Source organism: Zingiber officinale, chromosome 10B (genome assembly GCF_018446385.1).
Source record: "Zingiber officinale cultivar Zhangliang chromosome 10B, Zo_v1.1, whole genome shotgun sequence".
Classification (NCBI taxonomy): domain Eukaryota; kingdom Viridiplantae; phylum Streptophyta; class Magnoliopsida; order Zingiberales; family Zingiberaceae; genus Zingiber; species Zingiber officinale.
Genome location: NC_056005.1, coordinates 95,351,914 through 95,496,092, shown reverse-complemented (window position 1 = coordinate 95,496,092; position 144,179 = coordinate 95,351,914). Strand labels below are relative to the sequence as shown.

The window sequence follows — 144,179 nt, the reverse complement described above, 5'->3', positions numbered from 1 at the left end:
TGGTAAGGAGTCCAACGGTTCTCTCCATTACTTATTTCGGTTTCTCCGGAGATATTAAAATATTATCAAATAAATTAACTAAACTATAAATACTGAGGGTCTAATATTATTTGCATATCAGGTTCACGCTATGCATGCAAAACAAGTAAAGAAAGAGAAGAGAGAAGAGGATAGAGAAAATAGTTTGCATGTATAGGAAAGATGAAAAAGAAGAGACAAAAGAGAGAGGAAGAGAAAAAGTCAGTTTTGATAAGAAAAGTAGAATGAGAAAATCATATGTTTTGATAAATGTCAAAATAGTGTCCACTTTTTGATTAATTTAGAAATCTATGTATACCTTTTTAATAAATTATCGTAAATATTTTGAAGTTTAACTTTTAAGTGTACATAAATTGTGTTATTCAGAATATACAATAAATATTTTAAAGATTGACTTTTGAGTACCATATATATATCACAGGCAAATCAAAAGATCATCTATCTAGTATCAAAAGAATACCTATATATATATATATATTTTATTACACTAGAGTGCCCATAATAACATTGTAGATGATTAATATATCCTACTCTTTTAAAATACTTAAAGATGTGAACTATTAGCATCTTTATCCTAAAGTCATTCGGTATGATATTATCTTGGTTGTCGATGGGATTGAGTCTAATATGGGGGGCTAAAACTTAAAAGGACCCTAATGATAAGCTTGTGAGTTAGAAGAAGCCGACAAGCTTCCACAAGTGTGGGGCTGAAACACAAGAAGGTATTGGAGTCCAGCTTGCAATTTAATGTCTGAAAGTCATGCAACAACAATAGGAGAATAAAGTCTCCACCAACTCCATTAGATCGGAAGACAAGATTGTTGGGCTTGTTATAGGAATATCAATATCACAAAATGAATCATCAAAATCAGTAAAGCTGGACCACTGATGAGCTGACCTAGAATATTGACCTAGAATATTAACTGGAATGATAGTTCAAAGTGGGAAGGCTTGCAAACACACAGAGAAGGGAGGGAGGAGAGTGTCAGTAAATCAGCCAGGGGCCTATGGCATAGTCATTCCAACGTTTAAGTTAGTGAGATGGAGGATAAAAAAGATAAATGAACAATGTAGGAATGTTGAGTTTGTTTGGATGAAAACATACCTGTGTCTGTGAGGAAGGGATCTTTTATAATACTTTATAAATTATAATCCTCGCATTAATTAGATGTTATATTTGTAATAAAAAATATATCACGTCACAGATATCAAAGGGTTATGTCACTCATGTCTTATACTATAAAGATCTTGTGAGGATCACACTGTCACTTATACCACTCCACGTATTTGGACAAGCTACGTGTTTAGACTGCCTATGTGTTCTGACAACCCATATGTTTTGACAATTCATATGGAGCCCATGTGCTACTTAGTCTATCAGAATGACTGGCGGGTCTGTCGTGGAAGAATAACCGGTTGGCTCTGATGACTCGACCTTGGAAGATTAGCTTTGAAGACTGGTCGATTGGCTTTAGCAAGCCAATCTTGGGAGATTGGACGGTCGGCTCTAACTAGTTGACTCAGCCAAGAAAAGATGGTCGTTGACTTCCCTTGACTTTGACCTTACTTAGTATGCCGATTTGACTTGCTTTACACCCATGATAACTTTTCATACTCCTCATATCACTAATCATATTTGCTCGATTGAAAACTTCCATGGGATCGAATGGTTCATCTCCATGATTAATTAGATGGTACATATTTATCTTTGTCTTTACCTTGGATTGGAATCACAAGGTAACAGCTAGTTGTTATGAGCTCCAACTCCACTAATTATACAATATTAGAGTAAATAATTCCATATCCGACACTAAAGGGGCGAAGTGCATTTCGAGAATCTAATATTTATAAGGGGAGATTGAGTAAGGTATGGTATTATTATCATCTTATTTTACGGTCATATGTTGATCCATACATCCTATACAGCTAGCCCCATAACTATTTGTAGAAAGATAAATAAAGAAACTGAGCAAACTATCACATGGAAGGATATTTCTCTCGATTTCATCGAGAATTAACCCTTACTTTACTTCATTCTGCAAGTGTTGTTATCATCTTATGTGGTAAAAGGCGATTCGCTAGCCCCCAGTACCTCATCAATCCATCCCTAGGCCAACACGAATAAGATAAATTACGGGTCGCTACTAGTCATTAATGCAAATGATCAAGACATTGAAGAAGACATACTAAGACATACCGAGTGTTGTTATCATCTTAGCACATAGTGTTGGGGGCTTTAAAGAGAGAGCGAAATGACCTATCATGTTGCATTATCACGTCAAGTGTCGAAGATTGCTCACATTGATACCCTCATTTGATACCACTAGCTATGCAATCTACTCTATTTCGATCTCATTAACTTCTTCGAACTTAAACCCTATTGGATATATGTGAATAGATAAGAGGTGAAAAGAGATATAAAACTCCATTAGGAATGAAACTTTAGTCCCACATTGAGAGTTTTAAGGTATTTTGGTTGGTTTATATTGATTCACATGCTTTGATGATGTGAACAAATGTATGGGAAGAAATTCTCTCTCATGCGTGAATGTGCAGGGGATGCAAATCCAAGGCTTGGATTGTACTGAACCAAGTTGACTCGTGTGTGAGCATGACGCAGAAGCTCTCCACCTACGTTCCCTTTTTCCTCTATCATGCATCTCTTGCTCGGCGGAGTGCCCGTGATAACAGTCGGGTACCTCTCAGTTCGTTATGACCATCGGTGCTTGGTGAGAATCACAGTTCACCATTGTATCCTGAAAGGCAGACGACCCGAGAAAGCCTCAAACATTGCCGGAGGTGGGGTGAATATGTTTCAAGGAAATTATGTTTATCGCAGTCCTTGGTTCGCTCAGTTCGCTCGTCCGGCGAGACTCTAGCCAGACGCTCGCTCGGATTGGTCGGCCACTGTGAAGCCTACGTTCGACACTTGGTAAAAATCAACCTCTACTGGTAGCCTAAGATTATCAGCTCAGGTCATTTCAACTGATAAATTGAATTTAAATTTATAAATTTAAATTCGGCTAAATTTTCAAAATCTCTTGTAGATTATTTTGTCCAACAAACCCTAAACTCAAACATTGAAATGTGCCTTGGTGCCTCTTTGTCTCCATGAGGCTAGAGCAAAGACGACCGGAATCACCACCTTAGCCAACATCATCATATTGAACAAGTAACAAGCTTGTATCTATGTCGATGATAAGAGTCGACATCATCGATTGGATCATTTTTATTTTACCATGACTTGTTTGTAAGCCATTAAGTAGACATTGCACAAAATTCTTCTTTCTGCCCTATGGTTTCAAAACAAAATACAATAAAATTTATTATAGTAAACGATATTACATTCATTCTAAATACCTTTTAAAATCAGTCCCTGAATAATGTAAAGGAAGATAAATTATTAAATTAATTTATAATCAACTGTCAAATGACTAAACAGTATGAGAAGTTTTTTCCCAAGAATATACTTCCACCCTGGGATTTGATCTCTGTACTAAGCTTAAAAAATAATAATAATACAATCACACCAAACACAATGGAACTTAGTTGCTATGGCAGATCGGACATGATTACTGAGAGTTTATTATACACAAAAGAATTTTCGATAAAGAAGTCGATAAAAGTATATATATATATATATATATCATCATCTAAACAGAATTGAAAGAGCAGCAACAAAATGCAATCACACACATCGATCATTGTTTCCATGGCAGGTCACTTCAATGGCAATGCAAGTTGAGCTCAGAAAAGCTCCCAGTTGAGGCTCGCGTGAGGATTGGGCGGCGCGGAGGAGGTGGCGGCGGCGGTGACGGTGACGGTGGAGGCCGACGGCGTCGAGAGGGAATCGAACGTTTCCCAGTTCATTGTCATCACCACCGGCGCCTTGGGCAGCATTGGATGCTGAGATGAATGCTTGTTTCGATGTTCTTGTTTGTGCAATTGTTCAATCGAGTTGTTCTTGTTCTTCAATTTGATCGAATCGAGTGTTTCCACAAATTTCTGCACTCTCTTCATCTGTTCTCGGCAGGAACCATGAACATGAATGAAGAATGAACAGCTGGAGAATGGCGAGCCAGAGCAAAGGTGTGATTTTTACCAGCAATCTCCTGTCGGATTTCGCGTCTCCATCGCCGGCAATGGCGTCCAGCTTCACCAGCACGTTCATCAGAGATTCAGTGAGGCTGTTGACGTCGTTGTCGGCGACCCTGCCCCCGTTCTTGGCGATCGCCTCCAGCGCCGACACCTGTTTGATGAATTGGGCGAGGAGAGAAGGAGCGCGGAGAAATGGGGGAAGGGAAGGGATTGGACGATTACTTTGGAGGCGAGGCGATCGGCCTCGAGGGCAATGGCGGAGACGGACTTGGCGGCCTTCTCCATCGTGTTGGCCTTGCGCATCTCGAGCAGGCGTTTGGCGCGCGCTGTGGGGTCTTCTTCCAGCACCACCGTCGACCTGTCCCTCACGCCGGCGACGTCGAGGAACGCCGTCGACGGGCGCGGCCGGTCCTTGTAGATAAGCTTCATGTCGAGCGGGTGGAGCCCCGTCTGAGCCGACAGCGCCTTCTTCAGCTCGCCTGCCGTCGAACACCTCGCGCTCATCGAACCAGAAGAAGAAGAAGAAGAGGGGAACAGAGGTGAATCGAAGTGCTGGCTTACCGAAGGAGGCCTGGGAACTGATGTAGATGTCGAGGCGGGCGGCGCCGTGCTTGACCTTGACGCGGATGTTGGGGACGGGAGGAACGGCGGCGGCAGCCGCCGCCGACGAGGCAGCAGCGTACGGCGTCTGGACGACCATCCCGCAAGGTCGGACCTCCCACTCCGCCGACGGCGACTCCTTTACAGGAGCAAACTTCGCCGTCGCCGGCATTCTTAATGGTTCGATCTTGCTTGCGACGGCGGCAAGTCAACTCCTTTTAGATCAAATCGAGCGCAAGATGAAAACTTTAGGGCGGAGATGGCATCGCCGCCTCGCCTCCGGTTGCCTCCTTGTTGAAGCTTCGTCAATGGCGGAAGGAAGAAGAGGAGAAACAAGGGAATGATAAGGAATTGAGTAAAGAGGTCATAAACAAACAAAAATAACAAGCATCGGAGAACAAAAGTTAAAGAGTTGGTGGGCGAAGATGAAGACGAAGAGAAAGATTAATAAACAATATGTTGAATAAGTGAATTAAGAAGAAATGGGAAAAATGTTTCATTGTGAATGGACTATAGTTTAATATTGAAACTTTTAAGATATTTTTGTTAGTTTATATTGATTCACATATATTAAGGATGTGAATAAATATATAAGGAGAAACTCTCTTTCACGTGTGGGTGCATAAGAGGGTGCAAATTTAAGGTCCGAATTACATTGAACTAAATTCACTCGTGTGCGAGTACGACCTTTGCAACGAATGTCGGACCGGTCGGGGCAAAATTTGTCCAAGTGGAACAACCAACATTTGAGTGAAACGGTGGTCATTTTATTGCTCGGCTAATAATAACCATTAAAATCATTAATTCTGGCCATTGATCCGAACTCCGATCATAGACAGAGAACACACAGCAACCACAGCCGGAGATGGGCGAATCTGTTTCAAGGAAACTGCGACTCGCAGGCCTCGGCAAGTCTCTTTGACAACCCGACCTGTCTGCTCGACCCGACCGACCTCTCTTTGCTGGGACGCTCTCCTTACTCAGTCACTCTGAGATTGACACTTGAATAAAAACTAGTCCTTGTTGGCAGTCTGAGATCATCTGCTTAGGTCAGCTCAACTGTCAGTTGAATTTAAATTCTGTGTAATTTTTAAATTCAAATAAGTCTCCTAAAAATCTCCGACAATAAATTATTTGTATTCTAACACACACACACATATATATATATATATATATATAGCTATTAACAACTATTAAATCGTAACTATTATAATATAATCATAATTTATTTAATCTATTGTAACAATTATAAATTCATAGCTACTACAATATTAAATATATTATAGTAATGGTAGACTCATAGCTACTACAACATAGTCATGATCTTATTTAATTATGTTGTAGCAAATATGGGTCTATAACTATTACAACATTAAATCTATATTATAGCTGATATCGAACCATATTTGCTACAAATTTTATCATGATTTGTTCAATTACGATGTAAAGCTACGAGTTCATAGACCATAATTACTATAATGTTAAGTCAGTGTTATAGTAACTACAGAATCATAGTTGTTACAATATGATTATAAATTTTTAAATTACATTATAGTAATTATGAATTTGTTATAATGTTATGATTATATTATAACAATTATAAACTCATAACTGTTACCATATGATTTAACAAATTAAAATTATATTATAAGAGCTATAATTCCATAGCTGTCATTCTTATAATACAATTTTTTTTTTAAAAAAAAAAAATCCTACCGTAAAACGTGCAGCTGGAATGACACAGCATATCAAAAATATATTATTATGATTTTCCTCCGGACAAATAAATGTCATAGAGATTAAAATTTTAGAGGCTTTTGAAATTAAAAAAAAAATGAGAAAAATATAAATTTTCCTTTTTCTTGAGTTCCACCCTTGGAAGGGGGGATTCTGGAAGAATCTAAGATTAAAAAATAATAATTTGATGTGCGGACTGGACTGAGATTTGAAAATAATTGGGTGCAAATTGACATTTACTAAAATATTAGAAGAGCATAATAATTTTTTTATAATAAATTAGACGGTATATGATAAATATTTGTTTGATGTTTTCTTAGAATCTTTCGTTGACCGGAGTTATTAGTGAGTAAAGTGACATTTTTTTATAAGTAGGCAATGTCATTGAATTTGTTCTGGTTTTTCTCTTCTATTTCATGAGATTGATTTACCTATCATTTAGAAGAAAATTTTTTACAAATATATTATAATTGAGATCTATAAATATATTATAATTGAGATCGAACTGAAAATAATTAGATGATAATTTAAATATTCTACCCTGACACCATAATCATAAAAACTATTTCTAATCTTCTCCTATTCCTTGTCTATATGTCGCAATACAAGCTTTCTCAATTGATTTCCTTTCTTTCTCCATCCTTGACATAGGTTGAGATTGATGCTTTTAGAGGAGACATTTGTTCGTCGATGTTGAGGGTCGTTTCGGTAGATCAATTTCTTTGTCAACCCACCAACACAACTTCTTATTGAGGGTCGGTAGATCAATTTCTTTAATCCATCTTTCATCTACATGTAACCCTCTTCTGTATGTAAGATGTCATCATTTTCTCTCTCCTGTATACAAGGTGATGTTAATTCTTACAAATCAGCTCAAACGTGTTGGTCTTTAAAGACCAGTATCAGCACATTATGTAAACCAATACTACTATTGTTACTAGTTTGCATAAATCAGCACAAATACTGATTTGTTCTATACATCAACACCATGTTGGTGCTGATTTACGTAAATCAGCATCATGTTATGTTGATTTTAAATTAGTACCATGATGATACCACTGTTGGTGTTAATTTGTACAAACCAATACTAACATAATATTAGTTTACGAAAACTAATACCAACAATGGTGTTGGTTTGGGTAAATTAGCACCCCACCAATATGGTGCAAATCAATATCATTATTAGTACTGATCTTTAAAGACTGTACCTAGTACCAGCGTGAAACTCAACACCAACGCTAGTATTGATATTTAAGAGTGATTGAAATGTTGGGTTTGGAATGCTGGGTTTACAAAATTCAACTTGTTTTGTAAATCCAATAGCATTACAATTGGCGTGGATTTTGTAAATCCAAGAATCCAACGTCTAAAATTAGAAATTAGATGGTAGGTGTAGAATAATTTTAAAAGAAACAAATGAGTGCAAAGATAGAGGATGCGGCATGCACAAGTTATTCAATTTTAATAAGTTAATTATTAATTAATTTTGATTTAATTATGTTATATTTTATGCTATTATCGGGTTGTGATGCTTTATTTTCTAATGTTATAAAATATTTTCATGAAATTATTTTTTTATAAACAAATTTACATATGGAGTGAAAATTAAAATTAGAGTTAATTATTATATTAATAATTTATTAAAAATTATTAAATAAAACTAATATATATTATTAATAGCTTAATTAATATGTATATTATAAATATATACTTATGATAACATATAAATTATTATAAACAAAGATAGTAAATAAAAATTTATTGATAATGATACGTGAATTAGTGAGACTCAATATAAAGTTATTTTTGGGATTTATATTTGTGGGGAGAGATTTATAAAAGTTGTGAGTTTTTTACTTTTGATGTGGTAGTAATATGACACAATAGGTCTCATATGAAGTTGAGTTTATAGGTCTAGAGTTCTTATTACCCAAAGATCAGCACCAACGTAATACTGGTTGGTATTGGTTTCAAACTAGCACCAACGTTGTACTAATTTACGCAAATCAATACCAACAATAGCCTTATTTTCAAACCAACACCAGTTTGAAATCAACACTAACTGGCATCGCATTGGTGGTGCTGGTCTTTTAACGTGACACTGGCTAGTATTGGTTTCAAACCAGCGCTGGTGTTGGTCTTTAAAGACCAACATTAATGTTGATTTGCACTAACCAATACCACGTTGGTGTTGGTTTGAAACCAGTACCAACTAGTGCTAGTCTTTAACATTGATGTTGACTTATAGAAATCGGCACCACATTACATGTAGAAGAGAGAAAGAAGTTACGTACATGTAGGAGAGAGAGAAAGATGAGAGAGAGAGAAATAAAAAAAAATGAATAACATCCACATCAAATGTCACTCAGAGTAAGTTGTTATCCTAGATAACACATTGTGTGTGCCTCTAAGTAATCTCGATTCACCCAAGTTTTATTTTTGCTATTTTTTTTTTTGGCTTGGGATTTAGTTATTTAGGATTTAATTATTTAGAGTGTAGAGGTTGAGTTATAGTATTAAGTATAAAAAAATTTTAAAATAAAAAGAAAATTAAAATGCTCACGAGGTGTGCAACGTAAGATGTGTGAAATAATATACACATACGAGAAGTTAATGCTATGGTATATATATATATATATACAGAACAGATCCGCTGCGGACCTGTTCGTGCGGAATGCTGCGGACCTGCCCTCGTGGCAGGTCCGCGTCAATCTTATAAGTTTTTATTAATTTTTTTATACCAGCTCCCAACCCTAATTTCCGCAGCGGACTTCTGCTTCGTCTCTCGCCGCTTCATCCTTCGTCGCGACGCACCAAAACCACATACCAAGTACTAAATAATAACGGTATACCACATACCTCCTATAGCTTGGAGATTCCTACCGTCGCCTGGTCCCAAAACTCGAGAGTCACATCAAGGGATCAACATACAAAAGGAAAACAAAATAATAGGAACACTGAAAATTATAAATCGAAACAAAATCGAAATTTCAAAACACAAAACACAGCATTTGACTCGAACCATGCTCTGATACCACTAAATTGATATCAGATTAACTTAAAAATCATAAATCAAAACAAGATCGAAACTGCTCTGATACCACTAAATTGGTATCAGATTAACGCGAAAATGCAGAACACGAAAAACAAATCACAAAATCTGAAACATATAAATAGGCTTCGCAACCTATGCTCTGATACCACTAAATTGTCACGCCCCGGGGGGTCCCTGTCCGAAGAAATTTCGGCAACACCTCCCCTATACGACGGACAATATGAAATATTACTACATACAAAATATACCTCAGCCACACTCAGCTGGAATATATATACCATAGAAAATGAAAACAACACAACCACGCAGTTTAATATACTCAGCCTACTCGGCTGGACAAAAAAAATAAAATAAGCACAGCGGAAAGAAAACGAAGAGAAAACCCACAAATTACAAAGTTATCAAAACATCACAAATACCAAGTCCACACCACAAGTATCAAAACCTAGTTCTCACAACACCAAATCCAACGAATACGAAATGACCAACAATGGTACTAACAAAAATATCTGCAACCACCAGGCTAGACTCCAAAAAAAAATCACCAGTGACTTGTTCAAAAGCAAAGTACGCAAAATTAACATACAATCCAAACGATAACAAAACCCAAAAAAAAAAAAAAAAAACTATCCTCGAGTGTGACGTGGGACCCAGGACTGGCAGCCGGCATCTCTCCAAGCATCCATGACTCATCTATCTGTTACCTGGTGAAAGAAAACCATTTTACGAGGTGGTGAGTATTGGAACTCAGCGGGTATAGAAAAGATAGTGCATGAACATAATCAACCAATAAAGAATACCCAAAAGGAATACAGTCTCATAAGAGAATAGCAGATACAAAAATAAACCATGGTAAAGGTTCATACCTGGAACCATATCCTAGGCTAGATATAGAAAGTCAGAAATGATACTAATCTGCTACAGTACTGCTCATAACTACAGAGGTAACGAGTAACGTATATAAACATTTCCAATTAATAAACCAAGGTTTAACCACCTATAACGTGAGCATATCTCAACATAAGACAACATATCAGCATCAGTGAACAACAGCAAGAAACAACGGCAGCATAAATATACCACAGCAGCATAAGTACGCCATAACAATATAAGTAAACAGCAGCAGCCAAAGCAGGCATAATAACAGCGTATGCACGGATGGTCACCCCGCCCACCTCTCTGTACCATGAAAGGTCGGATCAATGACAACTGTACCACCTAAAGGCCGCCACTCCCGCGAGTGACCGGATGGACAGGTGCTGAGTAACTAACTAGCTACACAGCGAAGGGGGTCCCTGCTGCTCGCAACTCCAGCTACCACCAACTGCAAGTGGCCGAGTGCGGCACGACAGGACAAGCGGCATCAACTCCAGCTACCACTCTCTTGAGTGGCCGAGGATGCGGCATGCATGCAATGACATGATGCATACAATGCAACAGTCATCATATAAACATAAGCAGAAATAGGTATGCTACATGAAGCCAGCATGCTCAATATCGTACATAAACAAACAACAGTTAAAGCATACAAATGTGATATCTAGTATCTGCCACGAATCATGGACAACAAGAAGAGACTGTATGGATATAGAAACGAATTTCTCAAAGATTGCGTGAAAGTATCAAGCGCAGGAAAAATAAGAGTGGAGTCAAGGTAAACAGTCCTTATCCAAAATAATTCATGCACTAAGGTCAAAGTACTAAAAGGAAACAAAGCAAGAAGTACCCGCCTTATGTGTAGATCGTGCTAATTAATCCCACATCGAGATGCTCGTCTCGAATCAAAATCCTGCAAATCACATGATGTACAGTTTAGTTAATCATGCTATATATCAACTAACTAAACCTAGTTCCCAAAACCGATAAGGTAACCCTCCATCGCAATGATTATTAGTCAACACTAATCGTCGATTTACCTCGATTAATCCAATCAATAAATCCTTAATTAAAAAATCCACACCATTCTAGAACTTCAACGGCACACAACGATCCAAAAAAATCACCATGTAACACATCGAAAACCCTTGAATGAACCTAAAAAATCTACAGCTATATTGAAAGTCAGAGCAACATTGAATAGGACCTAGAATTTCCTCAAATTCAAACATAATCGATCACATCACAGGGCATGGAGGAACAACAACTAGGTTTGCACAATATTACTCTGAATCGAACTAGTAATTTCCATATGACTTAGGAAGCAAAACAACTAATAACAAGGCATAAACAACCATCCAATTTGTCCACAAACCCAGCTGTCATCTTGAAGCAGAAGAGTAACATCACAGAAAATAACTTACTAATATAAATCTTATCAATGGATCAGAAATCACCTAGACGCAGAAATATCTCCTTAAAACCAAATGGACAGAACTCCGGGCACAACAAGGAGATCACCAATTGAAGCCTAATATATCATAAAACCATTTCGAGATTTTGAAAACAAAAAGGAGGATCAACATTTTCATCATCTGCAGCTTACCAGAATCTGTCCGAGAATTCCAGAAACAATAGGGAAAGGAAAAAGCAACTCTAATCAAGACTCAATCCACCAACATCTACTGGTAACATTTGGAAACACTAGAAGCAAGCAAATCAACAACCAAAATCGGAGCTCAGATACTCAAGAAGAAGAACCCGACTTATACATCAGAACCCACACCTTGAAGAGCCATACACATAACCTTAATTCGAATCTAGAAATGCAGCACTTGAGATCCAAGGAACACAACGAGGAACCCACCCGGAACAGAGAATCGCAATGAACGCACATCTTATACAAGCAAAACAACCCCACCTAAATACCTAGCCCATACCTCATGGATCTCGATCAATCATAGGGGAAAAATACTTGCCAGATCAATTAGGGCACAACGCGAAGGGAGGAGGTCGGCGGCTGTGACTGCCCGCGTGAGGAGGAGAGGTCGGCTGGTGCTTGCGGAGTAGAGGCTCGAGGAAGAAGCAGCAATCGGCAATGATGAAGACAAATATGGAGTGCTCAGCTACCAGCGACCAGCTCCCTTGTGGTGTCGGCGTCAAGGACAACTAGGGCGCGGCAGAGAGGAATCGAGCGACGGCAGGGGCTTAACAAAGAGGTGAGGCTGCGGCTAGCCGCTGTGGCTCGACGACTGGTGCCCGCGTGCGGAGGAGATCGTTGGCTGAGGTGCAGGAGATCGCGAGCAAGAGAGGGAAGAGAGGTTGCGACGGGGTTTTGGGGAAGATGGGTTTCGGCGGATAAGGAAGCTAGGGCATAGGAGATGTTTTTATAACCTAGGGAAATTTTGATTAAACCCTAGATCTCTTTCTCAATCAACTCCCACATCCGGATATTTCCAAACAGACTTTTTCCTAAGCCTATAAATACATCCCCTTAATATACGTCATACGAGCTCCAATTAAATCCCAGAAAATTTCTAAAAATTCCGTTAAAATTATTAGCCTATTAAACCTTACTATTTAATTATTATTTAGTTCGGTATTTTATATTCTCCCCCACTAATAAAAATTTGATCCCCAAATTTACTACTCAATTCGGGGATCCTCATCCAAGGATAACAACCAAACAAGATACTCAAGTATCCACCATACAAAAGTTCTAATCCAAAATCCAAAGGGTCAATCAACCGTAAGATCATTGAAATCAGATCATCAACTACAAACCACCAAATCCATAACCATCACACAAGTGCTACTCCTTATGTCTCTATCCACCTTAAATACCAAACAATAAATCCTCAAGTCATATAACCACTAATAAATCTGAAAATCAGATATTACCATATTTAGATGTTGTGTAAGAGGGTATCCACCCGTAAACCATCAAGAATCAACATATCACAACATATGATCTAACCAATGACTAACTCCACAAATCATACATGGTATAAACACATGGTACAAACAACTAAACAAGTACACACGACATAAATAACTAACCAAGTACTAACAAAAGTGTATAATAACGGTATACCACATACCTCCTATAGCTTGGAGATTCCTACCGCCGCCTGGTCCCAAAACTCGAGAGTCACATCAAGGGATCAACATACAAAAGGAAAACAAAATAATAGGAACACTGAAAATCATAAATCGAAACAAAATCGAAATTTCAAAACACAAAACACAGCATTTGACTCGAACCATGCTCTGATACCACTAAATTGATATCAGATTAACTTAAAAATCATAAATCAAAACAAGATCGAAACTGCTCTGATACCACTAAATTGGTATCAGATTAACGCGAAAATGCAGAACACGAAAAACAAATCACAAAATCTGAAACATATAAATAGGCTTCGCAACCTACGCTCTGATACCACTAAATTGTCACGCCCCGGGGGGTCCCTGTCCGAAGAAATTTCGGCAACACCTCCCCTATACGACGGACAATATAAAATATTACTACATACAAAATATACCTCAGCCACACTCAGCTGGAATATATATACCATAGAAAATGAAAACAACACAACCACGCAGTTTAATATACTCAGCCTACTCGGCTGGACAAAAAAAATAAAATAAGCACAGCGGAAAGAAAACGAAGAGAAAACCCACAAATTACAAAGTTATCAAAACATCACAAATACCAAGTCCACACCACAAGTATCAAAACCTAGTTCTCACAACACTAAATCCAACGAATACGAAATGACCAACAATGGTACTAACAAAAATATCTGCAACCACCAGGCTAGACTCCAAAAAAAATCACCAGTGACTTGTTCAAAAGCAAAGTACGCAAAATTAACATACAATCCAAACGATAACAAAACCCAAAAAAAAAAACTATCCTCGAGTGTGACGTGGGACCCAGGACTGGCAGCCGGCATCTCTCCAAGCATCCATGACTCATCTATCTGTTACCTGGTGAAAGAAAACCATTTTACGAGGTGGTGAGTATTGGAACTCAGCGGGTATAGAAAAGATAGTGCATGAACATAATCAACCAATAAAGAATACCCAAAAGGAATACAGTCTCATAAGAGAATAGCAGATACAAAAATAAACCATGGTAAAGGTTCATACCTGGAACCATATCCTAGGCTAGATATAGAAAGTCAGAAATGATACTAATCTGCTACAGTACTGCTCATAACTACAGAGGTAACGAGTAACGTATATAAACATTTCCAATTAATAAACCAAGGTTTAACCACCTACAACGTGAGCATATCTCAACATAAGACAACATATCAGCATCAGTGAACAACAGCAAGAAACAATGGCAGCATAAATATACCACAGCAGCATAAGTAAGCCATAACAATATAAGTAAACAGCAGCAGCCAAAGCAAGCATAATAACAGCGTATGCACGGATGGTCACCCCGCCCACCTCTCTATACCATAACCCCTGTATGGTCGAGAGCCAAAGATCTGAAGGCTCGCATGCATTTTTCAAGAAATATGTCTCAAATAAGAACTTATTAATGGATTTTATCACACGTTTTAATAGAGCATTGAGACATCAAAGACACAATGAATTAGTTGCGAACCATATTGATATGAATGAGCAACCCAGGGTTAATACAACTTGGCCAATGGAAACTCAAATGGTTAAGCTGTACACAAAAAAGAAATGGCTGGAGTTCCAAAGTGAAATGACCGAGAGTCATAGTTATTATGTGCAACAAACATTTACAGTAGTTGACTCAGCGGTTTACCACGTGATGAAATTTCAAAGTTCTTCTTCCTCAAAATCAAGAGTCCTCACGCATGACAAACAAAGAGATTACATATCATGTAGCTGCACAAAATTTGAGTTTGAGGGCATTCCATGCAGACATATGTTATCTTTTTTTCGTATCAACCAAGTGTTTCATCTGCCTAATACGTATATACTTAAACGATGGACACGAAATGCAAAAGTTGGAGCAATATATGCTTTAGGGGAGCAAAATGTCATTGATGATCCAGATTCAGAAAGGTATTTAATGTCGAGGCATTCGAGGTTATCCTATAAAGCTTCTGTGTTAGTTGATGATGCATCTTTGAGTAATGAAAGGACAACCTTCTTGGATGAACAATTTGATTGTATATACAATAAAATTCAAGAGATGTCCATTAGTACAACATGCAGTGATAGAAGTCAAAGAAAAAATTCCATTGATGAGAGCCTTGGTATTATTGATCATTCTGTAGTAAGAACTAAGGGATGTGGGAAGAGATTAAAATTATCAAAGGAGAAATCTACATCAAATTTTAGGCTTTGTCGTGGATGCGGACAGCGAGGAGTATCACATGATAAGCGTAACTGTCCAAATTTGCAACAAGGGTTTGTGCCGATTCATTTTTTCATTTTTTTTATATTTGTTCATGCAAATAAATTTATTTTTATTATATTTTGTATTTGATAATGTGTAAATTATCAGATCAATTGGAGATAATAATCATATCAATCTTGACGACACATATGAACTTGATTTGGGATCTATAACGGGTATTAACAAAGTTTTAATTAGTTAAATTATAGTGGTTTATTGTTTATTGAGAAAATGAGATTAATAAATTATCTTTATTGTTACAGGTTCTAGTGGCATGCCCTAAGATGTAATTTTCTATGGTTAGTATTCATGTATTTCCTTTATTTATATGTTTGATTGGTTTAGTGCATTTTTTTGTATTTAATACATACTTCTAAAGAATCTGATATAGAATTCATACTTCTAATGCATACTGTTTTAGAATGCTTACTTTTTCAGGCTCTATTTCAAAAGATTGCGACTGCCTTGTCCCGGGTGGAATACCTTTCTGTTGCCGGCATTAATCAACTGAAGATAATGTCTCTCAGTGAAGGATTAGTTGATAACTAAACCAGGCTGGGAGTAGTGAGTGTCACCGGCTTTGGCTTCTTTAACAACCTTAATCCATGCCTACAATAGGGACTACTGCTATAATTCTATTATTGCTTGGAAGTATATCTCTTATCAGTTTATGTTGTGTGAAGGGTTGAACCCCAATGGAACTTCTTGTGCTGTACCTCTACCTTTATCAAGGCTTTAAAAATATGGTTGGTGTATTTTTTTAGTGAAAGTGAACTGGGGTTTTAGTTTTGGTGTTGCACTGTTCTTTACATCTTATGTACTATTTCATTTCGTTAAGTAATTTTGTGTCTTGAATCGACGACATTTAAATTGGTTTGTTGTGATGTTTTTGTTTCTTGAAGTTCAATTAGTTTAGTGTTCCTGGTTATTACTTACCTTTGGGCTGTTAATATTTATAATTAGTTCAGTGTTCCATTGTAACGGGTATCTGAAGCTAGAGGACTCTACTGATAAGTGTATTCAATGTGTCCGGAAAGGATAATGCTGCAAAACCACCACGTAGACTTTTAATTCCGACCAAACCTAGGTCTTGTCCTCTTCCTCAACCAATTGGGAGTATTACCCCTATATTAGAGACACGGGTGAAAAGATCGAGCATACAAGGAAAAAATGATACTCCATTGTCTGAAGCATCAAAGTCTCTCATCAGACGCAAATTCAATGATACTCCTCGTTCATTCTCCGGACTAGGTCAGAGGGGACCTCTGACCTTACATAGGCATTGGATCGGTCTGTTGACCGATCCAGTGATACTATGGATATCTGATCGGTCAACAGACCGATCCAGCGATACTGTGGTTATCTGATCGGTCACCAGACCGATCAGTAACCAAACAGTAGCTTTCTATGGGTTATCTGATCGGTCACCAGGTCTGGTGACCGATCAGGAAGCGATGGGATTCGGAGGACAATAGAGGATCGATCTGTGGACCGATCCTGATCGGTCCACAGACCGATCAGAAGCCTCCCAGACCGATCGTCCTGATCGGTCCAGAGGGCTATGGATCGGTCTGCTGACCGATTCACAACATTGTCTGTTTCGCTTCTGATTCGTCTAATTTATTATTTAACCATCTGGTGTGAATATAGGTGGATCGGTCCACAGACCGATCAGAAGCCTCCCAGACCGATCGTCCTGATCGGTCCAGAGGGCTATGGATCGGTCTGCTAACCGATCCACAACATTGTCTGTTTCGCTTCTGATTCGTCTGATTTATTATTTAACCATCTGGTGTGAATCTGGTGTGAGCTTTTTACGTTGCAGATATCATGCCAGTGCTTAAGTTCAAATTAAGGAATAAGACAAAGTGCTTAAGTTCAAACTTTATTTTACAGCCTTTAGATCGAGTACGCAAGGAGCTTAAATCATGGCCACGGACAAGAGGTTGATCCAAAGAACAACAAACATATAAGGGAAGAATTGGCCAGAGAATTTCAACAATTATCGTGAGATTTGTATGAAGCATTTACAAAATAGTAAAGTTAAGACTTGAAAAATAGTAAACTTAAGATCATCAAGTTAAGCATAACACAAAACTAATATCCATCCATAATTAAAAAAAAGACAAATGTCGACATTATCCATAATTACATTTTTTTTATCACATTACAACACTAGCACTACTTAACTAGGCCAACCAACAAACAAAACAAGTATATAGCCAAAAGAATTAAATTCACTATCACTAATATCCATACCATAAGCGGTAGATTCCAATTTCCCCTATTATATCCTGGATAAGCAATGTGTTCACTTACCACCCTTGACTCAACTCTTGGCAACATCTTAAAATGTATATCATTAGTTTCTTCATTTAATCCAGTATCAGACCTCACCCACTTTAACCATCCATGATGCTTACATCCATAATATAGTTTTCCTGGGTTCTTGATCGATCTAGAGACTAGCACCAATGCTCTTAGTCCGCAGTCCCTGCATCGCACAATTTCATATTTGGTATGATTGATGCTGCTGTTACTTGATGAAGTCATTCTAGCGCAACCTAAAAAGTAAAATTTGAGAAAATTAAGCTAAACAATAACAATTTGCTTAAGCAATGGGGAAATCACACAATTTTATAAAAAATTTGACCAATTTGCATTAAAAGTAGCCACAATTTGCATTAAAATACCTAAATTTCCTCAATTCATACCCACCACAATTTTAAGCTCATTCAGGACTACAATCAACAGATTCAACAGTGGCTTTGAAATTTGAAGCATTGCATGAAGTTACAAGATATGAGTTTGCAAAGAAGCCAAGTAAACAAGTATACATGACTATGATCAACTTTGATCAAAAGATTAAGCACCAACAGAGAAATAATGCAGTAACCAAATGATTTTATCAACAGAAAAATTATAGTGTATGATAAGATTATTGCTTGACTTTTTAAGATCATGTAAATACAACCATGGACACATGTGTCACACAGGAATATTGCAGTAGCAATAACAATAAATCACTGTTGTTTAAGCCATTTCTCAATAATTCTAGTACCCCAATCAGTGTTTTGCCTAATACATCCTCTGTTTTTTTTCCAAGTTGCAAGTGTTACACATTAGAACCCTATCAATCAACTCCTACAATAAAATTAACTTACAATAAAGGTGCCCGATACAGACAATTGTCACCTTTATTCCCATGTTTTCAAAATTAGATATCATAGGTAATTAAATTTTTGAAGTGAACGAAGAAATGAGAATGCTGGAAATTAAGAAAAGTGAAAGAAGAAATGAGGTTTAATCAGAAGTTAATCAAGTCTATACAAAATGTATTAAGTAGTTTCAGAAATTAGGAGTGATGAAAGAAGAAATGAGAATGCAGGATCGTGTTACCAGTCTTGCTTAAAAGACGGTGATGACGTGGGAAAACCCTAGCTTCCTCTTCGACGGGTGTGTCGCGACGAAGGATGAAGTGGAAAAGTAGAGCTTCCTCTTCAACAAGTGCATCGCGACGTGGGAAAACCCTAGCTTCCTCTTCAACAAGTGCGTTGCGACGACTTCGTGCGGAGGACTCGTAGCTTCCTCTGCGGCGAGAGACGCCGGGTGCGAAGGAGGAAGGTGGACTCGACTCTGTTTAGGAGGAAGGAGCGCTCGGCAGGTGCGTCGCGACGAAGGATGAAGCGGCGAGAGACGAAGCAGAAGTCCGCTGCGGAAATTAGGGTTGGGAGCTGGTATAAAAAAATTAATAAAAACTTATAAGATTGACGCGGACCTGCCACGAGGGCAGGTCCGCAGCATTCCGCACGAACAGGTCCGCAGCGGATCTGTTCTGTATATATATATATATATATATATATATATATATATACAGTTTTGTTAAAATGCGGACTTCTACGTGCGGACTCATCCGCGACCTACAGATTTTGGTTTTTTTTTTTTATATTTTTGATTTTTTTTTTTACCTTCCTCGTTCTCCTCTCTCTCGTCGCCGTGTGCATGTGCCAGCCTCGCCGCCCTCCTCGCCGCTGGCCGGCCGGGCACCACCCACCGGTCACCCCGCCTCCTCGCCTCCGGCCGCCCACCACCCGCCGACCACCCGCCGGCAGCCAGAATCCCAGCCGAAATCCGGCCGCATATATATATAGAGAAATGATATGCTACGAACCATTATTTACGGATTGCTACGGACTTAATGCCATGTCATTTTTTTATTAAATTTTTATAAAAAATTTTCTCTTTCTTCTTTATTTTTTTTCTCCTCCTGCTTCGTTCGTTCTCGGCGCGTTTCGCCGAGAAGCAGCTCACGTCGCGCGCCCGCCACTCGCCCTGCCGCCGGCCATCTGCCCACCGCCGGCGGCCTCCGGCCGCCTGGACCCACCCATACTATAGCGCATGCGACTGTATTCCGGCGCGATCGTATCCGGATTCCGGCCGTGATTGCGCCGGAATACGGGCGCGCCTTCGTTGGAATCCTGACGCGGGCGCGTCGGGACGCGATCGCGACGGAGGCAGGTGCGGTCGCGATGACGATGGCGCGATCGCGGTTGGAATCCGGCGCCATCGCGGTCGGAATTCGGTCGCTGCCAGACTCCATCCGATTCCCGGCCGGATTTCAACCGGAATCCGGCAGAAATCTGGCTGCGATTTGGCCACCACGCTAGCGGGTGGTCGGCGGGTGGTGGGCGGCCGGAGGCGAGGAGGCGGGGTGACCGGTGGGTGGTGCCCGGCCGGCCAGCGGCGAGGAGGGCGGCGAGGCTGGCACATGCACACGGCGACGAGAGAGAGGAGAACGAGGAAGGTAAAAAAAAAAATCAAAAATATAAAAAAAAAAAAAACCAAAATCTGTAGGTCGCGGATGAGTCTGCACGTAGAAGTCCGCATTTTAACAAAACTATATATATATATATATAATCTTGGAGGTGGTCAGACTGACTCGATCGTACAAAAGTTTTTCACCTTTCAATAAGCTAAATCGGGAACTGTGCTCGTAACACATGATACATCAATCCAACATTCTTAGATTAATCACATATTAAATAAAATTCATACGTTAATTCGATAAAATTAAGGCTAAATTCTTAAGTGCCTCAAAAATAAAAATAAAAAAGTGTTGCGGCAGCACCAATGTCCCAGGGCAAATTGTTAATCGATATTTCAACCTTATTTTGCCTTTTAATTATTTAGGTAAAAATTATATGAATGTTCTTTTCCCTACCAAAAGGGCTTCCACCGTTGGGTGATCGTCGTCGTGTTGCCTCTGCAGCTCTGTGCTGTTCCGTTGCTTGCTTCTGCACGGGCCGATGGATTTAGGCAATTCATCGAACACCTTGCTTGCGCCGACCAAAGGAAGAAGAAAGAAAGGGAGATGAGTCGGGGAGGGAGCGCTCGCCGGAGGTGACGCTGATGCAGATCTTGTGGTGTCGCCTTCGTCCGTGGCCGCATTTTGCTCTGCCTAGATTGAATCCATTGGTGCTTCTCCCAACGGCAACGGGGGAGAAGCGTGATACCTTTTCGATCGGATCATGGATCGTGTCGATGCTGATGAGGCTCGAAGCCTTTCAGGTTCAAACGCCGCAGCCATCCGCCACCGCAATCTTCTCCTTCTATCTTCGCATTCTGCTCATCGATTTAGACCCTGATTTTTGTTCCAACAGCTACAAGTCAACTGGTTCAAGAGCAAGTTTGATTTGTTATACCTAAGCTCAAGCACAGCTGATCTTTAATTCTTAAGCTCAAACTCCATTCATAATTAAATTAAATAGTTCAGAAGACTCCAGCTCAATTTAAAAAATAAAGGAGCTTAATTTGAACTCGGCTTATTAATATATAATATTTATAATTCATATTATATATAAAAAGAAATTTAATACCCTACACACTTTTATCTTACATACTCCCTTCACATGTTCAAACATCTGGAGCCTCCTCTCAGACACCCCAATTCAATTTTTTTGAATCATGACACCCGAGAAGACATTTGGGTGCCCAGACATGTAAAGATCATCTAGAAATATGCAAGATAAGGATGTGCAGAATACACACACAAATCTCTTAATGAACATGGTCATGAACCTAAACTAAGCTCATCCCACCACCACTTGTCCTCTCAATTATCTTGATTTACCTTCCTTATGATGACCTGAGGTCGGGTGCGGCGAAAGCGCTGGGGACGAGCGATTTCGCCTTTTTCGAACCAAGCTCAAACATTCATGAACTATTTAATTTCATTACGAGCCGGACGAGTGATTTTGCCTTTTGCCATATGTTTGTGAACCTAAACTAAGCTCATTCAACTTTTAAGCGAGCCATTTTCGAACCAAGCTCAAACATTCACGAACTATTTAATTTCATTACGATGGACTCGAGCTTAAGAATTAAAGCTCGAATCGAACTCGAGCTGAGCTCGAACTTAACTAAAATGAACTGAGCTCAAGCCTTTTACTGTTTGGCTTGGCTCAGTTCGATAACACCCCTAATAGTTGGGAATCAAATTATGAGTGCTTGGCAACTAGTGAAATGTCATGTTGCTGCTGCACTAGCTAGGGGGTTTAATATCTACCATAATCTTAAATTTACTTTAACAGGACATTCACACTAATAAATCAAGAACAATCACAATTCACATCTCAAAACTTAAACAAACAAAAGTAATCCACTTGAAAAACCTCTGTGAATAACAATAATAATAATAACCTAACAAAATTAAACATTCATAAGAATTACCTCACACTAGGAAAAAAAAACACAGTTTTAATGGTGAAAGACTCAATTGATAATAAACAAAATAAGTTAGCCTGTTTGTAAGATTGTAAGAGAGGCTACTAAAATAATTGCCTGTGAAAACTGCCAAAAAAATTAATGGAGATGTCTGCCTTGCCCATGTGGATTTTCCAGGTCTTATAAAGAGCACAAAAGCTGTGAGATTCCCACAGTGGAAGCATTCAATGGAAGTTTCTGTCCAATAAGTGCTTGAGATTCTTCCTGTTCCTGTTTGGTGATGCAGCAAAAGCAAAAGAAAAAAAGGTGTGCAAAATGTGGTTGAGAGGTCTAAATCATTCATTGCTTTCAGATCTTGATCAACAACTAGTGATGTAAATCAATCAGCTAATTGAGAAGGAAATGAAAAAACTCAGAGAGAAGTATGAAGAAGAGGGGGCAATTCTCTAGTTCATCCATATTTACCTTCTCTTGTAGGAACAATGGCCTCTTGAATGAGACATCATATGAGACAGAGAAGCAAGAAACTTAGGTTAGTTTATTCAACTCAGATCTGATCTGATCTAATCGAACTGAAACTAAAAGAATTCATAAGAAAATAAGCACATATATATTAGAAAAGAATGTCCCACTGCTCATTGAATAGATTCTTCCAAAAAGTTAGCAGCCAAGTGAAAAGAGTAAAACTGGTTTCATCTTTTGACCTGTCAATAAATGATAGAGTAAAACTGCTCAAGGATCTAACAAAATTTACAGAAATCATTGATAAATTGGCAAAAAGAAGAGAGAATTTTCATAGTTTCTACCAAAATAATAAAATTGGAGGCGAGATTTTGTCTTCTACCTTCGACAAGTTGGCCATGGTAGCAAGTCAACTCTAGTTGAGGAGAAAATAATAGCACAACTACTAATCCAGGTGTGCATTTAAGAACCTTAAATACAATAAATTGAGTGTTAAAACAAAATTGAAGTGAGAAAAACATGAACTCAGCAAGAATTTACCACAAGTACGAAAGCTAATTTTTCAAATACATGTAAGAATGGATCGAAGTAACACAAAGCCAAGGGAAATGAAATAAAAGTTACAAGATGGGTGGGTGGTTTTTTGGGACGCAAAGGAGGGTTCTTTAGTGGAGTACATGAAGAGTAGAAGTGATGCAACATTAAATTTTGAACAAATTCAGGCAGAGTTTTGATATCGAATTGATGCAGCTTGAGGATATAATCACAAGGAGATGAAATATATATATATATATATATCAAAAGATTTATGATACAGTTTTAAGGTCTTCTCTTAGAATGGCCTGATCTTCTTAACTAGTTCTCTCATACACATAAACCTAATTTACCATAATAAATATAACAATTTTTTTTAAAACTTAACTTCTAAAAAAAATTTAAAAAAAACTTTTAATCTAATCCTCCTAATTTTAGACTGCATCGGTCTCTTTGTCCACGGACAATATTTTAGCATTATAGAGCAATCAGGCTAAAACCATACATTCATATGAAATCACAGAATCTGATGATGGGATCATGCCGCTTTACTGATCATACCAAAATGATTAATCAAGCGTCAAAGGGGGAAAAATGCTAAATAAAGTAGCAGAGATCAGCTGACGAATGCCTCAAGCTGACTGTTGAGACAAACTAGAAAAGAAAGGAGGAAAATTGGTACTACACATGGCTTTTACCAGCTCTAGAAAATAGGATTTATTCAGGTAAACTCTAAAACAGACAGGAAATTTGCTAAATTCCTTCACTTCTTTTGCCAGCACAGAAAAATGAGGGTCTTCCTCACTGGGTTTTCTGAGTCTTGCAGGTCTTGCGGGTTTAATAATGTAACTGAGCAGGATAACCACAATGGGAACAATGGCTCCAACAAAATACAGACTCCGGTAGGATGCAAGAGTCTCCTTGGAGCTCAGAATCTACGGAATAAGGAAAACGTCAGATAAACAAATCTTACAGATGATAGAAAACTCCAGCCATAAGTATCTTTAGGTATATGATCTCATGTTCCCTAATGCAAAATAAACTTGACAGTTCTAAATATATTGTCAAGGATTTTACGAGATCATGCCCACCCTTGATAATGAGAATTGATCAAGTGTGCCCTCATGATGGGTTTTTACCAAAAAGAGACCTAATATTCCACTCTTAACATAAAGCATTTCAGCTTCATTTTTCCTGTCCTAGATTTGTTATTTCCCTGAGAGTAATATCAGGTTTACAGTTTTGCTAATTTGCAAACCAGCTTGCACTGTGAAAATGGGCAAAAAAACAATTATTTGTGGGCACATGGATGCCTGATATGTTAAACCAGGAGTCTCAAAATTCAGTATTATATAATGATGTGATTTAGGAATAACAAGCTGATGCTGCTTTAAAAAACAGACATGCATTGACTGTAAGTTGATTTGCAAATTAGCTTGCAACTGTCTTTCACTGTTTAGAATGGCAACTGAAGCAAAAATGTAAATATGGAAATGTGATATGTTCAATTTGGGGTGCCTCAAAGTTCAGAATGGTATAAATCTATGAACTTGGTAGTGCAAGCTGATTTGCTAATCAATTAGGGTGTCTCAAAGTTAAGAATAGTATAGATCTATGATTTTGGTAGCATGAATCAAATCAGCTTGCGGTCAACTAGATTCAGTTGCAGGGAAATAATAAATCTAAGGGTATTTTGGACAAAAAAGAAGTTAGAGAGCAGTGTTTTTTGGTTAAAAATGAACATTAAAGTACCTTTTGGCCAACTCTCATTGTTAAGGGTTTGTTTTGATAAAATGTTATATACTGTCCATGTTTATTGTTCGAAACAAAAAGGAAGCCCAAGTTTCTTGTTAGATTAAGCAAAACATCATCCATTATGGAAAGGATACTGCTGGCCAAGAATATTAAAGCTAAGAAAGGACCAGATTCGATAAACAGACACTATAATGATTGCTTACCAATTATGAAAAGTTTAATATGCTAACCAAGAAACCAATGCAGGAATAATTGAGGACAAGAAGAGTGCAGGCAAAGTTTGTAAGCGTGAGCATCTTTCTCAGCAAATAATACTTTGGGTTGACAGCTTGTTGCCATCTGTAGATAACTGTTTAATGTAAAGAAAGGGCGACATCAGGAAAAAAAACATCAAAAAGGTTAGTTAAATTTTATGAACACAAGAATATAAAATCATACGCAAGTTTAGATTAGCTTTCATAACTTCTTACCTGTGAACCTGCAATCATCAATGCCAACTGCACAAAGAATATAATATAGCCAGGATATAATCCGTGTAAATTGGAAAGATCTCATCAGTACTGAGAGAAAAGTTTGGTCCACAATTACTCTTCTTTAGGTCTATTTTAAGAGATTCATTATGTAGGTAGAAATAGGAATTCGTTGCATATACGGACTATTGTTGATGTTATAGGATCCTAGAAGCTAACTTCAATAAAGAACATACTTAAATCTATGTATTTATCCTAAACAGATTAAAAAGGCCCTAGAAAACTATACCTCTTTGTTAGTCTAGAATCTATTCTTCGAGCAAATATTGCAGCAAGGAGACATAGAACAACAAGTCCCTACAGAATTATAAGAACAGACTTCGTGAATAACTTACATGCCAAACAGCACTAATTGTCTGTGTAGCCAGCAGCTGAAAGAATCCAGGTTTCTTCCCTTTCTGAATAAGCCTTTCATACACATCTGCAACAACATAGCCTCTCAGATTACACGCTCCACTCAAATATCATTACAATCAAAGCATATTGATCGTTATAATCTAGTGAAGTTGAGGAAGGACTCGAAGTTAATAAAAGAAAGAGTATCATGATAAACTACAGAGTTGCATAAAAGGAATGTTTCAGGTTAGTCTTGGCCGCAAGCAATGTCAATTGGTGAAACTCACTTCACTGGCATAACTTTACTTTAGAAGGTATCCACCATAACTAAACTTATATATTTTGGCAAGACTATCCTTCATGACAAATTGAAACTTCTGGAGTCATGGAACATTCTGTTAGATGGCACCTGTTCGTTTCATTCATCCTCATTTGCTTTTTCAGTTGTGAAATTATTATATATGGATGGAAGCAACTTCATGAAGCACACTCCAAAACTTCTCACCATCAAATATAAGTTATATCTATTGGATTATCATCTAACTAACAAGGATAATTGATGGAATCACATGGGCCTGTTCTGAAGTCATTTGGCATCAACTTAGAGATAGGATATTTCATAATGTTTGTAAAACTGACACGTCTTATTTTCTCCTTCTGCATTGGTAGTGGATTCTACATGTAATGTCCTAATATCTACAAACAGAGAAATGGTGCTTGAATGGATATGTAATCCAATCCTTCCTATGAAACTTTTTCTCTTGTTAATTTATTTCTCATGCAATTTGCACTTAAGGCTTTCAGTTTAAGAAAAAAAAATGCAAGAGCAAGTAAAACAGTCCCAGTTAAATTGAGAATTTTAACACCAAGCAACCATAATAAATACACGTGACATGTGTATGATATCTCAGCACACTAGCCATTTATCAACACAAGTACAAGTCCAACAACCATAATATTGCTCAATACACTAGACGATGATGGAGAACTGGTATTCGTAATTGCCGAATTGAGGTGGAGCACATTCCACCCCAAAATAACTAGTCAATAGAAGGAGGTCACTCTCTTACTATAAAATCAATAGACTGCCACACTATCTATGTGGGACTAATGAGTGTGGAGTATCCTAACTTCAGTATACCCTCCTTGTGCCCTTATAACTTAGAGGTATGCACTTGACTCTAATACCATGTTGAATTAAGGCAGAGCTCATTTCATTCTAAAACAACTAGTCATTTACGAGGGCACATTTTACATTATATAGAAATGAATGGCAAGTTCTGTGCTTTTCAATACAATTAATAAACACAGTATCAAATTCCACAAGAAACCAAAGTTTATGAACTTACAGTGACGTAGCCAAGCGCTGACTTGTATGTTCCATACGAGTGGCAATTGAACGGTGCTTAGTTGCAAACTCCACACCAAGAACATCAACATTTTTAGCACGGTCCCACAGTGGTCTAGGCGGAAAGGAAACTGACCATCCACTGAAACTCAGACCAGATATGATAATTGCTGCCTCTGAAATTGACCAGATAAAGTAGTACTTCCACCGAGCTGTAAATCCAGACATGTATTGGTAGAACAACTTTTGCCAGAAACCTCAATCCTGGTATATGGGTTCATTGAACTGAGAAAGAGGAAATTTTGGCACCAATTGCAAGTACAAACCCATATATATGGCAGCTTGTAGTAAAGCATGCAAGGTTGCGCCAAGAAGTGATGGCAATGGACTGTCATGAGGAGACCAAGTCTGCCAAAAATTAAAATATGATCAACTGGAAAAAAAAAATAATCTAATGAAGATATATTTGGTCTCCACAGAACATATATATAAAATAAAATATAGTCCTCACCCCTCTGCGTTCTGTCCATTCAAGATAATCTTTCATTTCAAATACAGGCCCCGCAAAATGGCTTCCACAGCAGAGACAATAACCAATATATTCAATCAAGGAAGGACAGCATATTAATCGATGCTTTTTTTGAGCCTCACTAAGGTTTTCATCCTTAAGTAGCCCATCACTGTAATTCATTGCACATGAAATAACTCTAAGAGTTAACACCATTAGGGATCCTACAATGAAGACAGTTGTGTGATTTAATAAAGCCAAATATAGATAATAAGCACAATAATTCTCATCAAGATCCATATAACAACAGGCAAACTGTTTATACTCCATATGAACATTATTATTAAGATGACTAATGGAGCAAAATGTAATATCGCTCACCCCAAGCGGCATAGTATCATCGGCCCCACGACAAGATACAGACAGCTAAATCACGAGAGGCATTTTGCCCTAGCACAGCGGCCCTATGCACGTCAGTATTAAGATCAATGTTCTAAATGGCAGTCGAGGCGGCTGCCTAGGCGGGAGGCAGGCATCAACTGCACCGCCTCATGCTGAGACGGTGCTTTAGGCGGTAACTCACCTTCCGCCACTGCCATGTCTGGAGTCGCCGTTGCTACCATTTCGCCACCGCGACATGTCCGGATGCATGGCTTGGGCTTGACGATGAGTTCGGATACATCGCGCGAGCCCGAACATGGCATTTGGGCCCTGCGACGCGTCCAAACGCATCGTGCAAGCCTGGACGCATCACCTGAGCTTGGCGACAGCCTAGAAGCGTCGCTCGGGCCCAACGATAGGTCTCAACACGTTGCTCAGGCTAGTGACGCGTCCGAACTCGTCGCGTGGTCCAAGGATGTGTCAAACTCGTCGCCCGACTGAAACAGAATATGTGGGTAAGTTGTAAGTTAGGATTTAATTAAATTACTTTATGTTAACGATTTTAATCATAACTATGATTAGTATAATTTAAATAGACTTAATTAAAATCTAATAAAAATATCCTATTAATTATATATATATATATATATATAATTGTATTTTTTATTTTTTATTTTTAAATATTTAAGTTTTAATTAAGATATTTGATTAGAAGAAAATATTATAAAGAATAATGATTATTTATAATATTATGTATAAAAAAAAGTAAAAAATATTAAACCACCTAGGCACCGCCTAAGCGGCCGAGGCGATAGGCGGTCACTGACCACCCCGCCACCGCCTGCTGTCATTTACAATACTAATTAAGATAAGTACTTAGTAACCATGATACCATAATTCCATGCCCCAAGTAGAATTGAATATAATTGAGAAGAAGAAAGAGAAGCATGGGTCAATGCTTCCAGGATTACACATAATGTTAAAGATCGTATTTCAACATCTTCATACATCCATTACAAAGAAAGTTGTCTTTACGAATACCAAGACTAGAAAAGGTGGATAGTGAAGAGACAAGGGTTCCTAAGGAGGTTGAGCATAAAGAGCTAAGGGAGTGGGTACATTCGAACGAGGAAAATGGGCTATCCTTCCATCTTTATTTCCTTTCTCGTCCTATTTCCTTCTTTTCTATTTTTATCCTAATTATACCTAGGGGTGCAAATGAGCCCAGCCTTGCGAGCGACTCAGTCAAAACTCAACTCGAAGTCAAAGCTGACCGAGCTAGAGCCAGTTTGATTAGAAATCGAGCTGAGCTCAAGCCGGCTTGATTAGAAATCGAGTTGAGCTTAAGCCGGCTTGATTAGAAATCGAGTCGAGCTCAAGCCGGCTTGATTAGAAATCGAGCTGAGCTCGAGCCTAATTATTACTGACTCGGTGGTTCGTCGAGCCTTGTGTTGTTAGAGGCGCGAGGCGCACTGAGGCGCAAAGGGCTCCTAGAGCCCGAGGCGTGCACCTCTTGAACATGAGGTTGATTACTACTAAACTACTAACACACTCATATAATATGTCAAATATGATAACTATTAATATTCCACACACACAAATATCAAATATGACAAGCAAAACAACCCCATGATAAAATTAATAAAAGTTTCAAACTTTCAAGTTTCAACTTTCTAATTTAAACTAACAAAGTTCATCAAAACAAGTATAATAAGTCAAATTAATCATCAAGCTCAAGATCATCCTCATTGTATTCTTCTTCTTCTTTATCTTCATCTTCTTCAAATTCAATTTCTTCTTCTTCTTCTTCATCTCTAAGTCTTAGAGATGAGTGTCTCATAGAGGAAGATGTATTTTCCTTCTCGACTTGTTTAGGCCTAGCATGTGAACTAGAGGTCATAGATGCTGTTTTTTCCTCTAGTACAATATTCAGGCTCTTCAGCTCCACTAGCCCTAGCAACGACATCCCATGTCAAGTCATCACCTTCAAAAACCAACTCATCTTCTTCATCATCACTTTCTCCATCCATTCTACCCATCAACCATTCATTACTATCATCAATATCTATCAAAGAGATGGGGTCAATCTTATCACACGCATCATACCGAAGTTTTAAGGCATAATTGTATTTCACAAATACTAAATCATTTAAGCGTTGTTGAGTTAGCCTATTCCTTTTTTTGTTGTGAATCTACAAAATGTCAAAAATCATAATAAGTATAATAAAATAGCAAAGAATGTTTTCTACTTATAAAAGGAACATACTAATAGTATTATATATTTATATTTGTTACATACCTGCTCAAATACACTCCAATTGCACTCACAGTCAAAAGCACTACAAGTGAGGCTAAGCACTTTAATAGCAAACTTTTACAATTATGGGGTATTTGCTCCGTAGTATTCCCACCATTTTGCTGGAGATAATGCTCTTCTATGTCTAATTGTCACATTCCTCCCAAATAGCCCTTCTACCTTTCGATATATAGAGAGCTGGATAGTGATTTTATCTTGCTCGGCAGCGCTTGAAACCAATCTCTCCATAGTTTCAAACAAACCATTCACCACTTCTCCACAGATATTTGAATCTGTGTATGAATAAAAATATTTTGGATTCAAATAATGTCATGCAGTATGTAGAGGCCGATGAAGTTGGTATTCCCATCTCGTATCAATGATCTCAAACACTTCTTTGTATTTCTCTTCTTTCTCCTTAAAGGCCTTCATAATTGTTTCTTTTGCCCTATCCATAGCCTCATAAATATAGCCCATTACAGGTTTTCTTTCGCCATCAACCAGTCTCAGAATACGGATTTCATATATCTTTAAAATATGCACAATACTGCTCCAAAATCTAAGTGTCATGATGATTTTAGCTACTTTCTTCCCCGCCGTTTACAACCCTAATTATACATGATGCATATCAATGGCATTTCCTTGTTGACTGACAAGAAGATAAAAATTTTGGTATTATATTCATGTAAATGCTAATTTGCTTGTGTGTATCCTGGAATTTTCTCTGAAGAAGATGAGACATGTAAACCCAGTTGAGTTTTCTACCTGATAAACTATTTCACTAAGCATTTGCAAATTGATCATGATACTAACCACATGAAATCACATTCAGTTGAGAAAATGTAAAACTGCCAGAAACTGTGATGCTTGGTTTAGAGTTCTTGTCTTAATCTAACATTGCACCAATAACTCAGGTTTTTATTGCATATTTGCCTATGCAAGTAAGAAAGCATGTTGACTGCCTAAAATGACTATGGACGGTAACAACTGACCTCTCTACGAAATTTTGACCTGGGATGGTATATAACTAAGTTGGTGAGTTTCAGACTTTTGTTCACAATAACTTAACATAGTAACAATGTGATGACAATATCTCTGTATAATAACAAAACGCAGTTAATATAGTGATATAGTTATCAATACTAACAAATTTATTTTTAGCAAGAAAATGCTACACCATTTATTCCAAATGAAAACGAGGAGAAGGGCAAACAGACACATGAACATAGTGGTCAAGCAATTATTGTTGCATGTGCTGTAAATTTTGTATGCTTCCAAGAAGGAATCACCAGACTCCAAAGTATACTTCCAGAGATAGAAAGTTCTTTGATCAGTATTACAATATTTCAAGAGGATAAAAAGCAACATAAAAGCTAACTTCTAAGATGTTAGATATTCTTGCATTTGTCATTGATAAAGTAGCCATATTAAGCCCAAAGTCAAAGGCACTGTCAGCAACTGCTGTTGCATGAAAGATTTAGTTTATTAGTATAAAGGTTCCACATAGGGGTCTTACATAAGTTAAGTTTCATATATTATTGGCTCTCTACCCCCCACTGTCCGTCTCCAATCAAATGGTAAAGTATCGTAAATCAGTTACTTATGGCTGATTGTTCTGTATATTATTTGAATTGGCATAAAACACAAACAACCAATATCAGAAAAGTTACTAACTGTTACTTCTTACCACCTTCATTAAAATAGCTGAAGAGTATATCTATTTCCAAAGAGAGACTAATATCTACTTCCAAAAAGAGCCTATCTTCACTGAGGGAAACATTTATTTTCAAGGCCAATAGAACTCCCAATGAATGTTAGCCAAAGATGCACGTTTTCCTTCATTTTTTAAAGCAAAAGGCAATGAAATGAGTATGGTTCAGCACTTAGAGAATTTTCTGGAGCATAAAGAAGAAATATCAAACCGAAAAACAAGATGTCTTAAGATAAAAATCAATACTTTATAGAGAAATGTAGTATTTAATTTGGATTTAAAAGGCAACTCATTGTAGCGTAAAATAATACTCATATAACTAATGATTGATATGTGAAGCGCCAAACTAAATTCAAATAAGAAATCGTTACCAGTTACATCAATCCCTCCTTCCTTCCACGCATCGCCACTCATATAATATACATGGCTGTAAGGGAAATGAGAAAAAAATTAACTTCCTCAAAAAAACAGATCGTAAATTAATAATTCGGATCATTACATTCAGTACGATGCCAAGAACAACAAGGAAAATAGTTGTTTTTTATCCTTTCTAGAAGATTGTTTAGAAGAGACCTTTCGTGAAATCAAATCACCTCAAATTCCCCAATCATTCAAATTTCCATCGGTAAAAGGAAAACAACAGATCCGGAAGTAAAATTGAGAACGTATCTGGAACCATTCGGTTCGAGGGCTAACCATCTGATGAGGTAAGCGAAGCCGGAGATGAAAGTGATGACGCCGGCGTATGGCCGGAAGAGAAGCATAAAGGAGTACCCCATGGACATCGGGATGAAAAAGTGGAGGCTGGAGGAGGCTCCGAACGAGAGGTACGAGAGGACTGCCCCGGAGAGCGCGGCGTAGAGGTGGCATGTGCGCACCCCGGAAATCAGCCGCCAGAGGAGGTCACCGGAATGGTAGACACGAAGCAGAGGAGGAACCGGAAGACAGAACGGAGAGTCCAATTTCCACTGCCATGGTCGCCATCTCCACCGCCATGATCGTCGTCGGCCGTCGACGAAGGCGCAGAGTAAAAAGGCAAGGGTTTCGCTCGCAGGACGACACGACTCACCACCCGTGGCCGATTTCTCGGTTAATTCGGATTTATTGCCACTAAAAAAACAGTTAAATGAAAGCCAACATTTTTCATGGAACTCCTATAAATATCGAATAATTAAATTTGCTCCACGTTGGTACCGTTGCCGACTCCAAGTTTATTGTTATATTTACAACCTTGAATTTTAAAAAGGAATGCTGGGCTACTAGCTGTTGGGTTGGTTGTTATGTGTGCTTCATAATTTATTTTGATGATCGATAAAAAATTTTGATGGAGTCAGGTTAGTCATCTCAGAGATAGTCAATAAAACTAATTGAGATTATCATTTTTTATAAGTGACAATTATATGGTCCCTCAGGACAGTGCGATGCCATGGTTGAGATGAGCATTATCATATTAGGTCATGGGATCGAAAATTGACACATTTGCACATGTTTTCTCTCATAGTAGTGACTCATAATTTATCTCTTTTGTATTGGCCTAAGAATGAGTTAATAGGAATGATGAGGCAAGTAAATTATTATTTTTTTTTTACTACATAAGTGACAATTTTAGGTTCTAGATTAATCAATTAGTTAAAGGACGATAAATTTATTATAATAAATAAGACATCAATCTTCGACAGACATATGTCCTAAAAAAAAATCCTCTCATCTCCTAATTAAATGGGTAGTCGGATATAAATTGAATCCATAATTTATTTTTTTATCTAATTTAAAGATGAATTGTGAAGGATATTTAAGAGGAACATAATTATCTTTTATTATAATAAATTGTAATTATTATCCGGGGATACGGTACGATGATTAATGCCCTCTAATTGTTAATCTAATATTTAAGGTTCACTATCCAACAGCGACATACTATAAAAAAAAATCATGGGAAGAACATTGACCATTTAAATGGACTATCAGCCTACCACAATGCATTTTGATTTATCCTAATGACTCCAACAAAATTTGTATGAGGTCACACAAGTCACCTCGAGGATTAATAAATAAAGTGACGATAGGATTACTTAAAAAAAGAAGTGACAATTATGATTTAATATGACACAATGCGATGGTAAAAGGCAAAGATGATTTCTATGTAACAAAGTTTGAATCTCACATTAGATATTTTTAAATACCCATGGAGTTTGAACTATGAATGAGGCTGGAGTTTCATGACAAGACTCACTTGTACTTTCTGAATTTGCCTGATGATTAATCTATGAGATCAGAATTAATAAGATCGAAGGTTTGATATCTAAATTAATAAAAATAAATAAATTAATGAAAATTATTATTTAGCATAAAAGCAAACCCGCCCCGCGCCTAAACGGATCTAAGGTGGGTCCGGGACGGTGAGTTTAACCGAACCCGTCAGAACTCGGCCTGGACCCATATACCTATAAATAAAATATATAATTTATTAATATAATTATAAATTTTCTTATATTTAATAATTAAAATTTTAATTAAAATTTTGTTTTATAATATTTTAATATTAAAATAAATATATTTTAAATATAACGGTTCTAACTCGAACCCGCCCCGTCAGATTCACAGGACGGGACGGGTCCAAAGAGAGACGGGGCGGGTTCTAGATTTGGTCCAACCCGTCTAAATCCGAATCTGAATTCATTGTCATCCTTAACTGGACTAGTTTACCGTCCTAATGAAAATGAACTATGAAAGGAGTACAGGATGGACAAACTATTTTTTATTATAATTATTAATGAAGAAATCCCTCATAATGATATAATGGCAGCCCTTAGAGCAACCGTAACACCACGTTAATATCTTGTTATAATATTACTGTGTATTTAACGTGGTGTTGCAATTGTGTGGCTCCGCGTTCATCGCTTGAACGCGTTCAAGACATTGAACGCGTTGAAGTATGCATGGGGTGGGCCAGCCCTGCCCACCCCATGTGTATATATATATTTTTAAATTTTATTTATTAAAAAAAATTTAAATTTTAGAATAAAAAATAAAAAATAAATAAAACGGTTAGTTTTTTAACGACTAATTCAAAATTTTATTTATAAATATCCATCAATATGTACATATATTTTCATTCAAACTCACTACTCTTTCAATTCTCCTCTCTAAATATTCTCCCAATCTATTTTTTTAAGTTTCTACCATCTTTTTTTCTATCTGAAATGGATGAAAATAATAGGACATTTTTTTATAAATTTCTTGAATTCTACAAACAACTCGCAAGAATATTTATCTTCTCAAAATCAACAAATTCCATCAAATTGTCAATACCCACATTCATTTCCAAATATGTCGTTTCCTCTATAAAATCTTCAAAATTTCCAAGATTTTGAAAATTCTATGAATCATCCGAATTATTCCCCTCGAGGTTCACATCAGTCGCTTCCAGCCACTTAGTGATAATTTTAGCCACTCAGTTATAATTTTACTTTTTTAACTTTATAATTTTAGCTGCTTAATGTTAAAAGAAATGTGAATGAAAAAAAAGGAGGTTGTTATAATGAATATGTGATAGTAAATCTATTTTTTTTTATGAGATGGTATAATGAGTCTTTGGAATGATGAAGTGGCATAAACCTTTTCAAGTTATAAGTATTTAAAAACTTGAGTTTCAATTTTTAATAAATTAACAGATATATTTTTTTAAATGAACGATTAACTTAAAATTATTAAATTAATAAATCATCCTGTGAGCATTTTCTGATCACACTGATCATCCCTGAGATTTGCGACATAAATTAAATACATTATACCAATTAAAAAAATTATTACCGAAGGAACAATTGACTACATATAATTCGATTATTCAATGATTAATTTTAAATTGATTCAATTTGTGACAAACTTAGATCAATTCGATTTATTTGATTCAATTTTAACCTAATGCACAGATCACTCCGTTTTTTCTGAGATTCTAAATAATCAATAGTAAATCTCCTCAATGGAGTCTAGAAACCCTACAACACCCACCACACAATAAAGATGCACTTCATTCCCTGTCACTTATCATACATAAAAGCTAGCAAGATCTACAATAACTATATAAATGTCAAAATATTTTCTTCTAAAAGATGTTCATCTTTCACAATAAAACAAACGCATCACAAGGGGATAAAGAATATGTACATAGTTCTGTATCAAACAATTCATGCTCCTAAGCTGTGCTAAAAGTGATGGGATCGAAGGCTAGTCGAGAGCCCTTGAGCGAAATCGTAACCGATAACAAGAAACGCTACATTCGATTGTTCTGTATCGAACGAATCATGCTCATAGATGGTGTGATCAAAGGCTGGTTCAAAGTCCTTGGGCAAGAAACACTACATTCTGTTGTTCTCCTATGCTGTGCTAAAAGTGACAGGATCGAAGCCCGGTCGAAAGCCCTTGGGCAAAATTGAAACTGAGTCGACACATAGGCCGCCTTTTGTGTGAGTACAATCGATCTGAATCATAGAGAACTTGATATTAATTGGTATATTGCAGCTTCTACTTATAAAATCGCCTACATGGTAATGGATCCAGCTTCCGGGTTCATCTAAATAACACTTGGATTGAGCAAACTGACCATCCGATGTCGACAGTTGAAACTTTACGGGCTTTTTATCCCATCCATGTATGTGCTCAGGGCTACAAACCCGACGGCCAAGTCGTTTGGCGGCCCGACCTAAATGAAGTCGGAAAAATAGGCTGTACATGCCTTCAGGAAAGCAAAATTCTAATTCCCCACGCGCCTCTAGCCACCATGTTTGCTGAAGGTATGCAACCATGCGAAACCTAGCCGGCAAAGAAATAACAATGTCAATCCCCTTCTTCACCATCATAATTTACATTTTGCATAATTGTTTCCAATTGGAGCATGTGTTCTTCTATTACACCAAAAACTACAGATAAAACATACTTCTACAATGACTTCCTATCGATCCCAACACTTAACCGTTTGCAACTAAACTAGTTTTCATATAATTGAATCAATCTTTTATTCAGACACATGGATGAACAAGAGAAACAGATACAAGCAGTTAACCATAAGAATATCCTGAAGCAAAGAAAGGCATACGATGTGTTTGCGTGAATGGAAGAAGTAAAGGCGAAAAAAAAGGGGACAAGAAACAGAATCATTAGCTTCACTTGTTTACTTGTAAAGAAGTTTCTAGGAAGAAGGAATATAGTTAAGTTCAATTCCTCTATTTTATTTCAAACCCAAATCTGAGGGAATAGAGGGAGATGAAGTTAAAGTATCTAGCAAACACACATACTAAATATTATTTCCTTCGATTCGATCCTTCCAAGTATAGAAAAAGAATGGATAACAAGTTGAAACAATTTCATTTCCATCAAACTTCCTATCCTCCAAGTAAGCACAACACTGAATAAGTTTGACAAGAATTAAGAACATAAGATAACAAAGCAAGTATATAACAAGTTGAAGCAAACAATAAAAAAAGGTGAGGTAGGTAGGCATTTACCTAGATTCAGGAGTAGGAATAAAGTTCCAGTGTCTCCTATCATTGATTCCCGTAATTAACAATTCCTTTGAAGAAATTGATATACAAATCAAACATCTGTTTTTCTCCAGGAAAAACTCCTACACATCCCACCAAAACCAAAAAAAATTCCAATGCATATCAGATAAATGGCAGAGGAACACAAAATACAACTTGCACATGAAGAAGCGAATAGAACAAAATCTCCCCCTTTCAATTTTTTTTCCCTAATTTTAAACTGAAATTAAGATTTAAAAAAAAAAATAGGGAAAGCAAAGAGATGAAATTTTCGTACCGTGTTTGATCCGTTGAAGGCATTGCGACGACAAAGCAAAGCAAAGATCTCTTTTTTGCTAAGCTTCCTTCCCCGAGAATTCTCGTTCTCCAGTAGCTTCCCTAACAAGTACCTATAATTGCCCGGCAACTTGGCCTCCCAAACAAGGTCAGCTGACGCCGCGCCACGGAAGGTGCGGCAGAGCCTCGCCAGCCGGCAGATCTCCGGTGGTTCAAGCCGGAGCATGATCTCCGCCAAGCAGCCCTCCGGTAAGTCCCCGAGTCCCGTCTCCCCGCTAATCCCCTCCCTAGAAACCTCGGCCCCCATCGAGGAACATAAAAACAACCCTAACCCTAGCCGCGCATCTGAATCGACCGGGCGGCGAGTAAAGAAGCGAGCTTTGTGTAGCTAATAGGGGCAAAAGGGGTAGAGGGTGAGCGATTTGGAGGAGAGTAGGAGGTCTTCGCCTGGAGACTTGGCGGAGGGCGGCAAACTCAGGAAGCGGAGGAGGAGGAGGAGTCGGCGGTCACCATCCATTCGAGAGCAGGCGAGGTCGCTGGCGTCGCCGTTGGATTCGCAGAAGTGGCTTCAAACACCGCGTTTTTCACATTTTCTGCGGACGCTTCCTCCTCCTCTATTTATCGGCGGTGTATTAAGCAGTTTTATCGGATAATTAATGAAAATGTTTTAATTAATTCACATATTTATTTGTTTTTATTGATAATGTAGGTATACAAGCTTTTTATCCGATTAATAAGGGATAAGGGAAATGCTAAATATAAAAAATTACCTTAAATTTTATATTTTATATTTTATATTAAAAAAATCTTTCTATCAAATAACAATCATAATCTTTCTCTAAATATTAAAATATTATTTAATTTAAGAAAAAAAATAAAAAAAATATATTGGATAATGAAAAATAAATATTACATCATAAGAGAAAAAAATAATAAAAAATAAAGTTAATAGAAATTTTAGAGTAGTTGATATAAATAAAAGTAATTATTTAAATTTAATAAATTGAATGATTTATTCTAAATTTTATAGATATTATAAAGAAATTGATGTGAATAAAGTAGACATCCTTTCCTTGATTTATCCATTAGATCAATTCTGAAGTGCCAGCGATTGCTGGCATGGCAACCTAACGTTACTAGTAGTTCAAGCACCGAGGATGTTTGATATATTATATGCCCTAGAAAAAAAAATCAAACCTCACTTCAAATTGCAAGAATTAACCACTCTATCATGACAACCAACACTTTGATGACTCGCATCTACACCCCCTATTTATTTTATTTTATTTTTTAAGTTGACATCAAATATTTATCTTACACTGATTAATTCTAGGATAATCGGCTCAGCCACAGGTAAGTTTTTCATCAATCACCAAGTAAAATGGGAAGTACTCATAGCAGATGGTCAACTTAGCATTCTTAGGTCAATCGTCTATTAAAAAAAATTTGTCCATTAATTTATTAAAGTTAGTACTCAATTGTTATATACCTAGGAAACTAAGAAAGTGTTCTACTATTGTAACATTATCTAGGGTCACATCCTCTATTTATTAAAATAAAAGGTGGAGTCTTAGTGGTCCCTCTAAAAAGACTCCATATTCTCTAAAAGGAGATAAACTATAACAAATATTTATCCTAACATAACACCCTTTACATGGGGAGGTGCATCCATTTATTATAGCAAAGGTAATTATGCTCCTCCTAAATATCCTTTATAATTTGTGATGATAAAAGGTAAATACATTCACCCCAGCGCCCTCACCAACTCGTCCCAAGGCCAATACGGAGAAGGTAAATCACGGACGGCTACTAGCATTTGAAATAGTGACTAGTACATAAAGTGTTACCACCATGAGATTATATGTGATTATATGTCTATTTGTGAGGTAAATACATTCTCCTCTATTTGTGATTATATGTCTAGTGGTTAACACATGAAGTGTTACCACCATGAGATTTGGGGTTCGAATCTTTGCAAGATAAATGTCTTCCTTATATGCTAGTCATTATTCCAAAGGCTAGTAACCGTTCATGATTTATCTCCTCCGTGTTAGTCTAAGACGGATTGACGGAAACGCTGGGAGATAATGTATTCATCTTTTATGATCATAATTCGTGATTATATAAAAAAGAAAAAACATTATATAAAAGGAGGTAAGTAGTTGGATCAATTTATAGCCGGAGGTGCAAGTGGATGAGGAGAAATTGAGATTCATTTGCTGAGCTAGTGAGGTCACTGGCGTCGCCGTTGGATTTGTGCTTCATTTTTCACATTTTCTGCGGACACTTCCTCCTCTATATATTTATCCGTGCATTAATCCGTTTTATCGGATAATTAATAATAAAAAATTGATTAACTCCCCTTATTTATTTACTTATTGTTTCGGTGAACTGCCTTCCTCTATTTGTCCATCGGATAAATTCGGAAGACAGAATATTTTTAAACCTCGAATGAAATACAAAGAATATTCTTGTTTCTTTTTAATAAAGTTTTCAGTATCATTTCAATATCTTTATTTAAGATGATTTCAGCATTATGAAAAATATGTTTAAAGAGAGGATAAACGATGGAAGGATTCTAGTTTGTTTGGCACAAGTAATGGAATGGAACGATGCATTTAGCTACATTTATATTACACAACATGACAACGTTCTAAAGTTTCTTTTGTTTTTATTTTATTTTATATTAAATAAAAATTGCTTTTGATGTCTTTTAGCAAAAGAATAGAACGAGAGTGCGTGGATCCGAGTCAAGCCGTGGCCCACGCTGGTGGCCAATATGGCAGAAAGCAAGAGTACAAGGGAAAGAGCTAAACGTAGTGAAATCAATTTGTAGCATCAGAGATGACAGGATTGATATGGTTTTGTAGCTAGAGATATGCGTGCTTAGTTGTTGAGATAAGTGATAGAATATCAAAAATTCATTTACTCTACTAATCTCTATCGTCATCTTACTTGTTCCACTAGCTCACACATGCTACTTAAGTCTATTCGTACCTCCTTATGCAATAATATTTACTCATTATGATGACTCTATCATACAGCTGGCCAAGTCCGTAATCAGGTCAAGGAGCCGCAAGCCGCGTACTTGTTGATCAGGTTCCTACTCAATAAAACTGTCAAATCAAAATAAATAAATAAATAAATATATATATATATATATATATAGAGGATTATTTCTTACATATTACTACGGACCCATCTCATGGATCTGCCATGTCACATTTTTTATTTTTTAAATATAATTTTTTTCTCTTACGCTTTTGTCCCACATTCTCCTCTCTTGGTCTAAATCGCTCACTCGTGCCGTCGGTGTGTTAATCGTGCCTACCTCACCGTTAGCCAAGGACGAAGTCAAGAATTTCATATTGAGAAGGTGAAATGTATGTGTTTATGTTGAGGCCTTGAGAGGAGGTGACTATATCGTTGTCTCTCATTCACTTCTCTTTCATCCCCTGTTCCTATACCTCATACATTTCTTATACTTAAAAATTGAGGGGGAGCGATTGCCGCCATCGTCGCCCCTTTGGCTCCATCCCTGCCATCGGCCACCCGCCAGCCGCCCACCCGCCCACCGTGCCTACCTCACTGGGATTCCAATCGGATCATAGCCTGAATCCCGACCACAATCCGACCAAAATCTTGTCACGATCGCGATCGCTAGTCTGGTGGTCGGATCGTGGCTAGATTTCGACCAAGGAAAATGATATACGGAGGAAAATTTTTTAAAAAAAATCTTAGGAATAGACGCATAAAATGATGTGACCCAACAAAAAAAAAAAATGATGACCTTTAATTTATGTGTTTATACCTATATATGTTATTTTTATTTTGTCTAGACATTAACATGATCTCTTAAGGAAAACCCTATTATTTTAACCCAGCTGTAACGGATTGATATTTTTATGTATTAATTAATTATTTACTAATTAATTAATATTTTTTTATATCACTATTGTTAATAGGTAAAAAAAGTAAGAGAATAAAAAAAATATTTTTTTTCAAATCAATAGTTTATTTAGATTAGTGTGATTTAAAATTCAGAGAAAAAGAATAACAGTAATTTTCATTGATAGGGAGACAAGATTTTTTATTTTTTAAAAAACATGGTGATTGAGAATATTCTTATAAAATCACAGAGTATAGGTAAGCAACTTAGGTGCAAATCCTTCTTCATTTTTTTTTTTATAAATTTATAATTTTTAAATATTTTTTTAAAATACTAAAAATTTTGAACCATAGTAAATCGTAAACTAATGGTTCCGAATCGTGAACCATAATCGTCTTAGTAAATTAAGGGTTGACCTACTATGAACCATCGAATCGACAATTCCGAACCATCAAACTATGATTCCAAACGATTGGATCTAGTCTTGAACCCTAGCCAGCATCTTAGCACTCACAAACACTACGGTCTATTTGGGAGGAGGTGAGGGAAGGGGAAGGAAGGGGAAATAAGGGGAAAGAAAACTTTGAACCTTGTTTGGGAAGGAGTGAGGGAAGGGAAGGAAAGATAAGGAAGGGTAGGTTTTAACCTTCGTTACCCATGAAAAGAGATATTTTCTTACACCCCCCGAATTGGGGTATAAGGAATATCTCTGTTCTTAATAGTTTAAGAAAATTTCTAATTTTTAATTTTGCTATGTCACTGGAGTCTAATTTCCTCATCTTGTTCACAGCTCATCATCAAATGAGGGGATCAGACACGTCTACTAACTGAATTGAAGGGAGAAACCATTTTTGCATCAAAATTTAAAAGGATATCTACTATTTTTTAATTTTTCTATCAAAATTTAATAAAGTTTTAAAGAATAGGAATCCTCGTTATCAGCATTATCTTTCAAATTTTTTTATTTAAGGTTTCTAAAATCATTATTTCTCATTTAATTACTTGATTATCAGTAATTCATTATTTTGTTACAAATAGTATAAAAAGATTAATTTTTTTTTAAAATAACTAATTTAAATAATAATATAAAAAATTAATTTATTATTAGAAATATCTAATTTATATTTCTAAAATAAATATTAATATTATGAAAAATCTCTAATTTAAAAAGTAAGGGTATTTTTGTAACTTTATCTATTTAACCTTCATTCCCCTTCCTTTCCTCCCAAATAAAGTAACACATATTATGTTAATGAACATTCCCTCCCTCCCAAACAAGGAGAAGTTAAATATTTTATTTCCCGTCACTTCCCCTCCATTCTCCTTCCGTTAATGAACCTTTTCTCACTCCATCCAACACAGAGGGTAAATTTCATACTCATGCAGCCTCCCAAATATTTACGGTTCAATTCTTAACTACGACGCACTATAGGGTATTTCCTCTTATGGGATGATAAATCTAAGAAGTTAAGCTGTTAAATCGTCCATTACAAGTATTTACAGATTTAATAACTAGTAAAAATTTTTGATAAAACTAAGGGGAGTGTATTCAATGTTGGACTTTTAATTATTTGAATGACTTTTGTGGATTTTAAATGTCTAGGTGTATTCAATCTAGACTTTTATAAACTCTATAGAAATCTAATGGTATCCAAATTAAATTTTTTATAGAGTTTTAAAAAGTCATGTGATATTCTTTTTAAAACTCTATGAAAATCTTTTGGTATCCAAAATTTTAATAGATTTTCATGGATTCTTTTAGAATTTCTTGAATATAAATTTTAACCAATGAGAGCTCTCCAAAATACTTGGTACAAGTTTAAATATAAAATAAAAAGTCTTCTCCTCACCCTTGAGATTTCTATAGACTTCAAATTATTTTAATTTCTTATGAATAAGTCCTTTCTCTTTCTGCTCCTCGATTTTGATTATTTCTTTGAGTCTCGTCCAGAGCCTATCAATACAATAGTACACAGTCCAACTTGACGCATATTCAACAAATAATCTTTTTACCACCTTGATCAAATTTAACACTGTTCTTGATGTTATTTCTTCACCACCTTAATCACATCGGCAGTCTACCATAAAGATTACTTTAGAGGAGTATTACCCTCTATTACAAAACTAACTATACATATTTTTTTTAACTTTATTATTATTTTTTTAATTTTATGCTTTTCTCAAATTTTTTTTAAGTTTACGTTTTTTTTTGAAATTTATGTTTTTTTAGTTTAGGTTTTTAAAAGTTTTTACTTTACGTTTTTTTAGTTTATGGTTTTTTTAACTGTTACGTTTTTTTACTTTACGTTTTTTATTTACGTTTTTTTTATTTAAGTTTTCTTAAAGTTTATGTTTTTTTCTTTAATGTTTTTTAAGTTTACGATTTTTTTTAGTTTACCTTTTTTTTAGTTTATGTTTTTTTAGTTTACCCTTTTTTTTAATTTTTTTTTTAAGTTTACGGTCATATTTAAAATAAATTTTTTATTATAAAAAATTTTGCTTATGTCAGATTGCATAATTTTCTTCGCAAGGAGTGTCATTTTGATGAATTTCTAGTTGAACTAGATAATAAAACTTCATCATCCTTACCAGAACAAGTTCATGGTGTCGATTGCTTTGATCAATTATTTGATACTCAAGAACAACAACGAGTAAATATCAATGCATTGAGAGATACAATAGCGAATTGAATGTGGAGTGATGTTTATCATATTGACAATAACGAAACAAAATTTTCTTTCTTATAAATCCACGAGTTTCCATGAAAAAATTTATAAATATCTGTAAAAATCTTGCAAAAAAGTCTATAAAACTACATAGAATTTTTTTCACAAGTATGCGAGATTCTATACAAGTCAATAAAAATCAATCACTCCATAAAAATTTATCATTAAAAAAAAATCAATAAAAATCATTCAATCTCTTAATTGAATACACCCTCCTATCAATCATCCTCTTAATTGAATACATCCTCCTAAATCAATCATCGATAGAATTGGTCGGCTCAAAAGGTGGGATACCTGGTGTTGGTTAAAAAAAATGACTAAATTTCATTACTAAATACCATATCAAGTGGGTTGACCAAAGCAAATTATAAGTCAAGTTGGTAGGATCAGTTAAGACGAGTTAGCCAAGGCAAACAGGCAAGTTGGGCTGAAGGAGACAGCAGGTCAAACTAATCGATCAGGCCAAACAAATCCAATGACCGAAGGAGCAATTGGGTTAACTAACTCCATCATGCCGAACTAGAATCACTTAAGGGTACAAATAAAAGAATAAGAGTTTGAATGGATGAATATTCTAAAAGTTGACCTCTAAATACACCTAAGTTGGGCTCCGGATATACTTTGAAGATGAACTGGAGAAGACTGGACACCTAGATTTTTTTTTTTAAAAAAAAAAAAACTAAAGGCAAAATGACTAACTTAAAAGATAATCTACTTATCATCTCCTTTTATACAGTGTGCAGCAGAATTTGACAATCTATTTATATCAAGAAGTGATTGGAAATCCAATAGATGATGAGAAGGTGGAACAAGGTGCAAGCAGATAGTATAATTACAAATTAATCTATTTCTATCAAGAATGTATGTGCAATCCAGTAAGCAATGAGAAGATAAGATGAAAGAGCTAGATACATGGTACAATGACAACACTATGATTTCTAAGACATCAAGAAGTGTGGTGCAAACCTTAACATGTCAAAGCAGGAGCTGATTCCAATTGTGACTTTTGGCCCGTAGTGTGCTAATGATTGCTTCCAAAGAGTACCTGCAGGAGTTGATAGACAAAGAGTTGCATGACAAAGAAGAGTTCGTCTCCAACTAGGACACTGGTGTACACCTGGCTTTGTCAACGAGGAACAAATCTATAATATGACAAGAATCTGACTTTGAATACTCAACCATTTTAATCACGTTCTGACTGGTGTCCTAAAGAGTTTTTGTTAGATGAAAAGGACTTACCGATTGCATAAGCGAGAATTTGGATCACAAGAACAGAAATCTTCTTTATTCACAGATAAATACTTCCTTCAGTATTAACTTACAAGAAATGGAAAAGCATCTCTACCAATAACACAGCTGAAATTGTAACATCCATATCATTTACAGTCATATGTTACTGATTTTACTCAGGTTTTCTTCATTACGATGAGGATGAGGATGAGGATGATGGTGATGGTGATGGTGATGGTGGTGGTGGTGAACACGTTTGTGTCTCAATTCTTTCATATCGTTCATCTCAATCGACAGGTAACTTCTACTATGTTTATGTTTGTGGTTTACCTTGTGAAGATGAATCTGATTGTCATCTGGAAGCTGATAGTGGTGGTTTTTATGTTTGTGAACAGTTTGTCGCTTCTGTGAAACATGCAAAGGTTTCAGCCTGTGCTTGTAGTGCAGATCGAGGTCTTTTGATTTGTGATGTCTGGCATTCTTTGAGTATTCATTTCTATGATTTGTGCCACCTCCAAAGTGTGCATTAAACCAATCGTAAGCTGGATCAAAGAATCCTTTCTGATGCAGCAGCCAGAGGAGCACAGCAACTGCAACTCCAGAGATGTTACTCGTCCAGTATGTTCATAGTGGACTCGAAACTAAATGTATAGGACACATACCTGTTGGAAGTGATGCTATAAGCAGTCCAAACATCAATATCCAACTCACACATACATATTGTATGTGGCAACTGAAATCAAAGAAGCCTCGGCATTTACTTCTGCACAAAAGGAAATAATTCAAGAGTAATACTTAACAGACACTGGAGGCATTAGGCAGGTTAATACATATAAGCCAAGTAACCATACGTTCAATAGATCATAAAATGAGAGAAAATATATTAAGCAGTTCATGGATAATAATGATGGCAACAACCAAGTCTTATTCCACTAGAAAAATATATTAAGCAGTTCATGGATAAGGACGACAACTAAATCTTATTCCATTATGTAGGATCAATTATATCGATCCTTCTACGTCATTGTACTCTTCCCCTACTATATCATCATTCATATTTAAATAAATTTTATTTTATTTTATTTTGTTATTAATCAAGTCATTTTTTTATCTTCTCGTTTGATGTGTACATTTATCATAACTTCACATCGTTTAACTAGAACATTTATCAGTCGTCTAAGTAGATATTCGTACCATTTTAAACATATCTTTTGGAGTTTTCTCCCTATAGGTATAACCTTAACTTTCTCTCTAATATTTTTATTTCTTATCCTGTTCATCCTTATACGTGTACATCGACTTTAATATCCTCATCTCTACAACTCTTATTTTTTTCCTCATGTATTTGAGTCATAACCCAACATTTATCTTCATATAATATAACAGGTCTAACTGCCGTTTTATAAAACTTAGAAGTACTTTACGATCACAAAATTGCAAGATGCATACCTACAAGTTTTCCCTGTAAAGAAATCCATCAACCCATTCCATATCATGCTCCAGGCGCCCTTAACAGCATCAAGGAAACCATTAACACCGGGCTTCTTTGGTTGGTTGAAAGGAACAATCTGCAATATTAAGAACTAAGCTGAAAGAAAGTGGATAAAGTGTAATGACTAAATGTGATACTAAAGGGAAAAATCAAAAGCAACTTCACACCAAACAGAATTCAACTTAACTTGTGAAATCTGATTACCTGAGATCCATTATCAAGAACAGTAGCTGTGGTAGTAAACTGGCATTCTGCTCGATCGAGTACACTAAAATCAGAACCCTTCAAGATAGCTGCCCAGGAGCAATAAGTTGATTGGAAGTCATGAATACAATGAGAATGCTAGGGGAAAGTAGTAACTAAGCAAATACCAAACAAAATTTCCTTTCAGATTGAACCTGCACATTGATATTTTGCAGCTTGGTCTGTTGTTGGATAGAGATAAAATGACCGAGTAGCCTCCTCGTCTGCTTTCATTATAAAAAATTGCTCCTGCATCCATTGGACTCCACAATTTAAGTCACGCAAAAAGAATCATCTAAGAAAATACAAAGTAAGCCTCAAATAGAATGTCATAGTAATCAAGAATGATTCACATTTTCAAATACAACAACAAGAAGCAAGCAATTTTCCTTCCAGTCTTAGAGTACTTTACGATCATAAAGAACATCTGGCACTCTCCTCCATTATAACAAAGTATATATACACAATAACTTCATTAGCAAATAGCAGGGAAGAAAAGAAATAGGTTTACCTCCATGAAACTTACGCCACTGAGACAGTCAAACTGCACAACAAAAATTGGTCAAAAAATGAGATACTAATTTATAGTATGGTCAAATGTCATGAATATTTGTTAATGGTAACTGCAGGATACCAGAAAGGTGAGACACATAATACATACCGTTAAGCTATAAGATGCTTCTAGTTTACCGGTATTCTTAGCTGCTATTCTTGCAGTGCCAAATTGTGATAAGGCTTCAAAGGTAGGGATCATTATATTCAAGATCTTTCCAGGGCTCCTGAAAGAAAGAAAAAGGTATTTTAGTATTGCTAACCAACCATATTAAAGGCTGATGTTCAGCAAAAAATAATTAGATTCACAGACAAAGATAATACAATGTTTTAAAAAGACATTGGCACATAGTTTAAGATAATGTTCCTTATCAGTCGACTTCCCTATGGTTTCTACAACAACAATATCACTTGTAGAGCCTACTGTAAGTTTTTGGAGGACTATCTAACCTTATTGAAGAGAAAGCTACTTCCATGGCTCTAAACTAGGTCTCAGGATCATTGTGAAGAAGCAACCTTACTATTGTCAAAGGTAACTCAAACACCAATCATCCCAATAATTCATCAGTTTCACCATGCAAACCAGATTATTGTTCACTTCTAGCACTGTGAATCACAAAGTTTAGCAGCATTTAAAATGTACAAAGAGATCTATAGCACAATACAGACATTAATAGGTTTTTCAATGACCGCAAATGAACAGAGTGAGTTTGCGTACTTGATAGTAGCTAATGATTTATGCAAGAATAATCAATGACTAGAAGAAATATAAATTCTCTTTCTAGGTTTACTCATGGAAGTGAGACACAACAAATGAATGAGCAGTCCACAGTCAGAAGATACCTTTGATAGACATATTCTATATCATCAGCACTAAGCTCTATTAATAAATTAGAATTAAGGACTTCAGTTATCCCAACTGAGAACGTATGACTCCCAGCATTCTGAAAACAATAAATTGTAGAGGTTCAAGATCTGTTGTATCCAAAGAGAAAATGATAGTGTTTCCTGAACCTAACTGGGTGTTGATTGATCCTTTCGAATCTCCTCTCAACCATATATTGAGGTGGTTGACTCCTTCTTATTCTGTTTTGATCAGCCTGTTCATAAGATAACCATCAATACAAGATTAACTAAAATCCGAATGTGACAATTTTGTATAAATTAATATAAATGAAAAAGAACAAGCCTTATCTTCAAGATTACTTACTTCCCAAAAATGCCATGGTTGATTATGCAAGCAACTCCAAAATGGGGAAGAGCAGAAATTTGGCTGGGACCTGTATGCTTCATAACTGATGCCGATTTTATTGCACTCCAAACCATCTAGTGAGAACCTCACTCTCTCCAACAACATCCATCTTGAAAAATTCTGCCCAAGAATTTCTGGTTGACCTCCTGGACCCTAGCAATATGGGGAAAAAAAGACAAACATAACAGTAGGATCAGATATTGACTTTCTATGCACAAAATTTTAAGAACATTGATAGTAAAGGGACCATAGTTCAAGTTCCTGAATTCCTATATTAATATGTTACAAGAAAGAAGCAGAGTCATCTACATAGATGTTAAGGTTATTTCAAAAGTACAAAACAGCATAATTTGTGATTCATTCCTAAAATATTTCCTCAAGAATAACAGTCATACATGTCCTTGTAAAAGCTGAAACAAGGAAATGGACTAAAACATTTTCCATTGGCAATTCCAAGCTTAGGAAGATCCAGACATGCAACCAAAATTCCATTTTCATGTATTTTACTCCTTCCAACTAGTGATAGACACCCTATTAGGAAGCAAGAAATACTTGAAGTGATAGTTTTGCTTTGAAAAATTGCCTCGATTTCTTTTTCAAAAACTATCTGTGGTTTCTCAAGAAGTACACAGTGAAGTCCTGTAAACATACCGATCTTGGTGTCACCAAATAGAAGTCCTCAAAAGATGGTAAACTTGTGTATCCAACAAAATCGCCAATTAAATTGACTCTTAAGAACTTGTCATTTGATAACACTGTTCTATTTTCAGGACCAACAACAACTTCCTGCAAAAACACTAAGACTAATAAATAAGATAAACTTAATCCCCTAAATCAAAGAAGATTATAAAGAACTTATTCAGAATATGCATTAAGAATGTTGAGTCAGGAAATGATCAAATTTCCCTTATGATGATTTCCTTTCCAAACTTTACGAGAGTTAAAACTATTGAAGATTAATCAAACATTTCAAAAACACTATACGTGATCAGTGACATCAGAAAACCCACCGAAAGTGAAGATCCTTTCTTGACTTTGATATGGACACTAAACCCAAGTGACCTCTTTCCAATACCAAATACATGAAACCTTGCAAGAAATATAGGAAATCAAGAATTAGACTAACTTTTGATTATGATTGAAGATATCAAAACTTATGCAACTTTCACATACTTGATTGAAAAGGAAAGAAAAAAAAAAGTAGTTAATAGAGAACACCCAAGTTCAACAACAAACAACCTAGTTTGAAAAAAAAGAAAGGTAATTGATGGGCATACCAATCACCTGGAAATCGAAGACAATGAGCAGTATTTGCCTTCCCTTTCATCAATTTATCAACTGTTCAAACACATCAAAGCATCACTTATAGGAACCAGAAGCACAATGAAAGATGAGACATAATTTTCATGCTTACATAAGTTCCCACAGGAAGATGGAACACGATGTCTCGGTCCACATGGACAGCAAATTGGCTAGAACAAAAAGGAATAAAAAATATTATTAAACACTTTTACTCAAGTTTCAAGTTTAATGACAACTTTCTCTTAGCTTACTTTTAAGAAAATAATGCTAATGCATAATGCTTTCAAGGAGATGAAAGACAACCTGTGTATTCTCAATAACATTACCATCTTGATCCCTCAACCTAGCAAAAATTGCAAACAAGAATCACTAATGTTGTATTAAAAAATATTGATAAACTTGAGAAGTGAATATGCACCTATAGAGGAGTAGAACAAACTTCAAAGAGTTATAATGATTACCTTTCACAAATTTTAACAACTTCTGCACTTGCATCTGGTTTGCATTTTCTTGTTTTGACATAAAATTCTTCTGGTTTATATGAAACATCCTAGAAGAAAAAAAAACAAGTTACATTTATATGTTATCTAAATGCAATTAGAAAAAACATTCAGTTGCAGAAATTTTGTTATGGATGATGATAGTAACATCCTTACATGAGAACTTCCTATGAACAGTCTTGCATATTAAACATCCCAGAAATGTATACATGTCGTTCGTTTATTTCTTGAGGACAAGCACATTCAAGATACTTAAAAGCATACAAGAAAAAAATATACAAGCAGAGTACTTCCTGTCTAGAAGAACAAATGGCAGAAGACAAACATTAAGGGTTGAAAATGAATGAGCTATATTTGTGCAAAGTGTGCCACATAAATTGATATTAGAAAACCTCTCAATAGAAATGATGAACTATTAACTTAATGAGAAAAAAATGGGATGAGAAAATAACGAAGAAGTTGAATTTTTCAAAAGTAAACTTGTTCGCATAACAAAAATAAAGGAATCTACAAGTAGCTAAAGCCTAGAAACAATATGTAAGACAATAAGAAAAAGGAAAAGAAGAACATGATGGATATATTCTTCATTACCTAACCACAGAAGAAAACTTCTTGCAGTTCAAATCAGGTATTTTCTGTCTTGCTAGATATTAGAATTTGTTGACTTAAACTTCTTGCAGTTCAAAAAATATTCCAACTTTCAGCCACAAAAATGGAAAAATGCAGTCCTTTCAAATTCCTAAATATCAGTACAATATTATACTCGTTCAAAATTAATAGCTATCGATACCCTTATCTACAGAGTTAGCGATGCGCAAGTCCATACCCTTATGTACATTAGTTCATAGATTGCATATGCTGCAGACTTGGTGATCGTGATGATCGGAGGCAACCTAATCGTCTGCATATTTTGCGTCTCGTTCTCCTGGACTTCCACTAATTCCGCGACGATGGAGGCCTCCCCTCCACTCTGCCATTCGCAAGACAATCACAAATTAGGGTTCGTCGCAGGAAGTGCGATGAAGAAATTGTGACGAGGAAAGAGAAAAGAAGAGACGGGGATTCACTACCGATCCACTGGGAACAGCCAAGTTGAGGACGATCTTCTTCGCGCAGTCGAGATTATCAGATTCGGAGTCCCTAGCGCAACTCTGGAGCTTCGATTTGGAGAGAACCTCGAGCGACACAGCCGCGGGAGTGAAGACGATGACGAGGAAGAAAGCGAAAGGAAGGGGAGAGCAGAGAAGCATATCCGCTGGAGATCGCCGCCGGCGACGCATTGCGACGTGGTGGAGAGAAAGAGAGAAAGGGGGATCGGAAACAGAGAGAGATGATAACCGGCGCTCATGGCGGGAAAAGAAGAATGAGAACTAAAACGGATTTATCACTAATCCTAAATTAAAATAAAAATTATTTTTTTATTTACATTGAGTCGAATTGATCCTTCAGTAATAAATTCAACTATTTGGAATCCTTCAGTCTCTTCGAAATAGTACGATTGAGATATAAGATATTATCATATAAAAATTTAGGATCAAAATTTAATATGAGCATTTTTTTTCATGTTTTAACCATTTATATTAATAATTAATAGTCATCCATAATTTACCTCGTAATAGCCTATAAACTAATTAATAAAACACTGAAAGCGAACTAATCAAATATCACATAAGATTAAATCTTCCAATAATAAATTAGAGACGAGATTTTTTTTTCTTAGCTTACTACAATCTCTCACATTCATTCATATTTTTATTTTTATTCTAAAATTTTAATAAAATGCCTTTTATTTGTTTTTATTATTTAATATTTAATTATAAGAAAATAAGTAAAAAATGAAATAAAATTTAAAAAAAAAAAGTAAAAATGAGATAAAAACTTAGCTTTTTTATTTTATCAAATATTTAATATAAAAATCATTAATAACTTAAAAAATCCAAATAACCTTCTTAATTTTATTTACATAATTTTAAAAAAAAATTAAATTCATCATAAAATTTTATCAAAAAACAACTCAATTTTAATCTAAATTTATATCATTACTTTCATGGTAGTTCTCTAAATTTATCCATATTTTTATTTTCAATTTAGAATCTTAATAAAAATAAAAAATTTAAATTTAAAAAATGTTAAATAAAAACTATTTTTATTTTTAAATTTTATATCTTTTTTAATAGCTAATTACAAGAATGGGAAAAAAGTGAAACGAAATTTTTAAAAATTTAAAAATTACTTTGGTGCGCCATTTTAAAAATAAATAAATTTTAATTCTCTAAATTTAAAATATATATATATAATTAAGATGCTTAAACTTTTTTAAAAAATAATTTAATACATTATTTTTTTATCACTTGCATTTAAATGTAACCTTCTTAAAAAATACATTATTATAAATTTAAAATAAAATAAAATCAGATTCATCCCCCCGGGAATCTTCTTCCAAGCATACGTGGCTCCTCCTGCATTACTCCAAACCGATTCTTCTCCTCTGGACTTGCTATCGAAAATATCAACTAATCGATTCAATTAATTAATTATACAAAAATTACAAATTTAAATACTTTTTATTTACTTATTATACCTGCATGCATTCGAGCTCCCTGCATGAGCCATGCACGTACGTCCACGGCTTCCCTATATATCAAAATTGATCCGTTGTCCGCCACTCTATCCGCCCGCGTGTATCTGAGGGCTAACTGTCCACGTTAAGCATCATTTAACATTGTTATATGGACAGCTGCCCTCGAATGCACATAAGAGGAAGCTTAGTCGATCGAATCTATAGATATATAATAGTATATATTTGAAAAGTGCTCACTCATTTTTTGACCGATTGATTCATATATTTGAAAAATCTTTAATCTATGTTATTCATTGACACTACTTTTACTAAAAAATATTATTGAAAATCTTATGATCGATTAGAAGGGGTTGAATAGGTAGTGCCTTCAAATCAATTGCTTCTCCCTATGATATTAGCTTGCGCGACGAAAATATAACCTAATATAAATACAAGTACGAAAGCTAAAGACTAAGAAAGAAATACAAACTGCTAACAAACTCGTTTACGTGGTTCAGAGATAACTTATTTCTACTCCACGACTGTCCGTAAGGTGGACGATCCCTGTAATCCTTCAGTGGATCAAGCCCCGGAACTCCGGCTAGCGCGAACTCCTTCTCGGTGGAGTAAACCTTGCACGGCCTTGATCAATACACCACACTCCAATCACATCTCAAGGTAGACTATTAATAGGGGTTAACCACCTCTATTTCGTCACATTGGCCAGTCATCCCAAGCTCCATCTTATAGAGCTTAGGGAGAAACAGCAAGGTTATTTTACCATTACCAATCGATTGGTTTTTGCACCAGTTGATTGGTGTCTGGCCAACGGCTCTCTAACGGCTCTTTACCAGTAGACTGGTGTCAACACTAGTCGATTGATCCCTACCGTTTGGGCATGGAACCTCTTTGTGCTCACCTCCAGTCGACTGGCACAACCCTAAACTTAGGGTTTCCCTTCCCGAGATTTCTCTCGCACTCGGACCCTCACGATTCACTTGACTTTTTTTCGCAGCTTTGACACCTTGCCTTCAAGTCTACTTCCTTTGGCTCTCGTCTCTTGGATGCATTCAAGCCCACGGCTCGTCCCCAATTCCATCCTTCGCGTATGACTCAAAATCGCTTCCCTCGACCCTTGTCCTTGTTGTCTTGTCAACGGTCCCTCGGATGCTCCATTCTTCATTGGACCCGAAGTCATCAAGCTGAGTCGTATGTGTATCCTGCAAACCTACACACTCACATACACATATCAAATACGGGGGTGAATCTAACTTAAATCTTTTGCCCAAACACTAAAACACATGGTAGCACAGACCATTGGGATTGCTCCAACAATCTCTCTTTTTTTGTGTTTTGCAATACGTTTAAGTTAGGAAAAACATAATAGCAAAATAATATGTTAATAACCAATGGACTTACGTTGACAAGACTACACAATTGGACTTACACCGCCGAATGGACTTAAGTTGCCAAGGCTACACACTTGATCTTACACCGCCGAATGGAAAATGCAAACATACATTGGAACCTATCATAAGTCTCCCCCTACACCTAAGCTCCATATTGAGATAGGATTTTTACCACAAGGATATTTAAGAACCTATCACAAGACTCCCCCCTATGCAAAGACACTTAAGGTTTTCCCAACTAAACCTTCTCCCGCTTTACCTAATATTAAAAAGCTTCTAACAATATCCCAATTGTCGAAAACTTGATCATCAAACTGACCCTAAACTCATGTATATATCCCCTATGGATCTCATATACCTATATGAATTGACTTGGTCAAAATCATTGTTGAAAAATAGTTTTAGGCTGATATCAGTAGACTGCTTTCAACATCAGTTGACTGCCCTCTTCGACACAACCTCACAAAAAAATTATGTGGTCGAAAAATACTGTTACTAGCCGACCGGTACCCTTTTCCAACTCAATTCAACATTCTGAACCCGATTTCAGAAATGCACCAATAATTCCATAGACATCCAAAAATCCCTAAATTTTATGGAGAGGTTTGTTTTACCCGTGTCTATTTGGAAAAATACATTTAAAAATATACATATCTCGGATCCCAAGTTTGATATAAAATCTAAAATTATCTAAATTATTCAATTGAACCATAACCCAAAGTCCTAGTTTTGGCTTTCTTTTGATGTATTTGCCTATACTAAACCACAATGCATCCCTAGTATTGGTTTTTATGGCATATATATATCAAAACCCAATTATCATGCAATATGACCCCAATGTCATATTTCCAAGCATGAAACACAACCCAATGAACTCATGTATGTCAAATCTCTAGGTTTAAAACTCAAGCTCATCTCCAAACCACTTAGCGCATTTCATGACCCATCTAAAATCCTAAGTAATATCCACTTGAGATCCATTGACCATGGGTCCCAAATTGACTCTTTGAGTTCCTTCTAAAGCTTTTAATCTTAGTCACCTCCCTACGTGACTCATCTAAAATTGCTGTGTCACATCGGTGCACCTCTGATGATACTTGGCCTATAAACTTAACCTTTTTAACTTTAGACACTTTGTCCTTGGTTAAATTATCCTTACCTTTAAATGACTTCCCCTTGCTATTTCTTGACTTCTTCTTGTTATAGTCATATGCAACCCTAGCATAAGACTTTCCCTTAGCATTTGAGCCATTAGATTGGTATCTCAAATATGATCTATCATTGTTAGATCTTTGACTATCTAACGCCATACTTAAACTCTTAGATCTAACATTGAATCTATCTAGGATTTTTTTCAAACTATCAAGCTTTGCCTTCAAAGCTTGATTTTTTCCTTTCTAGGTTCCTAAACCTATAGTCAACATGTCCACCTTGAACATTCCTAGACCTACCCTTCCTAGGCATGTATCTCCCCTTTTTGGGATTAATGTATTGGTTTTTCATTACCTTATTCTCCTTAGGTAATGCGAATTTAACTTGTCTAGGTCTATTATGCATAAGTCTCCTAGGGTTATGATCTACATTGGCCATATTTCTATCATGATATCTAAAGCTAAAATTTTACATGGTCATACAATGATTATCAAAATTATTTCTCCTAGCATACATGGAAGAATGAAAATTTGAATTATAATTCAAATTAGGGTATACCTCCCTCACCCTTGAAGCTCCCCCTTGACTTTTGTTTCTCTTCTTCTCCCATTTCTTCAAATGCTCCAACTTCTTGAGCTCTCCCTTCCTTGGGCATTTGGTGCGGTAGTGTCCTCTTTTACCACACATGAAGCATCTAATGTGTTTCTTCTCCTTTTTCTTTCTATAATTCAAATTAGATTCTAAAAGAACTGAATTAAGTTTAGGAGTTGCCTCTTTCTTACCCAATGGACACCTACTCTTGTAGTATCCATTCTCATTGCACCTGAAGCAAGTGATGTGGTCCTTTGACTTCACTTCGGTGAAGATGCTCATTAGGTTGACCACTTCTGAGACCTCTTCTTCATCCATCTTGGCTTCTTCAACCTTTGAGGATATTGATGATGCTTCCTCATCCACACTTACGGATGACATTTCTTCATCCTTCTCCTCCTCGGATGTTAAACATTGCTCAACTTCCGGTTGCTCCTCCTCTACTTGAGCAATTAAATCCATCTCCTTTGATTATTCTTCTTCTTGTGTAGGCATAAGTTCTTTTCCTAGAACCTTCTTCACTTTGATCCACAATTCGTGAGCATTATCTTATTTGCCTACACAACTCATCACATTAGAAGGCAACATATCTATTAAGATTATATTACCTTATCATTTGCCTTCGATCGTGAGGTTTGCTTCTCCGTCCAATACCGTGGCCGGAGTCTCTTCCCTTTCTTATCTCTTGGGACTTCGAACGACTCCTTGACCATCATCATGGTGTCCCAATCCATGTCGAAAAAGACTTCCATCTTCATCATCCAATAGGTGATGTCCCATAAGCCTCCTCCTTCAAACTTCGGAGGTTCAATCAAATCGGTCATCTTCTTAAAGTTGCTCTTCTCGACGATTAGTCTGATGAAGTACGACCTTGCTCTGATACCAATTGTTGGGGATCTTGTGGCTAGCTAGAAGGGGGGTTGAATAGGCGGTGCCCCCAAATCGATTGCTTCTCCCTACGATGTTAGTTTGCGCAGCAGAAATATAAAATAATACAAACACAAGTATGAAAGCTAAAGACTAAGAAAGAAATGTAAATCACTAACAAACTCGTATACGTGGTTCGGAAATAACTTACTTCTACTCCACGACTGCCCGTAAGATGGACGATCCCTGTGATCCTTCAGTGGATCAAGTCCCGGAACTCCAGTTAGCGTGAACTCCTTCTCGGTGGAGTAAACCTCGCACAACCTTGATCAATACACCGCACTCCAATCACAGCTCAAGGTAGACTACTAATAGGGGATTAACCACCTCTATTTCGTCACCTTGGCTAGACATCCCAAGCTCCATCTTATAGAGCATGGGGAGAAACAGCAAGACTATTTTACCGTTACCAGTCAACTAGTCCTTACACTTGTCGACTAGTGCCTGGCCAACGGCTCTCCAACGGTTCTTTATCAGTCGTCTGGTATCAACACTAGTCGACTGATCCCTGCCGTTCGGGCATAGAACCTCTTTGTGCTCACCTCCAGTCGATTGGTCCCAGTACTAGTCGATTGACACAACCCTAAACTTAAGGTTTCCCTTCCTAAGTATATTTCTCTTGCACTCAGACCCTCACGACTCACTTGACTCTTCTTTGCAACTTTGACCTCTTGCCTTCAAGTCTACTTTCTTTAGTTCTCGTTCCTCAGATGCATTCAAGCCCCGCGGCTCGTCCCGAATGCCCGAATGTTATCCTTCGCTTATGCCTCAAAGTTGCTTCCCTTGGCCCTTGTCATTGCTGCTTTGTCAACGGTTTCTCGGATGTTTCATTCTTCACTGGAGCCGAAGCCATCAAGCTAAGTCATATGTATATCATGTAAATCTGCACATTCACATACACATATCAAATATAAGGGTGAATTTAACTTAAATCTTTTGTCCAAACATCAAAACACATAGTCGACAAATTGACGGAGTAAATCATCTTATGCCACATAAGATTAAATCTTTCAGTAATAAATTAGAGACCTAAATTCTAATTTGAGATTTTTTTTTCTCCTAAGGTTACTACAATCTCTTAAATTCATTCATATTTTTATTTTTATTTTTATTTCTAAAATTTTAATAAAAAAACTAAAATATAAATATAAAAGAAGATTAATAAAAAAATCTTAAAAAATGCTTTTTATTTGTTTTTTATTATTTAATATTTAATTACAAGAAAATAAGTAAAAAATGGAATAAAATTTAAAAAAAAAAGTAAAATGAGATAAAAACTTAGCTTTTTTATTTTATCAAAACTTTAATATAAAAATCATTAATAACTTTAAAAATCCGAATAATTAACCTTCTTAATTTTATTTATATAATTTTAAAAAAATTTTAAATTCATCATAAATTTTTATCAAAAGTCATGAATAGCTAAAAACAACTCAATTTTAATCTAAATTTATATCATTACTGATCCTGTCCGAATGCTGAATCAACGGACACTAGGTGTGTGGCGCTCTCCGAGTCGCTGATGTATATCTCCGGCTAGTCGTACGAAACTCCGGCGAACCTGCACAGAAGTCGGGCCGGGAAGGGGTTCCCGGCGGTGACCCTTCAACGCTCAAGTCAGGCAAGCAAGCAGTGAGGAAAGTGGCTCCAAAGTTGTATATGGCGTACCTCCAGCGAAGTATGAGGCTCTTTATATAGAGTGATGAAAGAGCTCCTACACGTCCACCGAGGCGCCTACGTGTCCGTAGCCCATACCTCGGTATATGTCTGTCAGAAAGCTTACCTGACGCCATACTGCTGCAGTCCACGCATGTCTTCGATGGGACAACAGAACACCTCGTTGTCAGACTTGGAGTATGTCCTAGCCATAGGACTTGACAGCTGTCATAAGATGTTCTTGTCCTTCTTTACCTACCACAGGCCGGGGCGTCCGGCAGGCCGGCCGGACGGGGAGTCCGTCTGGCCAGCCCTCAACTTACGCGCCGGCCGGGCGGCACTCACATCACGTCCGTCCGGCCAGCCCTTGGCCTCAATATGCTGGGGATATTTTCGGTAGGGTGCTATGTAGGGACTGTTTAGCAGTATATCATCTTCTCTTAGGCCTTCCGCTCGGCTCTTTGCTACTGTTATATTGAGAGTCGGAACCCCGACTTCTGTCGGGGCGACTTTTGCCATCGGCTGTTCACCGGTCAGCCGGCCGGGAGGTCGGCTCATCCTTCTCCGGTCGGCCACCTGGCCTTTTGACTCCCGCGTGGCATTGGCATCTCAGAATGGGGGTCCCCTGTTCTAACCGCCGGATCACTTGCCTCCCCCTCAAGTCTAGTCGAAGGAGGCGAAGTCCGACTGACTGGACTGCCGGTCTGACAGTAACGACCGATACATTAATCCGCTCGGCCGGACTTAGGGATGCCTATCCGTTTGGCGGTACTTTGCCCATGCCTTGTGTTCCCTTGGAATCCATGCCCCATCCTCTCCCCTACTACCCATCACGTGGGCTGCGCACGGTAAGGGGTGATCATTAAATGCGACCTATATTCTGCTGACACGTGGCGATCATGCTTTTGTCAGCGCATGACGGTGGCGTCACTTCTGATGGGACGGCCGCCGTTTGAAATGAACGGCTGGATGATGGCCTCGTTCTTCACGACCTGGATCGGACGGTGGAGGCTGCTCTCGGGCGGCAATATAAAGCCCACGACTCCTTTTTCACCGCATTTTTCTCTTCATCCTCCTCCGGCGCCCCTCTGCTCTTTTTCTTCTCCGGCGACCTTGCTCCTCCACTCTTCGGCAACCCCCAGGCTCCAGTCGATCATCCCTTTTGCTCGTAAGACCCTTTTCCTCGCTCCCTACGTTTTCTTCTTTCTGTTAATCGTTTCATTCAGTCGGTTTCCTTTCATTCCTTGCTCAAACCTTCCTTCTTGGTTCCGCATTCTTGTCTTTTGGCCATGACTAGCACCTCGCAGTCGACCGGCGGCGCTCCTGGCCTATGGTACACGACCATGGAGAGCCGTTTTGACGAGGAGGACGCGTTGCGTCTCGCTCGGACCTATGACATTCCTTCCGACCACCACATAGTATTAGCCACACCGGCCGATCAGCCTCATGAACCGCCACTCGGCACCGTTCTTTTTTTCCGAGACCAATTTTTGGCCGGGCTACGCTTTCCACCCCATGAGTTTTTCTTGCAAGTCTGCAACTACTTCCGCATCCCGCTCGGCCAGCTAGTTCCAAATTCCGTAAGACTGCTGAGCGAGGTGATAATTCTATTCAAACTGAACGGCATTCCCCTAGACCCCAAAGTTTTCCATTACTTCTACTACCCCAAGCAGTCCGAGTGGGGAACTTTTGTTTTTCAATCTAGGATAGGTTTCGTTCTTTTTGATAACATGTCGAGCTCCAACAAACATTGGAAGGAGCACTTTTTCTATGTGTGTTTCCCCGAGCCGCCGACCTTCCGTGTCAAATGGCAGACGGCGATGCCCGCGCAACCAGAGCTCGACAAGTTTAGAGGCGATGCGGCCTACCTTCATGCAGCCGATCGGTTGGTCGGGCAGCGTTATCATATCGACAAGCTGCTCCTCCCGGGAGTAATGTATATATTCGGCTTGTCTTCTACCCTGGCCGATCTGCCCTGCAGCATGAGTAAGTTCCCTTATCTTCCCATTTGTTTTGTTCTAACTGATTTATTTTTTGCTTCTGCAGCTGAGGTCATGTGGCGCGCCAAGGCAACCAAAAAGCTCAAGCTGAAGGCCACCAATATTGAGGCAGTAAAGAATAGGGAGGTCGCCGAGCGAGGCTCGGCTTCAGCTGGTCCGGCCAGCGAAGAAGGTGAGGGGACCCAAACTGTCCCCGAAGCCTTAGACACCCCTGCTTCTCACGACGAGGCCACGGCGCGACATAGAACCCTCTGCTCAAGTCGAGGTAGAGGGCCGTTCGGCCGACGACGTTCCTCTGGCAACTCGGAAGCGCAAACAGCCGGAGGCAACCTCTCAACCAAGTCCATCCGATGAACCGCAATCCGAGCGGGGCTACGAAGCTCCAGTGTTATTTGGGACGGTCTCTATCGAGAGTACCCCGACACTGCTCGGCTCTCCAAGGGCAACCTTTGAGGTGCCGCCCTCCAGTCCTCCAAGAACACTGCGACGTATTAGGCGGTTGGGCGACCGTCCTTCTTCCTCCACCGGTGAGCCGTCCGGTAAGGCTGCTGCTTCTAAAGGTGATCCGAGCGGCCTGAAATTGATAAAAACCGTTCTGCGCCTCCCGTCGGAAGAATATATGGCGGCCGCTGATCGGCTTGTTGTCCCCGAGCAGCAAATCACGCTTACTGGTCCTCTTGCCAAAGCTTGGGAGGATGCTCGGCTTAGAATTACCATGATGACTCCTAGTTAGCTCGGCGACAGCAATTTACAACAGGCGACCGGGGTATGTTCTTTTGCTTTGTTAGTTATTTTGGATCAAGCTCCTAACTTGCTCGTATCTGCTCGCAGAACTGGGTGGAGCAGATTGCCATCAGCAATCGCCTAGCCGAACTGGAGGACGAGCTGAAGAAACTCAAGGCCGCGGGAGACAGCCGACAGTCAATGGCCGCTCTGGAGAAGGCTAAGAGATTGTTGGAAGCCGAACGGGGTAAATCCTCTGGCTTGACGAGTGAAGTGGCCCGCCTCGAAGCCTTGGTCAAGCAGCGGGACAAGGAAGTGAAGACCGCGACCGCTCGGAAGCTCAAGGCCATTGATGACATGGACCTGATGAAGGTAGAAAATCGGGGGCTGGAGCAGTGCGTCAAGGATCTGGATTCCCTTCTGGCCACCGAGAAGGAGAGCCGCTCGGCCGATCTGCTCAAATTTGAAGGAGACTTGAAGGATCTCCAGGCCGCCAACGACGCTTCCCGAGCCGCGCTCAAAGAGTATCAGGATGGGGAGTCAGCCCGCTCTGACGAAGTGAGGAAGGCATTTGTCCGCTCGGACGACTTCGGAGAGAAATTCACCGACAAGATTTCCCTCACTTTCGAAGAGGCGATCAAGGCGGCGATGGATTACTTGAAGACTAAAGGCCACCTTCCTGCCGAGCTGACCATACCCCCAGAGGATCTGGCTACCGTGATGGGCGTCATTCCCGATGCTCTTTTTGATTTTGACGCATGAGGAGTGTTTTCTATCAACTTTTTTGTATCCTCGCCGTTCGGCAAAACTTATTTTTGCTGTAACTTCTTTTGTTTGCCCAGCGTTTGGCGTAAATAGATCATCTTTCCGTTCTTGTAACTTTTGTTTTGGCAAGAAATTTCTTTCGTCATGTTCAAGTGTACTTTAAAACTCCTCCGCTCGGCTTCATACTCTAATACGGACTCAAGCCGATTGTTTTCAGAAAATGTCTTTCACCATGCGCCTGCATAGCCGCTCGGCGCGCGAACGTCACACGTTCACATGCTCACATCTTTAATTCCTATTAACCATCTATTGCTTTGCACCTTACCTCATAGGGTTTTTCATATATTTTTCTTAAGCGAGCCGTTCGGCCGTATGTTGGCCTTCAAGAACAGGCTTTGTCGTCGGTCGGCTCTTACCGCCGGAATGTATCACGTGGATGGCTATCCGCTCGGACGTTTATAGACGCCGGCTCGTCTCTCGATATTTAACGTCGGAGCTCGACGGTATTCCGCTCGGACGTTTATAGACGCCGGCTCGTCTCTCGATATTTAACGTCGGAGCTCGACGGTATTCCGCTCGGACGTTTATAGACGCCGGCTCGTCTCTCAATATTTAACGTCGGAGCTCGACGGTCTTCCGCTCGGACATTTATAGACGCCGGCTCGTCTCTCGATATTTAACGTCGGAGCTCGACGGTCTTCCGCTCGGACGTTTATAGACGCCGGCTCGTCTCTCGATATTTAACGTCGGAGCTCGACGGTCTTCCCCTCAGACGTTTATAGACGCCGGCTCGTCTCTCGATATTTAATGTCGTAGCTCGACGGTCTTTTTAAGGCTAACTTTAATACTGCTGCTCGGCAGACCCGTTGCCCATCCTTTGAATTAATTTCGCTTCCTGCATTACAAGGACATGGGTGACTAGAATATACACAAAAGCGAGTTACATCAGTGCACCTTTCACCCAGCTCGATAAGGCTGGAGATGATTTGCGCTCCACGGTTGGTCCAGCTGCCGCCCGTCTTCGTCCTCCAAGTAGTACGTGCCCGAGCGAAGCTTTTCGATAACCTTGAAGGGGCCCGCCCAGGGAGCTTCTAGCTTGCCGACATCGCCGACCGGCTTGACTTTCTTCCAGACAAGGTCGCCGACCTGGAATGATCTGGGAATTACGCGCCTGTTGTAGTTTTGCTTCATCCGTTGACGATACGCCATCAGCCGGACGGACGCCTTGGCTCGCTCCTCGTCAACCAAATCTAGCTCCATGTTCCTCCGCTCGGCGTTGCCTTCACCATAATTCTGTATCCGGACGAACTCGACACCGACTTCGACAGGAACCACCGCTTCGCCGCCGTATACCAGATGGAAAGGCGTGACGCACGTTCCTTCCTTTGGAGTCGTTCGGATGGCCCATAGGACGCCCGACACTTCATCCACCCAACTTCCTCCCAAATGGTCGAGCCGAGCGCGTAGAATGCGAAGAATTTCCCGATTGGCTACTTCGGCTTGACCGTTGCTTTGGGGATAGGCCACGGACGTGAAGTGCTGCTCGATGCCATAGCTTTTGCACCAATCCTCGAGCAACTTCCCTGTGAATTGCCGCCCATTGTCGGAAACCAGACGGCGAGGGATGCCGAACCGACAGATGATGTGTTGCCAGATGAATTTTTTGACCATCTGTTCGGTGATCTTGGCTAGCGGCTCGGCCTCCACCCACTTGGGAAAATAATCGACCGCCACTAGCAGAAATTTCCGCTGCCCGATCGCCATTGGAAATGGACCAACGATATCCATTCCCCACTGATCGAACGGACATGAGACTGTTGACGCCTTCATTTCCTCTGCCGGTCGGTGGTAAAAGTTATGGTACTTCTGGCATGACAGGCACGTCGAAATAGTAGAGCGGCGTCTGCTTGTAAGGTTGGCCAGAAGTACCCGGCCAACAGGATCTTCTTAGCCAGCGATCGTCCGCCCGGGTGTCCTCCGCATGATCCTTAATGTACTTCTTGGAGGATGTAAGCCGAGTCCTCTAAGCTCACGCATTTCAACAGCGGGCGCGAGAAAGCCTTCTTGTAAAGCTGATCGTCGATGAGTGTAAACCGACCGGCTCTCCTCCTTAGGAGCTGGGCTTCATTCTGATCGGACGGTGTGGCGCCCGAGCACAGAAACTCCGTGATGGGTGTCCTCCAGTCGTTCGGAAACGTAAGTCCTTCCATACGGTCGACGTGCGCCACCAACAATACTTGTTCAATTGGCTGCTGAATGGCGATCGGCGTTATTGAGCTCGCGAGTTTAGCTAACTCATCGGCCGCTTGATTTTCTGCTCTGGGTATCTTCTGGACAATAACTTCTCTAAAATTGGCTTTAAGCTTCTCAAAGGCTTCAGCGTAGAGCTTGAGACGAGCACTATTGATTTCGAAGGTACCAGAGAGCTGTTGAGCGGCCAACTGGGAATCCGAATGAAGCATTACCCGACCGGCTCCCACATGCCGTGCTGCCTACAGGCCGGCTATGAGGGCCTCATACTCTGCTTCATTGTTTGTCGCTTTATAATCCAGCCGGACGGATAAGTGCATCTTTTCCTCTTGAGGGGAGAGCAACAGTATTCCGATCCCACTTCCGAGCCGAGTGGATGATCCATCCACAAATATTTTCCACATAGCTTCCGGCTCTGAATTCTGCACCTCAGTCACAAAATCAGCCAAGGACTGCGCTTTGATTGTCGAGCGGGGCTGGTATTGGATGTCAAATTCACTTAATTCCGTCGTCCATTTGATGAGGCGCCCGGACGCTTCTGGATTCAGTAATACACGCCCGACTGGGCTATTGGTCTTGACAATGATGGTATGCGCCAGGAAGTATGGGCGAAGGCGCTGAGCGGCAAGGACCAGAGCAAAAGCCAGCTTCTCGAGCCCAGTGTAGCGAGATTCAGCATCTTTTAAAATATGACTAAGAAAATACACAGGCTCTTCTCCGCTCGCCCTCACTAGTGCCGAGCCGATTGCTTGCTAAAGACAAGTAAATACAAAATGGCTCACTCGCAGTTGGCTTGGCTAATACCGGGAGAGAGTTCAGATATGCCTTCAAATCTTCGAACACCCGATCGCATTCTTCATCCCAGTGAAACTTAGTGGCTTTGCGCAAGATTTTGAAGAAAGGGAGGCTCCGGTCGGCAGTTTTGGAGATGAATCTGGACAGAGCAGTTATTCGACCCGTTAAACGTTGCACTTCCCTTGTATTTCTTGGAGGCGGCATGTCTTGTAGAGCTTTCACTTTGCTGGAATTTGCTTCGATGCCCCGCTCGGTCACTATATAGCCTAAGAAACGCTATCCTTTTGCTCCGAACAGGCACTTCTGGGGATTTAGCTTGACTCCATATTTGCGTAGCGTTCGGAAGATTTCCTCCATGTCTTTGAAGAGATCGGTCGCTCGGGCGGACTTGATGAGAATGTCGTCCACGTACACTTCCAGATTTCGCCCGATCTGCTCTCTGAATACTTTATTCATCAAGCGCTGATATGTGGCTCCCGCATTCTTCAATCCGAACGGCATCACATTATAGCAATAGGTGTCGTCGGCCGTCATGAGCTGACTTTTTCTTGATCTTCACGGGCAAGCGGCACTTGATGATAGCCTTGGTAAGCGTCGAGCATACATATTAATTCGCAGCCGGCAGTAGAGTCCACTAGCTTATCTATCCGGGGCAGAGGATAAAAGTCTTTCGGGCAAGCTTTGTTGAGATCCCGAAAATCTATGCATACTCTCCACTTGTTGCCCGACTTGGAGACTAATACTACGTTCGCCAGCCAGCTCGGGAACTGCACCTCGCGTATATGGTCGGCTTCCAGAAGCTTCTCCACCTCCGCCCGGATGATGACATTCTGCTCGGCACTGAAATCTCTTTTTCTCTGCTTCACCGACCGAGCGTCCGGTCGGACATGTAGCTCGTGCTGCGCTATACTTGGTGAAATTCCGGGCAGCTCATGTGTCGACCAGACGAAGACATCATGGTTTCTTCGGAGGCATCGGATCACCTCCTCTTTCAGATTCGCCTCCAGATCGGACGCGATGAATGTTGTAGCCTCCGATCGGGTTGGGCGTATCTGCACTTCCTCTTTTTCTTCATAAACTAAAGAGGGAGGCTTTTCAGTTATAGCATTCACCTCGATCCGTGGCGATTTCCGAGCGGAATTTGCTTCTGCTCGGACCATTTCAATGTAGCATCGCCGAGCTGCCAGTTGGTCTCCCCGTACCTCTCCCACTTTGTCTTCGACGGGGAACTTGATCTTCTGGTGGAAGGTAGAGACGGCCGCCCGGAACTCGCTGAGCGCGGGTCGTCCCAAAATGACGTTGTACGATGAGGGAGAGTCGACCACCACGAACTTTGCTGTCCGCGTCCTCCTGAGCGACTCCTCTCCCAGCGAGATAGCCAGCCGGATTTGCCCGACCGGCAGGACTTCATTGCCCGTAAACTCGTAGAGCGGGGTTGTCATGGGCAGCAGCTCGGCTCGGTCAATTTGTAGTTGATCGAACGCCTTCTTAAATATGATGTTCACCGAGCTTCCTGTGTCAATAAATACACGGTGAATAGTATAGTTGGCTATTACCGCTTTGATGAGTAGAGCGTTGTCGTGGGGCACTTCAACTCCTTCCAAGTCCCCGGGCCCGAAACTGATTTCGGGTCCACTCGCCCGCTCTCTGCTGCAGCCTACTGCATGGATCTGGAGCTGTCGGACGCTTTCCTTTCTGGCTCGATTGGAGTCTCCTCCGGTCGGCCCACCAGCTATGATGTTGATCTCGCTGTGGGAAGTATTGCTTCTATTTTCTTCTTCCCAAGAGGACGGTCGGGACCGTTCTCTTGACGTTCGGCGATTCCCCTGCCTTGGAGAACGATGCCGATCGGGAGTCTGTTGCTGTCGCCTATCAGCTCGCGTCCGATCGGCTTCATTATTTCTCTGTCGCCTGTCGACTGAGGGAGACCGTCGGCCGCCATTCCGGGGCACGGGATGAGCCACGAAGGGAAGACTTCGACAATCCCTTGTGTTGTGCGTATCCGTCCGGTGGAAGGAGCAGAACATCGGGGTCCATTTCTTCTTTGGCTTGGGCCGGGCGGCAGCTACCTCTGAGCGGCGTGCTGTTTCCGCTCAGCAAGAGGAGCCCGCTCGGTTGGAGTTTCTTTTTTTCTGGCCGCTTGCGCTTCCTCCACGTTGATGTATTCGTTGGCCCGGTGTAGCATGTGGTCGTAGTCTCAGGGCGGCTTTCGGATGAGCGATCGGAAGAAATCCCCATCCACTAGGCCTTGTGTGAAGGCATTCATCATGGTCTCCGAGGTGGCCGTTGGAATATCCATGGCCACTTTGTTGAACCGCTGGATGTAAGCTCGGAGCGATTCACGGGCTTCTTGTTTGATGGTGAACAGACTAACGCTGGTTTTTTGATAGCGCCGACTGCTTGCAAAATGATGGAGGAAGGCCGTTCGGAAGTCCTTGAAGCTTGTGATGGATCCGTCCGACAACCTCCGAAACCAACGTTGAGCCGATCCAGATAGGGTGGTGAGGAAAACCCGACACTTCACCCCATCTGTGTATTGATGCAGGGTTGCCGTGTTATCAAACTTGCCCAAATGATCATCCGGATCGGTGGTTCCATTGTATTCACCGATCGTCGGAGACGCGTAGTGCTTGGGCAGAGGGTCTCGTAGAATAGCCTCTGAAAATTGGCGATTAATCCGCTCGGGCGATGAGTCCGCTCGAGGGGCTTTTCCTTTTCTATCATCTCGCTCGGCTTCGGGGGTACGGAATAGAGCCCGATGAAATGCAACGGTGGCAGGTGATGTTTCCGCTCGACCGCCAGACGCTGACGTTGCTTACTGCTCTGGCCGCTCGACTGCTGCCTTCTGTTTTTGCTCCACGAGCTTGGCGGCCCTCAACTCGATCAGAGCGTCGAGTTCCTCCGTGGAAAGCGTCACCGTGTGTTGTCGCCCAGCCTCGTCCATTGTTTCCGTTCGGATGCAGGAGTGTTCCCACAGACGGCGCCAAATTGATCCTGTCCGAATGCTGAATCAACGGACGCTGGGCGCGTGGCACTCTCCGAGTCGCTGATGTAGATCTCCGGCTAGTCGTACGAAACTCCGGCGAACCTGCACAGAAGTCGGGCCGGGAAGGGGTTCCCGGCGGCGACCCTCCAACGCTCAAGTCAGGCAAGCAAGCAGTGAGGAAAGTGGCTCCAAAGTTGTATATGGCGTACCTCCGGCGAAGTATGAGGCTCTTTATATAGAGCGGTGAAAGAGCTCCTACACGTCCACCGAGGCGCCTACGTGTCCGTAGCCCATACCTCGGTATGTGTCTGTCAGAAAGCTTACCTGACGCCATACTGCTGCAGTCCACGCATGTCTTCGATAGGACAACAGAACACCTCGTTGTCAGACTTGGAGTATGGCCTAGCCATAGGACTTGACAGCTGTCATAAGATGTTCTTGTCCTTATTTACCTACCACAGGCCGGGGCGCCCGGCAGGCCGGCCGGACGGGGAGTCCGTCCGGCCAGCCCTCAACTTACGCGCCGGCCGGACGACACTCACATCACGTCCGTCCGGCCAGCCCTTGGCCTCAATATGCTAGGGATATTTTCAGTAGGGTGCTATGTAGGGACTGTTTAGCAGTATATCACCTTCTCTTAGGCCTTCCGCTCGGCTCTTTGCTACTGTTATATTGAGCGTCGGAACCCCGACTTCTGTCGGGGCGACTTTTGCCATCGGCTGTTCATCGGTCGGCCGGCCGGGAGGTCGGCTCATCCTTCTCCGGTCGGCCACCTGGCCTTTTGACTCCCGCGTGACATTGACATCTCAGAATGGGGATCCCCTGTTCTAATCACCGGATCAATTACTTTCATGGTAAGTACTCTAAATAAATCCATATTTTTATTTTCAATTTAGAATCTTAATAAAAAAATAAAAAAATATTAAATAAAAACTATTTTTATTTTTAAATTTTATATCTTTTAAATAGCTAATTACAAGAATTTAAAAAAAGTGAAACAAAATTTTTAAAAAAAATAAAAAATTACTTTGGTGCGCCATTTTAAAAATAAATAAATTTTAATTCTCTAAATTTAAAAAAATATATATAAATTAAGATGCTTAAACTTTTTAAAAAATTTAATTTAATACATTATTTTTTTATCACTTGCATTTAAATTTAACCTTCTTAAAAAATACATTATTATAAATTTAAAATAAAATTAAATCAGATTCATCCCCCCTGAATCTTCTTCCAATCATACGTGGCTCCTCTGCATTACTCCAAACCGATTCTTCTCCTCTGGACTCGCTACCGAAAATATCAACTAATTGATTCAATTAATTAATTATACGAAAATTACAAATTTAATTATTTTTTATTTACTTATTTTGCATGCACGCATTCGAGCTCCCTGCATTAGCCATGCCATGCACGTACGTCCACGATATATCAGAATTGATCCGTTGCCTACCTTTCTACATCAGTTCTGATACTCTGTCCTCAATTTTTTTTTTTTCCCCATATTTTTTTATCGATCGAATAGATTAAATTACATCTCAAAAATATATTATATCCTTTAAATGTGTATAGTATCTTCATGATGTGTAATGTATTATTGAAATGTATTTGATCCGTCTGATCGATAAAAATATGGGATAGAAAAATTTAGGAATAGAAGATCCTAACTGCTTCTACATGCCTACGTGTATATTAGGACAACTATCTACGTAGTAAATATCAATCAACATTGTTACACGGCTATTTAAGTGATAAAAAGATGATTTACTCATCTCAATATTCCTATTAATTCGTTACCCACCCTTTTACACGCCCACGTGTATCTGAGGATAAATGTCCACGTAGCTATATCAATCAACATTGTTATATAGACCGTTATACTCGAGTGGCAAAAGGCTGATTTACTCGTCCTTAATTGTGACAAAAAAAATAAATAAAACGCTTGCCCCTAATGTCTCCATCGTATCCGACCCAAGGTCATCACGAAGAAGATAAATCACAACATCTGAGCGAGCATGTGATGGACATGGTGTAATACGGGGATAGAGGATTTATTCCTTAGCTGCTCTGAGGATCGACCCTGCTACCTCATTATAGCAACACCAGTCACATACCAACTCGGATGACCCGTGGGGTCAAATGATTCACTTGCCCTTAAGCATATATAAGAGGAAGTGCAATGGATTAGAGATGATAATTTTCCTCACGGATTCGGGATCCCGTGGAGAAAATTCGAAATGAGGACAAAGATCCTCGATTTATTCAAGGATGGGTTTGGAGATTTTTTCAGAGATGGGACTAGTTCAGGATGAGTATGAAGATATTGTCCTCATCTCCGAACCCTCCTTGAAAATAATAATAATATAATATTTTTTAAAAATATTAATAATAAAACTATTATTAATACTAATATTAATATTAATAATAAAATAATATTATTATTAAATTAATTTAGGGATGAAAGCGAGTATGGGGTCGGAGATGGGGATTTGATCCCGATGGTTCGAATTCAGGAATTCCTCATACCCAAAAAAATAGATATAGGGATGGAGATGAAGCGGGGATAAAATTCAGGGACAGAAATGAGGATAACAAATCCGTCCTTATTCCACCCTAATGTCATTCCTACAATAGATCAAACCTTTCTCTCTATAAAGAAAGGGGACAGATACTCTAGCTGCTCACCCCGCTACACAGAGCGGTGGCTCCATTAAGGTATTCGGGGTTAATTCCTAAATATTTTGATATAAAATAATATAATATTACAATAATATAGTTTATAGCAGGCAATTCACGTCTATTTGTCCTAGGCAGTAAAAAAAAAATTAGACTTTTTTAAAAAAAAATCTCACCTTTTTTCATTGAGACTTGGGATAAAAATATGGATGGAATTTTTTTAACAAATTAAAATATTATTTTTTATAAAATTGAATTTTCTCATTTCTTTAGATGTAAAATTATTAATTAAATTTTTATATTCATAACCTAATCCAGATAAGTATAAATTTTACTATATTAAACAAAGTATTATTATTAGATTAGATATAATAATATACCTCAAGTCAATAATAAGTTTACTATTTATTTAGCTAAAACAATAAATATATTCAAACTTATTTAAAAAAATAAAGAAAGATAAAAGTATGTCAAATTACTTTAAATGTCGATGGAGAGAGCAACCCTTACAAAAGAAATAAAATTGAGGAAATAAGAACAATAAAATAGGATAACAATAGAAAAAAAATCATACTCACGTTCTCATCATTGGCAAAGCAAAAAAAAAAATAAATAAATAAAAAATACATGTACAAAATGACAAAACTTAATATAATCATGATAACTATATATATATATATATATAAAATTTTTGTGATAACGGACTCTTTGTGATCCTCTTGATAAAATTTATAGGTTCGTCCCTAGCTACACACCCCACATATATGCATGACTAATAAGGGATAACCATGTGACATTATTGATCACTGACGGCACATTGGCACGCCCTTCTCGGTGACGTGCGAGGGCATACATATGGGGTGAGCAATGCAGGGTCATCTCAAGATTCCTTGAGGCCCTAGGCAAAAAAATTAAAAAACAATTTTTTTTAATAAAATTTTAATTTTCTTTAACATTTTTCATTTAGATTTGGGACCTAAAATAATAATTTAAAAAAAAATATTTTTAAAATTAGTTATTAAAAAAAATTAAATATTGACGGGTATTTTGATAATAATTTTATTTTTTATTAATAAAATTATTAAATTATTTAATCTTTTTAGTTAGAATGTCAAATAGACTTTATTAATTTTTATTTTAAAAAATTTATTTTTACAAATGCATTTTACTTTGTTTTTTATGATAAAAAAATCTCTAATTCATATTATTATCGAGAAAAAAAAAAAGAGCGAGGAAGAAATATTATCGGCAAAGGTCAAAGGAAGAGAAGGACGTTCTCTGCGAGTATCATCGGTGAGGAAGGAGAAACATGTAAAATCGCTGATGAAAAAAGAAAATGACACAATGCACTGATAAGAGAACTATTAGGATTTTTAAAAAATATTGAGGAGAAAAGAATTCATTAGGTTTTATAAGAATAGTATTACTAATTGCAAAATAAAATGGGAATCGGAGTAATAATAAAAAAAGAAAGAAATATGTCAATTTAAAAATGAATTATATCTAAGACAGAATAAAATCTCATATAAAATTATGATAGGTAATTAATGAGGAAATAAAGATAAGTACAAGATATAAATAGGAAGTTGAATCAATAATGAATTAATTGACAATGTGTCATTAATGAATTAGCAAGATATTTATAATTAATTAATATTAATTAATGATGCTAATTTAATTATTTCAATATCTTAAATTAATTAATCAATGGACCCCAATAAAATTGGGCCCCTAGGCATAGGCCTTAATGGCCTATGCCTTGAGCCGGGCCTGGAGCAATGTATCACCCTTGTGTGTGTAATAATATTTGTATGAGGGAGTTAAACAAACAAAACTTTACATACAGAGAGTAGAAATAAAATTTTATTTCTACTCCCTGCATGCCAAGTTTTGTTTCCTTAATTCCCTCATGCAAATATCGTTACCTAATTGCCCCTTATATTTTTTATGTACAAAAAGTCTAAAAATGAGTAAAATTTCTTTTAGCACTTTAAACTAAAATCAAGTATATTTTCTATCAAAATTGTCCTAAAAAATAGGTTAAAAAATCTAAAAATAAGTATAATTTCTGTTAAATTCAGTATTTTAAATTAGAACATGAGTATATTTTCTAGTAAATTGAGCCCGACTTTATTACTGTTAATATAATTTTTTCTAAATTCAGCATCATTTAAATAAAATTTAGTATATTTTCTATCTAATTAAATACTATTCAATGAGAATCTAGTATATTTTTCATCCAAATGAGATGAAAAAATATTATAAAACATACTAGATTTAGTTTAATGTACTAAATTTAAGTAAAATTATACTCCTTTTATGAACTTTTTAAACTAAAATTATGAGGAATAATTAGATAAATTAATATCTATTATATTTAATTAGGAAACGAAAATAAAAATTTTTACATAAGGACTACATATAAAATTTAAATTTTAATTGGGGACTGAATCTAAAATTTCTCATACATATTCACACGCACATGCATGCTCGTGCCACGTAGCAGAGTCCAGAGGAGAGGTGCATATATACTGTCTGAACCACTCCCTACTCACTGCATGAGCCACGCACGTACATCCAACGTATACGTGTACATGCATGCATGTAGCCACCTTCAATTATTGATATTTATACTGAGGCCCTGCATGATCCATGCACGTACGTCCAAACCCTCTCCTTTCTTCATTATTTCGATATCTCACTTTAGGTTTTCTTTCTTTCTTTCTTTCCATAATTGGACGACTGATCAGCAGGTGAGTGCAATGGTCACCTGTGCCTTGCAACACTCCTTTGCCCTAATTCTGCTAAATGCCATGGCTTCAGCTAACCAGATTGGACCTGTGAATCCACACAAGTATCATGGATCTAAGACCTAAGTGCATTTGTAGTAGTGTATCCATGTGGGAAAAAAAACTTTCTTTAATTTCCATGTCGACGCTCAATTGGTTCAGTTTTGAATCGACTATACACGCCTGAGGAACAGGACAGTTGAACTAGATTTTTGAACTTTACACTCCAACAATGTGTTGAAGAACTTTATACAAGAATATTTTTGGCCGGGTCATTTTCAAGTAATTTATGAAATATCGAATTAGATGAGGTTGAGGTAGGAGTTTGAGTTAGAGTCGGACCTACCTAATCACATGGCTCCAGCACCTGATCAGTCATCTCGCCATATATCGAAATCGAATCTTGCCGGTTCAATCGAGCCAAACCGGAGCCAACCAAAAGGGTAGGGGCCACCCTTCCCATGGACCCCCCCAACCCTAATTGCCTCCTCCATTCACTCCATACCATTACTTTTTTATGTACTTTCCAACACACTAATAATTCACCATTATTTTATTTATTTTAATTATTTTTTATTTTATTTTGGGGCTGGACAAAGTACAATGTACGATGGCTCTCAAAAGTTGCATTATAAACGAAGTGAAATAAAACCTTATAAATTATTATATATATATATATATATATAATTTGCCTTACTCTATTGTGATTTAATAGTCTAACTATGATTATTTGACTATTCTGTTTTGATGATCTCCTTCCTTTTAATTCTCATGCGAGAGATTTAACTTCATTGTTCCTAAACTATCACTTGATCAAAGACTAGAAAAAGTGATCAACTCAATGATTAACTGATCGAATCATATTTCGCCGCCTACCCAGCCACATTCTCCTTTAAAGAGCCCCCTACAACTTTGGACCCCCTCCAAGACTCAAGCACAATCTCAACAACACTCCTAGCTAGCTATCGCTTCCTCTTCCTCCATCCTCACCAATGAAGGTAATTAACAATCCTTTCTCTTAATTCATAAATTATTTTTTTTAAAAAAAATTATTAACAATCTCTCCCATTTTGATATGCAAAACACGTGAATGAACAGATCTTCCTCGACTGGATGCACCGTAAGTTGCAACCAACGGGCATCAAATACTCCCAAGTCCACCAAAAGAAAGGTTAGTTTCTCGATCAATCGATCGTCCTTCAACTTTGTTTGCTCTAGCGATGATGCTAACTTATCTAGATCGGTCGATGTTTAGGTCAAGAGGCCGAAGAGAGGATTGAAATGGTGGCTGAGGAGAAGGAAGCTTTGCTTCTCCATGACATGCTTGGCGGCATTCTCACCATTGGCACACTCGGCCAATACCGAGACCCCTTCCTTCCAAGCCTAACTTTTGAAGAAGAAGAAAAAGAAGAAGAAGAAAAATCACCACTAATTGTGGTAGAAGAAGAAAAAGAAGAAGATAAGGCAACTATCACACTCGAGAAACAAGAGATAATTGTAGAAATAGAAACAAAGCAACTGCAAGAGGACTTGCCTCTCCTGAAGGAGGATAAGGAAAGCCGGGAGAGAGTGAGGACCACGCTGGCCGATCTCTTCGCCGCCGATCCGGCGACGAGGGAGGATGCCAATGTCGACAAAGGCATCAAGAACACTAGTAACGATAGCAACAAGCAGTCGAACAAGATGGAGAAGAAGAAAAAGATGAAAGATACTATCAAATCTTGCACTAATGGCAAAAACAACAGTAGCAACATCAACAGAGACAGCAACAACAAGCTACATAAAGTATGCATGTCTATAAATGATTGAATTTCAGATTATTTTTTGGGGATTAATTTTGGTATTATTTTTGATTAATTTTGGGCGAATTATTTATTTATGGGTAGCTGATGACGAGAATGCTGAAGAAGAAGATTCACCCGGAGAGCATTACGTCAGCGGAGACACCAGCAGCGGCTATAAAGAATATGAATAAGGATGATGACGTCATCAAGACCGGCTTGGTCTACTGGTAAATATAAATATTTATTTAAAAAAATTAGAATGGAAGGGGGGCTGAGGGAGAGTGGGGCCCGGGGGGTTCGGTGCTCCGCATCGGATGCCGGTGTGGGCCACCACATGCTGATTGGACAGCTCGGCGCGGAAGCGCGTGGGCCACAGGGTGGTGGCCCACTTGGCTTGCTTACTTATTATGTTTTTTTATACATTTTGGCTCGCTTTTACAAAAGTTCATTTACGTTTGGGTCCACTTATTTTTGTTAATTACAGAAATTAAGTGTTTTATAGATTATTTCCCACTAAAGTTTAAATATCTTCTTTATTAATAATTTTTTTTCTTTTCATCTAAATATCATCATTTCATAAAATCATATTAGAAATAATATCATGATATCAGTAATCTCTCAATATCCTTCTTTATTTAGGCCTAATATCAAATTCTCTATCAAATTCAGATAAAATTACCCTCACTTATTTCTTGATTTGAAATGGTTTCTTAGTATTATCTCCTGTTTGTTGTTTTATCTTCATGCCTGTTTTCATTATTCTGCAGATTTGGAGGACTATGTCGGCTTTAAATGATGTATTTAGCATGGCTATTGTGTAATAAACTATCTTCATGTATGCGTTCGTTATGTTTATCTACCTTTTAATTAATTATATTTCCCTCTAAATATACATCAAAAAATGAACCTTGGCAATAAATAATTAATTTGGTGACGTGTAAATTTGGTAACTATTTTTTTTTTCTATTTCGAAATCATGAATTAAAAAAAATAGGGAAAAAATATTATGTGTGAAATTAATTTATTATGTAAAGTTTATAATTTTCACGCACAATTCACCAATTTGTATGAAATCAATCACCTTCTAGCCGGTGTCGCCGGCGCCGGTGACACCGTCTCTGCCCTGCGGTTGAGTATATCCACCACCTCCTTCATCGTCGGCCGCTTCTCCGGTCGTCCCTCTACGCACCTCAACGCGAGGGTGACGACGTTACGGAGCTCCTCCCGGTCGAACCTCCCAGAGAGCCTGGGGTCAGCGATGCGTTCCCACGCGCCTCGGGCGGCGTAGGGGGCCGCCCACTGCACGATGTCGCGCCTGACTCCGGTGGGTAGCTTCTCAATCGGCCGCCGCGCGCTGACGATCTCAAGTAGCAGCACCCCGAAGCTATAGACGTCGCAGTGGTCGGAGACCTTCCCCCACATCGCGTACTCCGGCGCCAGGTACCCCAGCGTCCCCTTCACTCTCGTCGTCAGCTGGCTCACCCCCTCCGGCATCAGCTTCGCGAACCCGAAATCCGCCACCTTCGCGTTCCACTCGCTGTCCAACAGCACGTTGCTCGCCTTGATATCCCGGTGAACTATGTGCGGACTCGCCTCGTGATGCAAATACCTAATCGATCAATCAATTAATTTCTACAGGAAGCATCAGAATCCAATCTTTTCCACATAGGAAAAATCAAAATTCAATCTTGACGCTCTTTCGCCACTTACGCGATTCCTTCCGCAGCGCCAGCGACGACCTGGTCCGCCTGAGTGGAGGATTGGGAGGAGGAGGAGGCGGGGGGGGGGGAGGGGTGGGGGCGGCGGTGGCGGTGGAGGTGGCTCTGTAGGCTGCAATTGGGCATGTAATCGTAGACGATGAGTCTTTCATCATTGGAGGCGCAAAATCCCCGTAGATTCAACAGATTCTTGTGTCGTACCCTTCCAAGTATCTCCACTTCCATGGCGAACTCCATCTCCGCCTTCTCCGACAGCGCCTTCAGCCGCTTCACCGCGATCTAAGGATGAATTAGAAGCGGAAAACAAATTTTAAATTATTATTATTATTAATATTATTATTATTTTCAATTGTAATTTTCTTTGCCTCGGTTCCTTTCTTTGTCCGGCCCCAATAGACCGTGCCAAAGCCACCTTCTCCGAGCTTGTTCTCTTCGTGAAAGTTTCTCGTCGCACGGATGAGATCTTTCACCAAGTACATTCTCCAAGGATGAGGAGGACGATCATGACTCCTGTAAAAGCATTGATGAAGTTGAAGACTTAAAAACATTATAGAATGATATAGGTATACCTTTCGTCGTCTTCTTCTTCACGGTCGGAGCTGGACATTTGGAGGCAACTACAAGCGCATGATCTGTGAAGCAGCATGGCTGAATCGCCGGAGAGTAGAGTCGGAGCAGAAGTTTATGGAGTGGAAGGCAGGAGAAAGAAGACAAGTAATTGTTTATTTCTTATGGCATAGAGGAACTCTGATATACCGAGGAAAGTCCTTGTTCTTGGCTCTCCTTGTGAAAAAATATACCATTCATTTGTTTGGATTTTTGCTGCTTGACTCAATTACTTTTTAAAAATTGTAATGATGACCCCCTAATGCCGGGATAAAATAAAATACAAGTAGTAAAATGAAAACAATTAAATTACCGGGGGCATTTTGAGAAGATCATGTGTTAACCCTTCTCTTCACGCAAGAGTAGGAGAGATGGCGTGCTTGGAATATGTCCAATTGTTTTTGTCAATTGGAGTGAGTTGGCATTGATTCCTCCACGAGAGATTAATGGTGAGTTGAATTATGAACAATGATAGTGATGGAATGAGATTTGAGAGGGAGATTAAGGGAGACGAAAACTCTACGAGTTGAGAGTAGATTTAGTCATAGACGCTCCGTCCATGGATGATCGATCGGTTTTAGATTAGCTCATGTAGGATCATGTATGAATGGCCAAGATTAGGTCAACCTGGCGTGATCGGTGCGAAACCCTTATAGTAGTTCGTATGGCATAGGCATAGGCACTTGACTATGAATGATCACAATTTCGGTCAAATTGTGCCACTGTTTGGAGATAGTAGAGCTCATGCATCTTTGATCTACTTGTGGCTCGTGGGACCAGAAGCGAACGCGAGGCAGTGAGGCCGGAGGTCTGTGCTTACTTTCGATGATTCATGCATAATAGTTAACCTATCGACACAAGATTCTAGCATCTTAAGTGTAAACAAGATGTCTTTACGACGAAAGATACAGAAGAACATTTCATTAAAAGGTCTAGAAGAACATGAGAAGTCCATCTGCTAACAAAGCTAATTTTTCCAAGAGCTTAGTTCGATACCTGGCTTGGCACGAGAAGCAATCACAAGAGGATCATCAGTACAACTTTGCACTCAGGGAACACAATATCCTCTAAAGGATTGCAACACTCAGGTAGTCTCCAATCTTTGAAACACGGAAAATTAGAGAAACAATGGATTAGCGATAGCGAAATGATCGCATATAGCATTGAATTGCCTATGGATTATAACCAACCTGAAAGCCAAGTTCAGCGAGAGTCTTTGGATCGTCCAATCGCTGACCGCTCCCGTGAGAGTATGTCATGCCCACCTTCAATGAAAAAACAAACACCGTCAAAAATTTAAAGACTGTAATCATTGATCAATGATCGACGGTAGAAGGTAGGTGGAATTGATTTTCCTACCGGCCGCACCACGAATCTGCCATTTTTGTCAGGATACACGAAAGCAAACGAGAGCTTGGCGTCTCTTTTCCTTGCTTCTTGTGAAACCTCTTTGACCTAAGAAATTAACGTAAGCAAATTGATCAAACTGTTAAGTATCTGAATTGGAATCAATAACCAAACAAATGACTGAAAATATCAGACGAGTTCATTACAAGGTCAGTGAGTTCTCGGAGATTTGCATCCTTCCATGTATAAATCTGAACCTCATCTTTTGGCTCCTTTCCTCTCACAGCAAATTCTTCAGCCGGATGGTGACCACCACTCTGCCAGAACCATTAGTGTAATCCAAAGCATTCAACGGAAAGATCTCGATACAAAAATTTTCAATATGTAAATGCCAAATGTAAGAACAAAGATAAAATCACGCTTTTAAAAAACTGCTCATCACCACCAAATATCCTTTACCTATTAGATGTTTCAACTAAAAAGGATAATTCACGTACCTTGGTGAACACTCGAAGCAAGAGAGGGCATGTCTGCAATAAAGAGAAGGCCGGAAAATTTCTCAGTTGAGCACTTAAACAAGAACAAACTTGGATATGAATCTATATTCTTCAAAGTAGATATATTAGTATTTTGGAATCTAATAACAAAGTCAGCTTCAACAATCAATTACAATCAAAATCCTTTTTCTTTTTGTTTCAACAATTTTTCTGATAAATGAAAGATTATATAGTTTATACATTGCAAAGAAATCCTTAGAAAAGGTAGAGAATCTGAGGCATTTCCCTAAGCTCTCAATATTGAAGAAATTTTGAACAAATAGAAGAGACTGTAGGTTTATACATTGCAAAGAAATCCTTAGAAAAGGTAGAGAATCTGAGGCATTTCCCTAAGCTCTCAATATCGAAGATATTCTGAACTAATAGAAGCGACTGTACATTTATACATTGCAAAGAAATCCTTATAAAAGGTAGAGACTAGAGAATCTGAGGCATATCCCTAAGCTCTCAATATTGAAGAAATCTAAACAAATAGAAGAGACAGTACATTTATACATTGCAAAGAAAACCTTAGAAAAGGTATAGAATCTGAGGCATTTCCCTAAGCTCTCAACATCAAAGATATTCTGAACTAATAGAAGCAACTGTACGTTTATACATTGCAAAGAAATCCTTATAAAAGGTAGAGACTAGAGAATCTGAGGCATTTCCCTAAGCTCTCAATATTGAAGAAATTCTGAACAAATAGAAGAGACTGCACCTTCTCACGGTCTACAGGCTCCCGAAAGCGAGCTAATGAGGGAGGACCTCTGGGTTGAGTAGGAAGCGCAGGTCTGCCTTGCCTATTCTGGGCTTCAACCAATCCAGACATATTTCAATATCTACTACAGAATCAGAAGAAAAGGTTAGTGCATAGAGATGCTTGAAGGTGCAAATCATCAGAGGAAAGCTGATGCAAAAATCAGAGAGGCAATAACATAAATAAGACGGAAATTGTTGCTCAGTTTTACTATAAATTTATCAGATATAGCAGTATCCACATTAAATATCTCTCAACCCGCAGTTGACTGGTTCAATCCGTATGTCTAGGGCAAGCGAAGAGAGGGGAAAAGAGAAGAAAAATGAAGGTCGCGTGATTCGATGAGTTAGCGATGGGTAAGGAGGTGAGAGAGGAGGGGATAGAGGGAAAGAGGAAAAGAGCGAGAAAGGTACCTCTGCTTATACGGATGTGCAGTCGAAGATGGACGGAGATCGATCGCCGGCGGAAGGATCGCAGCGGCGAAGTATCACTGCCGGGGCCGAGGGAGAAGGCGTTATTAGGGCACGCGTGAGGACACGAGGCGTCTCGATTCGAGCGTACTGAATCGTTAGCGAGTTGGGCCGGTCCATTAACTCAAACAAAGCAGTATTTTAAGATTTCAATAAGATTTTTTTTTTTTTTTGATTAGTTGAAAATTAAAAATTTTAGATATTATATATTATATATATTTAGAATTTAAAATTTTAAAATTTAATGGTTGAGTTATAATAGATTGAACTAATAAGATTTTTTTTTTAGAATTCAGGTTTTCCTTTTGGGTTATATAATGTTGTAGATAAAAAAATTTTAAAAGCTCCCGAAGTATAGTGCTCTTGAAGGAGATGTTGATTTAAAAAACAAAAAACAAAAAAAGTTAATGAATCCAGGCACCTGGATAGTGGTCCAAGCGTCATGCCCACTGTTGCGCACGAACGTATAGTGTACAGTCCGTAGCAAAGTTTATAAATATATATTAGTTTTGCTTTGCTGCGGAACAAAACTTGCGGATTGTCGCGGACCTCCCTGGTGGTAAATTCGCGTCACGCTTATTTTTTCTTAAACCAAAATCTTCTCACAACGCCCAAATGACTTCTCCCTCCTCGTCGAAACCCTAGCTAGCGATTCTCCTCGCAACAGCGGCCCTCGCTCGCAATTCTCCTCGCTACGCCCTCGCTCGCGATTCTTCGACGGTGCCAATGAGAGCTTGTCGCAATGAGGGAGGCGCGAAAAAGGAGGGCTTGCCACGAGGATGGCTGCGAGATTCTGTGGCAAGGTGAGGCGATTCTGTGGACCGCTGTGAACCCTAGCTTCGACAGTGCCTGTGAGAGCTTGTCACGGCGAGGGAGGGCACGTCGGGGCGAATCGCAAGTGAGGGCAGCTATGAGAGCGAGGCGAGGGAGGGCGCGATGAGGAGAATCACGAGCTAGGGCTTCAACAAGGAGGGAGGAGTGATTCGAGCATTTCGTAGTGAGAAAATTTTGGTTTAAGAAAAAAAAAGTGTGACGCCTCCCTTACTTGTCTCGCTAAATAGAGGGTTTCTCGTGTGTGCCTCTCTCATCATGACGAAGCTAGCTTGACCCTCGCCGTGGTAAAAACTCATTTTTAGAAATTGATTTATGATGCATTCTTGTTTGAGTATCCTTTATGTTATGATTACTCGAATAAGTACGCAAATCATAGGGCACAACTTTGCACTTTGCATGAGGTCGAGGAAACCTATGAAAAGGATGTCCTAGCAATGCCATATTCTATTGATATATGGGTCAAATACTGTAGCTTTGGTGTCTTAACATATGAGGATCCTAAGGATATTCAGAGGTACAAGTTTTTATTGATATAACATTCTGTTGTTGCTGATTCATGCCAAATTAGATCAAATTTAAGAAATTTCTAATCAAACATTAGTTTTTTAGATTGGATTTCTGTTGTTATTGATTCATGCATACTTACTCTTACTTTGCTTCTGTGTTTTGAATCCGTTGCAAATTTCAAAATATGGTTTGAATTTCTTATTTTGCTCCTGTGTTATACTGTTAGCTACGATGGTTTAATTTTTGTATGAATGTATCTCAGAAAAGTTGTTTGAACATGTTCATTAGTGGGAAGTCCACATTATTTTGTATCAATTAAGTTACTTGTAGCTTTGAGTTTATAAGAAATAAGTTATAATTTTTATTTATTTATTTATCTAATCATCAATTATGTATATTGTTAATTATGTTTTTCATATCATTATTGTGATACTAAGTCCTAGACTTTATTTCTTTCAAATTATGTCAGTTTTTCTATATGATTATAATTTAGTCTGGGTCAAGTAAGGATTCTTCTATTATTTTGGATTCAATCTAAAAAATTAAGGCTATTTGACTTAGGTTTCTGAATGATAATCTAGTTTAAACTCTCAGATCTGAATCACCTATTATTTGGTCAATTGGATGGTCTGGGCCAACTCTCATTATTCTAGACTTAATTTGTATTTATTGATTTTCTTCTAGGTGAGTTAGTTCATTTTCTTGTTCTTTTATTTAATTTAGGGTTTCACTCTCTCCCCTTTGATCATGTTGGTGCAATATTCCCTAGGTTAAGGTTGACCTGGTTGACTAAGCTTGAGAAGACTCAAGCTTGAGTCTTGATGTTTAGGTTTCGATGTTTGACAATACATGGAGACTGATAATACATGAAGATTGCAGGTGCAATCGTTCATTTGGGGAGATTGTTGGTACAATTATCCTCTGGTCAAGATTGACCAGCTAGATGTTGAAGAAGAGTTAAGTAGGTCAAGACTGACTGGATATTTGACTGAGAAGTCCTGGTGAGTGAAGCCAAGCAGTTGGAAAATCATGGTTAGTGAAGCCAGGTGAAAGACTTAGTGAGTGAAGCTAGGCAGAGGAGAAGTCCTGGTGATTGAAGCTAGGCAGTTGGAAAATCCTGGTAAGTAAAGTCAGGTAAAAAGACCTAGTGAGTGAAACTAGGCAGTATGAAAACCCTAGTGAGTGAAGCTAGGTTAAAGTCCTGGTGAGTGAAACTAGGCAAATGGGAAGTCCTAGCGAGTGAAGCTAGGCAGAAGGGAAGTCCTAGTAGTGAAGCTAGGCAGAAGGGAAGTCTTGGTGAGTGAAGTCAGGCACGTGGAAATCCAGATGGGTCAAGGTTGACCGGACACCTGGTATTGAGAAGTCCAGGTAGGTCAAAGGGTTGACCGGATACTTGGCACGAGGAGAAAAGTCCAAGTGGGTCAAAGAGATTGCCCGGACACTTGGTGAGGAAGTCCTAGCAGATCGAGGGTGGCCGAATGCTAGGCACGATGTCCCAATAGGTCATGGTTGACCAGATGTTGAGTTTTAGGGGCTTAAGACTTGATTAGGGCAAATCAAGTTGGCTCAATCGGTCAACCGATCGATTGACTCATGCCCAATCGATCGGTTGATCGATTGGGTGAGGTGCCGCGACAAAAACATCTCCCAATCGATCGGTGGATCGATTGGGGAGAATCGGCGCGAGCACAGAAAGCCTCCCAATCGATCACCCGATCGATTGGGAGTCTCCAATCGATCGATTGGGAGGTTGGAAATCACAAGAGAGCCTTGAATTGATCGAGCAATCGATTCCAGCTCTTTCCCGAGAGCACAAAGGCATTCTGGATCGATCAATCGATCGATCCAAAGCCTCCCCAATTGATTGGGAGCAATCCAATCGATTGGGATACGACTGTTGGCGCTGGATAAAGCTATTGCGAGCGTTTTCTTCAACAGTTCTTCGCCCGATTCTTCTCTGACACACAGCGATTTCTCCACAGAGCTCACCGCCAGTTCTTGAAGATTCTTGGAGCAAGGTGTTCTTACACTTCCAAGGTCAAAAGACGTTCCAAACAAGAAGGGGAAACTAGCTAGGGTTTACTGTGTAAAATCTTGTAAGGTTTACTTGTATTTTGCTTCTTCTTTTCTTCTTATTGTTGTGTGAGTTTGTACGAGGTTTCTCTACCTCCTGCTGTGACCGAGAAGGAGTGTTTTATTAGTGGAGAGTGTGTGTCGTGTGTGGATCCTTGGATTAATCACCTCTTCTTGAGGTGAATACCAAGTAAATCCTTGTGTTAGCGTTGTAATTGTGTTTCTTGTATTTTCCGCTGCATATCATCACCAAGAAACAAGCGACAACAAGACGATGAGCGCACGACGAGCTATTCACCCCCTCTAGCACATTTCGACCCTAATAATCGGTATCAAAGAGAGGCCGCTCTTCAATGGAATCATCACCGGAAGGGCCAACAAGGCTAGAGGGTGAAAAAGTTGAAGCAAATTCAAAAGTTAAAGAATTGATCAAAAGCTCAACTTCAAGATGGAATTCCAAGATGGACTCGGATTCGACACAAGGGTGTCTCCACCATTCACTATGACGAGCTTCGATTCTTGGAAATCAAGAATCAAAAATTTCTTGATGATGGAGATAGAGCAATGGTTTGCTCTAATGGAAGGTTTTGAGGCTCCAACAAATTCAAAAGGAAGAATTCTCAAGAGGAGCAAGTGGAGCCAAGAATAAATCCAAAGATGTGAGGCCAATGATAAAGTGACCAAGATATTGGTCAATCTATTGTCGAACAACATCTTGGAGCAAATTGGAGAATTTAAAGATGCCAAAGAGCTATGGAGCAAATTGACCAAACTTCATGAAGAACCCTTCACTATACCAAATAAAGATGAATTCAAAGAGGGCAACTCAATGGATCAAGGTCAAGAGCAAAAGGACTCCGAAATTGAGAGATGCTTAACTTCCGAAGAGGAAGTCCAAGAAGCCTCATCTTCAAAGGAATGCAATGAAAAGAGCAAGGAATGAGCATATTCCTTGTTCCATGTATAAGATGAAGATGAAGAAGTCTCCGCCTCTAGGATTGAGGGGGAGCAACCTTCATTGACACCGGATCAAGAAGAAGGAGAAGCTTCTACATCCGGGTCAAGTGGAGAAGAAGATAATGCATCCACCAAAAGTCAAGAGACATCAAATGGAGGATCGAGTGTTATCCCTACACATGAAGGTATAATTATGTCAATTAAAAATAAAAATCATATTATTTGCTTTGAATGTAGGGAACATGGACATTATAAGAGCAAGTGCCCAAAATTGACTAAGAAGAAGGGTCAAGTGGCACCTAAGGGCAAGGAGAAGCCCAAAGAGACCGTTCCCACAATAAAGAAGAACAAGGACCACATTGTGTGTTTCTTGTGTCAACAAAAAGGATATTACCGAAGTCAATGTCCTAAGGGGAAGAAAGCGATCAAGGCTAAGAGAGGAAGCACAAGTCAAGGGGGAGCTTCCAAGGTAAAACCCAAGGTATCATTTATTGAGCTTACCCCTTTAAATAATGGTAAAAAACATGCTAGCTCTAATTTATTTCATTTTAATGCTATTTACCATAAAAATAGAAAGCATAATAGCATTGAGGAAAAACATGTAGCTCTTCATGCTAAAACTACTACACCTAGGATTAGGAAGGTAGATAAAAATCTAGGCAAGAAAACTAAGGATTTTAGTTATAAGCCTAAAAATAAAAATGCTCAAGGATTTAATGAAAGACCAAAATCTAAGGTTGATGTATTATGGAGAGAAAATCAAGTCTTGTGGTCAAAACTTGTTAAATTGGAGAGGACCCTTAGAAGAATTACAAATGAAAAACAAGGGTCCAAGAATCATAAACTAGGTCTAGGAAAACAACAAGTGTCGTCCAATGGTCATAGGGGTTTGGGATACAAACCTAAAATCAAGAAGGACGTGCCTTCTTATCATAGGGTTCTATATAGATATGGAACCAACTCTAGGTCTAGTGGTCAAGTCAAAAATACTAGGAAAGTTATCCCTAAAAGTATTTTTGCGACAAATATGACTAAGACTTCAAAGAAGTCTAAGAAAGTCACTAAGAAGGTCACAAGAGAAGCAATCCCTAGAGTTGACCTAGAAAATATGGCCAAGGCTTCTCAGAAGCCTAACAAGGTCATTAGGAAGGTATCTAGGGAAGTTGTCCCTAGTGAGTACCTAGAGCATCCAAAGAACACCAATAGGTTTTGGGTTCCTAAGAGCATTTTCTCTACCCTTTAGATGAGTTAAAGAGTATCAACTCTAATTGGAAGGATAGTTAATCCAACCTTGATGAAGTTGACATTCGAAGAGCATTTTCAAGGTTTTTATTAACCTTTGAAAATGAAATAGATTATTAATTTACTCTTTAAAAGAGTAAAATGTGCCATAATTTTAAAATTTTGATTTTATTTTAAATTGGCACAAATTGGGAAAATATAAGAAATACCAAGTTGGATTTTTGGTATTTTCTTAGGGATTTAAAGACAAATCTAAGCCTTAATTTGAAGTTATTACTCTTTGAAAACATTGAAGTTTTTGCAAGTTTTCAAGTTTGTGTCAATCTTTGAAAATAGGAAATATTTTCATAGAAAACTATTTTTCCTTGATAGTGTATACCCTAAGTAATGTCTACATGAATTTTCACGATTTTTAGAATTTTGTAAAATTTTTGGGGAGTTTCTGAAATTCACTGAAATGAAATTTCAATGCTTCAATCGATCACCTGATCGATTGAAGTGCCTCAATCGATCGGGCGATCGATTGAGAGGGGTTTTCTCGCGAGCAGAAACGCGCTGGATCGATCCACTAATCGATCGACACAGTATGAATCGATCCATTGATCGATTGGCACGGTGGTTTTGGTTGGGAAAGCCTGTTTTCAGTATTTTAAATCCTTTTTCGTCCGTGTAACTAGGGATGGCAATGGGGCGGGGCGGGGGCGGGTTTGCCATTCCCATCCCCGCCCCGTTTTCATTTTTTCGGGTTCGGGGATTCCCCGAACCCGAACCCACGGGTTCGGGGATTCCCCATCCCCGCCCCATTCCCAAATTTAGTATTTGAACCGAATTAGAGAACAACTTTGGTCACGACAAGTTATGAAACATGGGCTGAGCTTTCAGGTTCCTCGTGCATCAGCGAAATTGAATGAGAAGAGTACAAAATGATCTGAGTTGTTAGACCAAGTTTTTCCACTTAATTATTTGTTCCTTTTAAAGTAATTATACAATATGATTTATGAAAGTATTCCTAAACTGAAGAACATATATCATCATCATTCATCACCAACAATTAATATTAATATCAATATTAATAATATTATTAATAATAATATTTTCAAAATTTTTAATATTAATATTAACACTATTATTAATACTTTTTAAAAAAATCATATTATTATTTATTAATATTAATAATAATATATTCGGGGCGGGTTCGGGGATGGGGATAGTATTCCCATACCCGCCCCAAACCCGCCCCATCCCCGAAAAATCGGGGATCCCCATCCCCATTTCGGGTTTTCCCCGCGGGGCCCCAAACCCGCGGGGAAAATTGCCATCCCGGCGTGTAACCATTTCTAACCTCTCAATAGATATTTGTATACATTTAGGGGGAGTTTTCATGATGAAAACAAGATTCGATTGGTTAAGGAAGACTAAGTAGAAGTTTAGGTTGAGGTTTGGTTTCATTATTGAATTTTTGAACCTCAAAACTTCTAAATTTTGGGTTTCCTAAAGAATTAGGGATTCCATGTCATTATTAGTACAATGACAGAAGTTTGAAGCATGTCTAGAGCCGTCAATTTGGGTTGGGCCCGTCGGGTTGGTCCACCCCGCCAAACAATTTAAGCGGGTTGGGTTGGAATTTTATCAACCCAAATCCGTCATGGGCCGACCCGCCTAGGCCCGCGACCCGCGCGGGTCGGCCCGCTCGGGCTTGGGTTGGCCCGCAGGTTGAACAATATATGTAAGCGAAGTTTTAGGTCAATTTATTATCTTTTTTTGTTATAATTTTGAAATAAAAATAGTACTTTTCATCCAACATAAGTATTCGTTTGTATTCATTTATATTTAAAATATATGTTTATGTATACATTTAATTGTAGAAAATTTTTTCGAAGTAAAATGTTGAAGATATGAAAATATTTTTTTATTTTTTAAAAAAATTTTGATGGGCCCGCGAGTTAGCCCGCCAAACCCGCAACCCGCCTTAGAATGGGTTGGGTTGGAAATTTCCCAACCCGCCAAGTTGACGGGTTGGTCCGCCCTGCCCCGCCAAATGATTAGTCCGCCACGGGCCGACCCGCCCCGCCACGGGTTGGCCCGTCTGACAGCTCTAAGCATGTCTTTAGGGGGAGTTACTCTTTACGGACATGGAATTTATTTTTCGACACCGTTGAAAGTGGTTAAACCTTCGTTTAGAAAAATAATGCTCAAGGTTGAGCATTGAAAAATAATGGAGAGTGGATATCTTCATTGTGGGGTTATGGATGCTTTAGGATGAGCATCATAACGTGGAATAATCTTCAGGGTCAGTGGCGAATCCAGACAAACATTTAGAGGGGTGCTCAAAGAAGAGATTAAAAATATTTTTTACTATCAAATAAATATATCAAAAGATAAAAGTACTGAATTAATAATGTTAATGATACAGATATAAAAACATGTGCATACTAATAAAGTAATTATTTTTTGATACTTGAACTAATACCAGATCCGGACATACAAACAAGAGGAGGCAACTGTATCCTACGAGTGTTCATCTGTTGAAAATATTGTAAAATTTGTTCATTTTCAATTGTGGTAAAAATATCCTTCTCGATGTATACTACCAATCTGTCATTCATCCACTCATCCCCCATCCTATTATGCAAATCAGTTTTGATAATTTTCATAGCAGAAAAAACCCTTTCAACAGAAGCAGTTGCAACTGGTAAAACTAATGCTAACTCGATCAAACGATAAACTAATGAAAAAACTGTATTCTTGCTTGTTTCAACCATCTTTTTAGCAAGACTTCCCAAATCTTCAATCATAGAAAATTCACCTCGCACATTTTGAATGTAAGTCTCAAGTTGGTCCTCAAGTATTACACGATCGGTCAATGAAAAGTCCTCCGGATAAAGTTCAGCAAGGTGGAGTAACTTACCAATATTAAATTGAGAAAAAGAGTCCTTTGGATCTAAGTAAGCAATGCAAGTAAGTACCTCCGTACTTGATTCTGAAAACCGATTATTCATCTCTTGAACCATCGTATCAAGAACCTAATATTATAAGAATAAAAAAATGAATAAAAACATTATTAGAAAATTAAAATTTAATAAAATATTTAGAAATAATACCTCACAAAAAATTTCAACACGATAGTGATGAAAATTAATAATCATTTGTCTATTACGTCTGCTGCGACCACAAGTTCTCATATTTTAGTCCATATTCGGTATTGGGACCATATGGTTACTACAAAATTTGTTGACGACATCCAAAAGATTCTCCCATCCTTCCTCTCTCAATTTTTGTAATCGAACTTTCATTGTCTTGATCAAACTGATAGCCAGTACAATGTTTTGATCCTTTTGTTGTAAGGCAAGCGACAATTCATTTGTGATTCCTAATAAAGATTTCATCAAATGCATCACAAACACAAATTCATAACTCTCCATCTTATCAATCAAACTGGCGACGATACCATTATTATCATTATTAGTGACATCATCATACACATTTTCAAGCACTTGTAAAACAGAAGTCCACATAGACATCAAACAGATAATAGTCATGTAATGTGAACCCCAACGAGTATCCCCTGGTCGTTTTAAACTGATTTCCTGATTTTTTTCTTTACCACTAACAATATCTCCTTTCTCCAAACATTCTACAAGTTTATCATGTTCAAGTTGTCTAAACTTATCTTTTATTTTGCATGAAGCACCAGTAATATTCACAATCATAGTAACATATTGGAAGAAATCACTCACAATTCGATTGCTTTTAGCAACTGCAACAACAACTAGTTGAAGTTGGTGAGCAAAACAATGGGCATACCTTGCATATGAATTTTCCTTCAATATGAGAGCCTTCAATCCATTATACTCACCTCGCATATTTGAAGCTCTGTCGTATCCTTGATCTCTCAATCTTGATAATAGCAACTTATGTTTTGCAAACAATTCATCAATAGCCTTCTTCAAAGAAATAGCAGAAGTATCAGACACATGTACAATAGCAATAAATCTTTCAATAACACATCCATGTTTGTTCACGTATCTTAAAACAACTCCCATTTGCTCTTTGACTGAAATGTCTCGACACTCATCAACCATAAGAGAAAATATATTGTCTTTTATATCATTAAGAATGAAATTTGTGACTTCAGCAGCACAAGCCCGTGTTAAATCCTTTTGAACTGTTGGAGATTTCATTTGATTGTTTCCAGGGGCATTTTTATTCATTGTCTTAGCAACCTCGTCATTTTTTTGGGTATACCACTCAATCAATTCAAGAAAGTTACCTTTATTTGAGGAACTCAATGACTCGTCATGTCCACGGAAAGGCAAACCTTGTTTCAAAAGAAAGCGTGTAACATCCAAAGTTGTTGTTAATCGAGTGCGATATGCAACCTCCATTCCACGCCCCTGTGCTTGTAGCAAATGTGACACACTTTGTCATTGATTTTGAAAAACCTCAAGTTGTGTTCTTGCATCATTGTGAGCACTAGCTACACCACCAACATGCGTATTAAATACTTTCATTACTTTTCTCCAATTATGCATCCCCGAATTAGTAAATGCCTCATCTCCAACTCGACATCCTCTATGAGAATTTTTAAAGAGATAGCACCAAAAACAAAAAACTGCATCTTTTGATATACTGTACTCTAACCATGAAAATTTTTTAAATCAAGCAACTTGGAAACTTCTATGCTCTTTACCAAATTGTCTTTGGGGATAACTATGACCAAATGGTTGATAAGGTCCTCTAATCAAATATTCTCTTCGAATCTGATCTCCGAGAATATTTTTTTCTTACTATTTTCTTCCATAAATTCTTAGAAGACTCAACACTTCGTTTTAAAAATTTCTCCACAACCTATATCAATTCATCAAAATTATTGATTTATGCAATCAACATAACAATTGAGCACTACCAAGTATAAATTATGAAATTAAGAATAAGATGAAATAAGGAACAAGATTATGTAGGGCCGTGATCGTTCAATAGAGGGGGGGTGAATATCGATTCGAAAACTCGAGTGTAAAAGTACGCAGCGGAAAAGTAAATGAATACAATTGATTTTACTTCGTTCGGAGCCTGTGACGACTCCTACTCGAAGGCCCGTGGTCCTTGACCACTTTCGTTGGGCAATCACTAGCAATTCGAATGTGATTACAAAAAGAGTACAAGAAATGCTAATGAAACAAAGCACAAAGCTGTACCGACAGAAAAGAAAACTTAAGGAGCCAGGGCGCATTGTCGGAGCTTTGTTAGCGTCGCTGGAGTACAGAGCAGCAAAGCAATCTGGGAATTCTGAGAGATGTGTTTTTGAAGCTCCACCCCTTGGGCTTCTTTTATATGCTGCTCCGGGCGCTTGGATCCCTTCCGGGCGCCCTGGTGCGACGTGGCAAGTCCAGTCAGGATGCTCCACGTGGCGAGGCGACGCAGAGGATAAAACTTGCCTCCGGGTGCCCGGACCACCTTTTTCCAGAGATTCCTTCTCCTGCAAAACAAGGTTAGTCCGAGGCAAAATATACCCTGCAACACAGATTGTTAGCACAATGAATTAACAGAAAAAGTATGACTTAGATTTCGTCTTTCCGAGACCGGAATCTAGTCACGATCTCGACTTAGATATCCGAAATGGATCTAAGTCGGATCGACGCCTAATGTTCCCTTTCCGGGAACGCGTCCTCACAATCACTCCCCTCCAGTGACTTACCTTACTTACCCGTCAGACGTCCGGTCAGCCCTTCGACCCGTCTGGACTTCTCGCTAGCTATCCGGTCAGCCCGTTGACCTAGCTGGACTTCTTGCCAAGCGTCCGGTCAGCCCGTCAGCCCGTCGACCCGCTTAGACTTCGTGCCAGCTATCTGGTCAACCCGTCGACCTAGCTGGGCTTCGTGCCAGACATCCGGTCAGCCCGTCGACCTGTCTGGACTTATCCTGCACACTTGATCAGAGTGTTAGATCAACAATAAACCTAACTTAACTTATTTGTCATTCATCAAAACCTGGGTTAAATCGTTAGTGCTAACCGCATCAACAGATTAACCTAAAATTGAAGGGGTTTTACTTGTTGTGGAGGAACGGCGGCGGAGCACAGTGGTAGCGTCGTCGATGGAACAGGCGAAGTGGCGAACAGCAGTGGCGTGAGGCGTCGACGAAGTGAAGAGGCGACAAAGATGAGGGCAACAACGTGAGGAGACTGGAGAGAGAGACAAGATGAAATCTCTTAGCGATTAGGGTTTTTGGTTTGAAGAAGAAAAGGTGCTCGGCTTGTCTTTGGTTTGAAGAAGAAAGGGTGCTCGACGGAAAAAGAAGTTCGGCTACTATAAAAAGGTTAGGGCAGGGATCGGGCAATGAGAAAGAGGAAACGTTAATTTTAATGTTACTTTTGAGAAAAAGTCCAATAAATTTAAAAAATTACAAGTAGGTCCTTTATTTTGCTTTTAATAATCATTCCTTCACTTTTTTCCAGAATCAAGGGGGTGCGGAAGCACCCCCCCCCCCCCTCGCGCCCCCTTGCATCCGCCAGTGTTCAGGGTGAGCATTTAATACAATGAAGGGTATGAAACCTTCATTGTTGGATTGGTTAATGCTCAAGGGTGAGCGTTAAAGAGAATGAAGGGTATGAAATTTTCATTATGGTGTTGTGAAAAACGAGTGAAGTTGTGAACAATGGTGAGTAACTCTTCAGGGGGTGAGTTCTTTTTTATGTGTGCCAATAGAGGGAGAATGTAGGATTTAAGTTAGACCTTCATTACCTAAATAGGGTGTTTGCCCTCTAGGAAAGGTGGAGAATGAAGGAAACTCTCATTCATGTCTTGGCATAAAACGAAGTTTAAGGCTATGGTATTAGCCTAACTTAAAGGTATTGTCCAACATAAAAAAGGGGGAGATTGTTGGTGCAATATTCCCTAGGTTAAGGTTGCCCTGGTTGACTAAGCTTGAGAAAGCTCAAGCTTTAGTTTTGATATTTGGGTTTCAATTTTAACAATACATGGAGACTGATAATACATGAAGATTATAGGTGCAATCGTTCATTTGGGGAGATTGTTGGTACAATTCTCCTCTGGTCAAAGTTGACCAGCTAGATGTTGAAAAAGAGTCAAGTAGATCAAGACTGACTGGATACTTGACTGAGAAGTCCTGGTGAGTGAAGCCAAGCAGTTGGAAAATCATGGTGAGTGAAGCCAGGTGAAAGAAAGACCTAGTGAGTGAAGCTAGGTAGAGGAGAAGTCCTGGTGATTGAAGTCAGACAGTTGGAAAATCCTGGTGAGTGAAGCCAGGTGAAAAGACCTAGTGAGTGAAGCTAGGCAGTATGAAAATCCTAGTGAGTGAAGCTAGGCATATGGGAAGTCTTAGTGAGTGAAGCTAGGCAGAAAGGAAGTCCTGGTGAGTGAAGTCAGACACATGGAAATCCAGGTGGGTCAAGGTTGACCGGACACCTGGTATTAAGAAGTTCAGGTAGGTCAAAGGGTTGACCGGATACTTGTCACGAGGAAAAAAGTCCAAGTGGGTCAAAGGGATTACCCGGACACTTGGTGAGGAAGTCCTAGCAGATCGAGGGTGACCGGATGCTAGGCATGATGTCCCAACAGGTCATGGTTGACCAGATGTTGAGTTTTAGGGGCTTGGGACTTGATTAAGGCAATTTAAGTTGGATCGGCGCGAGCACAAAAAGCCTCCCAATTGATCACCCGATCAATTGTGAGCCTCCAATTGATCGGGATATCGATTGGGAGGCTGGAAATCGCAGGAGAGCCTTGAATCGATCGTGCAATCGATTCCAGCTCTTTCCTGAGAGCACAGAGGCGCTCTGGATCGATCGACCGATCGATCTAAAGCCTCCCCAATCGATTGGGAGCAATCCAATCGATTGGGATCCGACTGTTAGCGCTGGATAAAGCCGTTGCGAGCGTTTTCTTCAACAGTTCTTCGCCTGATTCTTCTCCGATAGACAGCGATTTCTTCACAGAGCTCACCGCCAGTTCTTGAAGATTCTTGGAGCAAGGTGTTCTTACACTTCCAAGGTCAAGAGGCGTTCCAAACAAGAAGGGGAAACTAGCTAGGGTTTACTGTGTAAAATCTTGTAAGGTTTACTTGTATTTTGCTTCTTCTTTTCTTCTTGTTGTTGTGTGAGTTTGTACGAGGTTTCTCCACCTCCGGCTGCGACCGAGAATGAGTGTTTTATTAGTGGAGAGTGTGTGTCGTGTGTGGATCCTTGGATTAGTTACCTCTTTTTGAGATGGATACCAAGTAAATCCTTGTGTTAGCGTTGTAATTGTGTTTCTTGTATTTTTAGCTGCATATCATCACCAAGAAACAAGCGACGACAAGATGACGAGTGCACGACGATCTATTCACCCCCTCTAGCACATTTCGACCCTAACATATCAGAGCTAGAGTTGACAAAGTCTATTGGTTTAAATTGGGTTTGACTTTGGTTAGGTTCTTTACGGTTAGAGTTTTCATCAAATTTTATATATACTATTTCCTCAATTCTTAGGGTACTTTTGTTGTATACTTGGTGGACTTTACTATTTTGAGAGTCCCTACAAAGATTCTATTTTCAATTTTTGATGTAAATTTTCCTAAGTATTCTCTTGTATTAAAAATATAGATATTACATCTAAATATCTTAAGATAATTAATGTTAGGTTTCTTATCATTATAAATTTCATAGAAAGTTTTATTATGTGTTTTATGAAGTTTGATCAACTTTTGCCAGAGATCCTTTGCACTACTGAATGGTCCAACTTGATTAAGCTCATCTTTGATTAGTTCACATTGTAGGGCTCGAGTTGCCTTTGCATCATCCTTTATCTTTTTCATCAAGTGTGTGCCCCAGTTTAGGCATAACACAAATGCTACGGTGCTATCGACTGGTAGGGAGAAGCTCGTTTGAATGATAATCCACATCTTTACCTCTATCTTCAGATAGTACTCCATTCAGCCATTCCAGTAGCGAAAGTCTTCACCGGAGAAAAGAGGCGGACGAGCTGTGCTGTAGAATTCTTGGTGGGGCATTAAAAAGGAGAAATCTTGCACACAATAAGAAAAATAACGAATATTCGAAGACTTGGTCTTGGATTAATAGTGCAGGAGAAAATAAAATATTTCACTAATTTTGAAAAAATAATAATAAAATATTTTAAAAAATATTATTATGAATTTTGGTAAATACGATATTTTGCTAATACTAACCTATGGTGAAAAAAAAAAGAGAATGATTTTTTCAAAAATAATTTTGGAGGGAAAAATGAAAGGCGTAAGAATTTTTTTTAAGCAAAATATTATATAATTTTATTTTTTAAAGAAGAACCCCCCTGCTTGATTGGTGGTTTCACCAAATCAGAGCGGCCTAATTCTGATATCAATTGTAGGATCGATGACGTGCTAGGGGGGTGAATAACACTCGTGGCTAATTCATTCGTTTATCGAAAAACTCAGAATAACGCAGCGGAATAACGAAGGAGAACAAGAGCAATGCTAACACAGTTTTCTTTTACTTGATTCGGAGCCTGTGACGACTCCTACTCCAAGGCTCGCGATCATTGATCGCTTTCGGTGGGCAATCACTAGTAGTTTAGAAATCTTTTACAAGTAAGCAATTACAAGTACTGAAAAAACAAAGTATACCAATAATAAGGAATTAGGAATTTGTTCGGCGGTTGTCGGAGCAGCGTTGAAGAGAGTATCAGTTGTTTGTTCTTGATCACGGTAATTGTGTCGTTGAAACAATTGGTCGAGCCCTCTTTAAATAGCCAAGCTAAGCCTGATCCAGATCCACTAATATCGGGATTAGGTTTGACTCATCGTTGATCGGTCAATCGATCCCCTGGTCCGGTCGCCGATCCTGCCTGAATTGGTCTTCCCGTCCAGATTCAGTTTCGAATGAGTCCTCGTTTGGTCGACCGATCTTGCCATTACGTCGACCGATCCCTCTATCCTCGTTGGCCTATCTGGTATAATCAGATCAATCCAGCCTGATCTCGGTCACCGTATATCCACTATTTGGTTGACCAATCCTTCTGTCGAACCCGTTCATCTGGTTGGAAATCTATCTGTTTACTTTGGAAGTTCGGTCGATCGATCAAAGCTGAAACTAACCCTGCACAATTGTCAGTTTCCTGCAAAACAGAGTTAGACAAAATAGTAAATGATATATAAATTAATAATTTGACAGACTTCGGACTGTCCGGTTCTGACTTCGAATTTCCTCCGAAAATCCTAGGTCGGACCGACATCTACTGTTCCCTCACCGGGGAATGCGTCCTCATCTACTCCTCTCAAGAGAAGCTACCTGTTGCCAGACTGATCCTCCAGACCTATTGGATTTTCCGCCTAGGGTTATCACCCCCTAGGACCTAAGGTTACCACCCCTTAGGGTTTTCCACCTGCCTAACCGCAACTAAGACTTTCCATCACCTAGGGTTACCGCTCCTAAAACTTAGGGTTACCTCCCCCTTAGGTTTTCCACTTGCCTAGAATCCACTAGGATATTTTCCTAAGATAACTTAGGACTTTCCTGCAAGCTCAATCAACCTTGTTAGATCACAAGACAACTTAATTTTGGACCCTTTGACATAATCAAAATTCATGTTCGATCATCTAATGCTTCCTGCACCAACAACGACTTGCTTAACTCTTCCTCATAGGCCTGACCTCTTGCCTTCAAGTCTTCTTCCTTTGGTTCTCGTCCCTCGAATGCATTCAAGCCCACAATTTGTCCTAATATCATCTTTCGCGTATGTCTCAAAGTGCACTTCCTTCGGCTTATCTTTGCTGCCTTATCTTCGGTCCATCGGATGCTCTATCCTTCACCGGACTTGAAGTTATCAAGCTAAACCATATGTGTATCCTATAACCTTGCATAACTCAAATACATATATCAAATATAAAGATAAACTTAACTTAAACTCTTTATCCAAATATCAAAACTTATGATCCTATCGAACTTTCAAAATTGCTTCCGAGAAGATAGACTGTCTTTGATTAAAAAAAAAAAATAATAAGACACATGAATTGGTAACGGATATCTTTCTGATATTTACCCCTATAATTTTTACTTTATTTTTTAAGGTATGTATCTAACTTTTCAAATAGAATAATTTCGAATGATCATGTCCGAACCAGGGGTCAACGAACGCTGGGATGTGGCGCTCCCTGCTAGATCCTCGAGTGCTCCGGCGAACCTGCAACAAAACCGAGTCGGGAGGGGTGTCCCGGCGACGGCCCTCCGACGCTCAAGTCAGGCGAGGAATAACAAAGAGGTGGCTTAGAAACAGAAGACTCGTGTACCTCCGGTGAAGAAATGGAGACCTTATATAGACCTCTCGAAGGAGCCTGGGCACGCCAATCAAAGCAATCACCTGCTTTCGACCATGCCCAGGTATGGGTCTGTCAGAAGGGCATCCATAAGGCCATACCGCTACTGTATCAACCTCTCCATGATGTGACGGCTAGATCCTCTATCGTGAAATCTTGTGTACGGCATAATCATTAGGCATGCCTTTGCTGACATCCCATATCCCGAGCCGAACGAATAGGCCGTTCGGCTAACCTTTGTATCCTCGCCCTTATCCTGGCCGAACGGACCACCCGCTCGGCCCTTCGGTTCCAGCCGGGCAGACACCCGCCTTGGCGTCGGAAACCCAAGCCTATGGCTGGGTTATATCTGGCCCCGCTCAACTGCCCGACGCGGCCCTTACCCGCTTAGTCAGCCCTCCATCTGTCCTCAGGCTGGGACCCTTTATCACCGGATCACTTGCCTCCCCTTCAAGTCTAGTCGAAGGAGGCAGTGAGTCCGACTGACTGGACTATGTGTCCGAGCGGGCGGTCGTCGCCTTACCGTCGCTTATAATATCCCTTGAGCCGTTCGGCCCTTATGTCAAATTCAGCCGCTCGGCTCTTCGTTTTGAATGTCTTGGCGCTCCACGTAGATGTTTGCTTGTCTAAATCTTCTCAAAAATCACGTAAATCCTTTTCATTAAGTCGAAGCACGCGCGGTATGGGCGCATTAATTGCGCCTGGTGACAGAGCGCCACGTGGCTCTTCTCGCGTGGCGGTGATGATCCGTACGATGGGATGCCGATTGTTTTGAAATGGACGGCCCGATGACGTCCTTGTTTCTCGTGACCTGGATCGGACGATGGAGGCCAATCGAGTTCGGCCGAATAAAGCCTTAGTCCTCCTCCTCTACCGCATCTTTGCTCGTGCTTTGTCCTTCTGACTCCTCTGTTGCTGCGGCCTCCGGCGATCCAGTTCCCGTTTTTCGGCGGCTATCATCTCACCGGTGATCTTCTCCGCCCATCTCCTTCTTAGTGAGCCTTCTTTCCTCGCTTACCAGGTCTTTCCTAATCGTTTCACCTCTCTTTCGTTGCTATCCTTTTGTCTCTTCGAGATGGCGAGCTCTTCCGAACCCGCTATCCATGTTCACGGTCCATGGTATATGAGTATGGAAAGTAAATTTGACGAGGAGGGCGCTCGGCGTCTTGTTCGGACGTACGGGATCCCGGACGACCATGAAATAGTTATAGCCGACCCGACCGATCGGCCCCATAACCCGCCGATCGGTACCATTTGCTTTTTTCTAGACCAATTCCAGGGCGGCCTTAGATTTCCTACCCATCCATTTATTTTGGAAGTTTGTAATTATTTCCGCCGACGTTTATAGACGCCGGCTCGTCTCTCGATTTTTAACGTCGGTGCTCGACGGCGCGGTTATTTATAGCCGGTCGGCGCGGCTCTCGATTTTTAACGACGGGGCTCGTCGGCTTTCCGCTCGGACGTTTATAGACGCCGGCTCGTCTCTCGATTTTTAACGTCGGTGCTCGACGGCGCGGTTATTTATAGCCGGTCGGCGCGGCTCTCGATTTTTAACGACGGGGCTCGTCGGTCTTCCGCTCGGACGTTTATAGACGCCGGCTCGTCTCTCGATTTTTAACGTCGGTGCTCGACGGCGCGGTTATTTATAGCCGGTCGGCGCGGCTCTCGATTTTTAACGACGGGGCTCGTCGGTCTTCCGCTCGGACGTTTATAGACGCCGGCTTGTCTTTAACGTCGGGGCTCGACGGCGCGGATATTTATAGCCGGTAGGCGCGGCTCTCGATCTTTAACGACGGGGCTCATCGGTCTTCCGCTCAGCGGGTTTATAGACGCCGGCTCGTCTCTCGATTTTTAACGTCGGGGCTCGACGGCGCGGATATTTATAGCCGATCGGCGGGCTCTCGATCTTTGACGACGGGGCTCATCGGTCTTCCGCTCGGCAGGTTTATATACGTCGGCTCGTCTCTCGATTTTTAACGTCGGGGCTCGACGGCGCGGTTATTTATAGCCGGTCGGCGCGGCTCTCGATCTTTTACGACGGGGCTCGTCGGTCTTCCGCTCGGCGGGTTTTTAGACGCCGGCTCGTCTCTCGATTTTTAACGTCGGGGCTCGACGGCGCGGATATTATAGCCGGTCGGCGCGGCTCTCGATCTCTAACGACGGGGCTCGTCGGTCTTCCGCTCGGCAGGTTTATAGACGCCGGCTCGTCTCTCGATTTTTAACGTCGGGGCTCGACGACGCGGATATTTATAGCCGGTCGGCCCGGCTCTCGATCTTTAACGACGGGGCTCGTCGTCCGCCCGGACGTTTATAGACGCCGGCTCGTCTCTCGATCTTTAACGTCGGTGCTCGACGGCGCGGTTATTTATAGCCGGCCGGCGCGGCTCTCGATTTTTAACGACGGGGCTCGTCGGTCTTCCGCTCGGACGTTTATAGACGCCGGCTCGTCTCTCGATTTTTAACGTCGGTGCTCGACGGCGCGGTTATTTATAGCCGGTCGGCGCGGCTCTCGATTTTTAACGACGGGGCTCGTCGGTCTTCCGCTCGGACGTTTATAGACGCCGGCTCGTCTCTCGATCTTTAACGTCGGTGCTCGACGGCGCGGTTATTTATAGCCGATCCGCGCGGCTCTCGATTTTTAACGAACGGGCTCGTCGGTCTTCCGCTCGGACGTTTATAGACGCTGGCTCGTCTCTCGATCTTTAACGTCGGTGCTCGACGGCGCGGTTATTTATAGCCGGTCGGCGCGGCTCTCGATTTTTAACGACGGGGCTCGTCGGTCTTCCGCTCGGACGCTTATAGACGCCGGCTCGTCTCTCGATTTTTAACGTCGGTGCTCGACGGCGCGGTTATTTATAGCCGGTCGGCGCGGCTCTCGATTTTTAACGACGGGGCTCGTCGGTCTTCCGCTCGGACGTTTATAGACGCCGGCTCGTCTCTCAATTTTTAACGTCGGTGCTCGACGGCGCGGTTATTTATAGCCGGTCGGCGCGACTCTCGATTTTTAACGACGGGGCTCGTCGGCCTTCAAGGCTAACTCCTTACCAAGTCGAGCGACCTTGGCCTTCATAACTTATCTCGCGCTTGAACAGTCTTTGTGCCCGGCCGAACAGCACGGGTCATTTGCTTGCGAATCCAATCGGCTGGGAGGCCTTCGCTATTCGGGCACTTGGCTCGGATAATCCATATGCCCCTTGCACCCAGCTTGGAGAACGTACTCCTGGCCGAACGGCTCAGGGTCTGCTTCGTCGAGCATTTTGGCCGGATAATTTACCTCCGTCCGGAAGGTACTGGGTCTTCGATCCTCGAGCACTTGGCTCGACCCATTTACCTTCGGCCGAACGGCTCGGGGGGCCTTCGTCTTCGAGCCTCTGGCTGGCTCGTATATCAACCTCCCGGCCGAGCGGCTCGGGGGCCTTCATTCGGAAAATTACGATGAATTCTACGCCCGAAAGAAACTATATCTGAAAAACTAACCTGCCGATCAGTATAAGATCTAACGCAATTTCTCAACTCCCGAATACCCGTGGAGTGAGGTGGATACAATGTACTTCGTCGAAATTTATCTAAGGCCAGGAGGATGGCGAAACTTCCCGGTCGGTCCTCCATGGCCGCTCGGCCTACCAGAGGTGGAGGCGGCCTGCTGCTTTATCCTTTTACTTGAGCCTTCTGCTCCCATTGCTCCACGAGCCTTCGTCAGCGAGCACCTGGCTCGGATACTATATCTCCAGCCGAACGGCTCGAGACCTTCTTCATCGAGCCAAGAGCGCTTGGCTCGTATCTTATACACCATGAAGATAGGTCGCTCGGCCAATAATTCCAATTGCGCACATTATAACATTTTGCCTTCTACATTTCAAATATACAACCAAACGGAAAATATACAGCACATATTCTATTGGTGCACCTCTCGCCCTGCCCCGGACAGGCTGGAGATAATTTGTGCTTCATGGTGGATCCAAGTGACAATCCCTCTTCTTCACTCGGCGGCTCGTCCACCCAACTTCCTCTTATGCGGTCGATTCATCGCCTGACATCAAACTCCCGCTCTTGAGGTTCCAGAAAGAGGGGCTTGCTATAAGTCGAATTCGGGAGATGAAGTATCTGCTTTTGAGGGAAATGGAACTGTGGCAGTCGGTGCTTCCGCTCGGGAGAAGCGTCCGCTCGGAGGATTTTGCCCTTCCTATGATCCCGCACGGGAGGCTCATCAGATGAAGATCCTTGCTCCCCGTGAGCGGGCGCGATTTCTGGGGGAGTACGGAAGAGTGCCTAAGGGAACCCTCCTGTTGAAACATATTCCGGGCGGTCTGCTTGCGCCGCCCGGCCTGCTGAAGCCGAGGTTTGCTGTTGCGTTCGCTCAGCCTGTGCTTTCTCCTTTTGCTGCGCCACTATCTTGGCTGCCCTCGCCTCGACTATGACGTCCAACTCTTCTTGTGAGAGTGCCACGGTATGTAGTCTTCCAGCCTCGTCCATTGCCTCTGCTCGGATGCAGGTGCGTTCCCACAGACGGCGCCAAATTGATCCTGTTCGAACCAGGGGTCAACGAACGCTGGGGATGTTGCGCTCCCTGCTAGATCCTCGAGTGCTCCGGCGAACCTGCAACAAAACCGAGCCGGGAGGGGTGTCCCGGCGACGACCCTCCGACGCTCAAGTCAGGCGAGGAATAACAAAGAGGTGGCTTAGAAACAGAAGACTCGTGTACCTCCGGTGAAGAAATGGAGACCTTATATAGACCTCTCGAAGGAGCCTGGGCACGCCAATCAAAGCAATCACCTGCTTTCGACCATGCCCAGGTATGGGTCTGTCAGAAGGGCATCCATAAGGCCATACCGCTACTGTATCAACCTCTCCATGATGTGACGGCTAGATCCTCTATCGTGAAATCTTGTGTACGGCATAATCATTAGGCATGCCTTTGCTGACATCCCATATCCCGAGCCGAACGAATAGGCCGTTCGGCTAACCTTTGTATCCTCGCCCTTATCCTGGCCGAACGGACCACCCGCTCAGCCCTTCGGAAACCCAAGCCTATGGCTGGGTTATATCTGGCTCCGCTTGGACCTGCTCAACTGCTCGACGCGGCCCTTACCCGCTTAGTCAGCCCTCCATCTGTCCTCAGGCTGGGACCCTTCAGGAAGTGGGTCCCCCATTCTCACCGCCGGAACACCGAAGATAACTTATCTAATTCTATTACAATTTTTCATTGACCATCAATTTAAAAATTTGAAAGTGCTCACGAAGGCCTAAAATATTATCCCACGATTCGATCATTAGATGCATGGTATAATTTTTATCATACAGCAGAGTATACTAGGAGGGGCGTATAATTTTTATCATTTATAATATATATCCTTGACTAAATGTAATATATAAATTATTAAGGAGCTAATTGACATTGAAAAATCTTCTTATTTAAGTACGGTAGAAGACGAGGCCTCCCGTTTCATCGCGCGAAATGGCTCGCTCCTGCTTCTGCTCCGCTTTCATCCTCGCTGCTCTTCTCCCGATCCTTGCAATAGTTGCCGGAAACCTCGCCGTAGAGGCTCGAGAAGCGCGATCCACTCTTCAGAGGAGGAACGGAGATCGATCCGGCGCTTCCGCTGATGCTCCGGCCCGGCTCCAATTCAAGGGGAGGCGACCGGGGGAGTTCAAGATACTTCAGGTGGCGGACATGCACTACGCCGACGGTAGATCTACCGGATGCCTCGACGTGTTCCCCAATCAGACCGCTTCTTGCTCCGATCTCAACACCACTGCCTTCATCCACCGCGTCATCCGAGACGAGCACCCCGATCTCGTCGTTTTCACCGGTGCGTCCCCCAAACCCTCATTTACCTTAGTATTGGGAAATAGATCGAGAGTTCGATTGAGATTTCCCCCTTTTGTCCTGCGCCTCGTAATCAAGTGTTTGGGCGATCGAGGAATATCCCGCTTCCGTTTGGTGATTGCGTCGGCCGGCTAGAATTGTACTCTAGCTAGAAAAATCCCAATCTGCTAAGTTGAATGGCTCCCTAGAGTCCATGCCGCCAGCTTGGTCCACCTCCTTGGCCTATTAATTGACTTCATTAAAGACTGGCAAATGCAAGAAGACGCGGAGTTCCCTGTACACATCAAGATTGAAAAAGAAAGGAAATTGACTAATTGATAGTAACCCTCATTATTTCATATGCCCCATGACCACTAAACAAACAGCAGCAACAAGATTTTTGGAATTTAGTTATCGAACAAGATATATCTATATATATTTTATTTAAATAAATTATGGGCCAAGTAGATAAGTTCTGCCTCAACTAACATGCATATGAATGCGAGAAACTTGGTCCACAGTCCTGCAGCCTGCATCATGTTAAGAAGCGTTTTCTGCTGTTATTAATGTTGAGTACATGAGTAGTTGGCAGATTGGTTGTTGGATGGTCTTGAATGCGTTTGGGCATTTGATGGATTGGTATGTTTAACTCAGTTACAAAATGGTTAGGAACAAAACTAAATGAAAATGTTGAGTTAAATTGTTTGAATATGACAATGTGTTCCATGTTTGGTTTGTGTAAACGAGTCTGGTCGTTGATAGATAATCTATATGTCAATTTTGGAGAAGGCAGCTTGTTGAATCATTTTAGGTAGGAATATCAAGTACTGTCAGATGATGTAAAATTAATTATAGTTTAAAAAACACAAATGCACTGGATATAAGTTATAACAGAGTCTTATATGTATATAAAAGTTTCTTGGAAGTCTCTCTGAATCTTAACTTCTATCGACTTTATAAGAGAAGCATCAAGGCCAACTAGAGTAAGGACATTTTGATATTTTTACAAGGCTTTAGCTGGTCAGGATGACTTAAGTAGATAATATTTGATGCAGCATCCCAGATAATGAGCACAAGGAGTTCTGGTTTTCTTAATGATGATAGGTAGTTGTCTAAATTTAGTTGAAAGATCTAATTATTATAAAATTATAGTGACCAAAGCTACTAACACTGCCTTCTTCATACTTGGGTTAGTCATATATAAGCCCATAGTGTTAAAAAAATTGTTTGGATTATATCTGTACATCTATCTTAGACATATTTGTTGTGTTAGGTAGGTGGCACATTCTAACTCTCCTCGTATTCCACTTGATCTATGTGAAAAGTTCAATTTGTTGAGTATATCTAGCTATTTTGTTTCTTATATAAGATCTATTTCTTTTCTTCCTTGATGCTTCAAGCCATGTAGGATCGATATTCTTCTCCTTCATGCCATGTAGGATTGATATTTCTATCAAACTTCAGAATTCTATTTGAAATAGCTGTGGGTTGTAATCAAAACTAACTGGCAATCTAGAAGGTAGTGGCACTTTTGTTCATCCTTCTGCTAGTAACAAGAATGGATGAAAAAGGTTGCAAACTTATGACATTGTTTACTTTAATCCAAAAAAATAAGTCATCCACTTTGTTCAAATGGTCGAATGTATCAACTTTGTTGGACAGGTGATAACATATATGGCTTCGATGCTACTGATGCTGCCAAGTCTCTTGACATGGCATTTGGGCCGGCAGTCACCCTCAAGCTCCCCTGGGCTGCTGTCCTGGGTAACCATGACCAAGAGTCTACCCTATCCAGGGAGGGTGTTATGCGCCACATTGTCGGCATGCCCTACACTCTCTCGAGGCTCAATCCAGATAACACTGATATTGATGGCTTTGGCAACTACAATTTGGAGGTTTTCGGAGCTGAGGGCTCCTCACTCGCCAACAAATCAGTACTCAATCTATACTTTCTCGACAGCGGTGATTACTCCACCGTCCCCTCAATCCCTGGGTATGGTTGGATCAAAGCCTCCCAACAACTTTGGTTTAAGCAAACGTCTTCACGCTTGCAGGTACATAAACGACTCCTCACTTTGTATTTCACAATGCATGCCTAGTAAAGCACCAAATACATTAAGAATCCATTTCTTTCAAAGGATGAAAAAGCGACAATAAATGGATGGATCTTCTTATTAGAATTTTACTTACTGTTCTTCATGCTTGATGTGATCAATGAATCAGTTAAGGATCTTTGAAATTGTACAAGAAACTACACATGCATTTAGGACACTAAAATGTATTGCAGAAAGAGTACATGAGCAAGCCAAATGGACAGAAGGAGGCAGCACCTGGCCTTGCCTACTTCCACATCCCCTTGCCGGAATACAGCAGCTTCGACCCATCCAACTTTACGGGGGTGAAACGGGACCCTATCAGCTCTGCATCGATCAATTCAGGGTTTTTCACAACCATGGTAGACGCCAGGGATGTCAAAGCTGTTTTCACAGGGCATGATCACCTGAATGACTTTTGTGGAAATCTAACAGCCATTCACCTCTGCTATGCCGGCGGGTTCGGTTACCATGCTTACGGATTGGCCGGGTGGTCAAGAAGAGCAAGGGTGGTGTCAGCATACTTAGAGAAGAATACTGCAAATGGCGAGTGGGGTGGAGTGAGATCCATCAAGACATGGAAACGCTTAGACGATCAGTATCTTTCGACCATCGATTCCCAAGTCCTTTGGAGCAAGGGAACTAATGGTGAGCTCCTCTTTCTCTACAGCTCTACTGATAGTGCTGCCATTGAAAGAGATCCAATGCCACATTTTTTGTTTTTTTGTTTTCATGTCATGTTCAGGTAGGCGCAGGAGAAGTAGACATTGAAGAAGTGTGGTACTTGCAAGGTTATAGCAGGAGAGGATGAACACAGCCTACAAACGAAGTCTTTGAAAACTGAAGAGACAGGTTTGTAACTATCTATATTCCTACTTTTCTTCATGAACGTTAGTCCATAGATAAAATAAGAGAAGCATAATAAACAGTTAATGTTACCTTACAGAATTATCTATTTGGGTGAAATTTGATAAAAGAAAAAAAAAAAGTTAGCATTTTGATTCTCCTTTGGTCTTCTATATCGATTTACTGATGCAGAATTAGTTTCTGGTGATTTTTAACTTCTTTTTTTCCTCAAAACGTTGAAAGTTTATTTTTACAATATTTTTTTTTTTCAAAAAAATAAAAAGGTCGTTTCCTCCTTGGAATGCCACGTGGCATCTAAAGAAAAAAATTAATTAATTAGGCTGGGTAACATCGAGTCTGGGGTGACCAACTTGGTTCTATAAAAATTTTCCACCGGTCATCAGGGTAAATCGGGAAGCGCATGTGGCGGTCAACTCAGGAGTCCAACATTCTTTAATTGCGTCCTCCATTTAAAGAAAAAATTCTTATAAATACGTCGTAGCTGGAGTTTGAACCACGAATATCTGAAAAATAATCAGTACCATGATCCTAAAACTACGCGGCACCCAAAGGAGAAGCAACATGGCATGGACTCATTTCTCAATCATAAAGTTTTCAAACCCATATTGCAATTAACACCTCTCCCAATTTCATATTTTCTTTCCAATTTTTTTTTATTTTCCATTTTTAAAAATGGATTATTTTTTTTTAAAAAAAAGTCGGTTCAAGTATTGATCCAATCCGACCAAATGGTACTGAATGAGGACTGAGGAGACCTTGAAGGCCTGTTAAAGACGAAGAGAAGTTCAACGATAAGGGGTAGGGATGTAATGGAATTAAGTTAGATGAATAGTAGATGATTTGAGCTCAACTAGGTTGGTTTATCCCTAAGCTTACGTTCGATTCGTAATGAAATTAAATTGTTTACTAATGACTCGAGTTTAATTCTAAAATAGTTCATTTAAAATTTAAATGAGCTTGGTTCAAGTACAACTCGTTAATACGCTCGAATTGTAGCTCGTCAGATACTAGCAAGAGTTATATGCATATTTTTACTTTGCACACTTGGATATATGAGGGGCACCAAAGAATATGCAGGATAAAAGTGTATAGGGTATCAAATTTCTCTATATATATAGTGATTTCAGACGTCTTGAGTTGTTTCAGTCAAGCAAATGCAGCGCAGACGATGAATCGGGGAAAATATATGGGGTATGGTTGTACACCGTACACTTCGTGAGCACTTAATGTAATTTTTTTATTTGAAATTTTTTAGACTTAATACTATACTCTAATCCCTTTACCCCAAAGTAAAAAAAAAAAAAAATCCTAAATGGCTAAATCCCAAGCTAAAAAAAACAAAACAAAAATTAAAAATGATGCACATCATGCAATCGGACACAAGCGCACATTACGTGGTGTGTAACATAACAAAATTGTGTATGTATCGATAAGTGATTTGCTGAGTGCACGTGGGGCACCCAAAACACTTTCAAGCCCCCTACGTGCACTCAAGCTTGGACACCCCATTTAGACACCTAGCGTGTGCGACTAAGTGCACGTGGGTAGCTTGAATTTGTTTCGAGTGTCCTACGTGTTGTTAGTCAGTGCACCGTGTAGTGTGCGCATGTGTGCAACCTTTTTTTTTTAAGCTTCGAGTTTAACTATTTTGAGTTTTGACTTTAAAATTTAGGATATAATATTAAGTCTAAAAATTCAAATAAAAAAAATTACATTACGTGCTCACGGAATGTGCAACACAACATTCCTCTCTCTATATATACAATACATACATGAGCTTCTTAACAAACATGTTCACAAGCTCATGAACCATATACTATTAAGTTGGAGCTTGACTCGATAATATTTTTGAGCTCGAAATCATACTTGAGTTCGATCTCAGTTCGTTAATTTAATCGAATAATTTTTTTTAATTAAGATCTAAATAACTTACGAGCGACTTGACTTACACTCCTAACAAAAGAGGACTCGAAGAGTATTATCTACCTAATCAATTTAAGGACCGGTCTAACCAAACCGAATGGAATTGGTTTTGTTGGGCCTAATTCATCAATCAACGATGCCCGAAATAGTATAATCCGGCCCAGCCTTTTTGACAAGGTCCAGGAGCCGTCGTGCGTTGACTATGGTCGTTGCCGACGGGGACAGGCGGACAGCCATCGACCAAGATTAATCGAGAGGGAAGGAGGCGAGGAGAAGGCGACGGAGAACGGTGATCTGCCCCCTTCCCCCTTCTTCTCCCGGCGATTAAAAAGGTACCTTTTTCTGTTCTTAAACCTAACCTAGTTTTCGATCTTTGGGGTCCGGAAGCTAGGGTTTCGAGAATCATGCATTGTGATGTGCCCTCCGGATCAGAGATTTGTCGTCGCGCTGTGAACTGGGATCGCTTGAAAGATTGGTGATTCATGATGAACTAGGGAAGCGAGAACTTTTCCGCTTTCGCCTCATTTTGCCTCTCCGTTTCCCCAATTCTTAACGCCTTCTGTAGCTAAGGCCTTCTTCGTTACTTGCATCAGGCTATGGATGACAGGAATGCAGAGGGCGAATTGTCTTCCCTCGACTCTCAACTCAACCACAAAAAAGCCGTGTGGAAGCATGAATTTGAGCGCCACCAGTCTCATGTTGAAAAACTGGAAGAGAAGCTAATGGAGTTAAAGGTTACCATGAAGTGCACAGAAGGTGACTCCCTGGAGCTGAAGCTTCTCCGGCATAGGGTCAAAACTACTGCTGCATTGCTCGCCTACCTGAAATCGAAAGCAAGAATCATGGCATCTCCAAATTTAGCTAGTAAGTCATTTGGAATTGAGAACAAGGAGGGTATAGGGCTTGCAGACAAGCATGGCATTCCATTGTCTGAATGGTCAAAAGAGGTCAATTATCCTTCCCTCAGAAATCCAGACATGGAATCCAAACAAGATAGTGATCTTAAGCTTGGATCTTTTGTGGCTAATGATGGTAAATACATTGATGAAATACTCAAGTCGACTCATATTGTAACAGATGCTATGGAATCGCTTGTCATGCGAGCCATCAAGGCGGAAAGTGAAGCGGCTAATGAGAGAGTAAAAGTGAAGTTAGGTTTAGAAGAAAACGAAAGAAAGACACTTCAAGTCCTAAGCATGACTGTAAGGGTTGAAGAAATGGAAAAGTTTGCACTGAGTACAAATGCACTTTTGAATGAAATGAGGCAGAAGGTTGAAGACATGGTCGAAGAGTCATCGAGACAGAGACAACGGGCCACAGAGAATGAGCAGGAGCTTTGTCGCGTAAAGCAGGACTTTGATTCTCTGCGCTCGTTTGTCGGCAATATCATCAGCATCAGTGAATCTCTTCTTTCGTCAGAGAGTCAATTTCAGACTATTCAAAAACTTCTAGACAGGTAACACCCAATAGTTCTCTTGCCAAATGGCTATTGTTGCGCATTCCTCTCCGTACTTTCCTTGTAGAATCTAAGTTGATATATATTTTTTCCCCTCCTCTTCTGAACTATTTCATAAATTGCTAAGCTGAATATTAGTTACTGGGTTAACCGTGTCTCACATCTACTAATAGTTTCTTAAGCATGCATTCAAATAAATTGCTTCATATCTTTACGAACCTACTTTAACTATCAGTTTCTATGTCTCACTATTAGTTTCCGACAACTCAAATAAGTCTCCTTTAGGGCAACCAACTATGTATCTGTATGCATGTCTTTATAATGGATTTTATAACCCACCAAGTCTATGAAACATCTTAAAGATGGAAGGAGTCAAAAGAAGCTAAGCTTAACTAGATTCGAGCTGCTTGTTGTTCTTCAAAGAGTTATGCTTTGTAATAACATGTTAATATCATAGGAAGATTTCATATTGTGTTATATTGACTACTTGTGTGTGGCAATGTTGAAGTCAGTGCTATAGGTTAAGATTGCCGGTCCAATCGCATAATCTTTAATATTAGAATACTTTATTCTGTTAGTGTATTCATTTTATTTTTCCTTCACATGGTCATCTTGCTTAGTTGTGCATCAAACCATAAGCATATATGTTCCTCCAATCTTTTCAGATAATGTGTATAGAATGTTGCCATTAGTTTCCCTTAGTTCCTTTTGTAGAATGCTTATGGATAAAAATGTTTAAGATCGCCGCTTGTGTACTCTAACAATAACAACTTGGTTTAGTCATTTTTATTTTGTTTGCTGAGCTCTGTTAGTTTTAAATTCATCCAAATCGAATTATTCTCAACCTAAACTAATTTAATTTTCCTTCTTTCATAGCCAATTGTTTTGGTTGATTCCTTAGTTTCGTCTTTGGCTAATAGTATGACTGTCAGTCGTTGTATTGTTTGGCATAGCCAATCATCACCTGATGTTTACCAGGAAATGAGTACTATTGTTTAGCGAAGCTATTCTCTAATTAACACTCATATATAAGCACTAGCACTATTGTACCTGGAAATGAGTTTGGTTACTAGTGAATTCACAACCATAAACATCTAAAATCTAGATGTTAGATAACCTTCATGAACATCATTTTTGTACTTGAGCATGTTTATGCATAAACACAAGCAAAATAGAAATGCTATTACTAAGATTTTAGAACATTATAGACTCTTGTTGTAACAATAATACTTTAATTCTGCAGGTTAGTCACTGAGACTGCTCACCTTGAGGATGAGAAGGCGCAAAAGGAGGCTGAAGTTCAGAAGCTCATGGAGGAAAATGTGAGGCTAAGGGCTTTGTTGGACAACAAAGAGTCACAATTGCTTGCGATGAATGAACAATACAAGTGGATGCTCCTTAACAACCCTGGCATTTAGTTCCCTGGCATGCAACTAACAACTGTGTTTCTGTATCTGCTTTGGTGATTAAGATGATTTTGTGGTTTGAGTTTGATTGAACTTAAAACTCAGTCACGTAGCCTCAAAGAGAATTACTGCTGTTATTCTGGCTGTGATGTGTAGTTCTAAGTTTTGCTCTTGATTATGTAAACCCAAATGATAACATTCAGATAATAAACATCAAACAATTGTTTTATTTTTTTTTATATTTACCAAAAGGTGTATTAGATTTTCAAATTTACTAAAAAATACGCGTTACTTTAGAATTTATTAAAGGGAGCATCTACTAAAGGGAGCATCTTTTTATAATATTTTACCCATTCTATTTTCTTGATAAATTTAATTATGTTTTATTTTTCTCTTTTCTATTATTTCTCTCCCTTTTCTTTCCTTAAGGTAATATTTCTTCTCTTTCATCTCCTATTTTCTCTTTCTTATATGATAACTGAATTTATTATCTGTTTCTTATATGATAACTGAATTTAATAAGTTTTATGAGAAGTTGATTCTTCTAAAAATATTTTAACACTATTGAGAAGTCAAAATAAGTAATGAATAGTGTCGTTTGACTCCTTGCAGTCTAAGAAATCCATAGGATTTGAAATTAGTCCAATTAGACATGTCTAGGTCCATTAGTAAGTTTTAAACAAAATCTATTAATGGACTTACACAGGTTCGGTTAGACCCATTTCAAGTCCTTACTAATGGACCTAGACATGTCTGGTTAGACTCATTTTAAGTCCTATGAATTTCTGAGGTTGTAAGGAGTCAAATGGTGCTATCCATTACTTATTTTGATTTCTCAATAGTGTTAAAATATTTTTAGAAGCATCAACTAAAAAAATTTCATATCATACTCATATTGGGTCTGATATGGATATGATTCTATGTCATGCTTATGTTGGGCCTGTTAGTTGCTACTCGGAAAACCTAACGGTTCCACTGTACAAAAATTTTGTACAAAGGTCTAAACCTTTTCCTAGCTACCATGTGTTTTTTTAAATTAAGCTTGGATCGCCTGCGGAACTTAACACATTTGATCCTAAGTTTAATTTATTTGTTATTTTAGGTTTAGATTTGGATCTCCTGCGGAACTTAACACGTTCGATCCAAATCACCTAAGTCACGAAGACAATTAAATATATATTTCCAAAATTGGCTTACAGTACTGCATGGCGAGGCACTTGGCCTTCTTGGATATGATAGCAACTACCACCGACTAGACAAAGCCTTTTAAGGAAATTAAATATTTAACCTTCCCATAGTAACCCTAGGTTAACCTCTAAGAACAATTAAATCACAAGGAAAAGAAAAAATAAAAGAACACAACTTCGAAAACTAATTCGAAAAACTAGAATCGCATGCCTCTTGTATTTGGTATTTTTACAAAGAAACAAAACTAACATGATGCGGAAAACAATTATTAGTTATACCTTTCTTTGTGAATAATAACCTCTTGATTTTCTACCGTATTCCTCTTCTAATCTCGGACGTTGTGTGGACAACGATCTTCTGAGACGAGAACCACCTAGCACCTTCTTCTCCTTCCTTCAAGTTTTGGCCAAGCACAAAACTTCCAAAGGATGAAGAACCTTTTCAACCAACCAAGCTCCAAGGGATGCAAGCTTTCTCTCCTTCTTCTCCAAGCTAAGATCCGGCCACCACTTGATCTCCAAGAAAGATGAGAGGTTCGGCCACACCAAGGAGAGGAGAGAATTTGAAGAAGCCGGCCACACCAAGGAAGAAAAGAGGGAGAAAATAGAATAGAGGTTGTGTCTTGTGAAGGCACCCAAACCCCCTCTTTTATAATCCTTAGTGATCCTGTCCGAGTGATGAGTCGACGGACGCTAGGGACGTGGCATGCTCCGCTGTCTCTGACTATTGGCGTAGATCTCCGGCGAACCTGCAAAGAAGCCGAGCCGGGAGGGATTTCCCGGCGGCGGCCCTCCGACGCTCAAGTCAGGCGACGAGAAATGAGAGAGGCAACGTAACTGTGGCTACAGTGAGGATTGTGCATGCCTTCGTCGACGTCTGGGGGTCCTTATATAGGACCCCGGGGAAGCGTGGGCACGCTTCTCGATGTGTGCATGCTTCCCCAAATATGCCTTAACGAGCCCATGTCAAAAAAGTACCCCTGACGCCATTCCGTAATCGTCCGAGCATATCCCGGATGTGACGGTGGAAGCTTCCACCGTATGATCCTGTGTATGGCTCGGCCGCCAACCCTGCTGCCTATCGGCCGCAGACGTCTCGAGGATGATGTTATCCCCTGTCTCCTTTTGTCCTCTTGCGGCTCCTGTCTGTTCCAGGGCCGAGCGGATCGGTCGCTCGGCAGACATATCACTTCTGCCCCGGTTGTAGGTATCGGTCCGACTGGGAGGACTCCCGGTCATATGCTCGGATGGGATCACTCTTGCCTGTCTTTGTTGCCTTGTGCCCCGGCCGAACGGGCAGCCCGCTCGGCCATGAAACCTTTTTACCTTGAGCGTCAGAAACCCGACCCCTAGTCGGGTTGTCTTTCATTCGGCTCGGGGGATTCTCGGTCGGTCGGCCTTCTCAGTCCGGTCGGTCGGGTGGCCGGTCGGCCCTCTCAGTCCGGTCAGTCGGGTCTCAGGGTTGAATCTCTTGACCTTTGACCTCCACGTGTCGTTGACCTTCCACCAACGAGGGTCCCCCGTCCTTACCACCGGATCACTTAGCCTTGGCGAATAAGGAAATTTAGTTACAATAAAATTTCCTTAACTTTCCTTGACATGAACTAATTCGGAAGAATTAAATAAAAAATCCTAATAACCCATGTCATGGCCGACCACTTCATGGAAGAGCAAATAAGACAATTTTAAATCAACCAATTAAAATTCCTTATTTGTTTCCGGAAATTTTAAAATTAAAATTTCTCTTTAAAATCCTTTCATGGCTGGAAAAAAAAATTCTATAATTTTATTTTTTTCAACATGTGGATAATTTACAAAGAAGAGAAATAAAATATCCTTTTAATCTACAAATAAGGAAAGAGATTTAATCTCTTTTCTTAATCTTTTGTAGAAACTTATAAAAGAGATATTTTAATTTTTTTAATCTCTCTTTTAAATTATATCTTCCACATAAAAAATTTTAAAATTAAAATTCTTTTCTATTTTTATTAGGGTCGGCCACCTAGGCTTGGGTTCAAGCTAAGGCCGGCCACCCATGGACCAAGGCTTGGCCGGCCCTAGCTTGGTCCCCAAGCTAGTTTGGTCGACCCCTATAACATAAGTATAAATGTGGGTATAGGTGGGTATAATACTCTATAACTAAGAGGCTACGATAGGGACCGAGAGGAGGAATTGGTTTTGGTCTCCCGATAAAATTAAGCATCCCGTGTTCGCTCCGAACACATAACTTAATTTTATCAATAATAATTCATTCCACTAGAGAACTATTATTGAACTACCGCACCAATCCCAAATTATATTTTTGGGTTCCTTCTTATTATGAGTGTGTTAATCTCCCTGTGTTTAAGATAATGAATGTCCATTAATTAAATGAGTTACTGACAACTCACTTAATTAATATCTTAGTCCAAGAGTAGTACCACTCAACCTTATTATCATGTCGGACTTAAGTCCACCTGCAGGGTTTAACATGACAATCCTTATGAGCTCCTCTTGGGGACATTCTCAACCTAGATTTCTAGGACACATTTTCCTTTTATAATCAACAACACACATTATAAGTGATATCATTTCCCAACTTATCGAGTTTATTGATTTATCAAACTAAATCTCACTCATTGATAAATTAAAGATATAAATATCAAATATATGTGCTTGCTATTATATTAGGATTAAGAGCACACACTTCCATAATAACTGAGGTCTTTGTTCCTTTATAAAGTCAGTATAAAAGAAACGACCTCTAATGCTCCTACTCAATACACTCTAAGTGTACTAGTGTAATTATATAGTTAAGATAAACTAATACCTAATTACACTACGACCTCCCAATGGTTTATTCCTTTCCATCTTGGTCGTGAGCTACTGTTTATAATTTATAAGGTACTGATAACATTATCTTCTGTATGTGACACCACATACTATGTTATCTACAATATAAATTAATTGAACAATTACAAATAAATGTAGATAATTTGACCAAATGTGATTCTTTATTCAAAATAAATGTCTACAAAAACTTAGGCTTTCGGTATACACTCTAACAGGACCTATTATAGAATCATATCAAGCCCAATGTGGGCGGTGGACTTGATAGAGCCAGGATCTCCTGGACCACTTTTTGTGGTCCAGGAGATGGACCACTCATATTTGCGGTCGGATGCTGGTCGCGATCGGGCCGCAATTTGTTGTGATCCTTTTTTGGGTTCACCGCCCCCACCAGGTTATAGTTTTGGTTCGGAACGGGTGGCCGGAGGTCGCCCGGAGGAGACCCTCACTCGGCGCCCAGCAACCTGGCCACTTATCCACCACCGGTGTCCTCCGGGCGTCCTCCGGTCACTCGCTCTGAACCAAACTATAACCTGATGAGGACGGTGAACTCAAGAAGGGATCACAACTAATTGCGCCCAGATTGCGGTTACGATCCGACCGCAAATATGAGTGGTCCATCCTCTGGACCACAAAAAGTGGTCCAAGAGATCTGCTCTCGGACCTGATATGATTCTATATCAGGCCCACTTTGAGATTTTATTGTTGATTGTTCCATTAATATTTAACACATTCTAAGAAGTTGAAACAAGCAATGGATAACATATTTTGACTCTTTACAGTGTCAGAAATCTACATGATCTGAAATAGGTCAAATCGGACCTATCTAGGTCCATTAGTGGATTTTGATTCGATTGGACCAATTTTATGTCAAAATCCACTGATTGAGCTAGAAATGTCCAATTGAATCCATTATTATTTTCGACATTCTTAATGGTAGTTCAAAAGTTTTTTTAAAAAAAAAATCTCTGATTTTTCTTCGTTTTATTTTTTTTCTCAAACCTGTTATGGGAGATCGGGCTAACGTTAAATGTGATATCTTTCCATATCAGACCTAATAAAAAGGGAAAAAATAATAACAGAGTTTAAGCTATTATGAAAGAATCTAATCTATAGATTTATAGTTTAACGAAAACAAAGAAACAGCCAACAATGCTGGTTAATTTTATTCCAAGCATCAATCAATAGAACTTCTAGAGAAGATAATTAAAATTCGCTCAAACCTAAAAATAAGGAAATCATGAAAAGCCAAGCAACAACTTACTCTTTCCTTAAGTGTTGCACAATTGCATCAATTACCCCCTTGATTTTTATTAGTTATGATGTAGTTTTAGGATGGGTCCCTGCATGTAAATAATGAACAATATAAAGTATAAAGGCTAATGAATGAACAAAAATTCATAGTAAACAACAATCTTGAGATGATACTGAAATGTAGATGGGCATGTCTTCTCGGATTGGTTTAGTGGTTAGTACATGAGATGTTGTCATCATAAGACCTAGGATTTAAATCTCGGTAAAGCCGAGATAAATGTCTCCCTTATATGCTAGTCACTATTCCAAAGGCTAGTAGTCGTCCGTGATTTACCTTCTCCGTGTTGGCCCTGGAATGAATTAGCGGGAACACTGAAGATGAATGTATTCACATTTGCCATCATGAAATGCAGATGGACATGTACATAACGCCTGTAAATGAAACTGACACTCACCAGGAACACACAAATTTTTAGTTCTTGCTAAATCTTATAAGGAAATTTGAGAGTAAATTTTTAATAGATAGTTACAAGAGGCTGTCAGATTTTATAAAATGCAAGAATCATCTCTTCTATAGGACTACATGATACTGAATTTACTAAAATTTACTCAGGGCAAATATATTTATATAAATATATATTATATTATCTATAACTAATGAAACATTTCAACTTAATAAAACTAAAGAATGCATACCTGAAGGAGATTTGATAATGTCCATGCAACTGTCCTTACAGTGGAATCTTTATTAGACATCATTAAACATGCAAGAGGTAATAGAGCTCCTTGTGCAAGAAAAATATTCCTCAGCTCTTATCTTTCACAGGCAACATTTCCCAAAGCTCAAGCAGCAATGGGCACCAAACTCTACTCTATCAAATAAACAGTTTAGGTTTACTGATCAGGTTTGTTTTTGCTTTTCTTTCCTTTTTATTGGGCCTGATCTCTAGACAGGTTTGAGAAAAAAAAATTAAAAAAAAAAGAGATTTTTTTTCAAAATTTGTGAATCATCACTAGAAATGTCAAAAATGGTAATGGGTCCAATCAGACATTTCTAACTCCATCAGTGGGTTTGATATAAAATTAGTATAATCGGACTGAAACCCATTAATAGACCTAAATAGTTCTGATTGGATCCATTTCAAATCTTGTAGATTTTTGAGGTCGTAAGAAATCAAAAAGTGTTATCCATTACTTGTTTCGATTTCTTGGAAAGTGTTAAATATTAATAGAATAATCGGTCAAAAATTTCAATGTGAGTCTGATATAGAACATATCAGGTCTACATTGGGCCTGAAACGATTCTATAACAGACCTAACGTGGGGCCTGATATAGGTCTGATATAATTTCATATCAAGCCCAACGTGGGCACAATATGAGATTTTTTAGTTGATTCTTCTAAAAATATTTTAACATCACTGAGAAGCTAAAATGAGCAATGGATAGCACCGTTTAACTCCTTGCAGTCTCAGAAATCCATAAAACCTGAAATGAGTTCAATCAGACCTGTATAAGCACATCAATGGATTTCGATCGAAATCCACTGATAGACTTATACATGTCCTATTAGACCCATTTCAGGTCCTATGAATTTCTAAAGTTGCAAAGAGTCAAACGGTGCTATTCATTGTTTATTTTAGTTTCTTAGAGGTGTTAAAATATTTTTAGAAAAATCGATTAAAGAATCAACTCTGCGTCTTTTGATAAATATAAAAAGGGTAGAATGGAAAAAAAAAGGATTAAGCAGGTTGGGTAACGTTGAACCTGGGGTGATCGGCCCGGCCCCATGAAAATTTCTGACCGGTAACCAAAGTAAATCTGAAAGCGCTAGCAATGGGCAGTCCAGGAGCTCAGTATCCTTTAGTTGCGTGCCCCATTTGGAGTAAAAATTTCTATAAATTCGTCATAACTAGAGCCTGAACCACGGATACCTGGATAAGCATAAGAAGAGCACTATAAACAGATATTCCCTTTAATAAATATTAAAATAACATACATATTTTTATTAATTTAAAATTTTAAATAAGCCTTTTTTTTATTTTTGGTAAACTATCATTTTTTGTATTTATGTGTTATCAATTATTTTTGCACATTTAGAGTCAAATTTTAGAATATTCATTGTGCAAAAAACGGATACGCTCGCCCTCAGCGTCCCCACCAATCCATCCCAACACGGAGGAGGTAAATCACGGACGGCTACTAGCCTTTGGAATAGTGACTAGCACATAAAGAAAGTATTTACCTCAACTTTGTCGAGATTCGAACTCCAAATCTCATTGTGACAACACCTCATATGCTAACCACTAGACCCATCCGAGATGCCCAAATTTTAGAATATTCATACTATTAGAGATTATATGCCCATGAAGTACATAATTCACTAATTAGTTCATGGGGTTATTATTCCACAATCGAAATTGCTGCAGTGGGCCCACAACGGAAATACCCAATTAACATTCGGGTACACTAAGGGTAGGATTTTCAAGCTCTGCGTCGCTGTTCCTATGCAACACGGTACACGTGCTCTTAATCCAACCAGGCTCCTTAACCTCACCTGTGGTTAGTTAACCATTCTCCACCTACTATGTCTCAGATCAAGACACGTGTACGTTTTGAACGTTACGGATTCTACCTATGACTGTTTAAGATCGGGCTCAAACAGAGCGGAAACGAAGACAGCGACCTGAAACCCTAATCGAGAGAGCGATTGATCGATCGGAGAGATGGCGTCGAACCCTCGCGTGTTCTTCGACATGACCGTGGGGGGATCGCCGGCGGGGAGGATCGTGATGGAGCTCTACGCCGACGTGGTGCCGCGGACGGCGGAGAACTTCCGCGCGCTGTGCACGGGCGAGAAGGGCACGGGCCGCTCCGGGAAGCCGCTTCATTACAAGGGCTCGAGCTTCCACAGAGTGATCCCGGGGTTCATGTGCCAGGGCGGCGACTTCACCCGAGGCAACGGCACCGGCGGCGAGTCGATCTACGGCGACAAGTTCGCCGACGAGAACTTCTCGAAGAAACACACGGGCACCGGGGTGCTGTCGATGGCGAACTCCGGGCCCAACACCAACGGCTCGCAGTTCTTCATCTGCACGGCGGAGACGGCGTGGCTGGACAGGAAGCACGTGGTGTTCGGCCGCGTGGTGGAGGGGATGGAGGTGGTGAAGGCGATCGAGGCGGTGGGGTCTCAGGGCGGCGCCACCAAGAAGCCCGTCGTCATCGCCGACTGCGGCCAGCTCTGAGGGCCGGACTTCTCCTGCCACTCATGGCCGGCGCCCTTCCTCGCCATTTCATCTAATAATCGTCGGATCGAGCGTTTCTGGCCGTCGATCTCGACTTGCTTACCATCCTCGCCGTAGCTGTGGTGGCCCTTTTTTGATCAATAATCTTAGATTTCATATTTTCTCTCTTGTTTTTTCACATTTTGAAAATTTTATATTTAATTGCTAAACAATACTATAATTAAATGAGGAATTAAATACTAAATATCATATTTCCTTATTTTTTCTTATTATAACTAAAACAAACTATTGAAAACAACATAGTAAATTCAAATATGACACATTCAAAGTTACTAAATCATATTACATGTAATTAAAAGAGTCATTTAATGAATTTAAGAATGGCACTATCAAGAACCAATTCCAATTATCAATTTCACATTTCATATTTAACTTTATATTTGAGTTTGTGTTATTTGTAAGAATTTATTTAAAATGTCAACGTCGATTTAATACAATTTGTTTTGTTATTCTCGAATGTCAACCATTCTCACCATATTCTCAATTTAGGTCGTTATTATTTTTCTATTGTGGAGAATAATAGGGTTTTTTTTCAAAGTATTAATTTTTTTATGGGTTCATTAATTTATTATCATTGACCGACCCATTCCGCGTGGTAATAGCGTTTAAGTCCAGCGGAACTTTCATTTTCCCCTGAAATTTATCTCTATTTTCACATGCCTCCAAAGTTTCAAAATCTAAGGCCTAAATGGATGTTCAAAGTCTTTTATATGCACTAATATTTTTAGATAATTTACTAATCAACTATCTAAATTTTTAAATTTATTAAAAGACACATGTTATTTTAGTATTTACTAAAAGGATGTATCTTTTTAAATATATTTCTTATATTATCTCCTGACAATCTGATTTTGACTTCCATCATGATAGGGGATGAGATCTTTTATCATCATCACGGCGTAGAAATTTCTTAATCAACAATTAGTCTATATATTTCACGTGTCTAAGCCCATAAGTATGCAACATGTCTTAATCTTTCAACTATACATCGTTAAACAAAGATATATAAATATATAACAAATAGATGAATTAGGGGAACAAATAAAAAAAATTATAAGATTTGAGGGCTTTATTCAAAATATGATACTATAGATTATAAGGGTGAAAATGAAAATTTCCTTTCATTCTGTGGCTCAAACCCACCGGATCTCCACCGGCACCATAACGAAACCAAGATCGAATCCGAACCGTCCATGATCCATCACGATAAGCACATGCGGCCCCTAAATTCCATCGCCGCCGCACACCGTTCCTTCTTTCCTGTCGTCTATATACGCCGAGTTCGCGTTCGTCCGTCGCACAAAAAATCCCGATCTCGCCGATGTTATCGACTTCGCAATCCCTCGCCGTCCCCAGATCCTCCCTCTTCCTACTTCCCCCCTCCGCTCGTCGCCGGCTTCCCGTCCGCGCCGCCGTTTCGGTGCCCCCGGCTTCACCCTCCGCCCCCGACACGCTGTACGACGTGCTCGGCGTCGCCGCCGCCGCATCGGGGCTCGAGATCAAGGCGGCTTACCGGAGGCTCGCCCGCGCGTGCCACCCGGACGCGGTGGTCGCGGCGGACAGGAAGACCGCGTCGGCCGACGAGTTCATGCGGATCCACGCGGCCTACGAGACGCTCTCCGACCCGGAGAAGCGCGCCGAGTATGATCGAGGGGTCGTCGTCGCCGATCGGAGATGGAGGCCGTTCCATTCCTCCCGATCGTCGTATTCCTTCTACGCCGGCCGACGCCAGCCGCGGACGTGGGAGACGGACCAGTGCTGGTAACTAACAAGATGCATCAAAGGTGTTCGATTAAATGCCGATCTCAAATTTTCCACCCCCAATTGGTTTATTGCTGTTCTTTGTACATGTTCACAGATGGAATAATCTTTGATCTCGCCAAACAACCTCTTCCTTTTTTCCGATTTCAATTTTGTTTTCCCTTTTCCTTAGGCAATCGTATTAATCTAAGATTACAATCAAAACTAAAGAAAACCTTTGACTTCATGTTCTGTTTGCTTTAAAAGCATGAAGTTCTGAGATTTCTTGGATCTCTATTTGATCTGTGACTTGATGAGCAACTCTTTGGTTTTTTCAAGAAAGGTTTTTGCTCAAGTTGCTACAATTAATTCATAGATGCAAATGGAGGAAGCATTTGATTGTGATGGTTTCACTTCACCTTCCTTTAGAGGAACAGCTGAACAACTTTGTAACAAATGGATAAGCTTTCTCATCTCATCTAACCTTAAAAAGTGAACCAGCTTCCTACTTCCTTGAGTTAGGCATGCTTTCTTCTTTGATGAATTGGTCATCATTGCTTTCGTTTACGTGTTCATATTTTGTTGAAATTTATGTTTTTGTTGGAGTGATGATTAATGGAAAGCTCCTATCAATAATGGGAAGCTTCTGTGATGAATTGTTCATCTCTGTGACTTCTAGGTTAGACTGTAGCAACTTTATTATTGATCAAGACTCCAAACAGAAATCGATTGCCCAATAAAATCGTGGATTCGAATCATAAGGTAGTCAGGGCATAAATTTTTGGTCCCCGTGTCCTTCTTTTCACTGCGCACTAGCTTCTCCGATTACTGTGATTAACCTCTCTCGTGATGGCCTTGGGTAAGGTACGACGGGAGCGCTGGGGGCGAGCATTATCGCCTTTTGCCCAAAGACTCCAAACAGAAATGGAAAGGAAATGGGAAGGTTGAGCAAAAAAAATTATCTTTGACCTAACGTAACTCTTCTAACCAATGGATGGTTTTAAGCATTATCCTTTGACCTATCGTAACTCTTCTAACTAATGGATGATTTTAAGTGACTCTACTGAAATTGTTAATAGATTTTAGTCGATGCTATGTTGATCCTCTTTGTAATCTATGTTTCTATTCTTTTGCATTCGACTTAATGGAAGTTGTATGCTTATTTTAGGGATATGATAATGATTAATAGTAGGTGGCTGGCCCAGGGACGGAGTCAGAAATTTCATATCGAGGAGGTGAAATGTATGTGTTTATATTGAGGGGAGGTGATTATATTGTTGCCTCCCATTTACCTCTCTTTCACCCTCCCCTATTCTTATACCTCATACACTTTTTATACTTAACAATTGAAGGGGGCAGCTGCCACAATTGCCCCCCTTTAGCTCCGTCTCTACTAGATGTTAGATGTGTAATTGATTATTCAGCGCATCTGAGCATATCTTTATCTATGTCTTGATCACTTATACTAATGACTAATAATTATTCGTGATTACCTCTTCTGTATTGGTATAGAGACACATTGAAGGGGGCGCTGGGATAAATAAATCGTCTTTTGTGACATAAATGTGTGATCGACTAACTTTTTAGGTCATTAGCATATTCAACACTATCATTATATTTTCACCCTTGTTTTTTAAAAAGTTGAGTTAATTTTATAAGAGGAGATAGAGGAGTCAGTGACAATGATCGTAAGGTATTTCTCGTCTAGGTTTTGTTTGGAAAAAAACATTTTTAAAAAATATATATATAATTTTATTAAACATATTTAATTTTTTAAAAAAATATTATTTCTAACAGAACAGGTTGATTGTCCAATCGTCCTTAATTCCAATATACAAAAGTCATACTTTTCTCAAAGGTCAAAAAAGTTGACTTTCATTCCCACGACTTTCTTTCTTTTTCTTTTTTAATTTTAGTTTTATTTGGTTGTTAATTAGTTGCCATCCTCCTTGGATCCACTCAATTTAATTGGGTCGGCATGTTGACTTTTCAACTTCTGATTTCTAATTTTTTATATGAAAAATTAATTAATAAATACGAGGACGCCGGTCCGAACCAAGTTCCCTCGAATTAAATATTTGAAGTTAGAAACTCCGGTTTATCTGAAAATTAATTCAAACTGTTTTCATTTTTATTTTTTAAAATATTTTTTATAATATAAATCAGCAGATATGTAATCTTATACCAAGTTTGAATAGATCCAAAATTGACGATGATAACGATGTCATTGAATTGAATTGTATTTTTTAAAAAAAAAATAAATCAATTTGTTATTATAAGTTAATTTGTGATATGATGTCTTAATAAAACAAAATTCTTAGTTCAGTTTTTATTAATAGAGGTATTCAGCTTTTGCTAGTCTTTGATGTAAAAATATAATAACGCTCACATCAAAATCATACGTTCTATGATCAAAATTATTTCATCATACGTTATACGATGAGATGTAGTGAAGTAAATTAGTAATTTTTACTATCCTAAAAAAATGTGGAACCGTCACATCAGCGGCCCCCTAGAGCCGGTCCCACGGATATGGAGGGAGGTAAATGCAGGTACACAGGTGGAAAGTGAGTAATTTTTACTATCCTACTAATATTAGAGGTGGATGGTCTTATTTTACTAATAGACTGTTAGGTAAATCTGCACAGATGGGTCCTGACATTGCGACTTAGTATCACAAGTAGTTCGTGTTAGTATTAATCCTAGTATCGATTATGAGATATTGACAATAATATTTTTTAAATTATATTTTATTAATTAATAAAATGTAAAGTTGATTATTATATTTACTTCAATTCAGTATAAATGAATAAGTATAATAATATCCTAGGATAATAGATTCTAACCTATAATATATCATTGGTTGAATTGATTGTGGAATATTGTAGATATATATAGAACATCACTCTTAACTATTCCTAGACAAACATTAATATATAAGGACAATATTAATATGTTGAGACTAGTATGTAGATCAATGAATGACTTAATCTCACAAGGCATAAATATGAGATATATATATATATATATATATATATATATATATACACAGAGCTTATGCTACGGTGCTTCTCTTGCGGTTCCGTGCGGTGAAGGCGTCGTGGCGATTCCACGTCACCCGCGTGAGAGGTAAGTTGCGTAAAAGGTGAGAGAAAAAAAAAATCGCGCAACCCTCATTCCTCTCCTCTTCCTCTCCCAAGCCCTAGCAGAAGCGCCGCTCAACCATTCGCACATTGCCTCTCTCGCCCCGAGCCCCTCTCCTCTCGCTCTCCGCGAGCCCTAATGGAAGTGCTGCTCAACCCTTCGCACATCGCCTCTCTTGCCGCTAGCTCTCACTCTCCAGCCGCGGGCTCTCCCTTCGCACATCGCCTTTCTCGTCGCGAGCTCTCCCTCGCCAGTTGAGAGCTCTCCTTTCGCACATCGCCTCTCTCCCCTGCGTCGAGCCCTCTCCTGCTGCGACCTCTCCCTTGCCACCTGCGAGCTCTCCCTTCGTACATCGCCTCTCTCGCCGTAAGCATAAACACTCTGTCGTGATTAGCCACTGATCTCTATTCTCGCCTATGCGAGCTCTCCCTACGCTGCGATCAACCCTCAACACCAAACATCACAGCTGGCAGTCTCTTGCCCGAAATTCTTTTTAGGGTTTTCGCCGGTAAAAGCTCCCTTTTTCTATTTAATGTTGATTTTTGAACTGTTCCCAACAAATAATGAAGTCGTTAATGATGTGAATGGATATTCTGACCAATGCCGCATATTTACTCCTATACTTCATCGCATTTCTCAGTAAATGAAGTCATTAATGATGTGAATGGGTATTCTGACCAATGTAGTGTCTTTGATTGAGAATGGGAAACCGGAGCTTTACTTATAGCTGATATAAGGACCTTTACCTTCTAATGCCTAAGTAAAATCCCAAGCAACCATGCATTGTCCTAATTAATAATTAGCCACCATGATCTAAGAAATTTGAGTAGTTATAGCCTACCTGAGTAATTCTAACATGGTGCATATTTACTACATTATACTGGAATTTATTAACTTTCAGATGTTTGAACATAGCCTTATGCACTACTTTAGTGTTTCTTTCATAAGAATTTGTTTCTGTATATTAAAATCATTTCTGTTTTATTCTGTTATTATACTTTAGATAACTGTTAGAGTTTAGTGTCTTTGTCAAGTTAATTGGAACAAATTTTATTTATTTTTCTATTGTTAAATATAATACGAGGGCGCCCAGAAATGGAAGAAAATAGAGTTGATGATCAGGAATTCATTCCCCAAGTTGCAGATGATCAAAAGCCAAAAATTGGAATGGAATTGCAAGTCTTCTACAATAATGGCAACTTTATATCTTAGTTGAAAAATCAATTTAGGAGTCTTGTGTTGTAACTCTTATTTGCATTTTGGTTTTGGTTTTATTGCAAGGATGATAACCTTTGTAAAGTAATTCGATAAAAAGATAAAAAGAAATGAGCGACTCTTCCTCTAGTCGCTCCTGTTAACATAGTGAATGACCAATTAGTTTACCCATATTGCTTTCTCTCTCTATATCTTTAAAATTGTCTTCTTCTCTGATCCATTGCAGTATGTTTGCTGACTCTTGTAGGAGGCTGAGAATTATGAAGGGTTCAAATGCAATTGGAATCGGTAAAGGTAGTCAAGATTTCTTTGAAGAATATCCTGATTTATTATTTGTATGCTAATGTGTTTAATGGTGTTTGTAAATGTGTTGCAGCTCCAAAGGCCATGGAGAAGTCCAGGACCAGGAACTGCCAAACAAACTAGCGGTTATATATATATATATATATATATATATATATATATGATAGCAGACACTTTCTTGACTTAGTTATTCTCTTCCCCGACTTCCCAAACAAACTAGCGGTTATACAAGGATAGTTAGCTGTAAAACTGCCATCATTTGGTAATCTGTTAATGGAAAAGAGAACGGAATACTTAATTAATTAAGGAATTTATTATTTATAAAACTGGTATAAATCAAACATATAAATTAAAACAAATTATATTCTAAAAATATAACTAAAAAAAATAGACATTCCTTTTCCATCACAAATCAACTTTCATTTGGTTTCGTAAATTTTCAAGGATATATCAAACTTCATTATTTTTCAAAATACTCTTCCCATTTAAAAAAATAAAAAAAATCTGAAAAAAAAAAAGATTAACTGAGTGTGGAATTATTGCCGACCCGTTGGTGCAATCGACGACTTTTATGAAGATGGATCAAATTGATTAAGCTCAAGTTAATTTAAGTTGATATTTTGATATTTGTTCAATATATATATTAGTTAATCGGGATGTCAAGTACGTAGGTCAATGTTGATAAAATACATGTCGATTGATTTAGTAAAAGTCAAGTAAGTTAAGATTGATCAAATATTTGATAAGATAAAAAGTTCAAATGAGTTAAATTGGGGATACGAAAGTCCAACATGGAGTTGATACAAGAAGAAATTCTACGTGGATTACGATTAATCGGATATTTGGTGGTTGAAAGTCTAACAAGGAGTTGACATGAGATGTGAAGTCCTGATAGGTCAAGATTGATAGAATGTTAGGTAACAAGAAAGTCACGACAGATCAAGATCGATCGGATGCTAGGTAATGAGAAAGTCTGACAAGTCAAGGTTAACCAAATATTAGTCAATGAGGAAATCTTAATAGGTCAAAGTTGACTGGATGTTAGACAACAAGGAAGTCCTGGTTGAAAATACAATCAAAATCTTACATTAAAAATATATAGAGAAGATCATTGATTTAAAAGATGAAAGATATCTCAATTGCAATGTGATATTTTGGGTAGAACTCAAAAATAAATCTATGAGGGCTTCGACTCAAACTAGATAATATCATACCATTATAAAGATATATGATTTTTTTGTCAAAATAATATTGGCAGGTCGAGATTGATTAAACATTAGACAACGAGAAGTCATGGCAGGTCAATATTGACTAGAAGTCGGACAAAAGAAGTTCTGATAAGTTGAGGTCAATTGGATATACTAGTAGAAAAATCATTTTTGACTTTGACGTAGGTTACTTCGGTAATTAATTAGGGATTTCGAAGTAGTATATAATAAACAACTTTGGTAATAATATTGGAGAAGTAAAAAAAGATGTTTTACTTTGCATTTTAAAAATTACGGACTTCACTCTATTTTTTTAGTACCCATTACTTCGGCATAATATATTTGGATGAAGTAAAAAGGTAATATAATTTATAGATGTTGAACTTCACCAAACAAAATACAGTTAGCGCCCAAAAATACCTTAGCAACCCCTCTTCTCTAACACCCTAGAGATCCCCATTCCTTTTGCCCATCTCTTCCCCCTCTTACCCTAGATAACGTCGATCTCTTACTCTGCAACAACTCTTCGAACCGCTAATCTCGGTTCCTTCAACTCTGGATCCTGATCTTGATCGTTCTCTAAGGTCGGATTCTCTCTAGCATGTGATAGGCGAGCGCGATCTTGAGGCCTCCTCTCTGTAAGCTCCCCTCTCTTTTCCCCTCCCCTCTCCGCCCCAATCTTGGTGTGACGAGCTCTGACGGCCGCCTTCTAAGCCATGGCCGCGAGGTTGGCCGTGAGCTCAGCCCGGCTGCAAGCTCGCCTACGCGTAAGCCTGTGAAGCCGATTGTGACCTCCCTCCCTGTTCTTCTCCCTGAATTAGTTGCAATACCAACCGACTTCCCCTCCACCTCAAAAGTCTTCATTGTGAGCATGGATTTTCAAGGATTGGCCAAAGAGTATGGAGGCGGTGCTTGTGTTGTATTGGATGATACAATTATTTTCTCAAACTACAAGGATCAATAGTTAATAGTTATACAAATTAACTATTGGAAGTATGACAATTACTCCTCTTTTTTGTCTTATTGGTTCTTTTATATGTTTCTCTACTTTTGATTAAAGGCTTTTGATGGGAGGTATTTTTATTATTGAAGATAGAATTCACACATATTATTAATGATATCATATGCTATATATAAATATTATTATAAGTGAAAATAAGAAAATACATAAATTAGGAAAAAAATTATTTTTTAATAATAATTATTCCCTAACAATTAAGAAATAAATAACTATTTACTTATAATAATTATTTTCTAACACGCCCTCTCAAGATGGTGTCCTAGAAATGACACCAATCTTACTGCAAATAGTAAACAACCGAGGTCAAGAAAGCGACTTTGTAAGTGCATCAACCAACTGATCCTCAGTAGGAATATGAGTAACTCGTAGTTTGGAGGCCTGCACCAGATCATGAACAAAGTGATAGTTAATAGTTAGATGCTTCATCCGAGAGTGAAAAACAGGATTAGCTGAAAGATACGTGGCACCTAAATTATCAGTAAAAAACACAGCAGGCGTGGTAACCGAAAGAAGTAGATCTGTCAAAAGTGACTTAATCCATTGGATCTCAGTTACTGCAGAGGGAATGACACGATATTCAACCTCAGTCGAAGTGCGTGCAATCGTGCGTTGTTTGGTAGATTTTCAGGAAACCGGATTAGCACCTAGAAAAATAATAAATTCACCCGTAGAACACCGATCATCTGAATCTCCTGCCCAATCTACATCAGAGAAACCATGAAGAGTAAAAGGTGTATCCGCAAGAAGACGAATGCCAAGATCCCTAGTACCATTGAGATACCGAAGTAGATATTTCACAACACCCCAATACGTCTCTGAAGGAGCATGTATAAACTGTGAAAGCTTGTTAACCGCAAAAGAAATATCAGGACGAGTCATACGAAGATGTTGTAAGCCTCCAACCATTTGTCGGAACTTAGTCATATCAAAAGATGAAGACCCATCATGCAAAGTAAGACGAGAGCCAGCAGCAATAGGAGTGGAGACTGGCTTGGAATCAAGCATGTTGTGTTTGGAGAGAAGATCAGTGACATACTTTTTCTGAGACAAGAGAAGACCATCTGAGGTTGGGCGAACTTCAATACCGTAGAAGAGGGAAGAGTCCCAAGATCCTTAATCACAAATTTTACATGAAGTTTACATACTATGACGTCAACAGAAGAAGCAGCACTCCCTGTAATGATTAGATCATCAACATATACAAGAAAATAGATAATAGTATCATCCCGAGAATAAACAAATTAGGAGGTGTCAGCTCGGGATGCGATAAAGCCAAGAGAGACCAAGAAATCACGAAGCTCCAAATACCAGCACGCGGAGCCTGCTTCAGGTCATAAAGCGCCTTATGCAAACGACACACATGATCCGGAAACTCAGCACTGCGCATACTCGAAGGTTGCACCATATAAACCTCCTCTGCAAGATGACCATTAAGAAACACATTGTTTACATCAAGTTGGCGAAGACACCACCTCCGATTCATAGTCAAACTAAGAACAATGCGCATTGTTACTGAATTAATAATAGAGCTGAATGTATCATGAAAGTCAACACCAGGGCACTGATGAAAAGGGAAATAAGGCGGGCCTTATACCGATCAATTGAGCCATCAGAATTATGCTTAATGCGAAACACCCACTTATTACCCACAAGATTTTGGTCTGGCGAAGGTGGGACAAGAGTCCAAGTCTGATTACGGAGAAAAACATCATACTCTTCATGCATGGCCTGCACCCAATTCGGACCTTTGAGCGCCTGCGTGACACAAGGTTGTGGAAGACTATTATGAAAAAGATACTTTGGATTGGGTTTGTAGATGATATTTTTGGAGCGAGTTTGCATGGGATGTTAGTTTAGAAAAGCGAGAGAGGGAGAAAGAGTCGGTGAGCTAGAGGGTCGGTTGCCACCAAGCAGCGTCGACGACCCAACAACAAGAGGTGATGATGGCAGTGATGATGACAGTGGTGAAGAAGTCACTTGCGGACGGCTACGGTTAGTGGCAGGTTGCGGCATCGGTGCTGGAGGGTCCCATGAGAGAACTAGTGCAGCAGAGAGCTTAGAGTCAGTGTCTATTACTGTGGAATCCAAGGAGGAGGTGATAGCAAATGGAAAAACATGCTCCACAAACTTAACATAATGAGATCCAAAGACTCTTTCGAGAGCTACATCATAGCACAGGAAGTGTTGGTTAATCCTAGGAAAATGTACCGGTTCCACTGTACAAAAATTTTTGTACAACTGTCGAACCTTTCCTTAAATAACCTATTGTGTTCTTTAGAAGTTAAATTAGGAATCGCAGATGGAACTTAACATCATTGATTCCAAATTTAACTTATCTGTTCTTAATGGTTTAGATTTGAATCGCAAGCGGAACTTAACACTATTGATTCAAATCTACCTAAGTTATTAATTCCATAAATATTAATTTTCAAAATTGGCTTCCAGGACTGCATGGCGAGGCGCATGACCTTCTTAGATATGGGAGCAACCACCACCACCTAGGCAAAGCCTTTTAAGGAAAGCTAATATTTATTTCCTTAAATAACTCTAGGTTAACCAAAAAGAACAATCGAATCACAAATTCGAAAAAGAAGAAAACACAAAATCGAAAAATAAATTCGATAAACTAGATCTAATTGCCTCTTGTATTTAGAATTCATACAAAGAAAAATAACTAGTATGATGCGGAAGAAAAATACTAGTTATACCTTCTCTTTGTAAGCTAATGACCTCAAGATCTTCTTCCGTATTCCTCGCCTCGCCATGGACGTCGTGTGGGCGACGATCCTCCAAGATGAACACCACCCAAAAGCTTCCTCCTTCTTCTTCTAAAATTCGGCCGCCACCATCACCAAGGAGAAGAAAGCAAAAGGAAAGAAAGAAGGGAGAGGGCCGACCATCAAGAGATCCTCCAAGCAAAAGAATAAGAGTTGTATCTCTTAAAGCCCCCCTCACCCCTTCTTTTATATTACTTACCCAAGGCAAATAAGGAAAAACTTTTTACAAAAAAATAAAATCATCCAAGAGTTTTTCCTTTTTCCTTTTAATATTTCCTTTTCTTTCCTCTTGATTGAATCAATCACCAAAATTAATTTTTTTGATGATTTCATATTTTTTATTATGTTCGGCCCCTTGTTTTGGCACCAAGCAAGGTGGCCAGCCACCTCATCAAGAGGAAAAAGGAATTATTTTTTTTTATAAAATTTTACAAGAAAAATTCTTATAAAATTTTACCAGCTCTCTTTCATAAAGTAGGAGTTAAAAAAGGAAAGTTTCTAAAAATTAAAACCATGTTTTAAAATTTAAAAACTCTCTTATAAAATTTCCTTTTTTAACATGATAATAGAAAATTTTAATTTTAAAACTTATCTCCCTTTTTTTTCTTAAACCATGAGGATGGTTAAAAAAGAAAAGTTTTAAAACTTTTTAAAAACTCTCTATTAAAACATGTGGCCTAATTCAAATAAGGATAGTTTTAAAAAATTAAAAAATCTCTTTTAAAACTTATAGCTTTCTATAAAGAGAAGATTTTAAAAAATTCAAAACAACCCTCCTATTTGAATTAATATTGGTCGGCCCCTACAAGCTTGATCACCAAGCAATAGGGCCGACTTAATTCGCGGGGTTTTTTAAATCCACCTGTAAGGTACACACGAAATACGTGAAGAATCATCATTAGAACCATCATACTAGCCGACCATCGATGAACTGATCGGATTAACCAACCAAAGTTGGCCTCAGTCATTATGTATTGAACAGATGAAAAAGCCTCTGTAACAGTCGGACGGTAGTAAAAAGTCATAGCAAAACCTGTAGCTACTTGTACTAAAAAACAAAAACCCCTTCCCAAACTGTACAAGCTTCTTCCAAAGCATACGGCTTTCTAGATGTATATGATGATATCTAGACAGATGGATCTTATATAAATCGTATGATGAAGTACCACATGAGTGGATATATAGGAATCCAAATCTGCTGAATCACTCATGTTATGATCTTCTACATCCTAGGTCTCCCCGGCCATTGCTTGGTCACCAAGCAATGGTCCGGCCTCCTTCTTGGATACCAAGAAGAGTCTTACATTTGGATGGACTTGAGGCTATAATGAGGCTACGACAGGGACCTAGTAGAGAAATTGGTTTTTACCTTCCGATAAGCTTGAGTATCCCGTGTTCACCCCGAACACACAACCCAAGTTCATCGATAATAACTCATTCCACTAGAGAGTTATTACCGCACTACCGCACCAATCCCAAATTACATTATGGGCTCCTTCTTATCATGAGTGTGTTAGTCTCCCTGTGTTTAAGATTACGAATGTCCACTAATTAAGTAAGTTACAGACAACTCACTTAATTAATATATCTAGCTCCAAGAGTAGTACCACTCAACTTCATTGTCATGTCGGACTAAGTCCATATGCAGGGTTTAACATGGCAATCCTTATGAGCTCCTCTTGGGGACATTCTTGTTGGAGTGTATACTGAAAGCCTAAGCTTTGAAAACATTCATTATGAATAAAGAATCATATTTGGTCAAATTGTCTACATTTAGTTGTAGTTGTTCAATTAATTTATATTTTAATAACATAGTATGTGGTGTCACATGCAGAAGATAATGTTATCAGTACCTTATAAATTATAAACAGTAGCTCGCGACCAAAATGGAAAGGAACAAACCATTAGAAGGTCGTAGTGTAATTAGGTATCAGTTTATCTTGACTGTATAATTACACTAGTACACTCAGAGTGTATTGAGTAGGACCATTTGAGGTCGTTTCTTTTATACTGACTTTATAAAGAAACAAAGACCTCGGTTATTATGGAAGTGTGTGCTCTTAATCCTAATATTATAACAAGTACATATATTTGATATTCATTTCTTTAATTTATCAATGGGTGAGATTTAGTTCGATGAATCAATAAGCCCGATAAATTGGGAAATGGTATCACTTATAGTGTGTGTTGTTGATTATAGAAGGAAACTGTGTCCTAGAGATACTAGGTTGATAATGTCCTCAAGAGGAGCTCATAAGGATTGTCATGTTAAACCCTGCAGGTGGACTTAGTCCGACATGATGATAAAGTTGAGTGGTACTACTCTTGGACTAAGATATTAATTAAATGAGTTGTCAGTAACTCACTTAATTAGTGGACATTCGATATCTTAAACACAGGGAGACTAATACACTCATAATAAGAAGGAGCCCAAAAATGTAATTTGGGATTGATGCGGTAGTTCAATAATAGTTCTCTAGTGGAATGAATTATTATTGATAAAATTAAGTTGTGTGTTCGGGGTGAACACGGGATGCTTAATTTTATCGGGAGACCAAAACTAATTCCTCCTCTCGGTCACTATCGTAGCCTCTTATTTATAGAGTACTATACCCACCTTCTATACCCACCAATAGGGGGCCGGCCAAGCTAGCTTGGGAGCCAAGCTAGGGCCGGCCTAGGTATAAGATTGGGTGGCCGACCCTAGCTTGAACCCAAGCTAGTGGGGGCCGGCCAAATTAAATTAAAAAAAAAATTAATTTTAATTTTTATTATGCGGAAGATATAATTTATTAAAGAGAATTAAAATTAAAATATCTCTCTTGTAAAAGATCTACAATAGATTAAAGAAAGAGATTAGATCTATTTCCTTATTTGTAGATTGGTGAGATATTTTATTTTCTCTTTAAAAATTATTCACATGTTGTAAAATTAAAATTATGGAAATTTTTTTTTATCAACCATGAAGAGATTTTTGAAGAGAAATTTTAATTTTAAAATTTTCGGAAACAAATTAGGAAGTTTTAATTGTTGATTGAAACTTGTCCAATTTGTTCTTCATGATGTGGCCGGCCACTTGAATTTAATTGGGGAAATTTTATTTTATTTTTCTCAATTAAATCATGTCAAGGAAATTAAGGAAATTTTATTGTAATTAAATTTCCTAAATTGCCTAGGCCAAGGAATATAAAAGAAGGGCTGAGAGTGCCTTCAAGAGACACAACCTCTATTATTTCTCTCCCTCTTTTGTTCTTTGGTGTGGCCGGCCATCCTTTCCCTCTCTTCCTCTTGTGGTGGCCGAACCCCTCTCTTCCCTTGGAGCTCTTGTGGTGGCCGGATACTACTTGGATAAGAAAAAGAAGAAGAAGAAGGAGAGGAAGCGAGCATCTCTTGGAGCTTGGTTAGTGTTTTGGTTTTCTTCCTTGGTGAAGCTTCTTTCTTTGTGGCCGAACCTAGCTAGGAGGAGAAGAAGGTGGTTGGTGTTTTCTCATCTCGGAAGATCGTTGCCCACACAACGTCCGAGGTTAGAAGAGGAATACGATAGAAGATTAAGAGGTCTTTCTAGAAGGTATAACTAGTAGTTTTTCCTTTTCCGCATCATACTAGTTATTTATGGAAATAATACTAAATACAAGAGGCTAACGTTCTAGTATTTCGAATATGTTTTTCGATGTTGTGTTCTTTTGTTTTATTTATCCTTGTGATTTGATTGTTCTTTTCGGTTAACCTAAAGTTATTTTAGGAAATTAAATATTAGCTTTCTATAAAAGGTTTTGTCTAGTCGGTGGTGGTTGCTCCCATATCCAAGAAGGCCATGTGCCTCGCCACGTCAGTACTGGGAACCAATTATGGAAATTAATATTTAATGGAATTAATAACTTAAGGTGATTTGGGTCGAACGTGTTAAGTTCCGCAGGAGACCTAAGTCAAAACCTAAAAGAACGAATAGATTAAGTTTTGGATCAAACGTGTTAAGTTCCGCAGGCGATCCAAAATTTAATTTAAAAGAACACATGGTAGCTAGGAAAAGGTTCAGACCTTTGTACAAAATTTTTGTACAGTGGAACCTCTAGGTTTTCCGAGTAGCAACCAACAATTGGTATCAGAGCTAGGGTTTTGCCTCTGTGTATTTGGTATTAGTTTAATTATGCACATGTCATACATAATTTAGGCAGGTTAATAGTTGGATGTGCTAACTTTGTGGATGCAGGATTCAACTATTATGGCTTTTAGTTATTATGTGTGTGATTGGACCCTTGGACATGTCAAGGGCATTTATATGTGTGTGCATGATTGTATTAAAATACAGCAGGAGCTGTATTTAGTTTTATTAGGATTTTATTTTTGATCTAGATACATGTACATTCCTTTTATGGAATATAGGATCAAAAATGTGAAATTCTATTTATGTCGCGGATCGAATCTTGCAAAGCGTGGAACCTTCTAAGAACCAGAGGCGCAACGGAACTAGGAGCAAGATGGATGCGACAGCTAGACCCGGTGGCGGTGGCCAAATATGGCAGCAGCTTGGGATGACAACACACGGAGGACAACTAGAGATAAAAGCCATAATAGTTGAAAATTAGATTTTCTATTTATTGCTTTTATATTGTGCTGTGTGTATATGTTAGTTTACATGTTTAGTAGGCTAGCATAGTTAAAATTCCTCATTTATAAATAACTAAGTGGGAGAGGGTTTTTTAAATAAATCCCATGGTCTCCATTACTAGTTTGTAAGTGATGCAAACAAGCTTGCGCGTTGGCTCTGAGTGTCTTCCTCCATAACGGATGAGCTTGTTTGTGGATCACTAGAACAGACTTCCATTTTTGGATGACTATAGGAAGTTAATTAAGAGCGTGTGATCTTCCCCAACGGAAGGGGCATAATCTTATTAATGGACTTAGTGTCAAGTAATGGTATACACTTAGACACATCTAATAGTATCCTCCCCATCGGAGTCACTGCTATTATTTGTGTGACCAAAAGACACCAACTATTTATTTTATTTGTCAAAAAGTTAGGTTGACAAGATAATAAAATTAATGGGATAAAACCCTCCTTTTACAAATGTTGAATTTGTATACGTCCACACTAACGTGACATACAAAATTCACGGTGTTATGAGGTGTTGGTTAATTTAAAATAGTATTGTTTGAGGAATCAATATTATTCTAAATTTAGAGTTCTGACCAAAAGTTATTTGTGATTCTTAGGATGACTTTCAACCCAATGTCCATCATACTTCAACAGAATAGACTTACTGGACCTAATTACATAGATTGGAAAAGAAACCTAGACATTGTTCTTACTGCTGAAAGCTATAAATTTGTACTGACTGAGCAGTGCCCTGAAGCACCTACTGGTGAATCTACCCAAAAGGATATTGAATATCATAGGAAATGGGTAAAAGCAGATGAGATGGCGCGGTGTTACATTTTAGCTTCAATGTCAAATGTATTGCAACATCAGCATCAAGATTTACCAACAGCCTATGATATTATGAACAATCTCAAGGAACTCTTTGGTCATCAGGATAGGCTTCTAGGCAAGAAGCCATGAGAAAGATAATGACAGCCACCATGCAAGAGGGTACTCCTGTAAGGGATCATATCCTAAAGATGATGACTTATCTGAACGAGATACAGATCCTTGGAGGAGAAATTGATGGGGAAACCTAGATCGATATGATCCTCCAAACGCTACCTAGAAGTTTTGAGCAGTTCTGCCTAAACTATAATATGAATAAGAGGATTTATTCATTAGGGGAACTACTGACAGAACTTCAAGCGGCAGAAGGATTATTTCGTCACAATTCTCAAATTCACTATGCTGAAAATGGTTCTACTTCTAAACCGAGAGGAAAGAAGAAGAAGAAACAAGCTGGCTCAGCAAAGAAAGTGAATAAATCTCAGAGTACAGGATTTAAAGCTGGAGTGAAGAAGCCGAAGGGCAAGTGCTTCATCTGCAAGCAGTCAGGGCATTGGAAGGCGGACTGTCCTCGTAGGAATCAAAACAACAAAGGTATATCTCATGCTCTAGTTGTTGAAACATGTTTAGCGGTGTTATCTACCAGCACATGGTGTGTAGATACGGGAGCCACTGATCATGTCTGCAATTCCTTGCAGGGGTTCCAGGAAACCCGACGACTAACTGAAGGAGAGATTACCGTCTACATGGGCAATGCTACTAAGGTGGCGGCTGTTGCAGTGGGAGACGTCTACTTATCTTTTAGTAGAAATAGAAATTTGGTTTTAAGAAATTGTCTTTATGTACCCAGTTTTAGAAAGAATTTAATTTCAGTTTCTAAACTGTTCTTAGATGGATATTCAGTTTCTTTCAGTAACGATGTAGTTATTAAAAGAAATAAATTGATTATCTGTTCTGGTGCATTAGTTGGCAATTTGTATACATTAAATCCAAATTCTTCCACAAAGCAAAACATGGAAATTTATAACTCATCTTCTAACTCTAATAAGAGAAAAGAACCTTCGGAAATGAACCAAGCATATCTTTGGCATCTAAGGCTTGGTCATATTAATTTAAGTAGGATTTAGAGGCTTATAGCCGATGGACTTTTGAGTTCATTAGAGTTGGAAAATTTTCCAACTTGTGAATCTTGCTTAGAAGGTAAAATGATCAAGAGACCGTTCAAGGCAAAGGGGTATAGAGCCAAAGAAGTGTTAGAATTGGTTCATTCTGATTTGTGTGGTCCTATGTCTGTCCAGGCAAGAGGTGGTTTTGAATATTTCGTCTCTTTTATAGACGATTATTCAAGATACGGATACATTTACCTAATGCGCCGCAAGTCCGAGTGCTTTGATAAGTTCAAAGAATACAAGGCTGATGTGGAGAAACAACTAGGTAAAAGTATCAAGACACTACGATCTGATCGTAGTGGCGAATACCTCTTAGGAGAGTTTAGGAATTACTTATCAGAGACCGGGATCCAATCCCAATTGTCTGCACCTGGAACACCCCAACAGAATGGTGTAGCAGAACGAAGGAACATGACTCTTATGGAGATGGTTAGATCGATGATGAGTTATTCAGAATTACCAAATTCATTTTGGGGATATGCTCTGGAAACAGCAGTATACGTTCTGAACTTAGTACCTTCTAAATCAGTTTCTTCTACTCCCATAGAATTGTGGAATGGGCGAAAACCCAGTCTAACACATATTCGGATTTAGGGTAGTCCAGCACATGTGCTGAAACCAGATGCTGATAAGTTAGAATCCCGTACAGAAGTTCGTGTGTTTGTAGGATATCCCAAAGGAACGAAAGGTGGTTTATTTTATAGTCCTAAAGACCAGAAGGTCATTGTTAGCACCAATGCCCAGTTTTTAGAAGAAGACTATATAATGGATCACAAGTCCAGTAGCAAAGTTGTTTTAGAAGAACTTAGAGAGGACACGCCTACTTCAGTACCAACAGTACAAGATGAAGTACCACAAGAGACTGCAACACGTGTCACACATGATACACAACCACAGACAGTGCCTCGTCGTAGTGGGAGGGTTGTGAGGCAGCCTGATAAATTCATGTTTTTGGGAGAGTCTTCGGACTTGATCCCGGGTAAACATGAACCTGATCCCCGGACATATGACGAAGCACTCCAAGATATAGATGCAACATCTTGGCAAAAGGCGATGAATTCTGAAATAGAGTCTATGTACTCTAATAAAGTCTGGGAGCTTGTAGAACCACCTGATGGTGTAAAAGTCGTTGGATGCAAGTGGATCTACAAAAGGAAAAGAGGGACAGACGGGAAGGTAGAAACCTTCAAAGCTAGGCTTGTTGCGAAAGGGTACACTCAGAAAGAGGGAATCGATTATGAGGAAACCTTTTCACCGGTAGCCATGCTTAAGTCCATCCGGATACTCTTATCCATTGCTGCTCATATGGATTATGAGATTTGGCAAATGGATGTCAAGACAACTTTCCTTAATGGAAGTCTTGAAGAGAACATCCATATGAAGCAACCAGAAGGGTTCATTGAAAAGGGCAAAGAGCATCTAGTGTGTAAGCTCAATCGGTCCATTTATGGACTGAAGCAAGCTTCAAGATCTTGGAACATCCGGTTTAATGAAGTAATCCAGTCATATGGATTTATTCAAAGTCCGGATGAGTCCTGTGTATATAAGAAGTGTAACGGAAACGTGGTGGTATTTCTTGTACTATACGTAGATGATATTTTGTTAATTGGCAACAATGTCAAAATATTATCAGACGTAAGGGTATGGTTATCCAAACAATTTGATATGAAGGACTTAGGAGAGTGTGCACACATTCTTGGGATCAAAGTAATAAGGGATCGCAAGAAAAGAATGTTGTGTCTGTCCCAAGCTTCATATATAGATACAATCCTTGCTCGTTTTAGCATGCAGAATTCCAAGAAAGGTTTCTTACCTTTTAGGCATGGAATGGCTCTATCTAAAGAGATGTCTCCTAAGACATCAAAGGAGATAGAAGACATGAAAGCAGTTCCTTATGCTTCGGCTGTAGGAAACCTTATGTATGCAATGCTATGTACGAGACTTGATATTTGTTTTGCCGTGGGCATGGTCAGCAGATATCAGAGTAACCCTGGACAAGGACATTGGACTGCGGTAAAGCATATATTAAAGTACCTGAGAAGGACTAGAGATTATATGCTAATTTATCAAGCAGACGATTTACTCCCTGTGGGTTACACGGATTCAGATTTCCAATCAGATAGGTACAATAGTAAGTCTACATCAGGCTATGTGTTTATTTTAGGAGGTGGAGCCATTTCATGGAGGAGTGTTAAGCAGAAATGCGTATCGGCCTCAACCATGGAAGCTGAGTATGTAGCAGCTTCTGAGGCAGCTAAAGAAGCAGTATGGCTCAGGAACTTTCTAATGGACTTAGATGTGATTCCTGGTTTGCGCAAAATTATCACAATTTATTGTGATAATAGCGGTGCAGTTGCAAACTCGAAGGAACCACGAGCTCATAAGGCAAGTAAACATATAGAGCGCAAGTACCACCTGATAAGAGATATCGTGAAGCGAGGAGAAGTTGTCATCGCCAAGATTACATCAGCAGATAACCTGGCAGATCCTTTCACTAAGGCCCTTCCGGCAAAAGCTTTTGATCGGCATGTGGAGGGAATGAGAATCAGATGTATGGTAGAAGATATGACAGCTTAGTCATTAGTATAAGTGGGAGATTGTTGGAGTGTATACTGAAAGCCTAAGCTTTGAAAACATTCATTATGAATAAAGAATCATATTTGGTCAAATTGTCTACATTTAGTTGTAGTTGTTCAATTAATTTATATTTTAATAACATAGTATGTGGTGTCACATGCAGAAGATAATATTATCAGTACCTTATAAATTATAAACAGTAGCTCGCGACCAAAATGGAAAGGAACAAACCATTAGAAGGTCGTAGTGTAATTAGGTATCAGTTTATCTTGACTGTATAATTACACTAGTACACTCAGAGTGTATTGAGTAGGACCATTTGAGGTCGTTTCTTTTATACTGACTTTATAAAGAAACAAAGACCTCGGTTATTATGGAAGTGTGTGCTCTTAATCCTAATATAATAACAAGTACATATATTTGATATTCATTTCTTTAATTTATCAATGGGTGAGATTTAGTTCGATGAATCAATAAGCCCGATAAATTGGGAAATGGTATCACTTATAGTGTGTGTTGTTGATTATAGAAGGAAACTGTGTCCTAGAGATACTAGGTTGATAATGTCCTCAAGAGGAGCTCATAAGGATTGTCATGTTAAACCCTGCAGGTGGACTTAGTCCGACATGACGATAATGTTGAGTGGTATTACTCTTGGACTAAGATATTAATTAAATGAGTTGTTAGTAACTCACTTAATTAGTGGACATTCGATATCTTAAACACAGGGAGACTAATACACTCATAATAAGAAGGAGCCCAAAAATATAATTTGGGATTGGTGCGGTAGTTCAATAATAGTTCTCTAGTGGAATGAATTATTATTGATAAAATTAAGTTGTGTGTTCGGGGCGAACACGGGATGCTTAATTTTATCGGGAGACCAAAACCAATTCCTCCTCTCGGTCCCTATCGTAGCCTCTTATTTATAGAGTACTATACCCACCTTCTATACCCACCAATAGGGGGTCGGCCAAGCTAGCTTGGGAACCAGCCTAGGTATAAGATTGGGTGGCCGACCCTAGCTTGAACCCAAGCTAGTGGGGGCCGGCCAAATTAAATTAAAAAAGAAAATTAATTTTAATTTTTATTATGCGGAAGATATAATTTATTAAAGAGAATTAAAATTAAAATATCTCTCTTGTAAAAGATCTACAATAGATTAAAGAAAGAGATTAGATCTCTTTCCTTATTTGTAGATTGGTGAGATATTTTATTTTCTCTTTAAAAATTATTCACATGTTGTAAAATTAAAATTATGGAAATTTCTTTTTATCAACCATGAAGAGATTTTTGAAGAGAAATTTTAATTTTAAAATTTTCGGAAACAAATTAGGAAGTTTTAATTGTTGATTGAAACTTGTCCAATTTGTTCTTCATGATGTGGCCGACCACTTGAATTTAATTGGGGAAATTTTATTTTATTTTTCTCAATTAAATCATGTCAAGGAAATTAAGGAAATTTTATTGTAATTAAATTTCCTAAATTGCCTAGGCCAAGGAATATAAAAGAAGGGCTGAGGGTGCCTTCAAAAGACACAATCTCTATTATTTCTCTCCCTCTTTTGTTCTTTGGTGTGGCCGGCCATCCTTTCCCTCTCTTCCTCTTGTGGTGGCCGAACCCCTCTCTTCCCTTGGAGCTCTTGTGGTGGCCGGATACTACTTGGATAAGAAGAAGAAGAAGAAGGAGAGGAAGCGAGCATCTCTTGGAGCTTGGTTAGTGTTTTGGTTTTCTTCCTTGGTGAAGCTTCTTTCTTTGTGGCCGAACCTAGCTAGGAGGAGAAGAAGGTGGTTGGTGTTTTCTCATCTCGGAAGATCGTTGCCCATACAACGTCCGAGGTTAGAAGAGGAATACGATAGAAGATTAAGAGGTCTTTCTAGAAGGTATAACTAGTAGTTTTTCCTTTTCCGCATCATACTAGTTATTTATGGAAATAATACTAAATACAAGAGGCTAACGTTCTAGTATTTCGAATATATTTTTCGATGTTGTGTTCTTTTGTTTTATTTATCCTTATGATTTGATTGTTCTTTTCGGTTAACCTAAAGTTATTTTAGGAAATTTAATATTAGCTTTCTATAAAAGGTTTTGTCTAGTCGGTGGTGGTTGCTCCCATATCCAAGAAGGCCATGTGCCTCGCCACGTCAGTACTGGGAACCAATTATGGAAATTAATATTTAATGGAATTAATAACTTAAGGTGATTTGGGTCGAACGTGTTAAGTTCCGCAGGAGACCCAAGTCAAAACCTAAAAGAACGAATAGATTAAGTTTTGGATCAAACGTGTTAAGTTCCGCAGGCGATCCAAAATTTAATTTAAAAGAACACATGGTAGCTAGGAAAAGGTTCAGACCTTTGTACAAAATTTTTGTACAGTGGAATCTCTAGGTTTTCCGAGTAGCAACCAACAATTCTCAACCTAGATAACTAGGACATAGATTCCTTCTATAATCAACAACACACACTATAAGTAATATCTTTTCCCAACTTATCGGGCATATTGATTTATCGAGCTAAACCTCACCCTTTGATAAGTCAAAGAAATAAATATTAAATATATGTGCTTGTTATTATATTAGGATTAAGAGCACACACTTCCATAATAACTAAGGTCTAGTTCTTTTATTAAGTCAGTACAAAAAGAACATATATAAATGATCCTACTCAAT

The 144,179-nt window shown here is 39.2% G+C and overlaps 11 protein-coding genes and 1 pseudogene across 13 annotated transcripts; 5 read left to right on the top strand and 7 right to left on the bottom strand.

The window, feature by feature from the left end:
• Positions 1-3,584: 3,584 nt before the first annotated feature.
• Positions 3,585-5,895, bottom strand: LOC122030005 (BAG family molecular chaperone regulator 2-like). The gene is made up of 4 exons (XM_042589160.1): positions 4,699-5,895; positions 4,360-4,616; positions 4,142-4,288; positions 3,585-4,059 (listed from the first exon to the last, which is right to left on the bottom strand). The coding sequence occupies exons 1-4, from the start codon at positions 4,907-4,909 to the stop codon at positions 3,787-3,789; spliced, it is 888 nt and encodes a 295-aa protein (XP_042445094.1). The 5' UTR covers positions 4,910-5,895; the 3' UTR covers positions 3,585-3,786.
• An 18,770-nt stretch (positions 5,896-24,665) lies between these two features.
• On the bottom strand, positions 24,666-33,472 carry LOC122028686 (annotated as a pseudogene).
• A 2,985-nt stretch (positions 33,473-36,457) lies between these two features.
• On the bottom strand, positions 36,458-38,802 carry LOC122029855 (F-box protein PP2-A13-like). The gene is made up of 3 exons (XM_042589000.1): positions 38,199-38,802; positions 37,886-38,004; positions 36,458-37,193 (listed from the first exon to the last, which is right to left on the bottom strand). The coding sequence occupies exons 1-3, from the start codon at positions 38,502-38,504 to the stop codon at positions 36,758-36,760; spliced, it is 861 nt and encodes a 286-aa protein (XP_042444934.1). The 5' UTR covers positions 38,505-38,802; the 3' UTR covers positions 36,458-36,757.
• A 7,282-nt stretch (positions 38,803-46,084) lies between these two features.
• LOC122029863 (protein HAPLESS 2-like) lies at positions 46,085-52,723 on the bottom strand. The gene is made up of 18 exons (XM_042589004.1): positions 52,454-52,723; positions 52,210-52,353; positions 51,345-51,433; positions 51,187-51,226; positions 50,996-51,053; positions 50,859-50,919; positions 50,592-50,670; positions 50,233-50,367; positions 49,540-49,734; positions 49,349-49,429; positions 49,173-49,273; positions 48,439-48,556; positions 48,289-48,321; positions 47,933-48,026; positions 47,739-47,827; positions 47,492-47,610; positions 46,705-46,805; positions 46,085-46,632 (listed from the first exon to the last, which is right to left on the bottom strand). Exons 1-18 carry the CDS (start codon positions 52,661-52,663, stop codon positions 46,199-46,201), a joined length of 2,181 nt encoding a protein of 726 aa, XP_042444938.1. The 5' UTR covers positions 52,664-52,723; the 3' UTR covers positions 46,085-46,198.
• A 22,834-nt stretch (positions 52,724-75,557) lies between these two features.
• Positions 75,558-77,330, top strand: LOC122030108 (protein TILLER ANGLE CONTROL 1-like). Its single transcript, XM_042589265.1, has 5 exons — positions 75,558-75,660; positions 75,761-75,833; positions 75,918-76,447; positions 76,549-76,673; positions 77,214-77,330. Coding segments are annotated over exons 1-5 (735 nt in total). The 5' UTR covers positions 75,558-75,654; the 3' UTR covers positions 77,215-77,330.
• A 118-nt stretch (positions 77,331-77,448) lies between these two features.
• Positions 77,449-79,491, bottom strand: LOC122030119 (PTI1-like tyrosine-protein kinase At3g15890). Its single transcript, XM_042589273.1, has 4 exons — positions 78,734-79,491; positions 78,530-78,674; positions 78,157-78,443; positions 77,449-78,055 (listed from the first exon to the last, which is right to left on the bottom strand). The coding sequence occupies exons 1-4, from the start codon at positions 78,808-78,810 to the stop codon at positions 77,524-77,526; spliced, it is 1,041 nt and encodes a 346-aa protein (XP_042445207.1). The 5' UTR covers positions 78,811-79,491; the 3' UTR covers positions 77,449-77,523.
• A 151-nt stretch (positions 79,492-79,642) lies between these two features.
• On the bottom strand, positions 79,643-81,990 carry LOC122030120 (histone deacetylase complex subunit SAP18-like). 2 transcript variants are annotated; one of them, XM_042589275.1, is made up of 7 exons: positions 81,827-81,990; positions 81,375-81,498; positions 80,615-80,647; positions 80,324-80,434; positions 80,130-80,225; positions 79,961-80,035; positions 79,643-79,870 (listed from the first exon to the last, which is right to left on the bottom strand). In XM_042589275.1, exons 2-7 carry the CDS (start codon positions 81,483-81,485, stop codon positions 79,838-79,840), a joined length of 459 nt encoding a protein of 152 aa, XP_042445209.1. In that variant the 5' UTR covers positions 81,486-81,498; positions 81,827-81,990; the 3' UTR covers positions 79,643-79,837. The 2 variants fall into 2 exon arrangements, with proteins under 2 accessions (XP_042445209.1, XP_042445208.1); XM_042589274.1 differs by having other exon boundaries at positions 81,375-81,495.
• An 8,691-nt stretch (positions 81,991-90,681) lies between these two features.
• Positions 90,682-91,881, bottom strand: LOC122029289 (zinc finger MYM-type protein 1-like). The gene has a single exon (XM_042588220.1). It carries the CDS (start codon positions 91,879-91,881, stop codon positions 90,682-90,684), a length of 1,200 nt encoding a protein of 399 aa, XP_042444154.1.
• Positions 91,882-104,226: 12,345 nt separating this feature from the next.
• LOC122029591 (probable inactive purple acid phosphatase 29) lies at positions 104,227-107,707 on the top strand. Its single transcript, XM_042588649.1, has 4 exons — positions 104,227-104,613; positions 106,272-106,663; positions 106,897-107,350; positions 107,448-107,707. Exons 1-4 carry the CDS (start codon positions 104,259-104,261, stop codon positions 107,471-107,473), a joined length of 1,227 nt encoding a protein of 408 aa, XP_042444583.1. The 5' UTR covers positions 104,227-104,258; the 3' UTR covers positions 107,474-107,707.
• Positions 107,708-109,663: 1,956 nt separating this feature from the next.
• On the top strand, positions 109,664-112,591 carry LOC122029996 (golgin subfamily A member 5-like). Of its 2 annotated transcripts, XM_042589149.1 has the most exons (4): positions 109,664-109,824; positions 110,086-110,356; positions 110,570-110,948; positions 112,192-112,591. In XM_042589149.1, exons 2-4 carry the CDS (start codon positions 110,089-110,091, stop codon positions 112,364-112,366), a joined length of 822 nt encoding a protein of 273 aa, XP_042445083.1. In that variant the 5' UTR covers positions 109,664-109,824; positions 110,086-110,088; the 3' UTR covers positions 112,367-112,591. The 2 variants fall into 2 exon arrangements, with proteins under 2 accessions (XP_042445083.1, XP_042445082.1); XM_042589148.1 differs by having other exon boundaries at positions 110,086-110,948.
• Positions 112,592-120,255: 7,664 nt separating this feature from the next.
• On the top strand, positions 120,256-121,028 carry LOC122030551 (peptidyl-prolyl cis-trans isomerase-like). Its single transcript, XM_042589760.1, has one exon. The coding sequence runs from the start codon at positions 120,349-120,351 to the stop codon at positions 120,865-120,867; it is 519 nt and encodes a 172-aa protein (XP_042445694.1). The 5' UTR covers positions 120,256-120,348; the 3' UTR covers positions 120,868-121,028.
• A 1,173-nt stretch (positions 121,029-122,201) lies between these two features.
• Positions 122,202-122,914, top strand: LOC122029606 (chaperone protein dnaJ 11, chloroplastic-like). Its single transcript, XM_042588671.1, has one exon. It carries the CDS (start codon positions 122,249-122,251, stop codon positions 122,690-122,692), a length of 444 nt encoding a protein of 147 aa, XP_042444605.1. The 5' UTR covers positions 122,202-122,248; the 3' UTR covers positions 122,693-122,914.
• Positions 122,915-144,179: the final 21,265 nt, after the last annotated feature.

Excerpts from the sequence above, each read along its gene's own strand:
- LOC122030005 (XM_042589160.1), bottom strand. The coding sequence starts at position 4,909 with ATGCCGGCGACGGCGAAGTTTGCTCCTGTAAAGGAGTCGCCGTCGGCG. Across the intron at positions 4,617-4,698 it reads CAGTTCCCAGGCCTCCTTCG|GCGAGCTGAAGAAGGCGCTG; the intron begins GTAAGCCAGCAC and ends GTTCGACGGCAG. Across the intron at positions 4,289-4,359 it reads CCGATCGCCTCGCCTCCAAA|GTGTCGGCGCTGGAGGCGAT; the intron begins GTAATCGTCCAA and ends TTCATCAAACAG.
- LOC122029855 (XM_042589000.1), bottom strand. The coding sequence starts at position 38,504 with ATGGGGGCCGAGGTTTCTAGGGAGGGGATTAGCGGGGAGACGGGACTC. Across the intron at positions 38,005-38,198 it reads CCTTCAACGGATCAAACACG|GAGTTTTTCCTGGAGAAAAA; the intron begins GTACGAAAATTT and ends TGGGATGTGTAG. Across the intron at positions 37,194-37,885 it reads ATTCCTACTCCTGAATCTAG|GTTTCGCATGGTTGCATACC; the intron begins GTAAATGCCTAC and ends TTTGCCGGCTAG.
- LOC122029863 (XM_042589004.1), bottom strand. The coding sequence starts at position 52,663 with ATGCGTCGCCGGCGGCGATCTCCAGCGGATATGCTTCTCTGCTCTCCC. Across the intron at positions 51,227-51,344 it reads GTTGTTAAAATTTGTGAAAG|GTTGAGGGATCAAGATGGTA; the intron begins GTAATCATTATA and ends AATTTTTGCTAG. Across the intron at positions 48,322-48,438 it reads AAGCATCTTATAGCTTAACG|TTTGACTGTCTCAGTGGCGT; the intron begins GTATGTATTATG and ends TTTGTTGTGCAG.
- LOC122030108 (XM_042589265.1), top strand. Across the intron at positions 75,834-75,917 it reads CCAAGTCCACCAAAAGAAAG|GTCAAGAGGCCGAAGAGAGG; the intron begins GTTAGTTTCTCG and ends GTCGATGTTTAG. Across the intron at positions 76,448-76,548 it reads GCAACAACAAGCTACATAAA|CTGATGACGAGAATGCTGAA; the intron begins GTATGCATGTCT and ends ATTTATGGGTAG.
- LOC122030119 (XM_042589273.1), bottom strand. The coding sequence starts at position 78,810 with ATGCTGCTTCACAGATCATGCGCTTGTAGTTGCCTCCAAATGTCCAGC. Across the intron at positions 78,444-78,529 it reads GGACAAAGAAAGGAACCGAG|ATCGCGGTGAAGCGGCTGAA; the intron begins GCAAAGAAAATT and ends ATTCATCCTTAG. Across the intron at positions 78,056-78,156 it reads GGCGCTGCGGAAGGAATCGC|GTATTTGCATCACGAGGCGA; the intron begins GTAAGTGGCGAA and ends TTGATCGATTAG.
- LOC122030120 (XM_042589275.1), bottom strand. The coding sequence starts at position 81,485 with ATGTCTGGATTGGTTGAAGCCCAGAATAGGCAAGGCAGACCTGCGCTT. Across the intron at positions 80,648-81,374 it reads AGCCTGTAGACCGTGAGAAG|ACATGCCCTCTCTTGCTTCG; the intron begins GTGCAGTCTCTT and ends TCTTTATTGCAG. Across the intron at positions 80,226-80,323 it reads TCCGAGAACTCACTGACCTT|GTCAAAGAGGTTTCACAAGA; the intron begins GTAATGAACTCG and ends TTAATTTCTTAG.
- LOC122029289 (XM_042588220.1), bottom strand. The coding sequence starts at position 91,881 with ATGGAGGTTGCATATCGCACTCGATTAACAACAACTTTGGATGTTACA.
- LOC122029591 (XM_042588649.1), top strand. The coding sequence starts at position 104,259 with ATGGCTCGCTCCTGCTTCTGCTCCGCTTTCATCCTCGCTGCTCTTCTC. Across the intron at positions 104,614-106,271 it reads CGATCTCGTCGTTTTCACCG|GTGATAACATATATGGCTTC; the intron begins GTGCGTCCCCCA and ends TTTGTTGGACAG. Across the intron at positions 106,664-106,896 it reads AAACGTCTTCACGCTTGCAG|AAAGAGTACATGAGCAAGCC; the intron begins GTACATAAACGA and ends AATGTATTGCAG.
- LOC122029996 (XM_042589148.1), top strand. The coding sequence starts at position 110,089 with ATGGATGACAGGAATGCAGAGGGCGAATTGTCTTCCCTCGACTCTCAA. Across the intron at positions 110,949-112,191 it reads ATTCAAAAACTTCTAGACAG|GTTAGTCACTGAGACTGCTC; the intron begins GTAACACCCAAT and ends TTAATTCTGCAG.
- LOC122030551 (XM_042589760.1), top strand. The coding sequence starts at position 120,349 with ATGGCGTCGAACCCTCGCGTGTTCTTCGACATGACCGTGGGGGGATCG.
- LOC122029606 (XM_042588671.1), top strand. The coding sequence starts at position 122,249 with ATGTTATCGACTTCGCAATCCCTCGCCGTCCCCAGATCCTCCCTCTTC.